This window comes from Perca fluviatilis, chromosome 22 (genome assembly GCF_010015445.1).
Source record: "Perca fluviatilis chromosome 22, GENO_Pfluv_1.0, whole genome shotgun sequence".
NCBI lineage: Eukaryota > Metazoa > Chordata > Actinopteri > Perciformes > Percidae > Perca > Perca fluviatilis.
In genome coordinates, this window is record NC_053133.1 from 5,485,651 (window position 1) to 5,617,199 (window position 131,549).

The window sequence follows — 131,549 nt, forward strand, 5'->3', positions numbered from 1 at the left end:
CAGTCTTGAATTTAGAGACTGTTTCAGTAAGAGTCCCATGGGCAGCTGATGGGCTGACAGTGTGTATTTTAGAAAACATACTTTGTAAAATATTGCCAGCTGAGGGTTTTCACATAGTAAAACCCCACTGGTCCTCATTGTTTCAAATCTGACTTCTCCATTGTCCACCAGAGCTCTGATTGTACTCTGAACTAGATCACAAAGAGTATCAGAGACTCTAAAATGAAATGATTACAATTCAAAGTTGCTCCTGTCCACGTCGATGAACTGAACTTTCCGTCAGATGAACAAAAGAGTCAAAAACTCTTTTGTTCTCATACAGTATCTAATGAGAAGAAGAACTCCTGATGCCTTGATTTAGCAGCAGGTCAGAGTTGATGTACTTCATGTGGGCCGATTGAGGCAGCTGAGGAAGTTAATTGAGTTTTTTCGGCTTGTTGACAGGAGTTGTTTTCAACGCTTCTAAAAAAGTGATGTAAATCCTACAGTAGTTGGCGGAGCTGCAATGATGCTAGTTAATTGTGAAGCTGTCTAATTTGCAGATGCCCCGCTGGTAAAGGCCTCCCAGACTCACCTTCTCTCCTGTCAAACACCCCAACTGGTAATTATGGACTAATTACGCACATGCACACACACACACACACACACACACACACACACACACACAACACACATACAACACAAGCACGTGGTGAGCTTCTGAGCAGCACATACACACTTGTCTAGAAAACCTTTTTGTAACTTGGATAAATCGAGGAGAGACTTCTGTGCTTTGTAGTAAATTACATTTGTCACATCAGTCTTTGGAAACGTAATACTGTAAATGAGCCAATTTGAATGTGTTGATGATGGGTTTTTAGTTTAGATGGTAATAGTGGACCTTCAGGTTTTATCGTACAGTAGTTTTGACTCTTTTCTCTGCTCTACTGTTTTAGCTGTAGTAGTGTTTTTTTAGTTGGTTACACACATTTCTCTACTCTGAGTTGGCTTTTTCAAAACTGTTTAGACATTTTTCTTGACTGACATGCATCTCATCACAATTTCACAATCAAAATGGCAAAATGGCAAAACAATGGCAATGGTTACTCCAACCACCCCAGCCCTGGAACTGCACTACCAGGCTCAGGGTCACCCAAATCTTGACCACTCGAGTTGTAACTTTGTCATTTTACTCCCATCAAACTGATACTTGGACATGGTCACTTGGTGGTTTACTTTTACATTTCTGTATATATCTACTGTATGTATATATATATATATTAATGGTGTGACGAGATCTCGTTTTACGAGATCTCGCGAGATCTCGCGTGACGAGATTTCTCGTCGAGGTGAAAAGAGTGAAAGAGTGACAGACAAGACGAACACAATATGTAAACATTGTAAGAAAGAAATGCAGTAGTTAGTAGAGAGCTGTGGTGGTGCTGTAAGTGTTTTTGCATAGTGCTCGTGTTAGCCGCGGTATACGGCATTTTTTTCTTACAATGTTTACATAATCGTGTTCGTCTTGTCTGTACTCTTTTGGCCGTTTCTTTTATTTCCGCAGGAAAACCAAAATGTTGCCACACAAATGATTTAAAAGTGGCAGGGGGATTTTCAATAGTAATTCCACGCTCCATCACGCTGACATCACATCGCCTCACGAGACAACTTTTCACCGCGACGAGAAATCTCGTCTTGTTCTCATGAACCCAATCTCGTGATGTGGATCGTCTCGTGGAGTAAGCGTCTTGTCACACCCCTAGCTTGTAACCTTGGTTCTCTGAGTAAAGACTATTTTTCCCAGTCATATTTCTTAACTGAAGTTTTCTTTAAATTAGTGTTAAAATCGCGTCTCGCTCTCGTGACCCCAATCTCGTGTCTCGTGAGCGAGTGTCTCGTCACACCCCTAATATATATATGTGTATATATATATATATGAAGCTATAGCATAGGTTCAGTCAGGAAGACTTTTGCTTGCTTAGGCCTTCTCCCTGTAGAGTCTAAGTACCAAAGACTTTCTTTATCACGTATCGTCTAAACATTCATCTTTACTTTGTTCACTTGTCTCTCCTGTTTGAAAAAAAAAAAATATATATATATATATAGAGAGAGAGAGAGAGAGATATACTTGGTGCGGCAGCGGGGCAACGGTGGTGAGGAAAAACCTTTTAACAGAGAAACCTCAGGCAGACCCTGACTCACGATAGGCAGCCATCTACCACTTCTTACTACAAAGAGTGCTTTTAACTGTTTCTTAATAGGAAAATATGATTTATTTCTAATATTTAATTCATTTGATCAGACTTCTCTCTCCTTATTTCCTTTTTTGTCTTTGTAAAAAGTATCATCATGTTTTGGCAGCCCTCCATGGAGTCTGTCTTGTTATCCCACATGCTATCATCATCATCAGAGCATCTGAGCCTCCAGCTTCTCCCTCCACGACCCTACATAATATTTAGTCGGCCTGGCCCTGGTCCAGCTGCTGAATGCAAATAGATGTTGTGCTCTGCTGAGGGGAAATATTGTCCATGTTTTGCTCAACACAAGGAAGTGGCATGCCAAGCCCCCTTTCAGGGTCAGAGCTTGGTGCCGTGGAGAGAAAAGCATAGTGTCCTTCACTCAGAGCTGGATGGCTTCTCCACTCTGCTGCTCTGCTCTGCTCTGTGTGTGAGGCACCATACACCCATGATCAACAGGTGGCAACAATGTACATTTACTCAAGCACTGAACTTACAAGTGTGAGGAACATTTTTTTTTTTTTTTTTTTAATAATGTATTTATTGTATTTATATTATTTCTGTCACAAACCCCCCCAAAAAAGATCCCAAACACATCATAATTGATGATATACAGAAATACAGTGTCAGGCTCTAGAGCGAAATATGAAAATGCACGATCACCTCTTGTTTTAAAACGTGTTCTAGGAACAATTAAGAGTTCCTGACTTGAAGACCTCAGAGAGCGACCAGGAGTGTGTGCGTACAGTAGATCCTGGATGTACGAGGGCGCTTGGCCACGTAAGGCTCTATAGGTAATAGTTAAAATTTTAAAATGCACTCTAAAACCAATCGGTAGCCAGTGAAGAGCCTTAAGCACAGGAGTAATGTGCGACCTCCTGCCGGTCTTAGATAAAAGTCTTGCTGCTGCATTCTGTACGACTTGCAGTTTGTCCAAGGATGATTTGTTTAAGCAGGTGTATAGTACATTGCAATAATCCAAACGAGAAGAAACAAAAGCATGAACAAGCATCTCCATCTCTCTTTGAGAAACCACAGATCTAATTTTAGCAATGTTCCTGAGATGGAAAAAACAGGAACAAACCACGGACTTCACATGACTGTTAAAACACATACTGTATTTTCCGCACTATAAGGCACACTTAAAAGCCTTTAATTTTCTCAAAAAACGACAGTGCGCCTTATAATCCGGAGCGCCTTATATATGGATCAACCTCTCGGATCACTGCCCTGTTGACGGGACACTGCGTCGCTGTAACCTCAATAAAACTTCCACTCATTCGCGTTTTTATAACTTTAAAGCATAAAATATTCAAAATATACAGCCATGCGACACACCAATTGAAAGCTTAGCCTCTAATGATTAACTTAAGCCCACATACAAAGCATACGATGATTTATAGCAGTTACACAACTGTTACAAAGTAAACAATTTACAATAAAACAATTTAGCCATAATCTGCGCAGCTGTCGAGAGTGCATCCATACCTGATTTCATTGTCCTTTCAGCAACAAAGTGGTATTTTGGCCAAAACTTGATTTTCATAAATCCACAAAAGTCCAAGGAAATGTAATATCCAAGCTTTATATTCCAAAACGATCTGTTCGCCTCACAATGTTGAAGTTTCTGGCCGAATCACAACGGAAAAACGCGTTTTCCATTTCCATTCCATTCACTTGTCATCGTCGCTAGCTTCTCTGCCCAGCTTGCTACATGATCGATGTGGGCGTCATCGTATTCCCTAGCTTCTAAGCTTTCGATTGGTAGCGGACAAGCCGATGACAACATGTCAGGGACCACGTTGAGACGATCGCTATTTAATCGGACCACTGAGATTTAAATGTTAGAAGGAGGGAGTGAACGGAGTTGTCAGAACGCTTCATAAAGTTTGACTTTATCTGACGGTTTTGTTGACATTCCCTTTAGCACAGCTCCATCTAGTGGATGCATAACGCAACCCCAGTCAAACATTTGACTGCAGTATCTTCTATTCTATGCGCCTTATAATCCGGTGCGCCCTATATATGAAAAAAGTTCTAAAATAGGCCATTCATTGAAGGTGCGCCTTATAATCCGGTGCGCTTTATAGTGCGGAAAATACGGTAGATTTGTCAAAAATGACACCCAGATTACGCACAGCATTGCGGTCAGATACTGATAGTCCCAATAGCCTGCTTAATCCTAGGGGTAATATTATCTGGGGCAAAGATCATCACCTCAGTTTTGTTAGAGTTTAATTGCAGGAAATTGTCAGCCATCCATTCGTTAATGGAGGCTAAACAATTATGCAATAATGACAGTTTGTCTAGCTTATCAGGGCCGAAAGATAAATATAATTGGATATCATCAGCATAACAATGGTAAGATATACCTTCAAAACTACCAATAATCTTACCAAGAGGAAGCATATAAAGACTGAATAGCAAAGGGCCAAGCACAGAACCTTGGGGCACACCACAAGACAAAGAAGCAGAGTCTGACATGTAAGTTCCCATAGCTACAGAAAAACTCCTGTCTGAAAGATAGGAAGAAAACCATTCCAGGGCTGATCCAGTAATGCCCACCGTTGTTTTCAGTCTGTCAATCAGAGTGCAGTGATCCACAGTATCGAACGCTGCACTCAGATCCAGAAGGACTAGAACAGAACATTTACCCCCATCAGCAGCCATCAGAATATCATTAGAGACTTTTAGGAGAGTAGTCTCAGTTGAATGTTTTTTTCGAAAGCCAGACTGAAATTTGTCAAATATATCATTGGAATCCAGAACTTTATTTAGCTGGCTCGCAACAACCTTTTCTAAAATTTTTGAAATAAAAGGCAATTTAGAAATAGGCCTGTAGTTTATAAACGAAGCTGCATCAAGATTATTCTTTTTCAATATAGGCTCGACAACAGCATGCTTAAAACAGCTAGGGACCTGGCCCAGCTGAAGAGATAAATTTAAAATTGAAACCAAACATGGTCCAAGCAGATGTATGGATTTTAAAAGTAAAGATGTTGGTAAAATATAAACTGGACTTTGGGAAGGTTTCATCGAGCCCACTAGCTTAATAAAATCATTCAGGGACAAGGGGCAAAAGGAGTCCAGTACTGAAAGTCTCTGATGAGTAACATTATGGGGGCTTACTGATGGAATTATGCCTGCCCTGATAGCACTAACCTTGTCCACAAAATGAGACAAAAAATGGTTGCAGTCCACATTTGAAAACACAGGGACAGTACACTTGGCGGGGGAAACAATATTGTTAATAGTCTCAAACAGAGCTTTAGGATTGTTTTTACAGGAAGAAATCAGCTTCGTAAAATAAGAGGCTCTAGCCTCCTTGATCGTTTCATTTAGGTCAATTAAGAGCTCTTTAAGATACAGGCGATGGACTTGGAGCTGAGTTACTTTCCATAAACGCTCAGTTCTCCGACAGATACGCCTCAAGCTGCGAATGGCGTCATTCATCCACGGGGTTGTATTAACAGAGGGTAATTCTCTAATTTTAAGAGGCGCCACTTTATTCAGCAGCAGGGTGCAATGATCCAGAAACGACTGTGCATATGCATCGACATCATTCGAACTAAAAACCGAGCTTAAATCAAATGCAGCTGAAACTTTCTCAACAGTGAGCTGGTTAATAAAACGTGAGCTGGACGCCCGTTTAGCAGGCACAGGATCCTCATAACAAACAAGATCAAATGAGATGTATTTGTGATCACTAACACATACATCATCGATGCAAACATTATTAATGTTCAAACCATGAGAAAAAACAAGATCTAGCGTATGTCCCTCGATGTGCGTAGGACGGAAGACATGCTGAGTAAAATTAAAAGATTCAGTGATATTTACGAATTCAACAGCATTTTTGCAGGTATCATCATCCATATTAATATTAAAATCCCCAGCAATAATCACTTTTTCCAGCTTAATGGTGGATGATAAGAAATCAGAAAAATCCTTAAGAAAAGATGCCACTGGCCCAGGTGGCCGATAAATTAAAATACAATAAAATATACTAAAACGGCCAACTTTAGTAATCTGTAGTTCAAAGGAAGAGTACGTGCCAGCGCTCATTAACTGGCAGATAAAATGTTTTTTAAACACCACAGCAAGACCTCCACCTCGGCCCGTGAGTCTTGGGGTGCTGATAAAAGTACAGTCCGCAGGACAGAGCTCATTCAAGTGATAATATTCCAAATCCCGTTGCCATGTTTCCGTAAGCAACATAAAGTCCATGTTTTTGGAAGTAAATAAATCACAGAGCAAAAGAGACTTATTTGCAATTGAACGGGCATTTATTAAACCCATCCTGAGCGATGTAGGAGCACCTGAAGCAGAGAGAGAGGCTCGCGACAGTGACCTCAGATGCACGGAACACACACTGCGGCCAGAGGCAGGTTTTCTCCGGGACACCCGAACCAGAGCACTGGGGGCGTCGAGGAACACAGAGCGAAGACATGACGGCCTGGAGTCGCAGTCAAAGACCCGCAGCTTCCGGAGCTTTTTCAGGTGAACTTGTCTCCCTGCCCTTTTTCCTCGCTTTCTCTGCCGTTTACGAGTGGGTCGTATTTGGCCCTCTCCATGCCGCATACAGACAGCCGATGCAGATGGACAGACAAACGGGGCTATAAACTCACCCGTAACACTCCAAGTACATCCACCACCGCACCCCCCCATAGAGGATCGGATCAGCAGCAGTGTTTGGCGATCGTACACCCACGCCGTTGACAAAACATTTGTTGACAAACTCAGTAGCAATATAGCGCAGGAAACAAACAAAACAAGACGGGACGAGCAACCAGCAGCAGCGGCGAAGCCAAACACAGGCGCCATGCCGGAAGTTGAGTTAAAAGGCTAGAGAAGCAAGACATATTCCCCCCGATGGAGGTGGGAGTATGGGGTGAGGGGGTCCCTTCTCAGGGCCATCCAATCTCTGTATGACCAAAGCGAGAGCTGCGTCCAGGTTCTCGGCAGTAAGTCGGGCTCGTTTCAGGTCAGGGTTGGCCTCCGCCAGGGCAATTTGTCACCAATCCTGTTTGAAATATTTATGGACAGGATATCGAGGCGTAGTCAGGGTGGGGAGGGGTTGCAGTTCGGTGGGCTGGGGATCTCATCGCTGCTCTTTGCAGATGATGTGGTCCTGATGGCATCATAGGCCTGTGACCTTCAGCACTCACTGGATCGGTTCGCAGCCGAGTGTGAAGCGGCTGGGATGAGGATCAGCATCTCCAAATCTGAGGCCATGGTTCTCAGCAGGAAAACCGATGGAGTGCCTACTCCAGGTAGGGAATGAGTCCTTACCCCAAGTGAAGGAGTTCAAGTACCTTGGGGTCTTGTTCGCGAGTGAGGGGACAATGGAGCGGGAGATTGGTCGGAGAATCACCGCAGCGGGGGCGGTATTACATTCAATCTATCGCACGGTTGTGATGAAAAGAGAGCTGAGCCAGAAGGCAAAGCTCTCTATTTTCGGGTTTTTTTGTCCTCCACTCAAAATTGTGGGGGAAGGGGAGGAACAAAAAAAAAAAAAAAAACCCCGGGCACACGAGAAAAAGGGGGTTTTGGTGGGCCCCGCCCCCCCCCCCCCCCCCATAAAAAATTTGTGGCCCCCCCTCTCCCCCCTCTTTCCTCGCCCCCCCCCCTTTTTTCTCCCCACCCCCCCGGGGTTTTTTTTTTTTTTTTTTTCCTTCTCCTCCCCCCCCCCCCCCCCCCCCCCCCCTCGCTCCCCCCCCCCCCCCCCCCCGGGGAGGCCTCGGGGAAGACCCAGGACTAGGTGGAGGGATTATATCTCCAACCTGGCCTGGGAACGCCTCGGGATCCCCCAGTCGGAGCTGGTTAATGTGGCTCGGGAAAGGGAAATTTGGGGTCCCCTGCTGGAGCTGCTACCCCCGCGACCCAACACCGGATAAGCGGATGAAGATGGGTGGATGGAAAAGATCCTACATCTTGATATCAATACATCTACCCACCCATGTAGAAATTCACAATATGAGGTAAAATTAAAAAAAAAACGATAATCTGCCTATAATTAAAAATATTGAGCGAATGATATAAATTACTATTTTGCACAGACTGTACCATGTTTTATGCAAGTTGTTATATAATGGGTCAGTTACCTGTACAGACATATGTGAGAATACAAACAAATATGATTTAAAGTGTGACGTCACAGTCCGAAATGAGCTGGCTAACCACAACCGTTAGCTCGTTAGCATGCTAACCGTTAGCATTAGCATGCTAACGCTAATGCTAACGCTAGCATGCTACATCGTTCTCAATAGCAAAGCACTGCTCCAACACACACAAGTTCACCATAATCTACAAAAGAACTACTTACATGTGCGCCCTCATTTAGAAGTCTCCCAGCTAATCCTGCCTTGTAACTGACCAAAGTTGGAGAAACAGCCTTTCTTTTACTGTCTCTAGAGTTAGCTAGCTGACATGATCTACATCTGAACTACTGAGCATGTGCGAGTGCAATCAAAGATAGTACAGAAGAAGAAGATGAAAAGAGGTCTCACTCTGTAGCTAAAACAGAAACCAGGTGAAAAGAGGATCTGCAGCAGTGAGAGAGAGCTGTGCAGTACAACAAAAATATGGTGTTTTTTGAAAATTAAACCATGTAAACCTATTCTGGTACAACCTTAAAATACAGTTATGAACCTGAAAATGAGCATAATATGGGCGCTTTAATACTCAATAGCAACAATAAATTATGAAAGAAATCATACAAATGATATATATTAATAATTAACAATATTAATAATAAAAAACTACTCATAACAGGTAATGTTTACTGCTGCTTTCTCTACCTGAGTGCTAACTGCTGCTTTATGCTAACTCTTCTGTTAAAAAACCTTAAAGCTGGCTGGAGGCGCGGAGTGTGAAAGACCTGGGAAGTTCTAATGAGAGAAGTTGCATTATGGGAAGCGTAGGATCCAGTGTTTTTCCAGTGTGACTCATACTAGGGTCTAAATGTTAGGAAATGTCCTCTTCTGCTGCTTCAATTGGGACTTCTTTTTATAAACCTATCTTATGTGAGTGCCCCGGCTTTCTAGAAGTGCAATACTAAAATGTTGCAGTGCCCCTTTTAAAAAGTTTTTGTTCTTGTTTTTGTTCTACCACTGATCCCTTCATCGTCTAAATTACATATTAGACATCCCATGTCCCATGCTCTGAAAAACTCTTGAGGTCCCATGTCCAGGACATGTTTAGGCTAGCTTAGCAAAAACCATGGAATCACGTTTTAAAATGCCACCATCTGCATAAGCGGGTTAAATGGTTTTTTTTCTGTACTGATGAGGATTAGAAAGATATCTAGTGAAAGAAGTTAGCTTACATATGGAGTAATGGCTTCCTCCGGCTGGGCGTGAAGAGAAAGATGAAGGAGAAGATGAAGAAGAATGAATATGCCACCAGCCCTGAAATGAAATAATTTGAAGTAAATTGAATGTCTGTGTTACACAGCGCACTATATTCAGATATCACTGATACTGAGGAAGTGTTATAAAAACACAGTTCTTAAAATCTGGTTCAGATTTAGTAGGAAGTATGTTGGTTTTAATGTGATTTATTTCAAGGAAGTTACCTTTGACCACAAGCTTACACTGGCATACAAAAGGGCTTTCCAGTGTTGAAGGAAAATGTGAGGACTGCTTATGTATAAATCATAAAATTATGATAAATTAGAAACATGGTCTCACACCAGCAGGTTCTGAGGCATTGAGGGCCTTTCACACCTTCCTCGTTTGGTCCAGACTTGTATGTGAAACTTGTAGTTTTGTGAGACCACAGTCTGGACCAAACGGCAGTCAGCTGGAAAAAACTCCAGAGGGAGGAGAGGAGAGGACTGGGAAGCTCATCTACAAACCAATTTGTCTATATCCTTGACGTTCCACTTCCGGGATTGCTCCAGTGGCACTGTAAATTCCACCGGATGGCCGTCACCTTCCTCTTTCTTTGTGTTGCCGTTCTAAATTCTGGTGGATTTCTGAGGACTATGGTTAACTGCTCCTCAGATCTCTGCAGGGTAAATCCAGACAGCTAGCTAGACTATCTGTCCAATCGGAGTTTTCTGTTGCACGACTAAAACTACTTTTGAACGTACACATGTTACACCAAAACTAGCTACTTCCTGGGGCTATTTGGCTCCGTCTGGTGCTTGAGATTGGTTTAAAGAAATGCCAATCCAGGAATGCTGTGTGAACTAGACAGACCTTCCTTTGCAGCGCTGTGGAGGAAGGTCTGGCAATGCAAGACTACAAACCAATCAATTACAACTATCGGGAGACGCAGCTCACATATGTGACGATGACAGGATGTAGTTATATCATGTAGAGTGCGCTTGCAGAACTGCAGAGTGAACCAAAAATTAACCGGATCAAAGGTATACAATGTAATAGGGGTGACCCCGAAAATCCGATGCTTCGATCGAAGGAGCCTGATCTGACAGTCAAATCTTCCCAGAGGCGCTATGCAGACTGATCTCATGAAGTGGCGTATGTATGACACGCCAATTCGTATGCCATTTTGGCGTGTTATCAAGACGCATAATCGCTTTTTAGCGTATTTATCAACGCAATTCGCCCGCCATTGACATACATTACAAGTGAATTTTCACCGTAGATAGGACTGCATAAGGAGGTTGGTTGAAGTGGCGGATGGGTAAAACACAGGACTTTCACGCAGGAGAGTTGGGATCGTGTCCTGCGATTTTCATCCTTTTTTTAAAAAAATGTTTTAAGCCTTCCCCAATGTTTCTTACCTAAACCCAACCGTTTGTTTTCCTAAGCGTGTTTTAGTCATTTTTCCGTGTTTTTGTCGCCTTTTTGTGTGACTAAAGCCTTTCCCTGTGTTCTTTTCCTAAACCCAACCTTTTTTCTTTCTTTTTTTTTACACGCGTGATGTTCTCGCGATAGCATGTCACGTTCTCGCAATAACACGCAACGTGGCGACGCCACGTGGTGTGTATGTTTACATCCGCTATATACAGCGTAGACATACACGTGGATAGCTCAAAATGCGTACAGATAACACGCCATTTGGCTTTAGGAAAGAGGCGTGTATATTTACGCAAAGTCATGATGCCGCGCTATGAAACGAGGATCGTGCCATTTTGGCTTGATGGGGGTGCTCTATGTCTGATTTTACATAGAACTACCTGTCCCGATAAGTTAATATACAGCCTATTATGATACAAATATCAACATAGTATAATGCTGTAATTCAAAATGTGAAAACACACAAATACATTTGCACCGTAAATTGATGCTAAAAAGGGAGAAATAGTACACAGGAATTCACCAGAATTAGGAAAATGAAGTGTAAAGTGTTATTTCATAAATCACCTTATCTGAAAATGGGCTCCCAACCGTGTGAAAATGACTGCAGGTTGGTTATTGTCTCTGTCAAACCCAGCAAAGAAGTTGTTTAGTTCCTCCGCTTGGTTTCCAGTGTTGTTTGCCTGCTGTATGCTGTATGTTCTTTTTCTTTGTGTATCTGTAATGGACTGGAGGCTGCGCCACATCCTCCGTGGGTTGGAGTTGCTGTTGAAGTCTTCTGTCTGTAATTTGTAGTTGTGTTTTGCAGACCTGTCACCTCTCTTCAGGCTCGCTCTGGCACGCAGCTGACGGCTATTTTTTGTCACAATTTTTTTTTGACGAATTAACACTGCTGCTGACCGCCCACAGAGAAGGGCATGAATAACAAAAGAAATGTGTTTACACATCTTTACAATATAGCCAGATAGCCAAGTAATGACTGAAAATTGCAGTGGGTCTATGATCCGTGTATGAACCCTACCTTTAACAAGCTCAGTCACTCAGTATGTTCATTTCACCTGTAAAACACATACGGCTTCCCTGGTCCTGAGCTCATCTGAGATGGACTGACACAAAGTGGAAACATGTGCTGTGGTCTGACGAGTCCACATTTCAAATTGTTTTTGGAAATCATGGACGTCATGTCCTCCGGGCCAAAGAGGAAAAGGACAATCCAGATTGTTATCAACGCAAAGTTCAAAAAGCCAGCATCTGTGATGGTATGGGGGTGTGTTAGTGCCCATGGCATGGGTAACTTGTGTCTTCACAGTAAAAGAGTGCTGGTACTAGACTGGCCTGCCTGCAGTCCAGACCTGTCTCCCAATGAAAATGTGTGGTGCATTATGATGCGCAAAATACGACAACAGCGACCCCGGACTGTTGAGCAGCTGAAGTCGTACATCAAGCAAGAATGGGAACGAATTCCACCTTCAAAGATTCAACAATTAGTGTCCTCAGTTCTCAAACGCTTATTGAGTGTTGTTAAAAGGAAAGGTGATGTAACAGAGTGGTAAACATGCCCCTGACCCAGCTGTAATGGAACGTGTTGCAGGCATAAAATTCAAAATGAGTGAATATTTGCAAAAAACAAAAAAAGTTAATCAGTTTGAACGTTAAAGTGCTCATATTATGCTTTTTGGCTTTTTCCCTTTCCTTTATTGTGTTATATATCTTTTTTGTGCACGTTATAGGTTTACAAAGTGAAAAAGCCCAAAGCCCCCCCCCCCCAAAGGGACTTACCATCTCCAACAGAAACCACTGTTCACAAACTGCTCCAAACAGCTCTATTGTAGTCCAGCCTTTACTTCAGAGACAAAAGTGCCTCACTTTGTAACACACGTTATAATGCTCGCCTAGCTGCTAGCGTGGCACTCCCTCATACTCTGCTTCTGACTGGCTAGTAGTCCTTACCTGGGTACTGTCAGGGCACGCCCTCATACTCTGCTTCTGACTGGCTAGTAGTACTTACCTAGGTACTGTCAGGGCACACCCTCATACTCTGCAACTGACGAGCTAGTAGTACTTACTGCGCATGTGCGACTCCCAACAAAGATGGAACAGAAGTGAGACGTCTCACTCTGTAGCTAAAACAGAGAGCTCAACACACAGGGTGAAAAGAGGAGCTGCAGCAATGTGCAGTACAACAAATATATGGTGTTTTCTGAAAATGAAACCACATAAACCTATTCTGATATAACCTCTAAATACAATTATGAACCTGAAAATGAGCATAATATGAGCACTTTAAATATACTGTCTTTGTAGTGTATTCAATTGAATATAGGTTAAAAAGCATTTGCAAATTATTGTATTCTGTTTTTATATACGTTTTACACAACACCCCAACTTAATCGGAATTGGGCTTTGTATGTAGTGTAATGTATCAACATGAAATATTGGCTTCATTTGAACCCAGATGATTAGATTGTTTAAAAAATAGATTCTGTCATATTCTGATGTGGACATGGGTTGATGAAAGAGCATGTAAGAGATGTGTGCTCGTCTCAAGCAACACTTCCATAACCCTGTGATGGCCACATGTTATTTTTAGAGCACTGACGGATGATAATGAGCATGTAAATGTTGGTTTTCCTTTCAGCACAGCAGAGAAGCGAGCCAGACTCTTTCCCCCCGTACAGATTTCTCTGGTTAAATCATCCCAATTAGCCAGCAGACCCAGACGGCGTCTCTGGGGAACAGGCTCCCTGCAGGAGGGCCACATTAAATGAATCAGACTGTGCAGCAACGCTTGTGTTTTTTTTTTAATAAAACAACACTTTTCTTCTTTCCAAAGTCTTTGAATCCAGACTGAATGGATTTCCAACTGATACATATTTAATGATTGTGTCTTCCACACCTTTGTGACTCTACATAGGGATTCAAATTATAATCTTTGCTGGAACATTTGGAACATTTTCACATTCTACAGTCCCTGTGTGAAGTCTAAGCTGATGTATAATGAGGATCTCCTGAGCCAGCTGACAATCACACACTATTAAAGTCACAGTGCAGAGCCTGAAATCCTTTCCTTTACTACTAAGTACTCTTTTAATATCTTATTATAAGTATATGAGTTTCCATAATTTAAGCTTTTGTTCCACTTGACTGTAAGAGGATATCATCCGAGGAAGCACAGACTCAACCCTTGTAGTAGAAATTTAGAATTTCTTCTCTTACTTTGGATTTCTAAGAACATTTCATATCTCATATTTAATGATTATCATCTCTGTGATTTCTTCAATCAAAGTGTGTCGCATGGAGTTTAAAGTTCAGTGAAGAAGACTACTTCTCCTTCTTCATTCATCACTAAAATAATCTCATTTCCAGATGTTCTCACATCCTCCAGTATTTAACATTCCAAAGGTAACTCCCTCCCACTCCATTTCATCCAATCAGAAAACCATTCTCCTTCCTTCCATGTGCACGTTTCATCCAATGACTAATCAGGGTTGTGATGACAGCATCTTCTGACAATGACACACAACACACACACACACACTCACAGCAGCAGCATCATGACTCTATGCACGAACACTTACTAACTCATAGCAATACCCTGTCTCTTAACAAACTTGGTTTATATGCTACTAAATGATTTTGCCAAAACACATTTTGAAGGAAAGATAATTCCTAGTACACAAGTATTTGTAGTGGGAAAATGATTTATTATATTTCCCTTCCCGTTTCTGATTAGATTATCTCTCCTCTTTCATGGAGCATAGGCCACTGACCACAGTTCTCCAGAGTCTTCTGTCCTGCGTTTTCCTTTCCAGCTGTTTCCATGTCAGTTTCCATGATGTCTGTCACCTAGGTTCTTGCAACAAAGCATGTTTCAAAATGTTAAAACAAATTTTAAAAAAAATTGCTCTGCAAATGTTTTATGAGAAAGGAAATGTATTCAACAGGTTTGTTAGAGCTCTAGGATACACAGAATGAGTTTTGGTGAGAAACACTCAGGGTACCTTTAGGTTGGTATGGCAAACGGGTCCCAATGGTGAGAGTGAAACCAAAACTGTGAGGTAAAAGCTGCTCTGATGAGACCGGCCATCATTCTCTCTGGCTCTGTCACTATGCGTCTCCTTCTTTCACATTATGCATAGTCATTTAGTCCATTTTTAATATCCAAATATTATAGATTAGGGCAGCTTTGAGGAAATGATAGTGATATCTTGCATGGACACAATAGATTGCTCTAAACTACTCGACGGGCCTGGCCGGCTTCATAAATTATATTCTGCTACATCGGTCACAAGTTCAACAAATGCAAAACTGTATCAAACATATGTTTACAAACTCTCGCACAGCTCATGCAGTATAATCCAACTTTATGATCAATATTTAATGCCCGGCCGCGTCCTGCTGCGTCCGCCGCATCCGGTATTGGAGACTGCACTACTCAGTATGACACGATGTGCCCTGCTATGACATGAACTTCCACGACTACCTTCGAAGTCACTGTTCCATTATTTTTAATGTGACTATTATTTGCCACTGTTCATCACACCCCCAACCGGCCCTGTCAGACACCGCCTATCAAGAGTGTGGGTCTGCCGAGGTTTCTTCCTAAAAGGGAGTTTTAGCTCGCCATTGTCGCAACAGCCACTGCTAATGCTTGCTCTTGAGGGAATTACTGTAATTGTTGGGGTTTTGTAAATTATAGAGTGTGGTCTAGACCTACTCTATCTGTAAAGTATCTCGAGATAACTCTGTTACGATTTGATACTATAAATAAAATTGAATTGAATATTTACCAAACCCCAAAAAGCTGTAACGAAGGCTTCTTTTGCAGGACCCAAAAAGACAATAGGCAATATACACATTGCTTTTCTGTGTTGTGTGTGTGTGTGTGTGTGTGTGTGTGTGTGTGTGTGTGTGTGTGTGTGTGTGTGTTTGTCTCATTTGGTGAATGTTTTCTTTGTTTTACTGTAAAGCCCATTGAGTTGACCTGTGTACGAAATGTGCTTTACAAAAACGATTGACTTGACTAAACGTGAAGTTGTTTTTTTTCTATTGATTCTTATTGGAGACATCTGAAAGAGAGTTATGTTTCCATGACATACATGTTCTTATTACAAACCAACAAGCACTTTGATATGAGTCATATCTTAGTGATGCATGTCCACCTGAACACATTCCAGCTTTTCACACATTCTTTGCTCACACACAGGACTGCAAAAAGCTCAAAATGAGACTACAGTATTCATTAGACAAATATGTTGATTCTTTATAAGGATTTAGAGGCCAATCTCTGGGCAACAGGAAATTGAAAACCAAGTCACACCATGCTAAGTAACCTTTAAAACGACAGACTCTCCCTTTGATCAATCTCTTTCTCTAATATTCCCTTTGCTGCTTCATTAGCACAATGTATTCTTCATTTTGTTTCTCACAAAAGCCCTTGGAGAATACAAGACTCCTCTGAGCTATAATAAAGGCACCCGAGCATGTGCCTGAAATAAACGTATTAACCAGCGCCAATTAGGCCAACATTTTGTTTTGGATTCTATTGCCGAGGAGACCTTGTTAAGACATCGCCAAACAAGCACAGAAACAGAAGGGCTTTAGTGTGGTGGACAGAAAAAAACTGCTCCAAGAGTCGAGAAAGTTGCTATGGTAAAGGGAACCCTTAACAACACTGACTATAATAAGAATCGGATCAAACTCCACATCATCATACATTCAAGTATTTAGTAACACCTAGTGGCAGCCAGAGGCAACTACACATGCCTACGAATGCATGTTATCTTCGACAGCACCAGCTGTTTTATTTATTCTATTAATAATTCTATTCGGAGACAAGAACATAGCCTAGACAATACAGGGAATGAACACTGTTACTAAAGGAAGATGTAGGTATTTTTCAACCTAGGTATCAAGCACACAGAAAATGGACCCACGAGGCAAGACTCAAGGTAAAATACAACAGTTTATTTAGCAGGTAAATAAACTCAGCAGCAGTGTCCAAATAGCGACAGCTAAGGGAAAAATCCAGAAAACAGGCAAAGGTAGTGATGTTGCCCGTGAACCTCCTGCTTCGAGGCATGTATCGAAGAAATGAACCAATTGGAATGAAGCTTTGTATCGGAGCTTGATTCTTTTTGAGATAATCACGTGACCAGTGACGTCCGAAGCTTCGTTTCACACACACCCACGTGACTGCTTCGAAGTTGAATTCAAAGCTTTGAAAATAGTGCAACACAGGGCGCGTATTTGTGGGTTGTTGCAGTAGGAGAGTCAGGAGAGTTAGTGAATATATAGAGATTATTATAGAGATTATTATAGCGAGTAGAGAGTTAATAGAAAGTTTATAGTGAGTAGAGAGTTTATTGCAGGTAAGAAAAGAAATAGGCTCAGCCCTGGAACAGTGGAAATAATTATGTTTCTGAATAAAAATGACATTTGATGTCTATTCCCATACACATTTGTCACCAAGCACAATAATATCCCCCTGACCTGTCCAGGAGCACTGTTATTGTCCATAAGCACCATCACTGTCCCAAATAGGGTGACCAGACGTCCCGAAAAATTCGGGACAGTTCCGAAATCCAAGCAGGTGTCCCGAAAATTAGAGCAAAGTCTCAAGAGCAGACTGGAGTAGTTATAGTCTGATTGAACATTAAAAACTGTTCATGGTGGTTTTTAATTGAGTCATCCTGCAGCCAGCTCCCGTCGTCACCTGAGTTCATGATTTTAACGATTTTTTTATTTGTATTTTCGGGTTTACAAGACAGACAATTGAGTTTCTGAATAAAAATAATAAATAATCTTGGTGTGGAGTTTTGAAATTCATGTTAATATAATCACAGAAACGTGTGTACAATGTCTGTTCTGCATTAATTTCCCTCCAAAATTGATGTATTTCTTTACAAACACAAGAAACGTTCACAACCAAAATCCTAACTTTATAGTTTTATTTTGTGGAGAAGGCAATGACATTTCATTGATGCAAGGTCACAAATAGGCTTAGTTATTTATGTCATTATTTATTTATTCATGAATTCATACTCAAAATGTAGACATTTATGCCTAATATCTGTGAAACTTTTATTTTTGTCATGATCTCATATTTTTATTTATACAATTAACAAACAATACACTGGGACATAACAACGCGTCCCAGGAGCATCTGTGAAACAGTTTGTGACACAATGCAAAAATTCCTTTCACCCCTAGATGTCCTCATAGAGTTTTGAAGCTTCGAGTATTGAACCTTTTTTCGATACAATTGGATTGAAAGCTTCACTGGTTCAGAAAGCTTCAGTTCGCCATCACTAGGCAAAGGTCCAAAATCTAGGGAATCCAAAAAACAACAGGCAAACAGGAATACAGGAAACTGCTCAAAAGCTGCACACAAAGGAAACAGATGATCTCGCACTGGGGAGAGGGGAAGACAGAACTTAAATACACAACCAAATTAGACACAGGTGCAATACATTAGGGCGGGGACAGGTAATCACACAAGCGGAAAAATAGCTGGACATAAAACAAGACCACAACAGGAAGAGAGAAAACTTACAAGATAAAAGAGGGAGGGGGAAGACAAAACAGAAAATGTAACACAAACAACAACTAGACACGGGGACGAAACATGACAGTACCCCACCCTTAAAGGCCGACACCACGGCCCAGGATCTCCAGGATGCAACCGGTGGAAGTCCTGAATGAGTTCAGGATCCAGGATTTTGCTGGTGGAAACCCAAGATCTCTCCTCGGGCCCGTACCCCTCCCAGTCCACCAGATATTGACAACCCCGTCTCCTGACAGTGTAGACGGGGCCCCCATCGATGATGCGCGGAGGAGGCGGAGCGGGAGTCTCGGGTACCAGCTGACTCTTCCGCACAGGTTTCACCCGACTGACATGGAAAGTGGGGTGCACCCTCGTGGTCCTGGGAAGTTTTAGTCTCACAGCAACAGGGTTAATAACTTTCCTGACAGGGAACAGACCAACAAAACGGGGCGCCAACTTACGGCTTCCGACGCGGAGAGGAAGATCCCTGGTCGAGGACCACAATGGAAATAAGTTTGTAACTTTCTTGTGTTATCCTCGACAGTTCTGATAAATGTACAATGTCACTGTGTTGGCATTTTGTTATGCATTTATTTCTGTTACTGTCTAATAAATCAATCAAAAGACAGCCAAACCTTCTGCCCCTCCGTGTAGATAGGAGCCGTGGACCTCCGGCGATCTGCAAACTTCTTGTACTGGGAAGACTTGTGGAGAAGAACTTGTCGTGCCCTGGTCCATGTCCGCCGACAACGGCGAACCAACGCCTGAGCGGATGGCACTCCCACTTCTCATTCCAGAGCCGCAAAAAGGGTTGGTTGGTACCCGTGCACAAACTGGAATGGAGTTAGGCCGGTGGAGGAGCATGGCAGAGTATTGTGGTCATACTCTATCCACATGAGCTGCTTGCTCCAACTAGCAGGATTCCTGGAGGACAGACAACGGAGACCCACCTCCAACTCCTGGTTCAAACATTCGGTCTGCCCATTGGATTGTGGATGATAACCTGAAGATAGGCTCACAGTGGCGCCGAGAAGAGTGCAGAACGCCTTCCAGAAACGATAGACGAACTGGGGTCCCCGGTCCGAAACCACATCCCTGGGAAGTCCGTGTAACCTGAACACATTTGAGACCATAACCTCCGCCAGCTCCTTGGCGGAAGGTAACTTAGGCAGGGGCACAAAGTGAACCATTTTAGAAAATCTATCAACTATGGTGAGGATAGTTGTGTTCCCATCCGAAGGAGGCAAACCTGTGACGAAGTCCAGAGAAATATCGGACCAGGGACGAGAAGGCACAGGTAGGGGGTGCAGCAATCCGGCTGGAGGTTGGTGAGAAGATTTATTCTGTGCACACACACAGGACACGCCGCCACGTACTCCTTCACAGAATCTCCCATGCCGGGCCACCAGAACCGTTTTTGTAAGCTCCACCGGAACAAACAGTCGATTAGGTGGACAGCCGACCGGGACAGGTAGGTCTCCAGCAGCTTGTCTGACACTCTCCTCCACCTCCCAAGACACAGCTCCAACCACACAGGAAGCGGGTAGAATGGTCTCCTCAGACTTAGGGAGGGAACCAGGGTCAAACAGTCTAGATAGGGCATCCGGTTTCACATTCTTGGAGCCTGGACGAAAAAACAGTGAGAAATTGAATCTGTTAAAAAACAGAGCCCACCTGGCTTGCCAAGAATTAAGCCATTTCGCTGACCGAAGAAGAAGAAGTCCAGACCAAGAACGGATGGTCCGCCCCCTCCAACCAGTGTCTCCACTCCTCCAACGCCACCTTGACTACCAACAGTTCCCGGTTTCCAACATCATAGTTTCTCTCTGCAGGGGACAATTATGAGAGAGAAAGGCACATGGGTGGAGCTTACCATCTGTGGGCAGGCGTTGAGAGAGAATAGCACCCAGGCCAAGATTGGAGGCGTCCACCTCCACCACAAACTGTCGGTTAGGGACCGGCATGGCCAGAATGGGAGCCGTCACGAAGAGTCTCTTGAGAGATTGAAAGGCCGAGTCCGCTTGAGAAGTCCACACGAACCTGGTCTTGGCAGAGGTTAGGACATGCAGAGGAGCAGCAACAGAACTGAAATTTCTGACAAATTTACGATAGAAATTGGCAAACCCCCAAAAAAGTTGAACCTCCTTGCGGTTGGTGGGGACCGGCCAATCCATGACTGCCTTGACTTTCTCAGGATCCATGCTCATCTCCCCCTCCGCCACCACATATCCCAGAAAGGACACTTTGGGAACATGAAACTCACATTTCTCAGCTTTGACGAACAGCCCATGGTTACGTAGTCTCAGAAGAACAGCACGGACATGTTGAACGTGCTCAGTCAGATTGGGGGAGAAAATCAAAATGTCATCCAGGTACACAAACACAAAAATATTCAACATATCTCTGAGAACATCATTATTGTTGCATTAGTTAAACCAAATGGCATGACCAAATACTCTTCAAGTAGTCTTCCATTCGTCCCCCTTCCTTATCCTCACCAAATGATAAGCATTTCTCAAGTCCAATTTAGTAAAAATAGTAGCACCTTGCAACAGTTCAAAGGCAGAGGACAACAATGGGAGAGGGTACCTGTTCTTTACAGTAATGTCATTGAGACCACGATAGTCAATGCAGAGCCGCAAAGATCCATCCTTTTTCCCCACGAAGAAGAATCCCGCGTCGGCAGGCGAGGAAGAGGGTCGGATGATCCCAGCCTCCAAAGCAGAATCGATGTAGAGGATTACCGGGTGGAGGGAGGAATCTACCAACAAGAAAACAATAGTCTCAGAATGTTGGTCAGGAAACTTCAGAGTGACAGGAATGGTTTGGTGAGTTACCTGCCAGAGCAGCTGACTGTCCAGTGCCGTAGCTCTTAAAGGGGCAGGCAGGGGAACAGAACTCAGACCCAACTCCTTAGCCAGGGAACTGTCCATGATGCTAGCATCAGCCCCCGAATCTATCATTGCCTCAAGGGATCTGGACATCTCAGCTGAGGATACTGTCACTGGGAACATGGGTCGAGAGGGAGAGTTAGGCACAACAGCACGGCTCACCAGTACCCTCTCCTTCACTGGCAAGCCTGTCCTTTTACCGGACAACAGCCGATGAAATGTCCAAGCTGCCCGCAGTAGAGGCAAGCTCTCTCTCGGATTCTCCGCTGTCTCTTCTCTGTGGAAAGTCGAGCCCTCCCCAGTTGCATGGGCTCCTCCCCGGAGGCGGTCTGAGGTGTCGTAACAGCTGGCCGACGTGGAGATGGAGAATCTCTGGTGCCCGAGAAACCCCTTCTAGGAAGATCCCGTGGGGAATCCTCGGCACCACCCCACTCTCTGTCACGATCGAAGAGCCGCTTGTCGATTCTGATGGCCAGAGCGATGAGAGCGTCAACGTCCTCTGGAAGATCCAGTGCTGCCAGCCGGTCCTTCAGCGCACTGGACAACCCACACAGAAAGGCATCCACTAGAGCAGTCTGGTTCCACCCACTCTCTGCGGCCACCGTGCGGAAGTCGATGGCGTAGTCCGACACCCTCCGTCTGCCCTGACGAAGGCTCACCAGAGCCCGAGCCGCTTCTCTCCCGGAGTGACGTGTTGAAAAATCTGTACAAATGTCTTAGTGAAGTGTGTAAATGAATCGCACAGGGGCAATTCCTCTCCCACTCTGCTGCAGCCCACGCCTCCGCTCGACCAGTCAGGTGAGAAATCAGGTAAGCAATCTTAGCTCTGTCCGTAGGGTAATGGACAGCCTGGAGCTCAAAATGCAAACCACACTGAGTCAAGAAGGCTCTACAGTCACCAGACTCACCGGAGAAGCGTTCAGGCTGAGGCAGAGCAGAGGGATTGGCAGACGACTGGACCAAAGAAGCCACAGCACCCACTCCGACCGAGGCACTAGCAGATTGGACTGGTTCTGTGAGGCTCTGGGAGGTAGGTGACATCACAGCAGATTGAGTGGCTTGAAACTGAGTAGTCAGGAAGGAAACTTGTTCACAGACGTTACGCTGCAGCTCCAGCTGACTCTGTGATCTCAGTTTGAAGAGCGGACAGTACTTCATCTAGCTGGTGAAGTCTCAGTCCTTGAGATCGTAAAGCGCTGCATTTCACTCGAGTCTGCGGAGTCCATAATTGTGGCGAGATCGTACTATCAAGCACACAGAAAATGGACCCACGAGGCAAGACTCAAGGTAAAATACAACAGTTTATTTAGCAGGTAAATAAACTCAGCAGCAGTGTCCAAATAACGACAGGCAAGGGAAAAATCCAGAAAACAGGCAAAGGTCCAAAATCCAGGGAATCCCAAAAAAACAACAGGCAAACAGGAATACAGGAAACCGCTCAAAAGCTGCATACAAAGGAAACCAACAATCTTGCACTGGGGAGAGTGGAAGACAGAACATAAATACACAACCAAAGAGAGAGAGGGAGCATGATTCTTTGCCGTAATTTAACTGTTGGTGAATATAATTGCGGTTGACAAGAAAATACATATTGAATTGAAGTGTGGAAATTTAGCATGCTCAAAAATGTCGAATGACCGGCCAAGTATGACAGTGAAGGAATGGAGGATGATGGTTCACGCTGCAGGAGTTGAAGATGCTCAACAGTAAAATGAAGGGATGAAAGTAGACTTGGAAAGACAATTAAAGTCAACGGTGGACAGCCAGCATGACCTGCTGGATGAGATAGTCATTGAAAACAGAAACTGTCTGACATTAAAGATAACTTGTATAGGCTACATTTACATTGTTACATTTCCCCCTGCTCTGGCATTTCCCCCTCTCATTCCCACTGCTCTGGCGTTTCCCCTCTCATTCCCCCTGCTCTGGTGTTTCCCCCTCTCATTCCCCCTGCTCTGGCGTTTCCCCCTCTCATTTCCCCTGTTCTGGTGTTTCCATTCTGGTTTGAAATCTGCGGGGTTGTGTTGCAGTCTCAACGGACGCAAAGGGAGACCTTTGGCAACACCGACACTGACGCCAATATTTCGCCACCTGATTGGGTCCTATCGGTCACTGCGTCTCGTTCTCTGAGACTAAGGCCGGTTACACACTGCCTGCGTGGCATGAGCGTGGTGTGAGCGTGGCGTGAGCGTGGCGTGAGCGTGGCGTGAGCGGGCGTGAGCATGACGTTTCTGTTGCGTGTCAGCTGCGTGGCGGCTGCGTGGATTTTTCTATGTCTTTACACACCAGAAACGTGTCTGACACGGTGCTGCTGCTGCTAGCCTTGTCTGGACACATGGATGTTTCCCATTGATAAAATGAAATACCATGTTAAACATAAATATATACTGATTTGATTACAGCAAAGACAACGTCGGCAGTATTGACGGCAAAATAGGCTACAGAATATTTTGTTCTGTATTGACAGGTGCAATGTGAAGAATTTTTTTTTTTTATTACATTTATATCTGCATTTATATCAAAACCTAGAGACTTTCAAACATCAACATGTCATTTATTAATATGTATTCGTGTCTAAATGACATATAAACATTGCATCCGGTGTGTAACCGGCCTAAAGCTACTAACGTTACCATGGCAACTACCAGGAGCGGGCGCTGCCTCCTGTTTATGCTCAGTATATCAGAATGTTGATGAGATAGGAGGTTTGGGCGTGTTAGTTTAAACAGAGATAAGTTCAGTCTGTTTGCCAGTAACTAATCATTAGTGATTGAATCACAGTCAATCAGTAAGTAATCATTAACTAACCATTTGTTACTCATCTGTTCCTCAGTAACTACTTACATTTTTGTGTACCTTATTGGAAAGTGTTACCAGTTCTTCTACTGGTGATAAAAACACTGAGATAATAGCACGGAGATAACGCTTAAAAACCAAAACGTAGCGGTGTAAATGTAGCAAACTTGGATTCGGAGATTGGCTATGTGATGATATGAAAGATGAAGCGAACGCTCGTTTCGACCTCACTGTATCTGTTATCATCTCCCGCGTACATTATGAGGAAGGGGAAAACACATAGGTTTTTCACAGAATTCTTTCAGTCTACAGGGCACCATTACTTGGTTTTGCAATGAACACTGTAGACTGGGAGCATTATCAATTGAAAGTATAATACAATTACTGTTCCTTCTCTATAATTTACCAACTCAAAAAGGGGATTTAGTACAAACGTACTCTTTAATTAGTCAATATATTGTGAAATGGTTTACTGTATAATGTAAAACTACGGTGGCTGAACAGATTTCAATGAGAGTTCAATGAGTTTTTACGCAGATTCGACACAAGAATCCCTGAATATCTGCTACTGTGTGTCAGATTCCATTTTAAATGAATGGTATCAGTCTTCCAGAAGTCCAAACCTTGGTGTGAAATAACCCTGTCAGCTAACCTAAAAATGAATATAAAGCCAACCATCAACAAGGACAGAACTAACTAATGGTCAGATGTATGGGTCGAATGTTGACAGAGTAATCACAGCCCTGTGCAGAGAAATATTAAAATGTGATAATATCAGCGATGTCTGCCTGTGTGGCTGCTGTGAGCCTCAGTAACACCTCTGTACATATCTTGACTCCAAAACACAGGAAATTAAACTGGTTTTCGTTCCCCTGATACTTCCTGCCAGGAGATTAGATCACCACGGTGAACTCACCTCACTCACTGATGTAAACCGCTCCGGTGTCAGACTGTCCCTCAGAGGCCACCGTAGGAGCCTCTCGGCCACATGTCTTTCCTGCCAATAATCAGCCCATTAAAATGAATGATTTCACCCAGACCGTGTACTGTACATAATCGTCAATTAGCCACTGGCGTCGAGATGGCACCTCTGCTAACCTCTGAGAGTCGGCTGGAGCCTCATTATGGGAGTGTGACTCACTCATGATCACAGCCAGTTTCTGGGCAATAAGAAAAGATCAGCTTGAGGTCCATGAGATTCACATTCACAGAGCAATGAAATGAGCTGTGAGCAGCATCTTCTCGCTGCTTGATCATCTAAACGGGAGGAAGCTTTGTTAGATCGGTTCGTTTTTTTAATGACACAATTAGAAAATGATGAAGAGGGAAAGAGGGGGCAGGGGGGTCGTGGTTAGCAGACAGACAGACAGACAGAGGCAAGACAGGGATAGAAACGGGTAACGGAACACGTCAGCTTCAGTTTTAATCACTGTCAGCTGTCTACATCTGCTGCATCATGGCTCACACTTCCCGAAGTGCAGGACAAAAAAGTGAATGTTCAAAGAAGGTAAAGTCCGCACGACAGCTTAAGGCTGGTTACACACTGGATGCGTGGCGCGAGCGTCTCAGCTGCGTGGCGTGTCCGTTTATATTTCGGCTCCCATGTTAACAGGTTAGAGCTTACATGCTGCCTGCGTGACACGGCTCGAGCCGCGCCGAAAACGCGTGCCTGCTAGAAATAGAACCGACTCCTGTTTTTCACGCGACACTCAAGCGTGTTGGAAGTGTTTCCAGGCAATAGAATAGGAAAAGATGTTTGGACACGAATACATATTAATAAATGACGTGTTGATGTTTGAAAGTCTCTAGGTTTTGATATAAATGCAGATATAAATGTAATAAAAAAAAAATCAAAACCTGTCAATACAGAACAAAATATCCTGTAGCCTATTTTGCCGTCAATACTGCCGAAGTTGTCTTTGCTGTAATCAGATCAGTATATATTTATGTTTAACATAGTATTTCATTTTATCAATGGGAAACATACATGTGTAGAGACAAGGCTAGCAGCAGCAGCACCGCGTCAGACACGTTTCTGGTGTGTAAAGACATAGAAAAGTCCACGCAGCCGCCACGCAGCTGACATGCAACAGAAACGTCACGCCACGCAGCCAGTGTGTAACCGGCCTAATGCTCCGGAAAAATGCTTTAATAGTGTAAATAAGGCACACAACGTTTTGGCCTACAATCTGGCTTTTCTCAGGTGTATTTGATTGCAGTGACCCTTGACAATCACATCACATGATCAGAGGTCAAAAATAAACAAACGAGAGTGTCAACCTACTGACAGCCATAGATATAGAACATTCTGGGCCCTATTTTAACGATCTGAAATGCAAGTATCAAACGTGAAAAGCAAGTAGCTTTGTGGGCGGATCTCGACGCAAATCTAAAATGGGTTGATCTGAAGTAGCTAGGTGTGGTTTGGGCGTAATGTGAAAATAACCAATCAGAGCGTCCAAAAGCACCACCTGCACCTGTTGTGCCGCTTCCTCTTCCCCCCACTCCATCTCCGTCCACCCGCTCCACCAGGAGCGCATCAAGTGTTCAGTCCCGCCGTAGTTCAACATCACGTCTCCTTAAGTCCTCTAATATTTCCTCATTTATGTCATCAACACATCCATGATTCATGGAAATGTTGTGGAAAACACAACAAGCCACAAAGAATGCTGCCACTTTTTGAGGACTGTACTGTAAAGTGCCTCCTGACCTATCCAAACACCTAAAGTGCATTTTCAGTAATATTTTTCTTTTTCACGCTACATTATGGCCAAGCATGCGCCCCTAAAATAACATCTGAATAACACGCTACTGACTTTAGACTAGCACCACTGACTTTAGACCAGGTTTTTCCTGGTCAGTGGCGGAATTGTTTTCTGAAACTGCAAAATAGCACCAGGGAACTTTTGCGCCGGAACACGCCTCCTCTTTTCGCTGAACCGCCCCCAGGAGCGCAAATACATTTCCTAATTTACCAACGTGCGTCTGTGGAGGGAAAAGTCTGCTGTGCGTGGGTGCCTAATAGGAATGATGCATGTGTCGGTGTACAAAGGCAATTGCGCTGAGTGCAAGATAGGGCCCTCTATGTCTATGCTGACAGCATTCTCTTTCAAACCAGAGCCATGAATTGTTTCTGCTTGGCTGAGAGGGGTCCATCAACATCGTATACTGCAACAGAACACACAGTTATCAACGGTTTAAACAGTGTTCTATAACCAGAGTGCAATTTTCAGGGGGGGGGATGCATGGGATTTCCCCTTTTCTGGTTTACATATCCCTGCCTCTCTATTCACCAATAGACCATATATTATATACCTAAATTAGAAGTATTTTAAACTAACGTGAACAGTCTATAGTGCGATAGAAGGATAAAAGAGCTCCGGGATGCCGGCTACCAATGGCAGTTGTTTAGCCGCCAACAGGTGACTGTGAGCCGGCTACAAGCACCGCGAGATGACGCTCCTTTCAGAGGCCATGGTAGTGGAGTTTAGCCAGAAAAAGTGAGCGTCATGCGGCAAGGACAGTTAAGTTTAGGCACCAAAACGACTCGTTAAGTTTAGGAAAAAGATGGTGGTTTGGATTAATTCAATTCAATTTATTTATAGTATCAAATCATAACAACAGTTATCTCGAGACACTTTACAGATAGAGTAGGTCTAGACCACACTCTATAATTTACAAAACCCCAACAATTACAGTTATTCCCTCAAGAGCAAGCATTAGCAGTGGCTGTTGCGACAGTGGCGAGGAAAAACTCCCTTTTAGGAAGAAACCTCGGCAGACCCAGACTCTTGGTAGGCGGTGTCTGACGGGGCCGGTTGGGGGTGTGATGAACAGTGGCGATAATAGTCACATTAAAGATAATGGAACAGTCGTTGTAGTTCATGTCATAGCAGGGCACATTGTGTCATACTGAGTAGTGCAGTCTCCTATACCGGATCCTGACTACTCTGTGTGTATGAATATCGCAGCAGGGCGTTGCGGGATGTAACGTGGTGCCGCAGAGCACGGGTGGATGCAGCGGACGCAGCAGGACTCCTGAGGAACTAACGAGCGTTTCCTGAGTGAAAGTATTTAGTTTTTGCCGCAAAAGTGAACTCTGCTCTCCGGCTTGAACACGCTGTGTTTTATGTTGACTCCACGTTGTGCTATTTCATTTTCAGATTATTTTCCATTGGATATTGAAGTTCATATTGAAGTGTTTTGGTATGGCTATATCCATGGGGGGTATTGAAAGTTATTTAGATATTTAATTCTTGCAGGTTTTGTTTTGTTGTGCGTGATCAAAAAACATCCTGCTTTTTTCACAACGCGCACCCTGTCTACACCAATGGCTAAAAGCTGAGATGTGGTTGTTTCCAGGTTTCCCAGGATGTCGGGACCCTTCAGTAGCAGTAGTAGCTGTGTTAGCGGGGAGGACAGAGGCGCTTCTCTCATTCAGATCAGCTAACAGCAGACTGACAGCTCAGGTATTGGAGATGCTAGTCATAGCTGATAAGAAGCAAGGAACGACAACACACAGGGGCAGAAGAAGAGATTAAATGACCAAAAGCAGCCTCAGTGGGTGACATTCAGCGGGACAGAGCCTGGAGCATCCTGCTGCACCCAATCCTCACTGCACATGTGACGGCAAAAAGAAAGAAAGGAGGAGGGAAACGCCCACGGGGTGACAAAAAGGAATCTGGAAGCAGCGCAATAAGCTGTGAATGTTAGCTCCCGTCACTGCACCACCTGAAGGGAAAGCTATTGGTGTAATTGAAAGAAATAAACTCTGGGAAGAAAAAAAAAAAATGAAATGGAAGATGAAGTAAAAAGGAGGAAGACGTTAATAGTCTCTTTTATAGCATAACTGTGTTATTTTAGACGGAGGGAAAACACACTCACTTCACATCCCCAAAAACCTTCACATAAATTATTCAAATAGGTTGTGGGAGGGGGAATCATTTGCATATAGATAAAAGTCAGTTTAATATTGTAAATTACCTTTTTATATGGCAATCTGGAAGATTTGGTTTTAATCTCTCAATAAATGTCTCACTGTGTGTTTTTCTCTGCCTACCTGGAGTGTGGGAGTGAGTGGGGAGGAGCAGCAGTGGGGGGGGGTAGAGGGGTGGAGATATCACACAGGAAAAGGTTCCCCCATTCGTTTTCCTGCTTCGCCTTTAATTAATAGATTATGTACACATGCACACTCCTGTCAGTCTCTCTCAGAGCTTCCCATTACCACTGTGACCTCTCTTTCTGCTGCCTGGCAACCTCTTACACACACACACTCACACACACACACACACACGCACGCACGCACACACACATGCCCACACTCACGCACGCACACACACACGCACCCACGCACGCACACACACACACACACACGCACCCACGCACCCACGCACCCACGTACCAAACTCAGAACAAACTAAGAGAAACCATTGCTCGCCAGTGTCCATTTCCTCCTGTGTGGGACTTACAGTCAGTTGTGGGTGATGCCTCCTTCAGCGAATTTAAGGCCTTTACCCACCAAGGGCGTAACCATTTAGGCCCTGTTTACACGACAACGCTCGCGGGTGAAAACGACAAAATATATTATCAGATGTGCCTTTCTTTTAGACGGCGACGGTGTTTTTGGGGCTTAAAAACGCAAAAAAGTGAAGCCACCCTCCAGAGTGGAAATCTTAAAAACGTTAAACTGTCGATTCCCGTCTAAAGGGGTAAAAGCGCAAAAGTCTGTTTCAACACCAGCCTCTATTGTTGTGGTGGCTGGCGACCCACCCCATATTTCGTTACATAAATCAAAATATAGAGTGATTACTCGCCCATGGCCACTCCGCCGTTGGCTATCCACAGCCTGGCTCTACTTTCAGCTTTGATGATGTCTGACTTTTACAGATGGCGTCTTTCTCGTGTGGATATGACGTACCCTCCAGGTACAGGATACTGCTGAAGAAATTCGGTCCATATGTCTATATATTTTGAGTGGCAGGACTCCCGGTCCACGCCCTGTTGTCCCTTTGCGGCTTTGTCATCTAAGGTTGTTTGGAGCAATAACTCCACCTCCTCGTCTGTCCAGACAAAATTCAGTCAGCTTTTGTTGTTCGCTTCGCATCTTCTGGTTTCATGCCACTAGGGAGAGGAGAGGGACAGAGGAGGAGGAGAGGGAGAGAAGTAGAAGGAAGGTTCAACGCAGGTGCGCAGGCGTGGTGCTGTTGTGTGGCAGTGCTTCACACTACCACCTAGCCGCCTGGTGTGCATACTACATCGAATTTTTCACACATCTACGTCACCATATGCACGCAGATTTCCCCCCGAAAACGCTTGTCTAAACGCGGAATAAAAAGTGAGAACGCAACGCCACTTTTTGCGTTTTCTCTTCAGATCGTTTCCGTCTAAACATAGCCTTAACCACATGAAATGCGAAATACCCTTTTTTCACACCATGGGCCCTATTTTAACGATCTAAGCACACGGCGTGAAGCGCCTGGCGCGGGTGCATTTCGGGAGTGTAGGAATCCACTTTTGCTAGTTTAACATCGGAAGAAAGGGTCCGTGCACCAGGCGCATGGTTCAAAAGGGTTGTACTTAGTGTCTTAATTAATAATAGGTGTGTTTTGGGGGCATAACATGCAATAAACCAAGCCCTTTATCCCTCATTCAGATAGAGAGAGATACGGTTGAAAATCACCAAATTGTCCCTTTAAGGTAGCACCCAAGCACAGCCCCTAATATAAGGCCAGGTAAACAATATGGAGCAGGGGTGGAATTAGCCTTTACGGAGAGGGGGGGGAGACACAATATTGTTTAACTACGGACCATCAGACCATCTCTCCTGTGTTGCACTCTGTTTTTCACATGACAAGGGAAAGAAATAGTTGTGGGAAGAATAAAAAAAGAGAGCTCTCTCAGCTCCACACAGTCGCCCAATCGCTAAGGACACAAGTACAATTTGTTTGCATGTAAATACAGTAGTCAGAGCGCATTTAAGTCCCGCCCCCCACAGGAGGGGAAAAGAACCCTCCGCTCTCCATTGACTTGTATAAAACCCGAGATAGATTCCGAGGGTCTGTGGATGAAAAGACATAAAACCAAGTGATTCAAATGAGGAAGAGTTTGCAAGAGTGTACGGCACGCGGAGCATTTCAAGTTATCACTGTGAATCACAGCCGGTCCACCTCCACGGTAATGTAGGCGACAGGTTTTGGCAAGGAAGAAAAGTGTGTGGAATAAAACAGACGATATCTCTGGTTCTGCGCCGCCATTTTAAAAAAAAAAAACCTGTCCATCGTGAGGTTTCTGGAAGGTGAAGGGTGATATTTTTTTCCTCCCCACATGACGTGTGACTGCTGTCCTTTATCAGATTGTTTTCAGCAGACAGAGAAGATGTGAATCACACATCTCTCTATCCATGCCCTGGGGCTGTGGAGAGGGGGGGATGCCATGACGATAATGTGCTCGGTGAGATAATGGTTGTACACCTTGGTGATCAATGTAAGTCATAAAAGGCACCGTGACATAAAGAAGTGATAATTCTCCCAGGTCCTCAGTGAAGCAAGACACATAAAAGCCGGCAGCTGTGGGTTTTCATGGCTGTTGCCGGATTCCTCTCCTCACCTCCGGGGCGAAAAATGCAAATAAAATACAGATTATAAAAAAAAAAAAAGGATGATGTGTGGGCTTTAGAAGAGAGGAATGAAAATATCAGCGGGCCTCTTTTTGATTTGTATGTCCAGCGGCGACACTTGAGATGAACGAACCATGTCTTAAATTATCGTGCAATAAAAATGTTACCTCAGAAGGTGGGGTGTCTCGCACGAAAAAAAAATAAAAAAAAATAGCATTGGCAGCTTAATGGTGGCAGAAAGTGGGGAAAAAAGGACCATTATATTTTCCCATCTGTGACAAATCCTATTAGTAATGTGGCATGTAAAGATGGAAGTGCAGTGATGTTGTGTGGTGGACATCTTCTGTTGACTTGATAATTCAGATTAATGGGAACACGCCATGGGACTGGTTGCTTTGCTGTGAGTGTGGTGGGCCGACTGCATCACTGAGCTGGCAGATATTCTATTTGTCATGCAGGCAGGAACACAACCATCTCTAATAAATGCAAATTCCCATTCATTCTATGTTCATTGTTTTCCGGTGATCTCAATCTATAAAGGTCCTCCTTATATGTCGAATCATAAAAATGATGTTTTGGACTTTGGGTAATTGTCAATCAACAGAGCAAAGAGCAGAAAGCCCCCCCCCGCACCTGCTGGTGTCTGAGCTTTGTGGTAGCAGCATTAATATCAGTGATAGGAGAAAGTTTAATAAACCAATATTAAAAGCTGGCTCTGTAAATGGCATGACATCTGAGAAAGGGACAGACTGAGGTCTCACATCATTCAGGTACAGTGAGCACTTGTTGTAGTGTGTACTCAGTAGTCGTATTGAGGGGTCGGTTAAATGTGTTGATGATGAATGACTTTCTGTTTCCCCACGCAGAATGAAATAAAGTGCTTGTTTGAGTCATTTTTTGGAATTTGTGATTTTACAAATGCAACCGAAGCCTGCGACGTGTATAAAGGAGTAGGAGTCTTTGGGTTGTTTGAGTCGTTAAAGACTTTGGATGGGTGGACCCAGTGAATCATGGGCGATAGATTCAACGCTATTGTCACCATCCTTATTCTACTCTTGCTGGCTTTGAATCAGTTTTGCCAGATGTGAGTGACAAATCAGGCAACCAGTGCCTGGCTCATGACCCAGATGTCACAAAAGTAGGGTTTAGTGTGTTTTCGACATCTAAGTCAATTTATTTTTGGGGTTGTTGGGCAAAAATAAACAATAATCATTGTTAATAAGTGGTCTGAAAGAAAAGTAGACTTCTGCTCCTCTTGGCTCTTTTTTCAGGCTTTAGAAAATCCAGTCTGTGACGGGAGACTTCAGCCAATCACAGGTCATTTCAGAGAGAGCGAGTGCTCCTATTGGCTGTTCTGTGCAGCATTGCCCCGACAGAGAGGGGAGAGGCAGAGCTGCAGGAGGAGGTCTCACTCTTCTTTAAATTCTGGCGTTTTTTTGCTTTCTGCCCGCTGCAGCTCTAAGGTATGATCAGTGTTCAAAATGACAGGGGGGGCTTACATCTTCTTAAAGAGACCTGCCCCCCCCAACAACAACAAAATAGAGTTGCTAGTACCAGCTCTACTCGGCTCGGCTCGGCTCGGCTCGTCCTCCTTTCTCCATTGCAGATTTAGTACCGCCTCGTGCGTGTGGCGAGCATGGCTGGTTGTCATAGCGGCTCCGCAGGAAACTGCTGTGACCTAACGAGACACACACTTAGAACGTGGAAGGTGTGTTGCTTTTGATTCTCGGCATGTGGCTGTTTGCCAGAAGACACTTTTTGTTTTTCAAAAGAAGCTGGAGGCGGCAAAAAACCCCACCGCTGGCTAAACTATTTAAAAATGGCGGGTTTGTTCAGGACACCCCCCGTCTGTCGCTAGCAATGATGACGCAGTGATTGGTGACAATTCTCTCCGACCAATCGGTAGTCTGCAGGTTTTCACGTCACCTTTTGGTATCGCCCCAGCTTGCTTGGAACCTCAACGGAGATGGTACTAAAAAAAGTACCTGTCGGCAGGTACCAGGGACTTTTTATCATAATGGAAAACCAAAAAAGGCGAGTAGAGGCGAGGCGAGTCGAGCAGGTACCATGTAATGAAAAACACCATAAGATGCACTTGTGTAAGTCTTTACAGCCAACATTTGGTTTGAATGTATTGAAAGGATAGCCCCTTGATATTTAGCATCTCATTTTCACGGGGGTCCTATAAACACAAATACATTATTAAAACATATACAGACAGAACAGCGTTACATAACAAACATACACTACAAACACACAGATACAGACAGCTTGCTCAGCCTCTCTCACCCACACCCCAAAGTAGTAATTAGAGACAAAAATAATATGGATAATAAATCAATTTGAGCAGACTGGCTGCAATGACAGAGTTGCTGTCAGACCTCAGACCGGTCAGTGAAGAAGTAAGCATTAGCAATAGTAGCTGCAAGCCAAAATGAAGATCATGTAATAGGATTATTAATAAAGACCTCTGAGCACTAAATACTGCAGTGCTGTCTCATTATGCAACTCTTTATTCATGCAACTTAAACCTCAACCAGCCAAACTATGGCTTAAACTGTAAATTCTGTTGATATTTGATTTTATTCTTTGAGAATTTAATAGACTGTTGTGATTGTTTTTGTAAAAGCCTGACTAGGGACAAGGACTGCAAATTAGCGGTGGCTAGACGTCCTAAAACTCCTTGCATCTCTCTCATTTGGTTGTGATAATGTTATAGGTAATGTCCCTGATAAATAAACAATAAATAAATAAATTACACTCAACTTAACTTTAGCTTAACGTTAGTCTAGCCAGGTTAGCCATTAGCTAAGCTGAAGGCTGTTATGCTAAGCTGAAGGCTGTTATGCTAAGCTGAAGGCTGTTATGCTAAGCTGAAGGCTGTTATGCTAATCATCTCTGCACACTCAGTTGCCAGTTTATTAGGTGCACCTAGCTAAAGTTAATTACACGGCAGCCCGGCAATAAATCCTACCTTCATTAATGTTGAATGTTGGTTTCAACTTTTTTGTGGATTGATTAAGAGAGGCCTTTGATTCAATGTATGTAAAATAAAGCTAATCTGAAGCATTACATTATCATGTTTGAATGATGAATGTCTGGCTATCAACAAGGAGGTATAAGTAACTTTTTCACTTAATTCTTTATTTTTCTATTTCATTCTTTTTATTATTAATTTACTTCAGTTTTCTGCTGTATACTTTCTGCTATAAGGACTACATGTTTGTGTTTATTTTAATTAAAAAGTAATGCTTTTTTTTATTCTCAATTATTTATTGTTAATTTTATTTAGTAATGTTGTCGTGTTATTTTGTGTCTTCTAATGTTAGAAAGGGGGTGAGGGACAGCGAGGCCAGCAAAGCAAACCATGCATTAGAAGACATGGTCAAGTCTCTAATAGACAGAGAGACAAAAGCCAGATCAATACTGTCATTACCAGCTCTGTGTAAGACTGAATCAGATGTCATACAGCCTCTGGGTTGAAGAGGGGTTTGACATAACTGAACATTAACGTGCTGTGTGATGAACCAGCTGTGTGTTTCTGTGTGTGTGTGTGTGTGTGTGTGTGTGTGTGTGTGTGTGTGTGTGTGTGTGTGTGTGTGTGTGCGTGTGTGTGTGCAGCGTCTCTCTCTCTCTCTCTCTCTCCAGACAGTTTTAGATTCAGAGCTGGTTGTGTGTACACACATGTACATATTTGCATCTGCCATGATCTGCACTACTCATCCATTAGTCTCGCATTGCCAGACCTTCCTCCACAGCGTTGTGGAGGAGGGTCTGGCTAGTTCACACAGCATTCCTGGATGGGAGAAAAACGAACTCTGGTTTATTGGCATTTCTTTAAACCAATCACAATCACCCTGGGCTATGCTAAGCGCGGGACGGAGCCACGGTGCCTCTGCAAAATAGCCTCTGGAAGGAACTTGTTTTGGTGGAACGTGTGTACGTTCAAAAGTTGTTTTAGGCGTGCAACAGAAAACTTAAACACACATTAAATTATGAGTCAGGGGTGGACTCTCTTAGCCATTGTACTGTAGCCTCTATCCCATGTACAGCAAACACTGACACATGTGCACTAGCCTTTCTAAAATGTGCCTTCTTGGGAGTTGAATTGGGACAAAAGTGTAATTCACCTCTTCACGTGTTGTGTGACAAGAATATAGATTGAGTCAGTTTGTAGTTCCTGGTGAGCCCCAGATAGTTCCCACCAGAAACTAGGATAATGGAATGTCTCTATAACACTGAAACACCTGCACACTGACTCCAAACCCAATTATGTGCATGTCCTACTCATTTGCAGCAGCAAACCCATTTTGAAAGAAACATAATGCAGCCCAAATCATGTTTTTTCAACCACATAATGAGGAATTGTTTTAATGAATGTTTATACTGAATCAAACAGCAAAATGTGTTTTTTTATTCATATTCTTACACTGCAAATACAGCATCATTTATATACAGTATGTATCACAGCGCTTAGTTAAGGTTAGGGATAGACGGTGGTGCTCTTGGTTATACAATATAATGAAGCCGAGACAGTGCTGTGTTCTGACTGATGTGTTTTTGTCAGTGAGAATTTGCAGGCAGCAAAATGTTTCCTTATAATTTAATAATATTTGGAACTGGACATCTATTTGAATAAATGTGCAATCTGTATTCGGGTTATGGGCATTACTTTTTTTATTTTCCAATAGGCTGGCACCTACAGTATATGAAGTGTATATAATTATACCTTTGCTGTCAATACATAATTCCAAACCTTTCACCACTTGCCTTTTTTTGTCTCTTGGTTTTCACATGCTGAATATCAGAAAACAGAAACACATCAGTTAGTTTTGTCCTGAGGAGCTTCTGCCTGTTGATGATTGGAGGAGCAGAGACATGTTAACACTGAGCAGCTTTTGCTGCATTTTCACTGTTGCTTTTAATATTTCAGGAAGTGAGACACTGACAGGAAGCTGCTGGCTGGTTTGATTTGTTTCTCTGAGGGAAGCAGCAGACATTTTCCTTTTTATCAGAGAAGAAAATAAAGACATAGTGTAAGGAAACTAACATCCCCTCAGCATGCTGTAGCATGAAGCCCATGAGGCCAAATGTACTGGCTGCATTCAGACGTGTAAACATTTGGTGGAATGTGTGAGAACTCTGCATCTACTTTGAGAAACGCCTCCAGGGAGTTCAGACGCACGGTACACTCTGAGGAACACAGATGAGATGACGCAGTGTTTATTATCCTCTCCCATCACTTTACTATTCACTTTACTCTTTCCTTATTACACTTGTTAGAACAGCTCCCATGCTGTGCTGTGCTACACCTACATACAGGGCCAAATGCGGGTAAAAATTGACTTTGGCTAGTAGCATTGTAAAGTTACTGGCTGGTGATGAAGGAATCAAATAACACTGCGTCTGGTTGAATGTTTCCAAGAAATGTGGGCGGTTTTCTTTATCTGGCAACACTGCTTGTAGTACTAATCCTACATTTCCCATGAACACCATGTCATACAACCCTTGGCTGCATGCCTAGCGTGTGTGGTATCGATTGCGAGCTACGTTGAAACAGAGAAGACAAACGGAGCAGCGAGAAACAAACCAGATCAGCTGAAGTTAAAGTAAAGTTAGTAAGGAAAAAACAAAACAAATATGTGGCTAGTGGACAATCTGATTGGCTGGTAGCTTTAAAAATCTACTAGCCATGTTGGCTGGTGATCAAAAAACTTAATTTAAAGCCCTGTATATATATATTTCTGTATTTCTGTTTAGACGGCCCGGTTAGGTGACGCTGACCTTGCTGTGGTCACTTTATAACAATTACAACAACACATGTACACGTTTCTGACATTTGTTTGCTGCTTGACTTGCCCAGAAGACGTCTTGGCAGTTGACTCCAAATCTTGGTCAAAGGGGAAGATGTCTGGGGGGCTGTGACAGGCCCAGACTCCTGTCAATCAACCAGATGGGCCCTTAAGGGAAATGTGCGACATTTGGGGAAACTCAAGAGAAAATTTTAAAGTGAGATGAGAAGATTGATACCACTCGTCTGTATGCTAAATGTCCAGCTACTGCCAGCAGCCAGTTAACTTAGATTAGCATAACAACCTTAAACAGCCTGACTCTGTCCAGAGGTATCAAAATCCAGCCAGGTTTGGAACGCTCCCTGTGTTCAGTCAAAGTACCAATACAACAATGTTTCCGTATTATCAACTGAATGGTTTGTGAGTGACAGCACCAACTACACACATGATACATGATGTATACACACTCACATAAATGTGTTGTGGAAGTATAAATGGGAAGATATCATATCTATGTGCATATATATATATATAAGGAAACACTCAGTCCCGTTACGGTCGACAGTAACAACACATAAACATCTGGAGAGAAAGAAGAAGGAAAAATAAATCATAATTTAAGAAAACAATAATAACCCTTTTGAGAGAAAACATGAAATAAATGAAACTATATATACATAAATATCCCAACATATAACCCAAAAATGTCAGTGGGTTATTGTTGTGTCATCTATTGTAAGATTAAAGTAATTTTTCCATATATGTTGATCATATTCTGAACTCTTTCCCAGCGAGAGTAAGCTCAGCACACCCCCAACCCCCGAACTCATTTCTTATCTGTGACGTTTGACAGTCAAAGAAGTAACTTCTTTGATTCTGAATAAAACTATGAATTTCTAAATATCATAAATCTGAGCGATCCCTTTAACTTTCTTATGCTTGCTAAGCTCTTGCTAACTCTTAATGTTCTAAGTCTGGGGAAAATAAAAGACCTGATAATATCTGACCTGCTTTAATGGTCCCATGGCATGAAAATGTCAATTTATGAGTTTTTTTAACATTAATAATTATTATTCCGGAAAGACACTTCAGATACAGTATGAGGGGACCACTAAGGTCTATATAAAAGCATCCAAAGAGCACCATGTCATGGGACCTTTAAATGATCCTGCGTCTGAGCACAGTTGTGTGTCAGCTGATAGAGTCTCCAATGGTCACTTGCATGTGTCATATCATTAAATATAGCAGAATGCAGAAGATGAACATAGTACTTGTGTTGTTTTCTATAATACACAGTTTAGGTGTGAATGCAAACACCGGTATTGATCACTTAAAGGCCAGTGATGGTTCTAATAGTGAGGAAGCTAGTGAGAAGCCATGAGGGAGTTCCACCGGTCTTTGAGCAGAGTGATGGAGAGCAGCATCACAGTGTCCTGCCCCGCTGATTCATTGGCCAGACTGGCTATTGATTGGCTCTGCCCTTCTGACTTGATACATCATGTCATCTTTGTTTAGAGAGCGGGATCCAGGACGCGAGCACTTCCATTGAAAGCTTGAAAATAAAAGCCCCTTGCATTGTTGTAAGCAGCGGCGTGTCTGTGTGATGATGGATCAGGCCATCTGCCGGTCCCTGGGCCGGACTGTGGAGCGTCATCTTCATCAGACAACAGCTGACAGGACGTCCATCATCACAAAGTCACGCCGATGGGCCCGGTCCCTGCTGGAGCAACGCCTGCTTGCATCAACACATCGGCAGCGACTTCATCATCTTCACTCATTTAGAGCTGGAAACAAATTGAACCTCAGTGGTTGACTGTAATCATCAGGGGTTCAGGCCTGCAGGGGCCAACTGCTGTTTATTACTGTAGTCTTCTCAGTGTCACATACCACCTGCTGACAGTCAGCACTGTGACGTTTAAGGAATGCACATTGTAATCTAATTTCATACAGACGTGTCCAGTGATCAGAAACTCCCTCTACCACACTGTGTTTATGGTCAGGACATTAGTATGGCTGCCGCAAAGATAAAGTATAGTGCCAAAACACAGCCATGGGAAGAAGACTGGAAGACAGCAAACATAGATGTGAGTAATGCATCTTAGGACATTTAAAACAAAAATCTAAACAGCCTACCCACTGAAATAAGAAACTGCACCACCTACCACAACCTCACCCAATGCCTCAAGGCAACACTTTTAATCAAATAGTAATTTTATTATTACTGTTGTTATTACTGGCTAATTGGTCTGTCAGATAGTCACTCTGCATGTCTACTGTAAAATAGTCACTTGTCTTTCAACAATGTGGTACGCTCTTGTAAAGTTGTGTCTTATAATCAGTGTGCGATTTTCTGGGGGAATGCGTAGGATTTCCCCCTTTCTGCTCTACATATCCCTGCCTCTGCTGATTTATTTTTATCTCCGGTGGGGACTAAATGTATCCCCCCCACTCAAAGTGATCAATGCTACTTCACCAATAGATCATTATATACCTAAAGTAAAAGTATATTAAACTAAAGCACTGTAACATGAACAGACTAATAGTGCCATAGAAGAAAAAAATCCAAGCATCAGTTGCTGGTTGTATTTAGCCTGTACAGAGCTCCGGGACGCCGGCTACCAGCAGCAGTTGTTTAGCTGCCGATAGGTGACTGTGAGCCGGCTATAGGCACCGCCAGAAGACGCTCCTTTCAGGAGCCATGGCAGTGGAGTTTAGCCAGAAAAAGTGAGCATCATGCTGCGATTCTGCTGATGATAAGATTAGGCACCAAAACGGCTTATTCAGTTAAGATTTCCATTGGATATTTAATTGTATATTTATCTGATTGTTTTGTTGGGCATGACCAAAAAACATTCCCTCACATTGTACCTTGTGGAGTGCCAACACACAACACACTGAACAGTCTTAACACAGAGCACAGGGTATCCCGCAATTCACCGCTGCCTACTGCACCACACCAGCCATTTATTGGGGGTTTATGACATGTGAGGTTCAGACTTTAATATTATTCATCACTCGGTGATGCCGAACCTCAACAGAAGGTTATTTCTATACCAAACACAATGACAAAAGCTTCTGTTATGCTTGATGAGACTGATAGGATTAATAATGCTTATCTGACATGACATGAAGATGAATCTACAATAAAATTATATCATGTTATATCTTTTATGGACAGTAGGCCTAACTCCATTTCATATTGTTAATACTTGTTTTACTCCTCAATGCACTGCTTGTGTTTCTCTCGTTTGATGGAAAGCTGTAATGTTGATCCTACTCATGCATTCGTTATGTAAAAAACTGGTATTTGTTTTTGTGACAGGATATTGATATTAATAAAGGTAACCTCTGACAGAATGACACTGACTGTAGACTACAGCTTCTTTCTTTACATTCTCATTTCTTTGTACATTTGGTGTGAATTTGGGGTTTAATTTATTCAACTTCAGATTCAAAATCCACTATTTTTCAGGACATAAACTTATATGGGATATTAATGCACAAGCAAATCCTGCAGCAAATGCTGTATAACATTATGCTGTAGCTAACAAGGTGAAAGGTCATTTTTCATTACACTGCGATTACATTTGTGTTAATTATTTATTGATTCATTTATTTCAGTGCTGCAAGGCACGCCACGTACAATGAATAAGACTGTCAACATCACACGGCTGAATGATTAGCTTCATTTCACAGAAGCACATGGATCGGCTGCCGTCCTGTGCAATTAATGATGGAAATTATTTGAGTTCATATTTGACTGATGTATAATGTCTTTATCTGCACTCACACTGTGTTCAGGTGCTTACTTACTTAGTTTCATATTGACAGGAAGGAGCTTCCTATTGCATCCATGTCTTTTGATTCTATTTTTAATATCAACATATTTGTTGGCCCTGAATGGGCAGAAAACAAAACTGATAAAACGTCACTGACTTCCTGAATGTACTAGAACCATCTGAGAAGTACGGTGTCCGGGAAGTGCAATGCAACATTACAAAGAATGAAACACTTTTACAAAGCTCGAGACAAATTTACATTTTGGAAAACAAATTTACATTTTGGAAAACAAATTTACATTTTGGAAAACAAAATAACATTTTAGAAAACAAATTTACATTTTGGAAAACAAAATAACATTTTAGAAAACAAATTTACATTTTGGAAAACAAAATAACATTTTCGAAAACAAATTTACGTTTTAGAAAACAAATTTACATTTTGGAAAACAAAATAACATTTTCGAAAACAAATTTACGTTTTAGAAAACAAATTTACATTTTGGAAAACAAAATAACATTTTCGAAAACAAATTTACGTTTTAGAAAACAAATTTACATTTTGGAAAACAAAATAACATTTTAGAAAACAAATTTACATTTTAGAAAACAAATTTACATTTTAGAAAACAAATTAACAAGATGCAAAACACTTTTACCAGTCCCGAAACAAATTTACAAATGACAGATTCTTCACGGAAAGGGAATGTACCACATACCGGAAGTGATGAGGTGTTGTTGGTGAGCGCAGTCAATTTGTGTTGTTGTGAGTGAGTATATGGCGTGAATGAAGTTTATGGTGACTTTACGTGTGGTCGGTGTTTGGAGTTTTTATATGACGCGGACCTGACGGAAACATTGGAAAAACAGGGAACGTATCGACAGCCGCGGCCGGATCGGCGAGCAGCAGGGGGCAGCTGAGTCCGTCTGCAGCTGCAGGACCTGGAGCTCACTGCCCATTCCTGGGAGCCAAAACCGACACCACGCAGCTGGAGACCCGTGCCGCATTGCTGGGGCCCGCTGGAGGGAAGGGAAGCCCGGAGAATCAGATCCAGGATTGAACGGAGCGGACTGTCACAGCCTGCTGAAGTTTAAATCACAGGTTTCCTAAAGGGAGTCTGGCAGGACTCGGACTGTGGATCGACGCAAAACACGACTTAAAGTCCTCCGTAAATAAATAAATACATGCAGAAATAAATGAATCATTAGTGGGGGAGTGAGCCTGGACATTTCAGTCTGTTTAAACTTCACTTTGAAGCAGAACCTCTTAGTTCAGAAGGGTGAAGTTTCCGTTTGTACTCATATCTGTGAACTGATTATAATACATATTCTTTGTATTAACACATTAATTAGTCTCTTTGTCTTTTTGTTTAAAAAAACTAGAACATCGCATGAGATTTTGACGATTTATAGTGATTTTATTTCCGTAAGACCTTTGCCTACATTGGCCGCGATGCATTAAGGACGGCCCATAGACAGTATATAAGGCAGTGCCTCCCCTGTTCCAAGATGGCGGCTCTATTGACGCATTCGATCCATAACTGCCGTAGTCAAGGCGACATGTATACAAAACCTCATCACTTCGGGTATGTGGTACATTCCCCTTTCCGTAAAGAATCTGTCATTTGTAAATTTGTTTTCGGACTGGTAAAAGTGTTTTGTATTTGTTAATTTGTTTTCATCTTGTTAATTTGTTTTCGAAAATGTAAATTTGTTTTCTAAAATGTTATTTTGTTTTCCAAAATGTAAATTTGTTTTCTAAAATGTAAATTTGTTTTCGAAAATGTTATTTTGTTTTCCAAAATGTAAATTTGTTTTCTAAAATGTTATTTTGTTTTCCAAAATGTAAATTTGTTTTCCAAAATGTAAATTTGTTTTCTAAAATGTTATTTTGTTTTCCAAAATGTTATTTTGTTTTCCAAAATGTAAATTTGTTTTCTAAAATGTTATTTTGTTTTCCAAAATGTAAATTTGTTTTCCAAAATGTTATTTTGTTTTCCAAAATGTAAAAGTGTTTCATTCTTTGTAATGTTGCATTGCACTTCCCGGCCACCGTAGAGAAGCTGTCATTGGAAACTGTTTGGAAAATGGCAGGCACAAAAAAATACCTGGCATGAGATTGGAAGAACCATCACGTCCACCATTGTTGTATTTGAAGAACAGTCGTGGCCGTTACACACAGAATAGTCTATATCCACGACGTTCCACTGGGGCATTTCTGAGGACTATGGTTAACTGCTCCTCAGATCTCTGCAGGGTAAATCCAGACAGCTAGCTAGACTATCTGTCCAATCTGAGTTTTCTCTTGCACGACTAAAACTACTTTTGAACGTACACATGTTCCACCAAAACAAGTTCTTTCCTGATGCTATTTTGCAGAGGCACCGTGGCTTCGTCCGGGGCTTAGCATACCCCAGGACGATTGTGATTGGTTTAAAGAAATGACAATAAACCAGAGCACGTTTTTCTCCCATCCAGGAATGCTGTGTGGACTAGCCAGACCTTCCTCCTCATTCCCCCTATCTCTCCCCTTTCATGTCTTCAGCTGTCCTATCACAATAAAGGCCTAAAAAGCCCAAAACATTATCTTTGAAATGCCATGAAAAAGTAAATTTTGCTAGGACAGAGCACACCGTTCTCCTTGGGCAAGAGAGGTTTCTGCAATACGTTAATTTCTGATTTACATTTTTAAATGGGGGGTCTGGGGGTCCTCCCTGTCAAAACACTTAATTTAAAGGTCACATGACATGGTGCTCTTTGGATGCTTTTATATAGGCCTTAGTTGTCCACTAATACTGTATCTGAAGTCTCTTTTATATAGGCCTTAGTGGTCCCCTAATACTGTATCTAAAGTCTCTTTCCCGAAATTCAGCCTTGGTGCAGAATTACAGCCACTAGAGCCAGTCCCACAATGAGCTTTACTTAGGATGTGCCATTTCTGTGTCTGTAGCTATTGAGGAGGAGAAAGGGGGGGCAAGGTGGAGAGTGGGGGTGTGGCCTTGACCAACTGCCATGCTTTGCTCGTTTGCAAGCCATGATGTCTCTCTCTCATGGGTGGGCCAAATTCTCTGGGCGGGCATAGCAGAGAAAGGGGAGGTGACCTTGCTCCTTATGACCTCATAAGGAGAAGATTCCAGATCGGCCCATCTGAGCTTTCATTTTCTCAAAGGCAGAGCAGGATACCCAGGGCTCGGTTTACACCTATCGCCATTTCTAGCCACTGGGGGACCATAGGCAGGCTGGGGGAACGCATATTAATGTTAAACCTCATAAGGTGAAATTTTCATGCCATGGGACCTTTAATGCATTCTTGTGATGGAAACGTCTTTATTTGTGTAAAGGAAATAATCATTCTCCTGTATTCTTCAAAACTTTCTGCATATTTAAAACATCACGTGTTTTTTTTAGGAATCGTGTCCATCTCAACAATAAATCTGTTGGAGAATGAGACCTTTTTAAAGCCAGAAGCTGCAAAGTTTAAATCTACATAAATCTATCTTTGTTTTTCATGCTCCCGTTGTGTTCTTTAACCTCCCAATGTAGCACAAGTAGACACAGTTCTTGTTTTCCGAAAATGTTTTGAGCCCCCTGAATAGTTATTTTTACATCTTTTGCGGAGTGGGTTGTCTTTCAAATTTTATGACGGGGACAAATCTACCTTTTCTAAATATTGGGTGGGACGTATCCCCTGCATCCACCTAAAACCTACGCCAATGATAAGGAACAATGGAAGGGTGAGATTTAGAATAAGCCAAAACTCAGAAACACGTTCAAATACTTCCATCACATGTCATCTACAGAGAGGACGGTGAAGAACTGCTGCCTGATACAGAGGAGTTCCTCAAGAGCAGTGTGCACGTCTTTTCTGTGATCTTGGTGTTGTTGAGGATGAATTTCATGCTGTGTTTAGAGACTTGAGGAATCATCTGTTTGGTTGTCTAAAGGTATGAATACTGAGTCAGCTCTTTAATGAGGAGATGTTTGTCTTAGCAGGATTTATAGAAAATGTATGGACGCTAAGGCCGAGTACACTGAGTCCAACATAATAAGACTTTTCTTGTTATAGAAACTGAATGTTGTGAAATGTTCTTTTTGAATTTGTGGAACTGCTATTGTTCCCGTGGCCGTCCTATGTGTCTAGTATGGGCAGGCCACTCACATAAACAAATCAATCAGTGTAAGAGGAAGGTTGCGTTACAACCTTCAAGCGTTACATAGTCTTTCATTAGATTAGGTCAAATATAATCTAATTTTGAGAAAGTCAATATCAGGAGAAATGATAAAGCATCAGCAGCTCCAGGCCTTAAAGAATAAAGAATAGTCTGTGTCAGCCCTGCACATAGCCATCTCAGTCACAACTGGTCTGAAAGCCTCTTTGCCTTCCCTGTCAACATGAATGAGTTTGCTCTGACAGTAAGTTACAGGTCTGATCAAATAAAGTGGGGAAGTGTGCGCTGCTCTCTGTTCTCATTCTGCAGCTTGGTGCAGTTTTTTTGTGGCAGCCATTCAAGCAAACAGGTTGGTCCCACATCATTAGCTATTAAGGACAGTTTCAAAGCACATCAAATTCACATTCCGCAATAAACCGCAGTCCATGCATGTTTGTGATATTCTGTTGAATACATTTTGCATAATATCACATTGTCATTCTTCCAAAAGCAAATGATGGCTCGCTGAAATGCATGTAGACATGGAGAAATGCTCTTTGAAAAGAGCTTTTGGAGTCGATATTTTCCCCCATCTCCCTGGTGCCATCTTCAACAAGTCTCGGCTTCCAAACCTCACTGAGAAGCAGCGAGAAAAGAGATCACACACTGCGGCGGCGGGGACAGGATGCCGGGCACAGCTGCCAATCCCCCATGAAACCAGCGGCCATGTTGGCATCCTGACATTTCTGACATTCACTTTCTGTTGCCTTTTAGAACGGGCGGCTTTTAGTCTATGGAACACTGAACACACACACACAAGCATGCATGCATGCTGTCACTCTAAAGTAAAAAACTAGAAAAGACAGAATGAGAGACATCCAAATGTCAGGCTGGAGGGTCACTGTGAAACATGACAGGGAATACTGTCGCCTTAGCACAGAGGGGATTTTAATAAATGGGTTCTCTGACCCTGCAGAAATATTCATTCTTAGACAAGATGACATTTTATCTTCCTGCCGGTTGCCATGACACACATGACATTTGATGATATTACTGTTTAAATGTTTCAATTTCAAAGTGCGGGGCTAAATTACCAACCAGAATGTCCACTGTAGCCTATAGTCTGTATGTCTGTCTGTGTGTGTGTGTGTGTGTGTGTGTGTGTGTGTGTGTGTGTGTGTGTGTGTGTGTGTGTGTGTGTGTGTTTCCTGTCCCGTGGAAGCATCAGCGTGCATATCAACTCACACTCAGATCATACCCACTGACACACACCTCACACCTCTGGCAGCACATCTCGCCCCTCGGCCACGCCCCCCATCAGACTGCCCCGGCAGGTCGCGCTGTGATGACATCACCTCTGACTGAGCGTGTCACAACCCACCTCCTAATGATGTCTTCGTTGTGACACCTCTGTCAACACACACACACACACACACACACACACACACAAACACACCCACACGCACACAGTCTGTCTCCCTATTTTTAGATAGTATATAGTTAATTAACTTTTGCCCAAATATTGCTGAGCATTATTGGCCTATATTAAGAGCAAGAACAAAGTCCTATCAGTCCGTCTCTCATTTTTGGTCCTACTCAGAATGAGAATCTGCTTTTTTGGGCCAATATGTGTTCACATACTGTACAAGGAATTTGATTGGTTTTGGTTACTGTCAGTGTATACTCACACAGAAACAGACACACAGCTGAAACCATGGCAACAAAGCTGAATATGGTGAACATAAACATGTAGCTTTTATGTTCATATAAGTAGGTGAAAGAATATGAATATACAGTATATGAACAATACACCAATGAACAACAACATACAATGTCTACGTGTCAAACTGTGCATGTAGATTGTGAACATCAGTAGTGCAGAGTGTAAATCTGCAGGAATAAATCCTGAATGCTTAATGGAATAGGTTGCTTTCTATACATGATGTAGATATGTAGAGCTTTATCAGTAACAAATTTGGTCCTGCTCTCAGTGTTCTTGGTCTGAGCTTAACCTTTTTGATTCCAGTTCAGTAGCATTTCATTTCCCTTGCCTGTTTTCGTTAATCTCTGTTAAGGAGTGGCACTCATTACAAAATACAGAAATTTCAAGTCATAAAGTAAGCCTTTGTCAATGGCAAAATATGTTAAGAGCTCATTTCAGCAACCTATTCCCCTACTTAGCCCAACCGCATTGTTTGTCTCCATATCACATTTGACAGGCTTGTTTTGTGCCCCCCCTCCCCCTTCTTTTTAATAACAATATGACTTGTATCCATGGTGCAGCGGGCGCTGTGCAGGATGTCAGTCCACTGTTATTTCCTGAGCAGCGAGCAGGACTGATAAACGGCAGTGATTTGCTGAGCGTTTGACAGTTTGCTTATTTGCCTTTTGCTCAGAGGGCCCCTCATCAACTAATTTCAACATGGCAGCCTCAGAGGCGCAAGTCTTTGGGGAAATGTCATTTTTAATTAAATCCCAGGTTCTTTAAGATAAGCAGTTAGGCGTTAATTTCACCCAGGGCGTGACGTTGTCAGGAGCCCAGGAGCTGTCAAAAAGCTGCCCTGTTTTCCCTTTTTTTTCTCCCCTTTTCTCCCCCCCCCCCAACACTTGCAGACTGCCCTGCCCAAAACCAACCTTCTCTGAATGGTCCAGATTAACAGTCCTTCGGTGCTGTTGTGTATGGTTCCCTTGACATCTTGGAAATGGTTTTCATGATGTCAATCAGACATTTTCAGGAAGTTTGAAATGTCCAGGAGACATCTTGTTAAGTGATGATAGACATTAAAAATAAATATACTCTATGTTAGGTGTAGGATTCCTCTAATATCCTGAAAACAAGTACAGTATGTCCTAATGTCAATCAGCCAGCAGCAGCTGTTTTCAGTGAGAAAGCTCTGATGAAGCCTCTGTCCTCTACCGGCTCAGCAGCAGATAGACAGAAGCCATGTTTCCATCCACTCATTTTTATGCAAATTAATTAATATCGAATGAAAAATGCCTTATGGAAATAGTAAAATTGGATTGAATTTCATGATTATTGACACAAAGTTTGTACGTTCGATCTCATCGGATTTTCTCTTAATCGGTAAACGGCTTATGTGATAAACGCTGATTAATAAATCATGAATTGCGATAACGTTTTAAGTCATTTTATGGTTGCAACCTGCCATAAAATGAAGAAGTATTTCCGCTTTCTTTGCAGACATGGTGGGTGTGAACGAAAACAGATATAAGCGGACATACAAGGAGAACAGAGACTTTTTCAATGTAATTGTGAGCGCTGTCGTTCCCAAACCACAGGCCACCGGCTGCATGTGCATTTACGTACATCTGCATCATCATAGCGATGTTTTGATAGCGTCGCTGTTTTTATTATAGCTTGATATGTCGCTATCAGCTGGCACATAAGCACTATTACAACTTGAGCAATATGAATCATTTGTAGGTAGACAGCACAATCCATTTTGGCTAGCAAACTTTGTTCGCAAATGTTAGCTTGAATGTTGTGCGATTCGATGCGAAAATGCATGGAAACACCTTAAAATGTCTCAAATCTTTCAATATACCAATTTGACCGCAAAACAGCATGTGACATTCATTATGCACAGGTTTTTATTCGCTTTAAAGTCGTTGGATGGAAACACACTTTCACCGGCTTAATTCACATGAATGTTTTTAGCAAATTTCAGATAATTCCATTGAAAAGTGGATGGAAACATACCGTAGCTACAGTCACATACAAGCTGGGGAACACAGCGGAGCATTCAGCAGCTAAAGAGAGGAGCTGGTGGAGACCAAACACAGAGCTAGAAGAGAGAGTGCACTGGACTGACATACATAAAATAGCAAAAATGTATTATTTTCCTTGGCACCTATCATGTTTTTTCACAAATGATGTACATCATTGTGAAAATGGCTTGAAAAATAGTGCATAACTGCTGCAAATGGGAAAAGAATCTTCCTGAGGGAGCATGCCCCTCGAATCCCCGCCCCCACCAGGTATGGGCTGAACCCCCAATGTTTACAACATCTGGCTCCACCCCAGTTATAGCTTATCTGAGAATTACATGCCACATGATCTTACCATAAAAGTAACAATTCCATAAAATGAAAAAAAAATCGTTCAAAGAATGTGTTATTCTATTTATTCTTTATTTTCAGGCCAACAGTAGGCCTATACGTGTCAACTGACAGTGGCATATTGTTTAGGTTGTTCAGTTTCTCTCCCCTTGTTTTTCTGTGGGACAAAAAAAAATCTAATTGTCAAAATTCATCCTTTTATTTCTGACAATTTATTGTAGGCCTATTTCTGACAGCAGTTTTATTTTCTCTCCCTGTCAGAATAAAAGTGTTACTGAATCGTCATCATCAGCTGCCCCAGGTTACATAGACTGAATAGTATCTACACATGTGTTTTGGGTCCTGTTGTAGCTGAAGGCAACGCGCTCAACAGCTTCGAGACTTTCCGCCCATTTCCGCCATTGCATCGTCTTGCTATTTGCCTCCATTTTACTCTCGTGTGTATGTGTGCGTGCGCAGTGTCGGTGGAAGCTGGAAAGACAACAGGACGAAAAGGACGAGAAATACCTGCAGACATGGACGGGTAATGTTTCATCACTACATGTAGTTTTGACTTATACATGAGTGTGTAAAATAATGCGTCATATTTAGGAGAAGCCGAGGAGGAGTCGCGTGCTGCTGCTGTTAACGGGTTTCCATAGCCACGCGCTCTCTGCCATTAAGGAAGTGTCTCGTGTTAGCATGCCTTAATAACTTAGCTTTATTACATCGGCTGCTTTGCTACCTCTTTGATAAACATGCTCAGGTAGACGTGTTAATAATGTTTCCTCCACAGTAATGTTAGCGTTCTGCCGCAGCTAGTGGAGTTTAGCCACCGCCATGCTAACTAATGTAACGTTACAGTAACGTCGGTCCTTTGTGTTGAAGCTAACTGTCTTAGCTGACTCTACAGGATCTCCTTGTCACTGCGTGCTGCTTTTTTTTATACATCAGACACTTGTATGATGTAGCAAAGCTGCAATGAGCTAAATGATAAACAACGTTGATACATGTGACTGCAGCAGTGTTAACGTTGGACGTTCTATAAAGTGTATGTTCCATCCGAGGTTACATGAAGTGTAGTCGGGTGTGTCAGTCATAGTCCGGGGGTGGACCACCGCGCATGGAGCGTGACCTCAACACTGGAAGATGTGATGAATCGTTAACGAGCCCCTTGGGAAACTGGTAGTTAGGACAGCATGGGGCCAGATCGTGTTGATGTCGTTATACAGACATATATGTACATACACAAACATAATGCGGTTTTAACCTACATGTTGGGAGGGGGAAGTGTGAACTAAGAGGCACTGGTATCAGGAGGCAGTCTCTCTTCAGAATGAAGGCCTGGGAATGTATCAGTAGGTTTTCAATCTGCAAACAACAAATAACTGAACAGCTTTGGTCGCAGTGGGAGTAACCGTGTTGTTGGGCTTGTAGGTGGACTGAAGTAACTGGTGTTAGTTTATAACATTTCTATGTCTTACTGTAACAAAGATCTTTTAACAAGATGCCACACTACATGTTTCATGTTCTAGGACATTTTCAAAATTACGTCTTGTGTGCCTACATTTACCTTCAATTTAAGCCCTATCTTCCCACAACATTGGTTAGGGGAATACAATCAGATACAGATTTATGAAAAAGGAAATGTGGGAACATAGGGCCTAATTTTGGAAAATAAATCCTAGAACTGTGGGAACACAGCCTAATTTTGAAAGAAATCTTAGAAATGTGGGAACATAGGGCCTAATTTTCAGTGGAAAAAATAAATCTTTGAAATGTGGGAACATAGGCACGCTCCCGTAGTCAAGACCACCTAAACCGAGACCAAGTCATTACCAAGAACATAGTGTATCGAGACCGAGGGTTGGAGACGGAGACAAGACCAAATAACTGAAACATACAGTGTAATAACTAGCTAATAGTCCCAGATATGTCGGTTAGTGTTACATTGCAGAATTTACACACTGCTATGCGTTTTCTTTTAGATGTTGTTTTGCAAATGAACTCTTTAAAAAAATATAATGAATAAAATGTTATTACCGAGGATTTGGCTGACATCTCCTAGACAGCCAGAGCTTCTTCTCCGACCACCTACATTCACTTTGGGTTTGTGTGTTAAGGGGGGCGGGGAACGGGGGTTACCAGTAACACGTTGCAGACTAGAAATGAGTCAAGTTATTGGTTGCATTTGAAGCAGGGAGATTTACATCCAGTCACAGTAATGATGTTAACAAATAAATCAGATGATACACAGGCAAATTAGTGATATACCTGCAGTTGTGGTCTTGAAATAAAATTCCCAGTCCTCTTCATCCGAGACCGGGACATGACAGAGTAAAAATGTGCTTGATTCCGAGACGAGACCCAGACCTTGAAAAAGGTCTTGAGACCAAGACCGGTCTCCAGTACTTACAACACTAGAACATACAATTGTCAGCCAGCAATTTAGCCTTGGTTATAGACCTGTAACAAGTTGTGTATCTGACAGTGTCTTGTTTTTCTCTCTTTCAGCATCAGCGATGTTGCAGTTGGAGTGAAGGTGGGTTTTCTGCTTTAATATTTGCTTAGTGTTCACTACACACATCCTGTGAGCTTGCCTTGGACACTGTATGTGTGTTTTTTCTGCTGCATTAATAAGGAACATGCACATTCTTATAACTTGTACGCTGCTGTTGAACAAGAAGAAGACATACTTAATTAATCCCGCAAGGAGAAATTACATTTTTTCCCTCTGTTGTTACAATTACACACCGGCATACACAACAAAAAACAAACAGCCCGATATTAGAGAGATGGATGTTGGGAAACAGAATTTTGTTCCTACATACCTCTAGTCTGACATTGCCAGACCAATTCACAAATGCGAGTCAGTGTGGAGCCTCTTAGTTCATTGTCGATTTCCATGGGGAAATGGCCATAGACCAAAATTATGTAGACCTATATATATAACTGCTGTGTGTTGTTAGTCTTGTTGGGAGGCTGCAGTGCAGCCCTTTATGTGCTCAGGCTGAAGTGATTAATGCGAGAATGATTGATGGCATGCAAGAGTTGGTAGACTGGTTAAACCCAGCCCGATCTGCCGGCGATTTGATTTCGCCCTGCAGCTCAGGCTGGAAACCTGTACGTTTATCTATCCTACTTCCGTTACAATTTTGCAGGGACCAATCATAAACTGGCTTATCCACCTGGCGCGCTATTGGCGGGTTTAACACGATGACGATAGAGAAGCGACCAAGCAGCTTCTTGTTTACATTCGGCCACCAAGACGCTGCTGTGTCACCCGGATCGTTGGTCTGATTGGTTGAAGGACTATCAAGTTGTGTACAGAGTCATTTGAACTATGCCTGTTGATCACGCCTCTTGTGCAGTAGAACATACAGAGCAGACTCCACATCTTAAAAGATTGAGCTTGGTCAGCTGATAGCCAGACTAGAGAGTTGGATCACAACAGAACAACGTTGAACGCCACAGTCCGGATATGTAATGTTAGTTGAACCAGCTAGCATTAGCTCACTTCATGGCGCTTCTCAACTCAGTTACCAGTTGTGGAAAAGCACTGACCTGACTACATTCATATGACAGCTTTAGTGACTTTCACATTAAAAATTAAATAATGAATTATATACTTATATCAATAAGGCTTTATTGGTGCCCAAAATTCACGAGCTACCCAGCAGTATGTAAAGTGATATATAAAATATATATGTAAAGTCATTAAAATGAGCACCACCTTTTACCAGCTCCAACTTAAAAGCAACACATTAATGCATCAATAATTATAATCCTAATACATATATTTATTGTTCTGAAATGGGCCAATCTGCATGATGAGCTTGATTTTGATGCTTACACTTTTTACTTTTAGCATAGACTGTATATACAGGGTGTCCGCTGGGTTTTAAAAAGTATTAGAAGGTAGTAAATTAAATTAGTAAAAATGAAGGCCATTGAAAGGTATTAATCGCCATTTTACGAGGTATTCATTTTTAGAATTATTTTTTTGCAAACTATGAGTTGTCCATTTTTTTTATTATCTCTATTTAAGTTGATCTTGTAAAGTTTGTGTCATATTATATCCTATCCCGCATCGGGGGATAGCCTATCTTAGCCTGACAAGCCAGACCCACATCAAGATGTTGGTTCTGGGAACTCACCATTGGCAGGGCTCAATCCGAGGGGCGGGATAAACCGCTGTCTTTCAAATTCCTTCTGCATGCAATAGGATAGCGCTACAACCAGGCAGAGCAACGAAGAAGGTAGCGGAGCTAGTTGATAGATTCAACTTTTGCCGTATCCGGTAGGCAAAACTGTGGATGAAACATTTTGCGCGCTGAACTGGATGACTAGTGGCTGCCAGTGTTTGTCAAGTTACTTGGAAATAGTAATTAGTTACTGATTACTGATTACTTCTCCAAGAAAGTAATCCAGTTACTTTACTGATTACTTATTTTCAAAAGTAATTAGTTACTTTACTAAGTTACTTTTCAAAAACATGCGTCGGAACGATTCAGAGTCAACAGTGGAAATTGGCAGCATGTCCTCGACAATATAGCCAGCGACGAGCTTCTTCAGTTCAGCGGCACTAAGTCCTGTCGCTTTTAAGTCTATTTTCACCTGTTTAGCAGGAGAGGGGCCCACGGAGGTTCGCCCGGTAGAGCTGGATGTAGCCGCAGCAGTCATGTCAGTTGGGGGTTCAGGTTTTTTTTCCAGTGAGTTTCACATTCCTGTGCCAGCTTGCTAGGTGCTTGCTCTGATTTGAAGTGGAATTTTTCGCTGTAGATAACAGTTTTCTTCCCCACGCAGAGTTGGTGGTACTTCGGCGGTTACTTTTTGTCACCTTTAACCGAGTCAAACTCAAAGTAATGTCGGTACTTCCAAGCATTAAACGCTGCATGGTCCTGCTCTCTCCCGCGCCCCATGTTGTCTCTTGTTCAACACTACACACGTCGGTGTTTACCACTGACGTCGCGGCGCTCATACGTCATTGTCACTCACGAGACAGTCTCACGAAACAAAATCACGGTTAAGTAACGCAGTAACGCAGCCTGCTTACGGGGAAGTAACAGTAATCTAATTACTGTTTTTGCAATTGTAATCCCTTACTTTACTCGCTACTTGAAAAAAGTAATCTGATTACAGTAACGCGTTACTTCTAACGCGTTACTGGCCATCAGTGGTGGCTGCTGAACGTCAAGCTCCTTAACAGCTTTGACAGCTAAGCTACCTACGCAAAAATGGGCAAATGCAAATTTTCCGATAAATGGCTAGAGGACCCGGACTAGAAGAAGAAGAAAAAGGTAAACAACGGCAGAACTGGCAGCAGCATTGCCAACAATGCTTCGATTTGATTACCTACTTCAAGCCTTTCATTTGCCATAAAAGAACTCCTCTTAACCCAGTAAGTTTACAAGAGAGACTTGCAGTCACTCTGAGAGTCCTGGCTTCCGGTTGTCCGCGAACTCATCCATGCTTCCTGTTTCTGCTTTGTCATGTGCTGCTGAAAAAATAGAGTGGTGCACGCCCTCTGCTCGCGCACCCAAAATCCTGGCGCGTGCCAGCGAGATCTATGTCACATTGGCGCTTGCCAGTGAGATCTACGTCATTTTGACGTCACATTGGCGTGCGCCAGCTCGGCTACGGCTACTGTAAAACGGCCCATATCAATCTCATTAATCACTTTCTGTGCTGTTGCTACCGTTAGGCCTACACCAGTGCCACCGTCCAAACCAACGTTACGGCTACAGCATCGACTACGGTATAAACGTATTATACGTATAAACCTGCAACTCAGTGGCGTGTTGGTTTTAAAAAAAATATTGAGAAGGTATTGAATTTACTTCCAGGATTTCTGTATATACCCTGATATAACTAGACCTTTACTGAAGTGCCAGTTAATCCTGTGGTCCATCTTACCTGTTAGACATTGTGATTAAAAGAATCGAAATGCAGTAAAATGTAGTTATCAAAACAAGATGTTTTGTCGTTGTCTTCTAATCTCAAAATGCTCCATAAGGTCGCATTTACTTCCGGGTCCCCTTACCTCATTTTAGTTTTGTATCTTTCACCAAACACACATTACAATAAATGTAAAGAGACATGCCATAAAGCTGGTATGTAGCCTGCTGTTAATGCCAGAACCAGCAGATTTCTTTAAAATATTAGTTTTGAACTTTGATAGCATTAGAATGGCTTTAATGAAACGGCTCAGGCTTGTGTCCCAGCTGATCACCAAAACGCAGCCGTTTCCTCGGATAAGCGTATTGTTGTGGTTGCCTAACCTGATTTGTTGAGTGCCTGCTGCGTTTCCGTCTGCACAAAACAAAGTTAAAGTCCTCTCTGGAAGGGAAACGGAACAGTCATAAAACTCTGATTCCTCTGATATGGTGGGTCTTTGTCATCCTGTTTATTTCATCAATATTTCAGTGTCGAGGACAGAACAGAGGGGTGCCAGCTGTTGGGACAGAAATCTTCTCTTGGATTCTTGTAGCTCGTGCACTGTGTGCTCACATTCTGGCCCAAGTCAGACAACTTTATTACCCTTCCAATTTATTTGTGTCCTGTCGCCGTAGCAGAGCCTGCAACATCTAGTTTATCGTTACCATAAAGAATGTTAGTGACAAAAGAACAATTGGTTCAAATGTAGTCGGACAGAAACCACGAGGGCTGTGTGAAGCTATTATAGCGTTATGTGTAATGGGTCCCCAGCCAGGTTCTGCTTCATCCCATCAGTCAGGTTTAAGAGCACAGGGCGCCCGTCAGCCCCAGCAAGCCTTCTGGGACCGAGCAGAGCTCAGGATGAAATGACACGTCTTGACATCTTAAATTCAGCAAGATTAAACCCACACCAGAAGAGGAGGAGCAGACCACTCTCCTTCTGTTTTATGTCCCTTTCCACCTACCCCTTTTGTTCCTTTAAACTGTCTTCAGAGACTTCTGCCTTATTGTTGCCTTTGAGGGCCTGTCTGGAAAATGGAAATAGTTTCCTAGTTTCCCCATTATTTCACAACTGTTCCTGACTGTTGGTCTATGTCTTTCTTTCTGCAGAGAGGATCAGACGAGCTGAGTATGTACAACAGTCCCAACTCGGGCATGAGCAGTATCAGTGGTGAGTTTGTTCCGACCACCCTTGGACGGGGGTACGCAGGCAACCATTTGATCGGTAGTGACCGACGGCATTAAAAGGAGTTAAATGGTGTTTGAAAAGTGAACCCCATGGGAGCTGTTTGGTGTGTGAATAACATCACGCTCCTCTGTAGGAGGGCACCCACACACCACAACATGTGACTGAAGGATACCTCTGCATTGTAATGCCTCCCCCTGCTATCGGCAGCAGAACTAAGGACGACTGCAAGAGTTGGTTATGGCACTACAAAGAAAAGACGGACAAAGTTCACCTACTAAACAACATCTAGTGTCTTTAATCAAAGTCCCAGTCTACCATTGCTACACAACGCCCCCCTTCCAAGCTAATGTCACCCCGCCCCAATGTGCCCTGAGATGATTCTCAGACTGCCTTTATTTAGGCACCTGATGTGCATTGACAGTTCTTTAATTTCAGGATCCCAGCTTCTACATTTAATGTGACTAGGTCGGTTGTTGTGCTACAAAACAGAATTACTAAATTATTATTCATCTTAGTAGGTAGTGTGACCGGCACAGGCTACTGTGTACCTTCTCAAAATCATAAGTACTGTGTGTATCCCAGCCTGAAAATATAAATAGTCCCCAACAAATTTACTGTTTCGTCCTGTTTTAAAATACATTCTAAAAATGACAGTGGCCAGCTGTTTTAGGAAATGACTGAGATTTTAGTAGTTTATAATCATGACACGGTTTCAAAGAATGATCTCTTCGGTAGGAACCAATGGGCTTAAGGGACGGACTGACACATTGTTGCTTCTTACCTTTTCCTGAGATGTGTTGACAGTGACAAAAATGCAGAATACCATTGCATCGATTGGCACAGGTAATGGATGTTTATGCTACACTTTCAGACGGGGCTTCCAATGGCAGTGACAGTAAAAAGCTTAGGGTGGAGGAGGCCCCACCATCTCGTGTGCTCCACATCAGGAAGCTGCCCAACGAGGCCTCGGAGACCGAAGTCATCGCCCTCGGCTTGCCTTTTGGCAAAGTTACCAATATCCTCACACTGAAGGGGAAGAACCAGGTGAGTGGAGGAAGCCGTGGACATGGTGTATTTGTAAGAACCACATAAGTGTTAGGATTGGATACCGTTCACATTTTTATCGGTACCGGTACCTGAAATCCGGTTCCGCTACCAAGCAGTACTTTCTCTCGTAATAAAAAAACAAGTCAGTTGTAAAAATAATTCCCATTCATCCTGTTTACTTAGAACATTTTTTTTATTTATTTAGAACATTTTACACTTAAAATAAAATAAACAAAGAAATAGCACACCTCCCTCTCTCCTCCCAAACCCATCCCTACAACCTAAAATAATAAAATAAAATAATAATCAAATAATTATTAATTTCTTACACTGCACTGTAACTTTTATTCTTGTATTTGTATCTTATTATTTTTTTAGTCTCTTTTATTTTGCATGACCATTTTTAATTGCTCTTTAAAGGCTCTGACACACCAACCCGACGGCAGAAAAGGCAGTCGGACAGACTGCCTCCCCAAGTTGGTAAAAAAAGTGCCTCGGGACACACCGAAGCGACGCAGACTTCAGCGTACGTTCTGCGCGTGCGTGAGATGTAATATGTCTCCATAACAGCAGGTGGCGCTAATCTGTATTGACGCCCCAAAAATGAACGAAGGCGTCATATCGGTCTGCCTGCTCCCGGATTTTACAACCGGGCATAATGGCGGCTTCGTTCGGAATACAATCTCATATTTAATGAAGATAGTTCACCGAAATGTATTTCTGAAAACATTTTAACCGAGAAATAGGCCATGCAGTTGCTGAATCTGTCTTCATTTCAGATCAACAAAGGTCAGTTTAAAAGATTTTCGTCAGATTTTGAGAGGCGTTAGTCAGGCTCATCCCGCTCGTCATTTCCGGGTTAGCACTCCACCAATCAGATTGGTCATTGAGTCCGACTGCCCGCCTTCTGATTCAACAAGTCAAATCGGCCCAAATGAAGGCCGACAGCTCCTCCGACTGATGACGGCACGGAACACACCGAACAGACTCGAGTCATCGACCTTGCCAGACTGTCCGACGGCCGATTATCGAGTTGGTGTGTCAGCGCCTTTATGTTCGATATTTCTAAACCTATGTGAAATTACAAATGTCACGGGAAACGCATCAAAATAGATTCATAACAAATACAACAGGTTTATTTCAACTGACAGTCATATTGGACTGGTCCAACATGAAGAAATAAATAAGGACCATGTCTACAGAACAGGACATGTCCTACTGGTTGGACAGTATAAAATATATAAATAAAGAGAACAGGACATGTTCTACTGGTTGGACAGTATAACATATAAATAAAGAGAACAGGACATGTTCTACTGATTGGACAGTATAAAATATATAAATAAAGAGAACAGGACATGTTGTACTGATTGGACAGTATAACATATATAAATAAAGACAACAGGACATGTTCTACTGATTGGACAGTATAAAATATATAAATAAAGAGAACAGGACATGTTGTACTGGTTGGACAGTATAACATATAAATAAAGACAACAGGACATGTTCTACTGATTGGACAGTATAAAATATATAAATAAAGAGAACAGGACATGTTCTACTGATTGGACAGTATAATATATATAAATAAAGAGAACAGGACACAACTTTTCTTTCGCTTCTCTGATTGGTTCAGTGTGTTGTCTATTTCTTGACTTACACTGTCACTCTGTCGAAATATACACACACGTGGTACGCTCCATAGTCACGTAGTGGACCCGTGTGCTGACGTGCACTAACATGTACAAGTGGCACGGTAACTGGCCAATGAAACAGGATCATTACAGCGTTTCAAGCGGACTCTAAATCAAACACTACTAAGCCACACAGCCAACAGACGGGACGCAGCGCTCCACAACATAAACTACATATTGCATACTTATTGTGACACTTTCGATATATTGCGATAAGGATATTGAGTCGATATACTGTATCTTGCACCCCTAGATATAATATTGGGCAACGTGATATTGCGATAACAATGTTGAATTGCCTTGTTGCTGAAATGTGCTATAGAAACGAGACAAAAAAACTGTCCAACTTCTCCTCCCTACAGTGCTTAACCAGCCTTTAGATACAAATAATTAAAGTTAAATTAAAGAGAGAAGAGCTTGGGAAGTAAACCAAGAGCTTATTCATTATTTTACCTACTGTTAAAAAAAGCAAATACAGGTTAATCTCTCATACACTACTCTTTTTGCACTTGCTCCGTTTACTTGAAGTTTTTATTTTTGTATTCCTCCTGAAAGTGACTTTATTTTATTGTTTGATTGATAGCCTACATCTGGCTTCAGGTTAGGGCTGGGCGATATATCGATATAAACAAATATATCGATATATTTTTAAATGAGATATGGAATTAGACCATATCGCATATATCGATATAGTTCAAATGTGATCCTTGCTCCCATAGATATGTCGCCGTGAGGTTCTAAACATACGTCAAAACCCGCCGCCATCTTGGAACAGGGGGCCGAAGCATTCAGATCAACGCTAAAGATGCCGGACTTTTGTACTGCTTAATTATGTTCGATAGAGGAAATGAAAAGAACAAACCGCAATGGATAACATTTAACAGGTGACAATGTGTTTTATGATTATATATGCCGCCGACCAGCAATCTGAGCTCCGGCGTAGCGGGAGGCGGAGAGCCCGTGGCCGGCCGCAGCGTCTCTTCCCCGGGCAAAAACACAGCTCCCGCTGCTGCGCCGGTCCCCGCTGATCCAGATCGGACCAGCCAAAGACAGAGTGGTGATCGGTAGGATCTTACACGTAGTCCAGGACGAACTGTATGTCGATATCGGCGGAAAGTTCCACTAAGTTTGCCGGCGGCAGGCGGACTGAAAGAAGCTACAGCGGGGCAGCGACCGTCTGCCGCTGCAGGATCTGGAGCTCAGTGCCCGTTAAAATTACATGTAACGCTTAAATACATACAGAAATAAATAGTGGAGGAATGAGCCTGGACATTTCAGTCTGTTTAAACTTCACCTTGAAGCAGAAACTCTTAGTTCAGAAGGGTGAAGTTTCCGTTTGGACTCAGATCTGTGAACCGATCATAATAAATATTCTTTGTATTAACACATTAATTAGTTTCTTTGTTTTGTAGTCGATAGTTCATCTTTTAGTTTACTTAAGTGGAAGCAGTATCAAGTGGAAGAATGGGACTATAACCTAGGCTTACAGGCATGAGGCATTACATTTTGAACAAAGTAGATTATATTAATATCAAAAGCTTAATTGACCTTTGGAACGAATCACAAATAGCCTATGGAGCTTTGATTTCAAAAAGTTACTCCTGTTATACAGTATTTAGGTTTACATTTTATTGTTATTTGAACAGCTGAGCATTTAATCATGAACCAGGTGAAGAAACCGGTTTATTATTTATTTGATTTTGCAACTGTTTCTATGAAACTACTTGTGACATGTCATATTTGATTTGGGCTTTGACTGAACATTTGCTCTCAATTCGCGGAAAAAAATATCGGGATATATATCGTATATCGATATTCAGCCAAAATATATCGGGATATGACTTTTGGTCCATATCGCCCAGCCCTACTTCAGGTTGCACTAAAAATTAATTTTACTTGAACAGTGCAGTTTTAAATAATTTTAATAAATAGAGATTTGAACCTTGTTGAAATTTGTTTTGTGTAAATTGTTAATAATTGAGCAATGGGAAAATAGGGAAATTTGGGACAGCCCTAGTATCACATGAGGACTTTGGACTCATTGGGTCTTGCCATCTTGAACCGCATCAGAGACGTGCCCACAGCTCCGTACAAAGCGGACCAAAAGCCTATTGTGTGTCTGCTGACGAGGGCCGTAGGAGATATTTGGCATTTGGGTCCGAGATTTCTCTGAAGTACAGCTGCATTGTTCTCCTCGCAGTACGGATCTCAGTGTGTCGCCTATTCTCGATCGATCGACACCCCTCGATGTTCACACAACTTCATCTGTTTTGGTCTAGAGGACAGAGGTTCTTTAGTCCGGTCTGTTCATTTATTTGTCTGTTACTTGCAGGATATCTAAACTAACTTTTGCATAGTTCAGTGAAAATGGGTGGAAGGTTTGCCTAAATTTTGTGGAAACTAAGTAGCAGATAATTACTTCTAGTTCTCCTTTTTCTCTTCTTCCAGGCGTTCTTGGAGATGGGGACGGAGGAGACGGCCATCACAATGGTTAACTACTACACCACTGTAACTCCGCACATCCGCAATGTCCCTGTCTTTATTCAGTACTCCAATCACAAAGAACTCAAAACTGATGCTGGCAATCAGGTTGGTAGAGCCAGACTAACAGACCAAACACTACAACCGTTGTTTCATCATCCCAGCTACAGCTCCTGTGCCCCATCAGTAATTGGTTGAGAACTAGAGCTTTTTGTTTGGCTGTCTTAATGCTTTGAAGTTCTGAAGTAATTGGAGGTGTAAAACGTATAAAGATAATCATGTTCAACCATAGAGGCTACCTTGTTTAGTGTTTGGCAAATGTGGACACGTGTCAGTGTGTATGTCCTGATTTCTTTTAAATTATTATTTCACCATGTTAGCTGTTGAGCCCCATTGTTAAAGCCAGTGACTGACAGCTTGTGTTTGGCCGTAGCGGACCCAGGCGGTGCTTCAGGCAGTGTCGGCGGTCCAGTCCGGCGGCTCACCCAGCTCAGACGTACAGGAGGCTCTGGCTGCAGCCTCCAGTCCTGTGCTGCGGATCATCATCGACAACATGTTCTACCCTGTAACGCTGGATGTGCTGCAACAGGTATGCAGCCCACACAGGAACGGTTCAGTTGGCATGTGACCTAACTCTCTTTATATTTGTTTGTATTGTTTGATATGTTTGCAGATTTTCTCCAAGTTTGGCACAGTCATGAAGATAATCACATTCACCAAGAATAATCAGTTCCAGGCCCTTCTGCAGTTCAGCGATCCTGTCAATGCACAGCAGGCCAAACTGGTAAGAGCGTGTTTACCTGCAGCTCTTTAGCATTAATGTGTTAGTGCTTTGCAATGCCACATTTAATAGTTGAACGTATATGATGACTCTCTTTCTCCTGCCAGGCACTGGATGGCCAGAACATCTACAACTCGTGTTGCACGCTGCGTATCGACTTCTCCAAGCTGGTCAACCTGAATGTCAAGTACAACAACGATAAGAGTCGCGACTACACGCGGCCCGAGCTGCCTGCTGGTGACGGCCAGCCCAGCATCGACCCCTCGGTGGCCGCCGCCTTCAGCAAAGACTCCAACTCCCTCCTCGGTAAGATCCCAGGTACATCACACTTTTCTTTTTCTTCCTTTTTATCCTGTTGTTGATGTTTGTACCAGCTGCTTTAATTTAGTCTCATGAGACATTTTTGTCAGGTTGAATAATTTGTAAAAGCTGTGTTTTATTTTTGAAATGGAATTAATCAAAGCTGAGTGGTGGCTGTTTATCAGTCATTTTGGCTGGTTTATGGCTTGCGTCCATGCCCTGCTCAGTGTTGTTATGCTGTGGTTTAGTGGAAGTGCTGCTCTCCATTCCATGATTGCCTGGTCTGCTTCCCGACAGGAGCGCTGAACCCTCTGAGCGCGGCGGCGGCAGCAGCTGCTGCTGCAGGGAGGGTGGCCCTCGCTGGACAGACGGGCTCCAGCGGAGTCCTGCTGGTCAGCAACCTCAACGAGGAGGTTAGTAACACACCTGCACACACACACACCTGTCAGACGGACCATCTACCCCCCCTACCCCAACTTCATCCCTCTGTAGTTTTGTTTTTGCTGTTTAGGGCCGGTAGTTTCCCTGTTCTACTTTTGTCATGTCTTGAGTCTGTCATAGCGGAGACCTTAAGAAGGTCCGTGCTGGGATGTTTACGTTACATAATGTGGTGTATTTAGCTGCTGTGATCTTGGTCAGTTCTATTTGCATGCAAATATTAGATACTCTCAGATTTAGAGCTCTTCTGTGAGAATACGAGCGTGGTTTTGTTTGAGCTTTTTATTCCACCGAATGCTTTTCTGTAGTCGGGCTAATAATAGCTTAGGCAGAAAAGTAGTCCATATCTTTTCTAGATATTTCCACAACGTTTAGCCACTCAGAGCTGTGATGATGTCTGTTCTGATGGACACTGATCACTGAACTGTCCCAGGGGACACTCGACATTACACTGAGGGACAGGTGTGCTAATGCTTTTCCATGTCATGCGTATGCATTCACGAGAGGGGAAAGGGGGAGTTTCCTGTAAAGAGATGGGAGGGCAAGCGCAAAGTGCTTAAGCAGCCATGTAATATTACAGTTACTGGAAGAATTCAAAGATGACATTGAATCTCCGACTCTTCGTTCAAATTCCATTCCAGCAGTTGTTAAAGTCCTCGCTACGCTACAAATATTGGCATCAGGATCATTTCAAACAGTCATAGCATCAGCAGTGGGGATATCGCACTGTCTGCACTCAGCTGTATCATTGCACCAGTACTTAACACTTTGCTACAGCGCACTAGTCAATGCATACATTTCCCCACCACTAATGCCGAAGTAACACGCATCAAGCTGTTACCTCACGAACAAGCAGATCAACTTTGTTATCGCTAAATCTTTGTTTTTGCTGTTTTGACTGACTTGGTGGCTGATCCATGACAGAAAGTTAAGCGCAATTTACGGTATAGTGGGCGGAGAAAGGCGCTGATTAGCCGATGAACTGCAGGGTTGGTAAATAAGACGTACGCTGAAGTATCGCAGTGTGCGCTTTTTGCAGGTTAGCCATGGCGCTGGTAACGCTCCATTCGCAAATGTACCTACATCTGGCCCTGAGAGTCCAAACCTCTTCAGAATAAATGCACTGGACCACTTGTTATTATTCCAGTTAGTTTTGATATGAAGTATAAAAAAAAAAAATGTCTAACCTTTTCTTTGCTTTTTTAGTGTCCTTTACACACCCAGAGCCTTGCTGATATTTTTTTTTTAAACTTTTGGTCAGCCCATGTCCCTATAAGAGAGAGGGGGATTTGCTGTTTCTGTCACCGCACCAGAACCCTCCCTCTTTCCTCCTCTGATGTTCTGCCCTCCCTTCTCTTGTCAAACTGTATCTAACTCCGCTAACTGTCTCTCTCTGTTTTTCTCTCTAAGCTCTGCTCACCTCTCCTCAGCTCATATGAAAGCTCATATGAAATCATTCTGTGGTCTCCTAAGCTGTGTCTCAGTCCTGGGAACAAATACCTGCCTCTCTGAAACGCTCGCTCACTGACTTTTCTCCCTCTTCCTCTGCGTTTTGCCTTTTTTAACTGTGACCTAAGCGACATCTAATTTGTCTCACCTAATGTCTCTGTCTCTTTCCTCATCAGTCTGTTTTCTCTGGCTGTGAATGAGCTTCTGACAGTATCTCAACCACTCAAACACCTGATGTTAAGATACTGTGCTTAATCCTTCTTTTAGCCTCTCAGACTTGTGTGAACGCCATGTTTTACTCAGGTGGCCTTCACATCAACTCTTGCATGCCAAATTATACTGCCAAACTAATATTGAACTGCATGGTCTCTTAACTATCCCCCGGCCCCCCCTCAGCTTCTCACACCCTTGTAGTACCCTTCTCTCCCTCGCTGAAAGATTGTACATCTTCAGATTTCCGACCTGCTGCATGTTGTTTTTTTATCCCATGGTTATGACTTTATATTGCTGATTTTATTATGATTTTGACATGATTGTAACTTTACCTCATGCTTGTCCAGGGTGAAGCTATTTGCTGTATTTTGACTAAAGAAAACATTGATCCAAGCCATTATCTCTGACCAAACTACCTGCATTATTCCAGTGTACTGACCTATATTTTATTTTTTGTCCCTCCCCCCTCCTTTTTTTTTTTTTTATTCCCTCTCCCCCAATTTGCATTTGCTTCCCTATTCCCCCCATCCCTCCCTCTCTACCCCCAATCCCCTCTCCCCTCCATTCATTCTGCCCCCTCCCCTCCCCCTCCATGTGCTGGTGGGGGACTTTTAATCACCCCTTCCTATTGCTCCACCTCCTCCCACATTAACCCCCCCCCCCTCCATGACTCCTCTCTCTCCGCCTGTTCCCCTCCTTCATGACCCACCACCTCCATCACTCTCCGGGGGGAAAACAAAAACCACCATTCCTCCTACCTACCTCCGTTCTGGATCGATCTGTCCATTTCCTACCTTCCCCCCTCATTCCCTCTCTACTCTCTCTACCCCGCTACCTGTTCCCGCTTCTCCGTTCCCTTTCTGTCCCTCCATACATTGTACCCTGTTACCTTGCTTGTTGTTCATGTCTATTTGTCTCTCTCTCTCTCTCTCTCTCTCTCTCTCTCTCTCTCTCTACCTCTCTCTCTACCTCTCTCTCTCTACCTTCTCTTTTTGTTCTACTTCATTCTTTATTTGAGACATTTGTCATTATTAGTATTATTATTATTATTATTATTATTACAAGCTTATGTATATTTATATGCGCACAGTAGCTTGCTTGGTAATTTGTAATACATTTTGGCCCCCTGTTTATTGGTTTGGGTTAATGTTCATTACCTTTGCCCTAAAATCTGCTACTTCGTAATCTGTTAATGCACGGTTAGGTGATTATTTTTTTGCATGCTGTTTTTTTTATTTCTAGCCAGCTTGATAACTTATCTGTTTCGAGGGTGTCTCTTCTCTTTACCTGTTCTCTCTACACACCTCTCACTCTACTGTGAAGTTCTTGTGTGTCCTCTGCTAGTCTCTCTTCTGTGTTTTCTTGTCTTTAAATGTCCTTGTCTCCGATGCTAACTTTCAGTGTTTTTCTAACTGTCTGCTTTCTCTCCACCTCAACGCTTCTCCTCGTGCCCGCCTGTGGCTCTAATGCAGGAGTGTACGGCGATGTCCAGAGGGTGAAGATCCTTTACAATAAGAAGGACAGCGCTCTCATTCAGATGTCCGATGGCAACCAGGCCCAGCTAGGTGAGCAGACGTCCCAAGCCCCAACTCAGTCCCTCACGGATCATCGTGATGGGATGCTCGGGCATCCCAGGAGGCGTAAACCTCACTGAGTGCCACTACAAATGTTAAATAATGTTATTACAGATGTTTGACGTCATATTAGACTAACCAACACTGCCTAAATGGATGAAACAAGACCTTCAAGAAATTACACACCTTTGCTTCGTCTCTGACACAAATTTTGATTAATATCTAATCTACTTACGTAATTTACTTAGAAGCCAACCTCAGAGGTGATCTGTATCACTGTAGTTCACACTTTGTGATAATACCTACATTTTTGGGTTACTTCGCATTACTTAATGATTATTCTGTCTGTAAAATCGTTGGACATCTCAAACATGGAGAAGGCAGAAATTGTAAGACGTATTGCAAGGGCAAAGGCACTGCAGTCTGTCAAAGCATACTTGAGAGAAATCAAGGCCGACTGCAGCACAGACCTCCGCCAAGGCTATGGCCTGTCTCGCAATGTTAAGGAAAGTGAAAAATAATTTGTGAGTGTCTGCTCCAAAATGTAACTGTTTCTTCCTTGGCCCATGCTGCACTCTTAAAACATGTTTCATGACAATCGGGCCCGTAGTTTTTGTGTAGCCCTGCTGACAAACCAAACCGACAACATAACATCCAGCTATGTGTACTCGTACGTCAAATATTGTCTGTAAAATCTACAGAGAAGTCTGGCAATTTGAGTTTGGACATTTTGAAATGGACGATGTGGAGGAACCCTTAAGAGACAGAGCTGTCCTTCAGTATGTTGGAAAACAGAGTTGTGAGTATGGCCAGTTCACTGCTGCCCTTAGTTGTAGTGTGATGAGTCAACTCAGTGTGACTGCATACAAAGACTTTCACTTTTAACCCTTTTATGCATATGGATCTAGTTTTAACGGTGTAGTGATTTACATGTTTTCATTGAATTGGGTGCCGTTAGTAGAGCCAGCGAATACCACATTACAGGCTGCAGCGATTTCACCACTGACCGTCCTCTCTTTTGCCCCGGCCACAGCAATGAGCCACCTGAATGGCCAAAAGATGTACGGGAAGATCATCCGGGTGACGCTGTCCAAGCACCAGACGGTGGCGCTGCCCCGTGACGGCCTGGACGACCAGGGCCTGACCAAGGACTACGCCAACTCCCCACTTCACCGCTTCAAGAAACCTGGCTCTAAGAATTTCCAGAACATCTTCCCGCCATCTGCCACCCTTCACCTCTCCAACGTCCCGTAAGTACCGGGCCGGTCGGTTCTGTTAGATACTGGACAGTGCTCTGTCTCCAACATCCCTTGAATTCCACTGGGAATCACAGTAGGTTTTTTTTAATCACATTTGGCTGCACTCTCAATCTCGGCACTGTTTGAGTACCAGACTGTATAGACCTTTTCACGGCAGACAACGTAAATGATGGCTCAGGTCCATGGAGTGTCCCAGAGAGCCAGAATGCTGGAACTAGTTCACCTATGTAAATTGAAATAAATAAAAAAAATAGTTATCAATTATGCTGTCAATCAATGTAAAAAAGACCATAGCAAGAAATACCAAGTGTCAGGTAGCAAAGGGCCGCTGCCAAGGACTCAGCCCACATGGCGCACACATAAACATTAGAAACATTGTCCTTGCTCATTAGCACTCTTCATTAGAGCTACTTGATGCTAAAAAACGAGTCCTCATTACTGTGACTTGTGGCCTTTATTTCAATAGACAAGATGTGACGGAGGATGACCTGCGGCTGCTCTTCTCCAACGCTGGAGGCACTGTGAAAGCATTCAAGTTTTTCCAGTAAGTAGACCTATCCTACTGAAGGAGCCAGGATGGGCTCCATCAGCACAATGAGTGATTCTTGCTGTGGTTTAGCGTTTGTGCACTGGTAATTACTGCGGTGTCTTATCTGTTTTAGGGATCGCAAAATGGCTCTGATCCAGATGTCAACAGTGGAGGAGGCCATACAGGCCCTGATTGACCTGCACAACTACAACATGGGAGGCAGCCAGCACCTGAGAGTCTCCTTCTCCAAGTCCACCATCTAAAGATCTGACCCACAGCGTGTCGGAAACCTTACAGACTGTGTCTGGACACTGGGGGTGGGGGGCAGTTTTGTTGTTGGGGTTTTGTTGATCCTGTCATTCCTAGAGAGACTGACATTTTTGACTCGCATCCTTTTTTTAAAGAGAAGAATTGAGTATGTTTCAGATACTGGATCCTCCCAGCTATTCTTAACTGTACCTCTGTATTTTTATGTAAAACACAATATTACATGATTGATTGTCCCCCTGTATGATAGTTTGATGTAGATCAGTGTTTAATTCTTTATTTAGTTGGAAAGATACAGTACTTATGTGCCTTACTTGACAATATCAACCATTTCTACAGCTGGACATGGTTACTCATTACTCTGCTATGCTTCTGAGGCACATTGGTATTGGATATTTTTGGGGGTTAGTGAGAATGCAAGCTGTGTTGTCATCCTCTAGACATTGTTACAGTTTCCCTTTTAGTTTATCAACAGAAGAGAATATTCCTGAGGCAACATGTAAGAGTTTTCCAGCATCCTGTGCCTGGCAGCTTCACTTGAATTCCATTATTCCACGAGTACGCTCAGTGTGAGACTGTTCTCCCCAGTTTTGAATTCACATATCACGGTGTGATTTCTTTATCCGTGTTTTGAAGCCTTCCATGCTTTTTCTTCTTGGCAGTGAGGTGTAATCGTCAGTGACAATGGTTTTCTAAGCATGTTTAGTTATGATAGGATCTCCCATCAGAAAGTGTTGCATGCTGTGGAAGCAGTTAGAAGAGGAGTCCACTGTGATTTTATTGTCAAGTGACCGTTTACTAGAGAGGGCTACTCAGTTGGACCAAAGTTTCTGTGCCTTTTAGTGTTCCTTGAACTCATTTGAACTAAAAGCATTAGAACACACTGACGGCCAGAATTATAAGTGGTGAGTTAATTCCCATTTTTTTTAAAGACCCAACAGGACCTCTTGCTCAGAAATAACATAGTAATGTGTATTTTTTTTCTTCCAAGTCTGATTTTTATACAGCTCAAAATGTAAGGATTTGGTATAGTTCTGAAGAGGCACAATTAAAGGATGAATTATTTTCTAACAAGGGGAGGTGCGCCTTGGTTTCCTGCTTTTTGAGTTTTCCCTCTCATGGTCTCTCTCATGTATTCTGCATTACGTCTGTAGCATGCTTAATAAAACTATTCTGTAGCGCTGCATTCACCTCTGTCTCTCTTCTTCTCTGTTCTGTCTGCTCTGCTCACTTCTGAAACCATCTTCAGTCCCAGGGTGGGAAAGAAGCCAAAACTCATTTTGGAGCCACTTGAAAACTCGCTCTTATAAGCCAGATTGAGCCCTCTGATGGTACTAATTTACAGGACAAGAAGTACATTTTGTGGATGCGTTTCCCACCCTGCCAACTGACACAATCTATTCCTTTTGATGTCTTGCTCCTCTCTTCTAGTAGTTGCCTATTTTCTAATCAGTCTCTGAGGGCCTGGCTCTCCTGACAGTCTGTCTGATCTATCTACTTGTTCTCACACCTTTTATCAATTACATAAATGGCCCCATTTGTCATTTTTCCAAGCTTTTTGCATTTTACGCCACTGCCAGCTTTTGAGCGTCTGAGTAAAATTGCTTCGTACACAAACACAATGTATGCTGAGCCTATTAAAGCCACAGTGTACTGCTGCACAATGCCATGGAGAACACAATACTGTTCACAACTTTGAGTGTTAGGGACACCATTTTGGTCCGTAGGAATATAAATGACTGATCTTTACCAATATTCAGTCCTGTGTTTAAAAAACAAATCTGAACACCTGTACATGGCTGCTCTGGAGGAACAAGGCGTCATTGTTTGAGTCAAAGGATGACAACCGTATTCCTTTTCTTCCTCATATCACCAGTGTTTTGCAAGTTCACACTTAACAAGTGCAAGCTCAAAGTTCACACAGATTACACTAAACCAGTGCATGTTCATTTCTTCCGGGATTTTGTGGTAACTAAGCTGCTCTGTGTCGTTTTGAATTGGTTGCTGATGTGGCTGACGTTGGGTCCGGTTCGGCCTTGTTTTCTCACAGTAGCCGTCGTATCGTAGTCTGTTCCCCCGGTGGAATAGTTTGCCTCCTAAACAATAAAATGACGTTTTCCCATCGCACGCTCTCCATGGTTAGCCTCGTGAGACTGTCCTGATCTCGCGAGCTCCAGTTTTCCACTCGCAGATCAGTCTGGCATCTTGAGATAGAGAACATTTTTAGCTGTTGGCCAAAGAACCGCCCAATCAGAGTTGGTTTTGAGGTGGGTTTAGGTGTGACGCAACGAGAAGTGTCTGTCACCAACATAGGTGGTGATAGACAGGTGGTTTATCCAATCAGCTAACCAGTATTTTCAGACAGCGGTAGCCCTAATTCTGTTAGCCGCTCGCTAATGCTTTTTTTCTCTTGAATCCTTCTTTTGGAATATGGACCGGAACCTGAAATGGTGCCTTTTTATTCTTAAATTCTCCTTACACAAACGGCAAATATCCTTTACCGACATGTTGCTTGCTTGCTGAGCTAACGAGCTATGCTTTGCCTGCAGCAGCAGGGGTAGCCCATGGATGTATTAAGTAGGGGTAGCCTGGCTTGTGGTTGTATTTTCATACGCTTCGTTGATCTGATTGGTTGATTTGGCCCGTCTATCACCAACACAGGTGGTGATAGACAGATGGTTTATCCAATCAGCTAACCAGGATTTTCGCCCCTTCCCAAAAGTTCTCCAACGGAAAGTTCCCAGATGGATATGACGAGCAAATGCGAAGCAATCCATCTGGTGGAGTCAGATTACTCCATGGTTAGGGTTTGGTTCAGGTTTAGGTATGGGGAAATATCGGCAGGGAACCAGTTTTCAACATATCACCATCGCGCCAGCTACCGCAGAGCGTGGGCGGCGTTAACTGTCGTGATTGTGAACGGCGCTCGGTTCACCTCTCCCGTTGGTTAGTTTCAACAAACTGAAACGTTCATTTCACCGTTGATCAAAAATATGAGCTTGTTCAACGAACGCTTTTCAAACAAACACGCGCATATATACATAGGTACAGGCTCACGTCGCTGTTGCGGCTTATATTATGTGTGATGAGCGAGGTTGAGGAGAACCGAGGTAAGACTAGTTGGAGAACCGTAGGGCCTGGCAGAATCTAATTATCCTCATCATTATGACTATACTAATATGGAATCTAAGTATTTTCGAATCACTTCAAGGTTAATAAAATATATGAATCTCATTAAAGAAGAGATCATGACAATGAGCTACCATGTGAGTATGTCATTAATAGTTACAGCATAAGCGTGTATTGTGCCAACGTCACATGCTTAAGCAGAAACATCTTATCCACCCAGACTCCCATATTAAACCAACCTCACATTCTGCGTGTGATTACAAACACGTATTGATTTCCAATGTGAGCGCACCGTTGCTATGTCTCTCCGTTGGGACGGAGACTGTGAGAGAGCTGTACTGAATCAATGTGTCGCTATCCAGGCAATAGCCTCAATATTCTCCCCCACTCTGGTTCCAATTTGGTGCTCGATTGGAGACATCATTCTTCAGTTGTCTTCACAGAGAGTGGCTGTCAGTGGGGACGCTGCATTTGTTTTGTGAGTGCACACAGGGCCTCTGGGTACTGAAGACTGGCGTTGTCCTTACAGTTAGTTCTGTATTCGCTGTCATCACACGCCAATTGATTTATATCTTTGTTCAAATCTACAGCTGTATAAAATGACACCACACCAGGCACATTTCTTTTGTTGTTGTTCACATTGATAAAGGTATGGGCGGAGATGGCGGTCCAGGTTAGATGCTAAAGTGTCTGAATTTAAAGCTGCACCAGTCACTATTTTTTATATTAGCAATGGATCAAACGACGACGTGCGACGATGTGACGGGAGCACAGTGTTGAACACAAGTGGAATTATCACCCGATCCAGCAGTTCCCCTCAGCGCGACCCAATATTGTAGCGTCTTCCAGCTCATTGGTTTGGTTTTATGAGCCTCAACTTTACGCTTTTGTTTCAGTCTCCGAGCTCTCATCAGACAGCAGCAGCTGTGTTCAACAGGACGCTCTGCTGAAGCCTCTGTCCTCTACCTGCTCAGCAGCCAGACAGTCAGAGAGGAGCTGGGGAACGCAGCAGAGAATTCAGCAGCTAAAGAGACAGAGATTTCCTCAGGAGCTGGTGGAGACCAAACCCAGAGCTAGAAGAGAGAGCGAGAATATGATTGATATTCATCATCTGGACACAAACACAAAAAGACTCGAATGAATGAATGCAGAGGCAAAGACGTGACCAGCAAACTTCAGCTCGACCGACCAATTGTGTAACTGCCTTCAGTACCGTTCTTTTAACTTTTTCCAACGAATAAATCCTCTCCGGTTCTGATATAACTGATGCTATTGCAGCATCTACGCTAACCTCTTTAGGAGCCGCCATTGTTGTTTTTGAACAAACAGTCGCCTCTCCGTGTCGTCACACACACCTAAACCAAACCGCTGGTTGCTTGCTGCCATGCAAGGTACCCGCTCTGCTGCAGTCCAGCCAAAAGAAAACATTAGGAATAGCTGTTTCTTTCGGTCTGTACACGAATACGCCACACTCTGGTCCTCGCTTGTAATAACCGATGGTGTCCTGTGAGCCCATGCAGGGTAGGCATAGTAATATGCATGAACCAATAATAAAAAAGTAATTCATTCATATAACAAACACTAAAAAGCTGCATAGTTTATGGGGTAGCTGTTTAGTTAATGACACAATATTAAAGTGACTGTTGCTGACGATGTTCTCCCTGATGTGCGATGAAAGTTGATCTCTGCTCCTAATGCTTTTATAATCTGCTGGTTAGACATCACAGTGCACTTCAAATAAAATGTTACTGCAGCTTCTCATGCCACTTTATAAAAACAAAAAGCCTCTCAGAGGAAAGCCTCATTGTCCCACAGCCTCATATATCATAAATGTCTGTCGCTGTTAAGGCGGTGGGTGGAATTGAAACACAAAGGTGTTAACCTGACAGTCAATTAGTATGCATCACAACAGCATCTCCTGTGAGTGTGTGACTGTGCAAAAAGGAAATCAGTTGTTCGTATGGCTGTCACAACCTTTTTTTGTTGTTAAATTCAATGATTAGAAACACTTGTGAATCCCTCCACCTTATTGCTTTCTTGGCTATGCAGCCCAGTCGGGCTACTTTTTATGTAAAAAGTTTTTATGTGAAAGTTGTGATAATTAAGGCTTAAGAGCCACAGACAGGGTAGGGAATCAGAAAGTATGAGACACAGACTAATGCATTGTTAGTTTTGATCTTTTCATGGGGTATGGTAACCTTATTCTTTTAGGTCACGATTGTTCTGATGTTTATGCCCTAATAGAATTATGGCGAAAACAAATTACACAAAATGAAGCATGCATATTGCAAATAGCTTATCTCATCAAGAAACCTGAAGAAATGCGCATGAGAACACAGCAGCCTCCAGTTCCATCCCTTATTTTTAGAGCGTACAGTGTGTGGTGATGTGTCAGCGTCAGTATGCGAACAAGTGTCTGTGCAGAGGTCTCTGCATTTCATATTCCTCCTGTCTTTTTTCATTAGGTTGTTTACCAGTGGAGCTGAATACCGAGCAGTCGGGGGTAGTGAATGAAAAGTAAGGGAGGGTGAATTGGCGTTAGAATTTAGAGGCATTTTTCAAAGTTGTATCCAATTTCTGTAATTCTCAGGCCTCCTGTTTTCAAAGGTCCCTTTCCTCTCCTTTCCAGTGTGTGTCAGGCAGAGAAGCGGGAGCGCCGAGGCTTACAGAGTAATATAATCAGCCACCCTGCCGAACGCGGCCCTCACACACTGACGCAGGGCCCATTCGCACAATATTGGCACAGCTGCAGCACCCAGGGTGCCTTATGATTATGAAGATGAGGGGGAACACAGAGCTGCAAGCAGTCTGCTGTCTCCAGGGGCCTATAACCCCCCCCCCCCAACCCCCTCTTTTTCTCTCTCTCTGACATGCAGGTGGATCTCAGCAGTTTCACCTGATGCACAATGATTGTTTTTTCTACCAATTGGTGTATTTTTAGTACATCTCCATGTGGTTTTCAGAGACGGGGCCTGTCCTGCAGACACTAGCTGGGGTTCGGGTATGGACGAACACTTAAGCCGCCTACATGCTAATGTAGGTAACTCAGCAATAGTGATGGCTAAAATAAAGCTTCATTTTATCCATCACTACTGCCACCTCAAACTTTGTAAACCATTTTCTTTATTTTTGAAGCCCACTAGATGACGCTCTTGGTTTAAAAAAAAATGCCAGAGGAATAGCAACTCAGTGTGCTTTCAACCCTTTGTTGGACAGAGCGCTATCTAGTGGGCTCAGAGAATAAAGAAGATGCTTCATGAAGCTCCATTTAGCCATCACTACTCCGCGCTGGCCGTGCCATGGTTCTCCTGTGGGGAGAGCGGTGGAGACAACTCAGAGGAAGCGCTACCCTTGGCGTGGTGTGGCCCACAAAATGGCCAACGAGTGCTGCACTCAAAGTTCAAATTATTTCAACTTTGACCTTGTTGCCGCTAAATGTTTGAAAGCGCAACCGAGATGAGATAAAGAGGTAACCTAAAGCGATGATGAGGTACACCTGCACTGCGCTTTGCTCTTCGTCCTCCCTTGTGGTTTTAGCGCTGACCTTGCGTAGGCGTCTGTAGAACCGTAGAGATGGTAAGACATTTCCAGTCGGACTGGTAAAGAACTAACTTGTCTGTAACACAAAGAAACTTGATGCACAGAATGGGACAATGAAGCAATGGACGGTGATGATGCTGTAGATCTAGAGTTGGATTTTAAAATTTTGCCTTGTAAGCCTTTAACGCCAAGCAATGCCTACATGTGGCCTCTATTCAAAGTTCACAGAGAGTGATGTGTCATTACTGCTGCAAGCAATGTTCACAATGTTCTCTACACTCTATTATTATTGCCTTTATTTCAGCTGATACAATCAATGGCTGGATCAGTGCCGATACCAATACTTAGGACTGGCACAGGACATTCCTAATTAACCCCTCAGAAGTATTTAATTTCTTTTATGAAGTAAAATACAGTACCCTGTTACATTAAACCAAGTAGGCTAAAGTTGCCCTTCAATCTAAGGATGCCTTAGAAAGAAATGAGTTGCATAAAATCAGTGAAGCCAATACACCGTTCATCTGAACACACTGCCCATACGAAGACGACACAGAGCTGGATTTAAATCAGCAAAATATTACCTGATGCATTGCTATAAGGTCCTTTAGTGACCACTTTCCTCAGAAAGTTTTCAGGGACCCATACCAGTCTCTTAAAAGTGAAATAAATTGTGAAACTAGACAATGGCTTATTTTATTGTGATTAAAGAGGAGGAGATTACAGGGAAAACCCACTGGACACGAGGCAAGCGATAGGCAACTTGTTAGAGTATAACTCGATTTGACCGCCAGTCTATCTTCAAAATCTCTACAAAACTTGAACAGGACCTTGAACACCAACTCGGAGGAACCATGCCTCTCCAGCCGTCCTGCAAGTTGTTGCCTCAAGGTTTTTTGCACGTGTTCTGTATTTTAAAAGTACAGTGAAAGCAAACACTTTAATGAGACAACCAATAGGCTTTATGCAACACTGCTAAATGAAAGTCAAATCAAACTTAAGTTTGAAACTTAGTAGTTTATGCAACTGGGCTCAGACTCTAGTAAGTTAAATCTTGACACACACACACACACACACACACACACACACACACACTCACACACACACACACACACACACACACACCTCCTGCTGAGGGTCCCTGTAACCTGGTGACAGGGTGCAGACAGGGTTTTGCAGGAGCTATTTGACATCCAACATAAATTGAATGTGTCTTTCCAAGGCACAGCTTGTGATGTAACTGTCCATGGCATCCTGGGGTTTCACAGATATTATGTAAGGCAGTTACAACAATAGCCAAGGACGTGTCTGACTACCCACTCTGTACCGTAGCTCTGTCCTGTACAAGTCACATTTTCAATGTGGATGAACATCTTTTGTCTTGTTCCATTGAAATGATATTGCTTGTGGTTTGTAGTTGTTTGGACTTTGTTTCACTGCATTCCTGCCTTTTAAAAGATCATATTCCACTTTAATACAACTTGGGAATTATTTTCTTAGTTTTGGCCATCATTTATATCAGTGGTGATATGAAGTAATAGCTTAAATCTGGTCACATGGCAACAACAAAGCAAGTGGTCAAAGGTCATCATGTTCACTGTGTGGTAATTTGGGCTTATTTGACTGATTGCAAATGTGTTTGCTTCAACATAAAGTAAGCCTTGGTGGGATAGAGGCCCCCAGCAGGTTAATCAACTGTATCTAAACCACTCTTTATTACGTGATGTTCTGTTGACTTTTGTGAGATACAGCTTTCTGAACTAACTATTGTTGCAGTAAGATGGGACCTATGACAGAGACCAATGTTCCCATTGGTAAAATACAGAGCAGAAAAACAACAGGCAAAAACTAATGAATAAACAAGATGAAGAGTATTTTTCAATGAGCCCAACTCGTAACAGTTTTCCTGTGTCACATTGTTCAAGCTGTTTGCAGCAGTGTTGACTGTGTAATTCCATCTGCTCAGTGTTCTAACCTCTGACATACAAGCTGAGCCAGAGGCAGAGCAGCAGGTACTATAGAGGAGCCATCAGGCAGTGATGGAGGCGAGATGGGGCCACTGACCTTCATAAGCTTCACTCAACGCTGCAATCACAGCAAGTCCTGCACTAAAATAACCAATTGTCTGTGTGACCTGAGGCCTATTCACCACCACAACTCTCTCTTTGACATGGAAATGATCAGTTTTCATGTCTGAGAGCAAGTGGAATGCAACAGAAATCCTCCAGCACAACTTTATGCAAAACCCATATTTTAGCAAAATAATATGTTTGAATAAATGATCATCGATGATTAGGACATTTGCACCGTTGGACCGTCCATGTGTCCAACAGTAATGTTATTCAGAATCAATCCAACTGACATTTTAAAAAGCTGATTACCCTCAGGACCAGTGTGACCAGTCAATGTAGCTCCACATTTCTGCTTAAACATCTTCGACTGCACGCGGTTATATATCTGATGATTTTTTGGGCTTGTTTCAGTGTTTTTTGTTTCTGATGCACTTCCAGCTGGGAATCGACCACTGGTTCCCAAGCCTTTTGGATTGTTACCCATTATATCGTGTGACCTCTCATTATGACATGAGTTTTGACCTCTTCAACCAAATATTGCATGTCCCTCTCATATTGTTTTAAGCCTCTAAAAGCATTCAAATAAAGCAATATAAGAAATGTGGAAATGTGTTCCCTTCAATATTTGTAATAATATAGATCATCAGAACCTCCTAAAGCTGAAAGAAAGCTCAACAGCTGTGCACGGCCTGTGAGCGTGTGCCAAAGTCTGTGCTCATTCTGTATCCTCACACAAAGATCTCTGATATACTCGCATGTCTGCACGAGTGAAACGGCTTGAATAGAAGCATCACTGATTCACACTGCCAATACTCAATACTCTATATATACGTGTGATATATGTGTGATACTTTCAGTATTAAAAAGGAATTTCATGCCAAAAAAGATGCAAGTTTAATGTGTGTTTGCTACTTTATGGACTAGTGGAAGAAAAAATGTTTATTGGATCACTTACAACAGATAACAGTATTGTAGTATTGATAACAATATTATTAAGCAAATGTCATCATATCCATCATATTAGAGGTGGATGTCACCAGCTCTCTCATGTATGATTTTTATGTTGAGCTTATTGACAATCCAATATTAAATCTAACTCTGATTTTGTGTTTGAGTTTCCTGGGATAACAGACTGACAAGTTCTGTCTTTACCTTATGATCTACTTTGAGTGGGTTTTCATCTCGAGTACTTTTAACTCAACACATTGTTCATTTTATCTTCTTTTAATAAGTACAGTAATAAAATGGAGAGTTGACTGTACAGTGAGATTTAATATACCTCCATATTTCAATTTGATCGTGATAAACTCTGAAAGTCTTAGCCCCTCCTCTTCTAACCCATCAGTCTCTTAACCATATCAGTCTGGGGATGACTGTCACACACACACATACACACACATCATTAGGCTTATTTGCATGTGTTTTCTATGCAGGTGCATTCAAATGTCAATTGAGAAATCATCAGTGCAACTGCTAATTGGAGGTTTAAATTCTTCAATGTGCAGAGAGCCATTTATTAATGAAAGGTGATGGGGAAAATTGAAAAATGCCAAAAAGAATTCCAGTGAAGGGGGTGTGGGGGTCCATCCTGCACACCCTCAGCACAATTAGTAATATATTCCAGTAATGAGCACAGTGTAAATACGGGCTACAGTGATAGTTGTGTAGTGCTGTCTGCTTTATTTTCCCATAAAGAAAATTAAGGACATAAGGGCAATCTGTTAAGAAGCTAGTGAGCTTGCACAGCATAAGCTTTCTAAAGTGCAATTTGCATCTCTACCCGAGGGTGATGCCTTTTGTTATTCTGCCTGGTGCCGTTAAGGATGCTGCATCTGAATCTGAAGGAAGCGCATCTAAATCCCAGCCCAGCGATGTGAAGCACCCTAATGGCAAGGTGCCACCAGCACTGTTTGTGTTCCTCTAGCTGGTCCCATTAAGCGCTCTGAGCAAAACTAATCTTTTCTTGTACTGCAAACACTCTTACTTTCATTTAGCGCCGGCAAAGGCTAACACTCAACACCTGCAGCCCATTATACGTCGCTGTGTGTCAGGGTGTAAATTGTACACTAAACTGTGTTTCTTTGACACTAAAAGCTATGTCTTTGGTCCATGGCCATGAGTCGTATGCCAATAGTTTGATCTGTACGTCTGTTAACACAACAGGGCCGATTCTAGCCTGCTTTATCAGAGTGGGCTGATAGAAAAAACAGGTGGGCAACCTGGGCGGTTGGTAGAGGTTAGAGAAGCACACTAGTGACCCAGAGGTTGCTAGTTCCAACCCCCTGGTGAGAAGGCACACACATTTGGCCTAATCACAGCTGGCCGGGCAACCCAAAGGCAGAGGTTTGGTTTCAACATTAGTGGGGACGCATTTAATGCCCACCCACAGAACATTTTGAGCACTAAACACTTCATTTCCTGCATTCTGGTAAATTTTTCCTGCATCATTTTATGGTGGAAATATCTTATTTATGTAAAGGAAAACACAGGTGACAGTTGAAAATATAAAACACAATGGGATATAATGTATATTTTCAAATATTAATTATCCTGTAGATCAACTTCACTCATTTAAAGGTGCAGTAGGTAAGACTTATAAAACTAACTTTCTGTCATATTTGCTGAATCTGACCCTATGTTCGAGTAGAACTACATGAAGCAGGTCATTAAAAAACACATCTGGCTCCTCTGGCCTGTAGTGCAATTTGCAAAAATCCACAGCTCCTTGTTCAAATGCACCAATCAGGGCCAGGGGGGGTGTCTAACTGCGTGTCAATCACTGCTCATGCACACACATTCATTCTCCCTTGTGGGGGAGGGGCTTAGGAGACTTTACCTGAAAGGCGGGGAGGGACTGAGAAGCTGTCGATGTTCAAATTTTTTGGCTAAGTCTTGGATCTTCACAATCCTACCTACAGCACCTTTAATGTTATCTCTGTTGAGTCAGCACACATTTAGGCATGATTTACTCTTCCTCCTCTTAGTTTCTTTTGTTGGGGAAGTAACCAGCATGTGGCACCTGTTCACCTCAATGACACATTCATTCATTTTCCTTCATTTATACCTGGACTGTTCAAAATGTGTTCTCTGAGATTAAGAGAGTTGTAATATCCACCTGCTATATAGTCTGTGTGCATTACATTATTGCTCTGCTGTATTATATGGCAGTATCTCATTCAGACCGCAGAGATGTTCACATATCTACTTAACACATCCCTCTAGCCCTCGGACCTGGCGAAATATTAACATAAGTCTGTTACATCATATGGATACAACTATAAAGATACAATTTACCTGTTCCCAGCATTAGCACAACACTTTGTGATGGTTACATTGTTACCTGTGATGATATATGCTAAATGTAATGTAATGGATGGTGGATGGTGGGGGTGTGGGCTTGACCAATTGCCACTTGGAAAGATAAAAGCACACAGAAAATAAATATTTTCTTGCAGGGGGCAGAAAAGAAATACTATCCTAAATTACTGACATGCAAATTCCCACATGACAGATATTATCAGATGACCTCCTCCCTCAGGTGAAATATGGAAGGTAATTTGCAGTGGAATCTTTACAAATGATGTACATGGGGTTTCATAAGAACCCAGATTATCTCTGGTTACAGTGGTCCTCTGTGAACACCACTTTCTGTGTTCAGATGGAAGATTCATTTGTGCGGCATGTCTCTTAAGACTCTGGCTCTCTGGAAAACAATTTACATTGTGAATCTTGTAAATGTTGATATATTTTGAGGTTTTTTTGAGGTTTATTATTTTTATCTATAACATTTTGCTTTTGTTTAATCCTATAATGTCCTTGTCTTTTGTCCTGGGAAGCTGTTTACTACTTTGTCACCATTTCAAAAATGATTGTTTGAAAGCAACGCACAAAAGCTCCATGTCTGCTCCTCTATGATGATGTGTTGGTGGTGATGCAGGACACTGTCTACTGCAGTCGGAATAAGTATTAAATCTTTACAGGCAGCATGGATTATTTACAACTCAGGGAGTGTTTATCCGATAGGCCACAGAGATGGGTTAACCAGACACCATTCCTCTCATTGTCCTGTGACATTTCACTTATTGATAATTTATGTGGAAAAAGCATTGTGCTCAGATTAGCACTGTGAAGAGTAATCACAACTGATGGCCTTAAAAGGGCAGGCCATCAGGACACTGACAGTACAGGATGAAGAAAAATGTCTCTATCAACAGAAAGGAGGGGCAAATTAGTGTTTGTGCTGCTTTCTGATTGTGATTTACCGCTGTAGAGAGGACCAGAGCGTGCGAGTAATTAGCTGCATTTACTTGGTTCCAAGTCCCCAGTAAGTTATCTGAGTAAATTGTACTGGTTGTAGTTTTATTGCAGCATACTTTTCCCTCTTCTTCTTTTTTTTTTTTTACAGAAATCATTAAATTGGACTAGTTAGGGCCCAAGCGCCAACAGCCAGCAAAGGCCCTATTGAAACTGAAGGAATTATTATTTAATATAGAAAATATATAATTTTTCAAATTAATTGCCTTTTTGAGGGGCTTAACAAGTCGGTCTGTGATGAAAATTTATTAAACTTTTCGTCCAACAGTGTGGACGTGGCGTGGCAGCCAATTTGAGCATTTATCATTGAACGAAGAAGTTGCTGTAACTTTAGTGTACATTGTCCAATTTGGCCGAAATTTCTCACGATTGACAAGGGTCCAGGCCTGAGAACATTTACAGGCCAAAATTGACTTTTGGTCATAGCGCCCCCCGCTGGCAACAGGAAGTTAGCCTTATATGACAAACATCATCCAATTTACATGTGAGCCGCCCCCTATACTTTAACCACTTACTCAGGCCCTTTCATAACATTTGAACCGTTTAAGGTAGAGTCTTATGTGAGGTATCAATGAACTCAGCAGAGAGTTCCTTCTTCATTGTTGATGGTTTGGCCCGCCCCCTATGCTGTAGCCACGCCCCTTTTTATAACCTATGACCCATTTGATGTAGACCCTTGTGTGAGGTATCATTGAACTCAGCAGAGTTCCATATTAATTGGTGATGGTTTGGCCTGCCCCCCTATGCTTAAGCCACGCCCCCTTTCATAACTGGTGACCTGTTTAAGGTACCTTTTTCATTGGTGAAGGTTTGCCCCGACCCCTATGCTTTGGCCACGCCCCCTTTCACAGCTAATGAACTGTATGACGTAGAGTCTTGTGTGAGGTATCATTGAACTCAGCGGGGAGTTCCCTTTTCATTGGTGACGATTTGCAGTGTCTATGTGCTGCACAAATGCACAGTCGCAAGGAGCGGCGTCCGCCAGTAACCCTGACGCTCACAGAGGCGCGAGGGCCCGTCCAACGCTGCTAGCAGCTTTAATTTAATTTGTACTTCCTGACACCCACAAATCATCTTCTGGTAAAAGTAATGAATTTACCACAGCTGCATATAATAGACACTTTCTGATAAACATCACATAATTATAGAAGAAATGTTTTAATACATCTGCTATTATCTTAACTATTCATTTTTGGGGCTTAGACTTAACTGTGGTCACTGTATGACGCTGTCACGGTGCTCTGTAGCCAGCTCGCACTCACCTTTTCTCGGCTAAACGTTAAATGTAACGACCGCTAAACTTAACCCTCTATTGCATGAATTCTTTTTTAAACATGGTAAAAATGTCTTGATGTGTTTTTATGACTCCAGGTTGCTTAAATAATGCAAATGTAAAAAAAAAAAAAAAAATAAATTAAATGGGGGGGGGGGGGAGTTGGTAATTTGTTGCCATATGACAACAACGCGCATTCGTGGAAGGTCGCAAAAAATCCATTATTTCTTTAAAAACATGCTTTTATTGAACAAAATACTAAAAAATTCTACTTATATATTTAGAGTAAAATTCGTTTAGTTTTAATTGTAGTTTGCGATGATTATTAATAATAACACTGTAATCAGACCGTTATATACACCTGAAAGAAGACACACAGATACAATTTACTTGATTTAAAAATTCATATTCATATCATTCATCTCATTTGGTCATCAGTAAAATAATTTTATGGTCAGTGTCAACAAATCCACATTACACAATGCATTCTAACCCAGGTTTTACCCCTGATGAAAGGCCACGAAGCAGTGGGTAATGCAGAGGAAGACATCACATTTGGAGCATTTGCTTCTCACTTTGTCTTTACACACTGGCATTTTGCACCTCCCTTTTTCAATTGCATGCCAGGGCCAGTGGTCTGTGCTGTCCCTTCTGACAGGATCTGGGGGCACAAAGCTGTTGTGTCATAATAGAAAAAGTCATAGTATAGTATGTCGAAAAAAAGTGATGAAAAAGTCATTGTATAGTATGTCAAAAAAAAATTATAAAAAGTCTTAGAAGTCGGATAAATGGTCACGTTAACATTATTATATTATATTAGTTCGAAAGAAAGTCATAACCAGTCATAGTATAGTATGTCGAAAAAAGTGATAAAAAAGTCATAGTATAGTATGTCAAAACAAACTTATAAAAAGTCGTACAAGTCAGATAAATTGTCACGTTATCATTATTATAGTATAGTAGGTCGACAAAAGTGATAAAAAAGTCATAGTATAGTAGGTCGAAAGAAAGTCATAAAAAGTCATAGTATAGTATGTCGAAAAAAGTCTTAGTATAGCATGTTGTAAAAAGTGATGAAAATGACTTAGTATAGTATGTCATAAAAAAGTGATTAAAAAAGATATAGTATAGTATGTTAAGTTGCAGGTTTCTGTTTAATTGGTGGTATATGCTTTTCTAGACTTGGAATGCCTATGTTACCACTCAGGGCGTGACCTGAATCAGAACTTTACTTTGAAATAAAAAAGAGCATACAGTGGACGAGGTGGCCGAGTGGTTAAGGCGATGGACTGCTAATCCGTTGTGCTCTGCACGCATGGGTTCAAATCCCATCCTCGTCGTAGTTGAGTTTGTCAGGCTACAATATTTACTTGTCAACGATATAACTAACTGCATTCAAACAACTCTCCTTAGAAAAATGATATCAGTTTCTCTCAGAAAAATTAACGTCTTATCATCTCTGCAGTATCGTAGGTTAAAAAGTCATAGTATAGAATGTCAAAGAAAAGTCTTAGAATTCAGAGAAATAGTCATGTTATCATTATTATAGTATAGTAGGTCGACAAAAGTGATGAAAAGGTCATAGTATAGTATGTCGAAAAAAAATTATAAAAAGTCTTAGAAGTCAGATAAATGGTCACGTTATCATTATTATATTATAGTAGGTCGAAAGAAGGTCATAACAAGTCATAGTATAGTATGTCGAAAAAAGGTGATGAAAAATTCATAGTATAGTATGTCGAAACAAAATTATAAAAAGTCTTAGAAATCAGATAAATGGTCACCCTATCATTATTATAGTATAGTAGGTCGAAAGAAAGTCATAACAAGTCATAGTATAGTATGTCAAAAAAAGTCCCAGTATAGCATGTTGTAAAAAGTGATGAAAATGTCTTGTGTGTTGTGTGTCTAAAAAGTGATAAAAAGTCTGAGAAGTCAGAGAAATGGTCATGTTATCTTTATTATAGTATAGTAGGTCGACAAAAGTGATAAAAAAAGTCATTGTATAGTATGTCGAAAAAAAATTATAAAAAGTCTTAGAAGTCAGATAAATGGTCACGTTATCATTATTATATTATAGTAGGTCGAAAGAAGGTCATAACAAGTCATAGTATAGTATGTCGAAAAAAAATTATAAAAAGTCTTAAGTCAGATAAATGGTCACGTTATCATTATTATAGTACAGCAGGTCGAAAAAAGTCATAACAAGTCATAGTATAGGATGTCGAAAAAAGTCATAGTATAGCATGTTGTAAAAAGTGATGAAAATGTCTTAGTATTGTATGTCGTAAAAAAGTGATAAAAAGTCTGAGAAGTCAGAGAAATGGTCATGTTATCTTTATTATAGTATAGAAGGTCGACAAAAGTGATAAAAAAGTCATAGTATAGTATGTCGAAAAAAAATTATAAAAAGTCTTAGAAGTCAGATAAATTATGAAATTATCATTATTATAGTATAGTATGTCGAAAAAAGTCTTAGTATAGCATGTTGTAAAAAGTGATGAAAATGACTTAGTATAGTATGTCATAAAAAAGTGATTAAAAAAGATATAGTATAGTATGTCGAAAAAAATTATAAAAAGTCTTAGAAGTCAGATAAATGGTCACGTTATCATTATTATAGTATAGTAGGTCAAAAGAAAGTCATAACAAGTCATAGTATAGTATGTCGAAAAAAAATTATAAAAAGTCTTAAGTCAGATAAATGGTCACGTTATCATTATTATAGTACAGCAGGTAGAAAAAAGTCATAACAAGTCATAGTATAGGATGTCGAAAAAAGGTGATGAAAAATTCATAGTGTAGTATGTCGAAAAAAAATTATAAACAGTCTTAGAAGTCAGATAAATGGTCATGTTATCATTATTATATTATAGTAGGTCGACAAAAGTGATAAAAAATTCATAGTATAATATGTCGAAAAAATATAAAAAGTCTTAGAAGTCAGATAAATGGTCATGTTATCATTATTATATTATAGTAGGTCGAAAGAAGGTTATAACAAGTCATAGTATAGGATGGCGAAAAAAGTCCTAGTATAGCATGTTGTAAAAAGTGATGAAAATGTCTTAGTATTGTATGTCGAAAAAAAATTATAAAGTCTTAGAAGTCAGATAAATGGTCACGTTGACTTAGTATAGTATGTCATAAAAAAGTGATTAAAAAAGATATAGTATAGTATGTTAAGTTGCAGGTTTCTGTTTAATTGGTGGTATATGCTTTTCTAGACTTGTAATGCCTATGTAACCACTCAGGGCGGGACCTGAATCAGAACTTTACTTTGAAATAAAATAGAGCGTACTGTGGACGAGGTGGCCGAGTGGTTAAGGCGATGGACTGCTAATCCATTGTGCTCTGCACGCATGGGTTCAAATCCCATCCTCATCGTAGCTGAGTTTGTCACACTCCAATATTTACTTGTCAACAAAATAACTAACTGCATTCAAACAACTCTCCTTGGAAAAATGATATCAGTTTCTCTCACAAAAATTAACGTCTTATAATATCTGTAGTATCATAGGTTAAAAAAGTCATAGTATAGAATGTCAAAGAAAAGTCTTAGAATTCAGAGAAATAGTCATGTTATCATTATTATAGTATAGTAGGTCGACAAAAGTGATGAAAAAGTCATAGTATAGTATGTCGAAAAAAAATTATAAAAAGTCTTAGAAGTCAGATAAATGGTCACGTTATCATTATTATATTATAGTAGGTCGAAAGAAGGTCATAACAAGTCATAGTATAGTATGTCGAAAAAAGGTGATGAAAAATTCATAGTATAGTATGTCGAAAAAAAATTATAAAAAGTCTTAGAAATCAGATAAATGGTCACCCTATCATTATTAAAGTATAGTAGGTCGAAAGAAAGTCATAACAAGTCATCGTATAGTATGTCGAAAAAAGTGATGACAAAGTCATAGTATAGTATGTCGAAAAATAATTATAAAAAGTCTTTGAAGTCAGATAAATGGTCATGTTATCATTATTATATTATAGTAGGTCGAAATAAGGTTATAACAAGTCATAGTATAGGATGTCGAAAAAAGTCCCAGTATAGCATGTTGTAAAAAGTGATGAAAATGTCTTAGTATTGTATGTCGTAAAAAAGTGATAAAAAGTCAAAGAAGTCAGATAAATGGTCACCTTATCATTATTATAGTATAGTAGGTCGACAAAAGTGATGAAAATGTCATAGTATAGTATGTCGAAAAAAAATTATAAAGTCTTAGAAGTCAGATAAATGGTCATGTTGATTTAGTATAGTATGTCATAAAAAAGTGATTAAAAAAGATATAGTATAGTATGTTAAGTTGTGGACGAGGTGGCCGAGTGGTTAAGGCGATGGAGTGCTAATCCATTGTGCTCTGCACGCATGGGTTCAAATCCCATCCTCGTCGTAGCTGAGTTTGTCACACTCCAATATTTACTTGTCAACAATATAACTAACTGCATTCAAACAACACTCCTTGGAAAAATGATATCAGTTTCTCTTAGAAAAATTAACGTCTTATCATCTCTGTAGGTTATAAAAGTCATAGTATAAAATGTCAAAGAAAAGTCTTAGAATTCAGAAAAATAGTCATGTTATCATTATTATAGAATAGTAGGTCGACAAAAGTGATGAAAAAGTCATAGTAGAGTATGTCGAAAAAAAATATATATAAAAAGTCTTAAGTCAGATAAATGGTCACGTTATCATGACGAAGGTCGAAAAAGGTCATAACAAATTATAGTATAGTATGTCGAAAAAAAATTATAAAAAGTCTTAGATGTCAGATAAATGGTCATGTTATCAATATTATAGTATAGTAGGTCGAAAGAAAGTCATAAGAAGTCATAGTATAGTATGTCAAAAAAAGTGATAAAAAAGTCTCAGAAGTCAGAGAAATGGTCATGTTATCATTATTATAGTATAGTAGGTGGAAAAAAGTTATAAAAAAAGTAATAGTATAGTATGTCGAAAAAAAATTATAAAGTCTTAGAAGTTGGATAAATGGTCACGTTGACTTAGTATAGTATGTCATAAAAAAAAAAAAAATGGTTTAAAAAAATGTTTAATTGGTGGTATATGCTTTTCTAGACTTGGAATGCCTATGTAACCACTCAGGGCGGGACCTGAATCAGAACTTTACTTTGAAATAAAAAAGGGCGTTCATCGTGGACGAGGGTGGCGCAAGTGGTTAAGGCGATGGACTGCTAATCCATTGTGCTCTGACGCATGGGTTCAAATCCCATCCTCGTCGTAGCTGAGTTTGTCACACCCAATATTTCCTTGTCAACAATATAACTAACTGCATTCAAACAACACTCCTTGGAAAAATTATATCAGTTTCTCTCAGAAAAATTAACGTCTTATGATATCTGTAGTATCATAGGTTAAAAAAGTCATAGTATAGAATGTCAAAGAAAAGTCTTAGAATTCAGAGAAATAGTCATGTTATCATTATTATAGTATAGTAGGTCGACAAAAGTGATGAAAAAGTCATAGTATAGTATGTCGAAAAAAATTATAAAAAGTCTTAGAAGTCAGATAAATGGTCACGTTATCATTCTTATATTATAGTAGGTCGAAAGAAGGTCATAACAAGTCATAGTATAGTATGTCGAAAAAAGGTGATGAAAAATTCATAGTATAGTATGTCGAAAAAAAATTATAAAAAGTCTTAGAAATCAGATAAATGGTCACCCTATCATTATTATAGTATAGTAGGTCGAAAGAATGTCATAACAAGTCATCGTATAGTATGTCGAAAAAAAGTGATGACAAAGTCATAGTATAGTATGTCGAAAAAAAATTATAAAAAGTCTTAGAAATCAGATAAATGGTCACCCTATCATTATTATAGTATAGTAGGTCGAAAGAATGTCATAACAAGTCATCGTATAGTATGTCGAAAAAAAGTGATAAAAAAAAGTCATAGTATAGTATGTCGAAAGAAATTTATAAAAAGTCTTAGAAGTCAGATAAATTATGAAATTATCATTATTATAGTATAGTATGTCGAAAAAAGTCTTAGTATAGCATGTTGTAAAAAGTGATGAAAATGACTTAGTATAGTATGTCATAAAAAAGTGATTAAAAAAGATATAGTATAGTATGTTAAGTTGCAGGTTTCTGTTTAATTGGTGGTATATGATTTTCTAGACTTGGAATGCCTATGTAACCACTCAGGGCGGGACCTGAATCAGAACTTTACTTTGAAATAAAAAAGGGCATAAGAAGGTCATAACAAGTCATAGTATAGTATGTCGAAAAAATATCCCAGTATAGCATGTTGTAAAAAGTGATGACAAAGTCATAGTATAGTATGTCGAAAAAAAATTATAAAAAGTCTTAGAAGTCAGATAAATGGTCACGTTATCATTCTTATATTATAGTAGGTCGAAAGAAGGTCATAACAAGTCATAGTATAGTATGTCGAAAAAAGGTGATGAAAAATTCATAGTATAGTATGTCGAAAAAAAATTATAAAAAGTCTTAGAAATCAGATAAATGGTCACCCTATCATTATTATAGTATAGTAGGTCGAAAGAATGTCATAACAAGTCATCGTATAGTATGTCGAAAAAAAGTGATGACAAAGTCATAGTATAGTATGTCGAAAAATAATTATAAAAAGTCTTTGAAGTCAGATAAATGGAAATGTTATCATTATTATAGTATAGTAGGTCGAAAGAAGGTTATAACAAGTCATAGTATAGGATGTCGAAAAAAGTTCTAGTATAGCATGTTGTAAAAAGTGATGAAAATGTCTTAGTATTGTATGTTGTAAAAAAGTGATAAAAAAAAGTCTTAGAAGTCAGAGAAATGGTCATGTTATCATTATTATAGTATAGTAGGTCGAAAAAAAGTGATGAAAAAGTCATAGTATAGTATGCCGAAAAAGTCCTAGTACATAGCATGTTGTAAAAGTGATGAAAAAGTCATAGTATTGTATGTCGAAAAAAAATTATAAAAAGTCTTAGAAGTTAATTAAATGGTCACGTTATCATTATTGTAGTATAGTAGGTCGAAAGAAAGTCATAAGAAGTCATAGTATAGTATGTCAAAAAAGTGATAAAAAAGTCTCAGAAGTCAGAGAAATGGTCATGTTATCATCATTATCGTTAGTAGGTGGAAAAAAGTTATAAAAAAAGTAATAGTATAGTATGGCGAAAAAATTATAAAGTCTTAGAAGTTGGATAAATGGTCACGTTGACTTAGTATAGTATGTCATAAAAAAGTGATTAAAAAAGATATAGTATAGTATGTTAAGTTGCAGGTTTCTGTTTAATTGGTGGTATATGCTTTTCTAGACTTGGAATGCCTATGTAACCACTCAGGGCGGGACCTGAATCAGAACTTTACTTTGAAATAAAAAAGGGTGTACTGTGGACGAGGTGGCCGAGTGGTTAAGGCGATGGACTGCTAATCCATTGTGCTCTGCACGCATGGGTTCAAATCCCATCCTCGTCGTAGCTGGAAAAATGATATCAGTTTCTCTCAGAAAAATTAACGTCTTATGATATCTGTAGTATCATAGGTTAAAAAAGTCATAGTATAGAATGTCAAAGAAAAGTCTTAGAATTCAGAGAAATAGTCATGTTATCATTATTATAGTATAGTAGGTCGACAAAAGTGATGAAAAGCAGTCATAGTATAGTATGTCGAAAAAAAAATTATAAAAAGTCTTAGAAGTCAGATAAATGGTCACGTTATCATTATTATATTATAGTAGGTCGAAAGAAGGTCATAACAAGTCATAGTATAGTATGTCGAAAAAAGGTGATGAAAAATTCATAGTATAGTATGTCGAAACAAAATTATAAAAAGTCTTAGAAATCAGATAAATGGTCACCCTATCATTATTATAGTATAGTAGGTCGAAAGAAAGTCATAACAAGTCATAGTATAGTATGTCAAAAAAAGTCCCAGTATAGCATGTTGTAAAAAGTGATGAAAATGTCTTAGTATTGTATGTCGTAAAAAAGTGATAAAAAGTCTGAGAAGTCAGAGAAATGGTCATGTTATCTTTATTATAGTATAGTAGGTCGACAAAAGTGATAAAAAAAGTCATTGTATAGTATGTCGAAAAAAAATTATAAAAAGTCTTAGAAGTCAGATAAATGGTCACGTTATCATTATTATATTATAGTAGGTCGAAAGAAGGTCATAACAAGTCATAGTATAGTATGTCGAAAAAAAATTATAAAAAGTCTTAAGTCAGATAAATGGTCACGTTATCATTATTATAGTACAGCAGGTCGAAAAAAGTCATAACAAGTCATAGTATAGGATGTCGAAAAAAGTTATAGTATAGCATGTTAAAATTTTTTTAGTAAAAAGTGAAAATAAGACAGAAGTCAGAGAAATGGTCATGTTATCTTTATTATAGTATAGAGGTCGGACAAAAGTGATAAAAATAAAGTATAGTATGTCGAAAAAAAATTATAAAAAGTCTTAGAAGTCAGATAAATGGTGAAATTATCATTATTATAGTATAGTATGTCGAAAAAAGTCTTAGTATAGCATGTTGTAAAAGTGATGAAAATGACTTAGTATAGTATGTCATAAAAAAGTGATTAAAAAAATATAGTATGTTAAGTTGCAGGTTTCTGTTTAATTGGTGTATATGCTTTTCTAGACTTGTAATGCTTATAAACCATCGTGGGGACTGTCAGCTTTACTTTGAAATAAAAGGCATAAGACTGGACGAGGGGCCAGTGGTTAAGGCGATGGACTGCTAATCCATTGTGCTCTGCACGCATGGGTTCAAATCCCATCCCTCAGCTGAGTTTGTACAACAAATTTTAAAAAAAAAAAAAAAAAAAAAAAAAAAAACTTGGAAAAAATGATATCAGTTTCTCTCAGAAAAATTAACGTCTTAAGATATCTGTAGTATCATAGGTTAAAAAGTCATAGTATAGAATGTCAAAGAAAAGTCTTAGAATTCAGAGAAATAGTCATGTTATCATTATTATAGTATAGTAGGTCGAAAAAGTGATGAAAAAGTCATAGTATAGTATGTCGAAAAAAATTATAAAAAGTCTTAGAAGTCAGATAAATGGTCACGTTATCATTATTATATTATAGTAGGTCGAAAGAAGGTCATAACAAGTCATAGTATAGTATGTCGAAAAAGTAGGTAAGAAAAATTCATAGTATAGTATGTCGAAAAAAAATTATAAAAAGTCTTAGAAATCAGATAAATGGTCACCCTATCATTATTATAGTATAGTAGGTCGAAAGAATGTCATAACAAGTCATCGTTATAGTATGTCCGAAAAAGTGATGACAAAGTCATAGTATAGTATGTCGAAAAATAATTAAAAAAAGTCTTTGAAGTCAGATAAATGGACATGTTATCATTATTATAGTATAGTAGGTCGAAAAAGGTTATAACAAGTCATAGTATAGGATGTCGAAAAAAGTTCTAGTATAGCATGTTGTAAAAAGTGATGAAAATGTCTTAGTATTGTATGTCGTAAAAAAGTGATAAAAAGTCTGAGAAGTCAGAGAAATGGTCATGTTATCTTTATTATAGTATAGTAGGTCGACAAAAGTGATAAAAAAAAGTCATAGTATAGTATGTCGAAAAAATTTATAAAAAGTCTTAGAAGTCAGATAAATTATGAAATTATCATTATTATAGTATAGTATGTCGAAAAAAGTCTTAGTATAGCATGTTGTAAAAGTGGTGAAAATGACTTAGTATAGTATGTCATAAAAAAGTGATTAAAAAAGATATAGTATAGTATGTTAAGTTGCAGGTTTCTGTTTAATTGGTGCTATATGCTTTTCTAGACTTGGAATGCCTATGTAACCACTCAGGGGCGGGACCTGAATCAGAACTTTACTTTGAAATAAAAAAGAGCATACAGTGGACGAGGTGGCCGGAGTGGTTAAGGCGATGGACTGCTAATCCATTGTGCTCTGCACGCATGGGTTCAAATCCCATCCTCGTCGTATTTTACATTTTTTCACAAAATATACTAAAACTCTCCTTGGAAAAATGATATCAGTTTTCTCTCAGAAAAATTAACGTCTTATCATATCTGTAGTATTATAGGTTAAAAAGTCATAGTATAGAATGTCAAAGAAAAATCTTAGAATTCAGAGAAATAGTCATGTTATCATTATTATAGTATAGTAGGGTCGATAAAAGTGATGAAAAAGTCATAGTATGTAAAAAAAATTATAAAAGTCTTAGAGTCAGATAAATGGTACGTTACATTATTATATTATAGTAGGTCGAGAAGGTCATAACAAGTCATAGTATAGTATGTCGAAAACGTATGCATTAAAAGTATGACAAAGTCATAGTATAGTATGTAAAAAAAAATTATAAAAAGTCTTAGAAGTCAGATAAATGGTCACGTTATCATTCTTATATTATAGTAGGTCGAAAGAAGGTCATAACAAGTCATAGTATAGTATGTCGAAAAAAGGTGATGAAAAATTCATAGTATAGTATGTCGAAAAAAAAATTATAAAAAGTCTTAGAAATCAGATAAATGGTCACCCTATCATTATTATAGTATAGTAGGTCGCAAAGAATGTCATAACAAGTCATCGTATAGTATGTCGAAAAAAGTGATGACAAAGTCATAGTATAGTATGTCGAAAAATAATTATAAAAAGTCTTTGAAGTCAGATAAATGGAAATGTTATCATTATTATAGTATAGTAGGTCGAAAGAAGGTTATAACAAGTCATAGTATAGGATGTCGAAAAAAGTTCTAGTATAGCATGTTGTAAAAAGTGATGAAAATGTCTTAGTATTGTATGTCGTAAAAAAGTGATAAAAAGTCTGAGAAGTCAGAGAAATGGTCATGTTATCTTTATTATAGTATAGTAGGTCGACAAAAGTGATAAAAAAAGTCATAGTATAGTATGTCGAAAAAATTTATAAAAAGTCTTAGAAGTCAGATAAATTATGAAATTATCATTATTATAGTATAGTATGTCGAAAAAAGTCTTAGTATAGCATGTTGTAAAAAGTGATGAAAATGACTTAGTATAGTATGTCATAAAAAAGTGATTAAAAAAGATATAGTATAGTATGTTAAGTTGCAGGTTTCTGTTTAATTGGTGGTATATGCTTTTCTAGACTTGGAATGCCTATGTAACCACTCAGGGCGGGACCTGAATCAGAACTTTACTTTGAAATAAAAAAGAGCATACTGTGGACGAGGTGGCCGAGTGGTTAAGGCGATGGACTGCTAATCCATTGTGCTCTGCACGCATGGGTTCAAATCCCATCCTCGTCGTAGCTGAGTTTGTCACACTCCAATATTTCCTTGTCAACAATATAACTAACTGCATTCAAACAACACTCCTTGGAAAAATGATATCAGTTTCTCTCAGAAATCATCTCTGTAGGTTATAAAAGTCATAGTATAAAATGTCAAAGAAAAGTCTTAGAATTCAGAAAAATAGTCATGTTATCATTATTATAGAATAGTAGGTCGACAAAAGTGATGAAAAAGTCATAGTAGAGTATGTCGAAAAAAAAAAATATATAAAAAGTCTTAAGTCAGATAAATGGTCACGTTATCATGACGAAGGTCGAAAAAAGTCATAACAAGTTATAGTATAGTATGTCGAAAAAAAATTATAAAAAGTCTTAGATGTCAGATAAATGGTCATGTTATCAATATTATAGTATAGTAGTTCGAAAGAAGGTCACAAAAAGTCATAGTATAGTATGTCGAAAAAAGTGATAAAAAAAGTCTTAGAAGTCAGAGAAATGGTCATGTTATCATTATTATAGTATAGTAGGTCGAAAAAAAGTGATGAAAAAGTCATAGTATAGTATGCCGAAAAAGTCCTAGTACATAGCATGTTGTAAAAGTGATGAAAAAGTCATAGTATTGTATGTCGAAAAAAAATTATAAAAAGTCTTAGAAGTTAATTAAATGGTCACGTTATCATTATTGTAGTATAGTAGGTCGAAAGAAAGTCATAAGAAGTCATAGTATAGTATGTCAAAAAAAGTGATAAAAAAGTCTCAGAAGTCAGAGAAATGGTCATGTTATCATCATTATCGTATAGTAGGTGGAAAAAAGTTATAAAAAAAGTAATAGTATAGTATGTCGAAAAAAAATTATAAAGTCTTAGAAGTTGGATAAATGGTCACGTTGACTTAGTATAGTATGTCATAAAAAAGTGATTAAAAAAGATATAGTATAGTATGTTAAGTTGCAGGTTTCTGTTTAATTGGTGGTATATGCTTTTCTAGACTTGGAATGCCTATGTAACCACTCAGGGCGGGACCTGAATCAGAACTTTACTTTGAAATAAAAAAGAGCATACAGTGGACGAGGTGGCCGAGTGGTTAAGGCGATGGACTGCTAATCCATTGTGCTCTGCACGCATGGGTTCAAATCCCATCCTCGTCGTAGCTGAGTTTGTCACACACAAAGTCATAGTATAGTATGTCGAAAAATTATTATAAAAAGTCTTTGAAGTCAGATAAATGGAAATGTTATCATTATTATATTATAGTTGGTCGAAAGAAGGTTATAACAAGTCATAGTATAGGATGTCGAAAAAAGTTCTAGTATAGCATGTTGTAAAAAGTGATGAAAATGTCTTAGTATAGTATGTCGTAAAAAAGTGATAAAAAGTCTGAGAAGTCAGAGAAATGGTCATGTTATCTTTATTATAGTATAGTAGGTCGACAAAAGTGATAAAAAAAGTCATAGTATAGTATGTCGAAAAAATTTATAAAAAGTCTTAGAAGTCAGATAAATTATGAAATTATCATTATTATAGTATAGTATGTCGAAAAAAGTCTTAGTATAGCATGTTGTAAAAAGTGATGAAAATGACTTAGTATAGTATGTCATAAAAAAGTGATGAAAAAGTCATAGTATAGTATGTCGAAAAAAATTATAAAAAGTCTTAGAAGTCAGATAAATGGTCACGTTATCATTATTATATTATAGTAGGTCGAAAGAAGGTCATAACAAGTCATAGTATAGTATGTCGAAAAAAGTCCCAGTATAGTATGTTGTAAAAAGTGATGACAAAGTCATAGTATAGTATGTCGAAAAAAAATTATAAAAAGTCTTAGAAGTCAGATAAATGGTCACGTTATCATTCTTATATTATAGTAGGTCGAAAGAAGGTCATAACAAGTCATAGTATAGTATGTCGAAAAAAGGTGATGAAAAATTCATAGTATAGTATGTCGAAAAAAAATTATAAAAAGTCTTAGAAATCAGATAAATGGTCACCCTATCATTATTATAGTATAGTAGGTCGAAAGAATGTCATAACAAGTCATCGTATAGTATGTCGAAAAAAAGTGATGACAAAGTCATAGTATAGTATGTCGAAAAATAATTATAAAAAGTCTTTCAAGTCAGATAAATGGAAATGTTATCATTATTATATTATAGTAGGTCGAAAGAAGGTTATAACAAGTCATAGTATAGGATGTCGAAAAAAGTTCTAGTATAGCATGTTGTAAAAAGTGATGAAAATGTCTTAGTATTGTATGTGCGTAAAAAGTGATAAAAAGTCTGAGAAGTCAGAGAAATGGTCATGTTATCTTTATTATAGTATAGTAGGTCGACAAAAGTGATAAAAAAGTTATAGTATAGTATGTGCAAAAAATTTATAAAAAGTCTTAGAAGTCAGATAAATTATGAAATTATCATTATTATAGTATAGTATGTCGAAAAAAGTCTTAGTATAGCATGTTGTAAAAAGTGATGAAAATGACTTAGTATAGTATGTCATAAAAAAGTGATTAAAAAAGATATAGTATAGTATGTTAAGTTGCAGGTTTCTGTTTAATTGGTGCTATATGCTTTTCTAGACTTGGAATGCCTATGTAACCACTCAGGGCGGGACCTGAATCAGAACTTTACTTTGAAATAAAAAAGGGCATACAGTGGACGAGGTGGCCGAGTGGTTAAGGCGATGGACTGCTAATCCATTGTGCTCTGCACGCATGGGTTCAAATCCCATCCTCGTCGTAGCTGGAAAAATGATATCAGTTTCTCTCAGAAAAATTAACGTCTTATGATATCTGTAGTATCATAGGTTAAAAAAGTCATAGTATAGAATGTCAAAGAAAAGTCTTAGAATTCAGAGAAATAGTCATGTTATCATTATTATAGTATAGTAGGTCGACAAAAGTGATGAAAAAGTCATAGTATAGTATGTCGAAAAAAAATTATAAAAAGTCTTAGAAGTCAGATAAATGGTCACGTTATCATTCTTATATTATAGTAGGTCGAAAGAAGGTCATAACAAGTCATAGTATAGTATGTCGAAAAAAGGTGATGAAAAATTCATAGTATAGTATGTCGAAAAAAAATTATAAAAAGTCTTAGAAATCAGATAAATGGTCACCCTATCATTATTATAGTATAGTAGGTCGAAAGAATGTCATAACAAGTCATCGTATAGTATGTCGAAAAAAAGTGATGACAAAGTCATAGTATAGTATGTCGAAAAATAATTATAAAAAGTCTTTGAAGTCAGATAAATGGAAATGTTATCATTATTATAGTATAGTAGGTCGAAAGAAGGTTATAACAAGTCATAGTATAGGATGTCGAAAAAAGTTCTAGTATAGCATGTTGTAAAAAGTGATGAAAATGTCTTAGTATTGTATGTCGTAAAAAAGTGATAAAAAGTCTGAGAAGTCAGAGAAATGGTCATGTTATCTTTATTATAGTATAGTAGGTCGACAAAAGTGATAAAAAAAGTCATAGTATAGTATGTCGAAAAAATTTATAAAAAGTCTTAGAAGTCAGATAAATTATGAAATTATCATTATTATAGTATAGTATGTCGAAAAAAGTCTTAGTATAGCATGTTGTAAAAAGTGATGAAAATGACTTAGTATAGTATGTCATAAAAAAGTGATTAAAAAAGATATAGTATAGTATGTTAAGTTGCAGGTTTCTGTTTAATTGGTGCTATATGCTTTTCTAGACTTGGAATGCCTATGTAACCACTCAGGGCGGGACCTGAATCAGAACTTTACTTTGAAATAAAAAAGAGCATACAGTGGACGAGGTGGCCGAGTGGTTAAGGCGATGGACTGCTAATCCATTGTGCTCTGCACGCATGGGTTCAAATCCCATCCTCGTCGTATCTGTGTTTGTCACACTCCAATATTTACTTGTCAACAAAATAACTAACTGCATTCAAACAACTCTCCTTGGAAAAATGATATCAGTTTCTCTCAGAAAAATTAACGTCTTATCATCTCTGTAGTATTGTAGGTTAAAAAAGTCATAGTATAGAATGTCAAAGAAAAGTCTTAGAATTCAGAGAAATAGTCATGTTATCATTATTATAGTATAGTAGGTCGATAAAAGTGATGAAAAAGTCATAGTATAGTATGTCGAAAAAAAATTATAAAAAGTCTTAGAAGTCAGATAAATGGTCACGTTATCATTATTATATTATAGTAGGTCGAAAGAAGGTCATAACAAGTCATAGTATAGTATGTCGAAAAAAAGTCCCAGTATAGCATGTTGTAAAAAGTGATGACAAAGTCATAGTATAGTATGTCGAAAAAAAATTATAAAAAGTCTTAGAAGTCAGATAAATGGTCACGTTATCATTCTTATATTATAGTAGGTCGAAAGAAGGTCATAACAAGTCATAGTATAGTATGTCGAAAAAAGGTGATGAAAAATTCATAGTATAGTATGTCGAAAAAAATTATAAAAAGTCTTAGAAATCAGATAAATGGTCACCCTATCATTATTATAGTATAGTAGGTCGAAAGAATGTCATAACAAGTCATCGTTATAGTATGTCGAAAAAAGTGATGACAAAGTCATAGTATAGTATGTCGAAAAATAATTATAAAAAGTCTTTCAAGTCAGATAAATGGAAATGTTATCATTATTATATTATAGTAGGTCGAAAGAAGGTTATAACAAGTCATAGTATAGGATGTCGAAAAAAGTTCTAGTATAGCATGTTGTAAAAAGTGATGAAAATGTCTTAGTATTGTATGTCGTAAAAAGTGATAAAAAAGTCTGAGAAGTCAGAGAAATGGTCATGTTATCTTTATTATAGTATAGTAGGTCGAAAAAAGTGATAAAAAGTAAACATAGTATAGTAGTATTGTATAAAAAATTTATAAAAAGTCTTAGAAGTCAGATAAATTATGAAATTATCATTATTATAGTATAGTATGTCGAAAAAAGTCTTAGTATAACATGTTGTAAAAGTGATGAAAATGACTTAGTATAGTATGTCATAAAAAAGTGATTAAAAAAGATATAGTATAGTATGTTAAGTTGCAGGTTTCTGTTTAATTGGTGGTATATGCTTTTCTAGACTTGGAATGCCTATGTAACCACTCAGGGCGGGACCTGAATCAGAACTTTACTTTGAAATAAAAAGAGCATACAGTGGACGAGGTGGCCGAGTGGTTAAGGCGATGGACTGCTAATCCATTGTGCTCTGCGCATGGGTTCAAATCCCATCCTCGTTGTATCTGTGTTTGTCACACTCCAATATTTACTTGTCAACAAAATAACTAACTGCATTCAAACAACTCTCCTTGGAAAAATGATATCAGTTTCTCTCAGAAAAATTAACGTCTTATCATCTCTGTAGTATTGTAGGTTAAAAAAGTCATAGTATAGAATGTCAAAGAAAAGTCTTAGAATTCAGAGAAATAGTCATGTTATCATTATTATAGTATAGTAGGTCGATAAAAGTGATGAAAAAGTCATAGTATAGTATGTCGAAAAAAAATTATAAAAAGTCTTAGAAGTCAGATAAATGGTCACGTTATCATTCTTATATTATAGTAGGTCGAAAGAAGGTCATAACAAGTCATAGTATAGTATGTCGAAAAAAGGTGATGAAAAATTCATAGTATAGTATGTCGAAAAAAAATTATAAAAAGTCTTAGAAATCAGATAAATGGTCACCCTATCATTATTATAGTATAGTATGTCGAAAAAAGTCTTAGTATAGCATGTTGTAAAAAGTGATGAAAATGACTTAGTATAGTATGTCATAAAAAAGTGATTAAAAAAGATATAGTATAGTATGTTAAGTTGCAGGTTTCTGTTTAATTGGTGCTATATGCTTTTCTAGACTTGGAATGCCTATGTAACCACTCAGGGCGGGACCTGAATCAGAACTTTACTTTGAAATAAAAAAGAGCATACAGTGGAAGAGGTGGCCGAGTGGTTAAGGCGATGGACTGCTAATCCATTGTGCTCTGCACGCATGGGTTCAAATCCCATCCTCGTCGTATCTGTGTTTGTCACACTCCAATATTTACTTGTCAACAAAATAACTAACTGCATTCAAACAACTCTCCTTGGAAAAATGATATCAGTTTCTCTCAGAAAAATTAACGTCTTATCATCTCTGTAGTATTGTAGGTTAAAAAAGTCATAGTATAGAATGTCAAAGAAAAGTCTTAGAATTCAGAGAAATATTCATGTTATCATTATTATAGTATAGTAGGTCGATAAAAAAGTGAGAAAAGGCATAGTATAGTATGTCGAAAAAAATTATAAAAAGTCTTAGAAGTCAGATAAATGGTCACGTTATCATTATTATATTATAGTAGGTCGAAGAAGGTCATAACAAGTCATAGTATAGTATGTCGAAAAAAGTCCCAGTATAGCATGTTGTAAAAAGTGATGACAAAGTCATAGTATAGTATGTCGAAAAAAAATTATAAAAAGTCTTAGAAGTCAGATAAATGGTCACGTTATCATTCTTATATTATAGTAGGGCGAAAGAAGGTCATAACAAGTCATAGTATAGTATGTCGAAAAAAGGTGATGAAAAATTCATAGTATAGTATGTCAAAAAAAAATTATAAAAAGTCTTAGAAATCAGATAAATGGTCACCCTATCATTATTATAGTATAGTAGGTCGAAAGAATGTCATAACAAGTCATCGTTATAGTATGTCGAAAAAAGTGATGACAAAGTCATAGTATAGTATGTCGAAAAATAATTATAAAAAGTCTTTCAAGTCAGATAAATGGAAATGTTATCATTATTATATTATAGTAGGTCGAAAGAAGGTTATAACAAGTCATAGTATAGGATGTCGAAAAAAAGTTCTAGTATAGCATGTTGTAAAAAAGTGATGAAAATGTCTTAGTATTGTATGTCGTAAAAAGTGATAAAAAGTCTGAGAAGTCAGAGAAATGGTCATGTTATCTTTATTATAGTATAGTAGGTCGAACAAAAGTGATAAAAAAAGTCATAGTATAGTATGTCAAAAAATTTATAAAAAGTCTTAGAAGTCAGATAAATTATGAAATTATCATTATTATAGTATAGTATGTTGAAAAAAGTCTTAGTATAGCATGTTGTAAAAAGTGATGAAAATGACTTAGTATAGTATGTCATAAAAAAGTGATTAAAAAAGATATAGTATAGTATGTTAAGTTGCAGGTTTCTGTTTAATTGGTGCTATATGCTTTTCTAGACTTGGAATGCCTATGTAACCACTCAGGGCGGGACCTGAATCAGAACTTTACTTTGAAATAAAAAAGAGCATACAGTGGACGAGGTGGCCGAGTGGTTAAGGCGATGGACTGCTAATCCATGTGTTGTGCTTACGCATGGGTTCAAATCCCATCCTCGTCGTATCCGTGTTTGTCACACTCCAATATTTACTTGTCAACAAAATAACTAACTGCATTCAAACAACTCTCCTTGGAAAAATGATATCAGTTTCTTCCAAAAATTAATGGCTTATCATCTCTGTAGTATTGTAGGTTAAAAAGTCATAGTATAGAATGTCAAAGAAAAGTCTTAGAATTCAGAGAAATAGTCATGTTATCATTATTATAGTATAGTAGGTCGATAAAAGTGATGAAAAAGTCATAGTATAGTATGTCGAAAAAAAATTATAAAAAGTCTTAGAAGTCAGATAAATGGTCACGTTATCATTCTTATATTATAGTAGGTCGAAAGAAGGTCATAACAAGTCATAATATAGTATGTCGAAAAAAGGTGATGAAAAATTCATAGTATAGTATGTCGAAAAAAAATTATAAAAAGTCTTAGAAATCAGATAAATGGTCACCCTATCATTATTATAGTATAGTAGGTCGAAAGAATGTCATAACAAGTCATCGTATAGTATGTCGAAAAAAAGTGATGACAAAGTCATAGTATAGTATGTCGAAAAATAATTATAAAAAGTCTTTGAAGTCAGATAAATGGAAATGTTATCATTATTATATTATAGTAGGTCGAAAGAAGGTTATAACAAGTCATAGTATAGGATGTCGAAAAAAGTTCTAGTATAGCATGTTGTAAAAAGTGATGAAAATGTCTTAGTATTGTATGTCGTAAAAAAGTGATAAAAAGTCTGAGAAGTCAGAGAAATGGTCATGTTATCTTTATTATAGTATAGTAGGTCGACAAAAGTGATAAAAAAAGTCATAGTATAGTATGTCGAAAAAATTTATAAAAAGTCTTAGAAGTCAGATAAATTATGAAATTATCATTATTATAGTATAGTATGTCGAAAAAAGTCTTAGTATAGCATGTTGTAAAAAGTGATGAAAATGACTTAGTATAGTATGTCATAAAAAAGTGATTAAAAAAGATATAGTATAGTATGTTAAGTTGCAGGTTTCTGTTTAATTGGTGCTATATGCTTTTCTAGACTTGGAATGCCTATGTAACCACTCAGGGCGGGACCTGAATCAGAACTTTACTTTGAAATAAAAAAGAGCATACAGTGGACGAGGTGGCCGAGTGGTTAAGGCGATGGACTGCTAATCCATTGTGCTCTGCACGCATGGGTTCAAATCCCATCCTCGTCGTATCTGTGTTTGTCACACTCCAATATTTACTTGTCAACAAAATAACTAACTGCATTCAAACAACTCTCCTTGGAAAAATGATATCAGTTTCTCTCAGAAAAATTAACGTCTTATCATCTCTGTAGTATTGTAGGTTAAAAAAGTCATAGTATAGAATGTCAAAGAAAAGTCTTAGAATTCAGAGAAATAGTCATGTTATCATTATTATAGTATAGTAGGTCGATAAAAGTGATGAAAAAGTCATAGTATAGTATGTCGAAAAAAATTATAAAAAGTCTTAGAAGTCAGATAAATGGTCACGTTATCATTATTATATTATAGTAGGTCGAAAGAAGGTCATAACAAGTCATAGTATAGTATGTCGAAAAAAGTCCCAGTATAGCATGTTGTAAAAAGTGATGACAAAGTCATAGTATAGTATGTCGAAAAAAAATTATAAAAAGTCTTAGAAGTCAGATAAATGGTCACGTTATCATTCTTATATTATAGTAGGTCGAAAGAAGGTCATAACAAGTCATAGTATAGTATGTCGAAAAAAGGTGATGAAAAATTCATAGTATAGTATGTCGAAAAAAAATTATAAAAAGTCTTAGAAATCAGATAAATGGTCACCCTATCATTATTATAGTATAGTAGGTCGAAAGAATGTCATAACAAGTCATCGTATAGTATGTCGAAAAAAAGTGATGACAAAGTCATAGTATAGTATGTCGAAAAATAATTATAAAAAGTCTTTCAAGTCAGATAAATGGAAATGTTATCATTATTATATTATAGTAGGTCGAAAGAAGGTTATAACAAGTCATAGTATAGGATGTCGAAAAAAGTTCTAGTATAGCATGTTGTAAAAAGTGATGAAAATGTCTTAGTATTGTATGTCGTAAAAAAGTGATAAAAAGTCTGAGAAGTCAGAGAAATGGTCATGTTATCTTTATTATAGTATAGTAGGTCGACAAAAGTGATAAAAAAAGTCATAGTATAGTATGTCGAAAAAATTTATAAAAAGTCTTAGAAGTCAGATAAATTATGAAATTATCATTATTATAGTATAGTATGTCGAAAAAAGTCTTAGTATAGCATGTTGTAAAAAGTGATGAAAATGACTTAGTATAGTATGTCATAAAAAAGTGATTAAAAAAGATATAGTATAGTATGTTAAGTTGCAGGTTTCTGTTTAATTGGTGCTATATGCTTTTCTAGGATTGGAATGCCTATGTAACCACTCAGGGCGGGACCTGAATCAGAACTTTACTTTGAAATAAAAAAGAGCATACAGTGGACGCAGGTGGCCGTAAGTGGTTAAGGCGATGGACTGCTAATCCATTGTGCTCTGAACGCATGGGTTCAAATCCCATCCTCGTCGTATCTGTGTTTGTCACACTCCAATATTTACTTGTCAACAAAATAACTAACTGCATTCAAACAATTCTCCTTGGAAAAATGATATCAGTTTCTCTCAGAAAAATTAACGTCTTATCATCTCTGTAGTATTGTAGGTTAAAAAAGTCATAGTATAGAATGTCAAAGAAAAGTCTTAGAATTCAGAGAAATAGTCATGTTATCATTATTATAGTATAGTAGGTCGATAAAAGTGATGAAAAAGTCATAGTATAGTATGTCGAAAAAAAATTATAAAAAGTCTTAGAAGTCAGATAAATGGTCACGTTATCATTCTTATATTATAGTAGGTCGAAAGAAGGTCATAACAAGTCATAGTATAGTATGTCGAAAAAGGTGATGAAAAATTCATAGTATAGTATGTCGAAAAAAAATTATAAAAAGTCTTAGAAATCAGATAAATGGTCACCCTATCATTATTATAGTATAGTAGGTCGAAAGAATGTCATAACAAGTCATCGTATAGTATGTCGAAAAAAAGTGATGACAAAGTCATAGTATAGTATGTCGAAAAATAATTATAAAAAGTCTTTGAAGTCAGATAAATGGAAATGTTATCATTATTATATTATAGTAGGTCGAAAGAAGGTTATAACAAGTCATAGTATAGGATGTCGGAAAAAAGTTCTAGTATAGCATGTTGTAAAAAGTGATGAAAATGTCTTAGTATTGTATGTCGTAAAAAGTGATAAAAAGTCTGAGAAGTCAGAGAAATGGTCATGTTATCTTTATTATAGTATAGTAGGTCGAAAAAAAAAAAAAAAAGTCATAGTATAGTATGTCGAAAAAATTTATAAAAAGTCTTAGAAGTCAGATAAATTATGAAATTATCATTATTATAGTATAGTATGTCGAAAAAGTCTTAGTATAGCATGTTGTAAAAAGTGATGAAAATGACTTAGTATAGTATGTCACAAAAAAGTGATTAAAAAAGATATAGTATAGTATGTTAAGTTGCAGGTTTCTGTTTAATTGGTGCTATATGCTTTTCTAGACTTGGTGGGCAGCCTATGTAACCACTCAGGGCGGGACCTGAATCAGAACTTTACTTTGAAATAAAAAAGAGCATACAGTGGAAGAGGTGGCCGAGTGGTTAAGGCGATGGACTGCTAATCCATTGTGCTCTGCACGCATGGGTTCAAATCCCATCCTCGTCGTATCTGTGTTTGTCACACTCCAATATTTACTTGTCAACAAAATAACTAACTGCATTCAAACAACTCTCCTTGGAAAAATGATATCAGTTTCTCTCAGAAAAATTAACGTCTTATCATCTCTGTAGTATTGTAGGTTAAAAAAGTCATAGTATAGAATGTCAAAGAAAAGTCTTAGAATTCAGAGAAATAGTCATGTTATCATTATTATAGTATAGTAGGTCGATAAAAGTGATGAAAAAGTCATAGTATAGTATGTCGAAAAAAAATTATAAAAAGTCTTAGAAGTCAGATAAATGGTCACGTTATCATTCTTATATTATAGTAGGTCGAAAGAAGGTCATAACAAGTCATAGTATAGTATGTCGAAAAAAGTCCCAGTATAGCATGTTGTAAAAAGTGATGACAAAGTCATAGTATAGTATGTCGAAAAAAAATTATAAAAAGTCTTAGAAGTCAGATAAATGGTCACGTTATCATTCTTATATTATAGTAGGTCGAAGAAGGTCATAACAAGTCATAGTATAGTATGTCGAAAAAAGGTGATGAAAAATTCATAGTATAGTATGTCGAAAAAAAATTATAAAAAGTCTTAGAAATCAGATAAATGGTCACCCTATCATTATTATAGTATAGTAGGTCGAAAGAATGTCATAACAAGTCATCGTATAGTATGTCGAAAAAAAGTGATGACAAAGTCATAGTATAGTATGTCGAAAAATAATTATAAAAAGTCTTTGAAGTCAGATAAATGGTCATGTTATCATCATTATAGCATAGTAGGTCGAAAAAAGTGATAAAAAAAGTCATAGTATAGTATGTCGAAAAAAAGTGATGACAAAGTCTGAGAAGTCAGAGAAATGTTCATGTTATAATTATTATAGTATATTATGTCGAAAAACGTGATAAAAAAGTCTTAGAAGTCAGATAAATGGTCATGTTATCATCATTATAGCATAGTAGCTCGAAAAAAGTGATAAAAAAGTCATAGTATAGCATGTCGAAAAAAAATTATAAAAAGTCTTAGAAGTCAGATAAATTGTCACGTTATCATTATTATAGTATAGTAGGTCGAAAGATAGCATGTTGTAAAAAGTGATGAAAATGTTATAGTATAGCATGACCAAAAAATTGTAAAATAGTCATAGTATAGTATGTCAAAAAAAAGTGATAAAAAGCCTGAGAAGTCAGAGAAATGGTCATGTTATCATTATTATAGTATAGTAGGTCGAAAGAAAGTCATAAAAAGTCATTATATAGTATGTCGAAAAAAGTGATAAAAAAGTCTTAGAAGTCAAAGAAATGGTCATGTTATCATCATTATAGCATAGTAGGTCGAAAAAAGTGATAAAAAAGTTATAGTATAGTATGTCGAAAAAAAATTATAAAAAGTCTTAGAAGTCAGATAAATGGTCAAGTTATCATTATTATAGTATAGTAGGTCAAAAGAAAGTCATAACAAGTCATAGTATAGTATGTCGAAAAAAGTCCTGGTATATAGCATGTTGTAAAAAGTGAGGAAAAAGTCATAGTATAGTATGTCGAAAAAAATTATAAAAAGTCTTAGAAATCAGATAAATGGTCACCCTATCATTCTTATATTATAGAAGGTCGAAAGAAGGTCATAACAAGTCATAGAATAGTATGTCGAAAAAAAGTGATGACAAAGTCGTAGTATAGTATGTCGAAAAATAATTATAAAAAGTCTTTGAAGTCAGATAAATAGAAATGTTATCATTATTATATTATAGTAGGTCGAAAGAAGGTTATAACAAGTCATAGTATAGGATGTCGAAAAAAGTCCTGGTATATAGCATGTTGTAAAAAGTGATGAAAATGTCTTAGTATTGTATGTCGTGAAAAAGTGATAAAAAGTCTGTGAAGTCAGTGAAATAGTCATGTTATAATTACATGACCAAAAAATTGTAAAGTAGTCATAGTATAGTATGTCGAAAAAAAATTATAAAAAGTCTTAGAAGTTAGATAAATGGTCATTGGTCACGTTATCATTATTATAGTAAATAGTAGGATGAAAGGAAGTCATAAAAAGCCATAGTATAGTATGTCGAAAAAAAATTATAAAAAGTCTTAGAAGTCAGATAAATGGTTACGTTATCATTATTATAGTAAATAGTAGGTCGAAAGAAAGTCATAACAAGTCATAGTATAGTATGTCGAAAAAAGTGATAAAAAAATCTTATAAGTCAGAGAAATAGTCATGTTATCATTATCATAGTATAGTAGGTCGAACAAAAGTGATGAAAATGTCATAGTATAGTATGTCGAAAAAAAGTGATAAAAAAGCAATAATAAAGTATAGAAAAAAGTCATAAAAAAATCTTAGAAGTCAGATATATGGTCACGTTATCATTATTATACTATAGTAGGTCAAAAAAAGTTATGGAAAAGTCATAGTACAGTATGTTGAAAAAAGTGATGAAAAGTCAGAGAAGTCAGAGAAATGATCATATTATCATTATTATAGTATGTAGGTCGAAAAAAGTGATGAAAAAGTCATAGTATGTCGAAAAAAGTTATAGTATAGTGTGTTGAAAAAAAGTGATGAAAAAGTCAAAGTATAGTATGTCGAAAGAAAGTGATAAAAGTCTTAGAAGTCAGAAACATTTTCTTATTATCATTATCATAGCACAGTATGTCGAAAAAAGTCATAAAAAAGTCATAATATAGTATGTTGAAAAAGGTCAGATACATGGTCATGTTATTATTATTATAGTAGAGTAGGTCGAAAAAAGTGATGATAAAGTCATAGTATAGCATGACAAAAAAGTGTTAAAATAGTCATAGTGTAGTATGTCGAAAAAAAGTGATAAAAAGTCTTAGAATTCAGAGAAATGGTCATGTTATCATTATTATAGTATAGTAGATAAAAAAAAAAAAAAAAAAAAAAAAAAAAAAGGAAAAAAAAAAAAAAAAAAAAAAAAAAAAAAAAAAAAAAAAAAAATATGTTGAAAAAGGTGATAAAAAGGCATAGTATAGTATGTCGAAAAAAGTCATAGAATTGTAGGTTGAAAAAAGCCATGAAAAAGTCATAGTATGGTATGGTAAAAAGTCATTATAGTATGTCGCAAAAAAAAAATTTAAGTATAGTATGTTGAAAAAAGTGCTTGTAGTATTTTGCAGCGGCACATCGCCTCCGTCCGGCGCTTAGCACCACCCAAGATGATTGTGATTGGGTTAAAGAAATGCCAATAAACCACAGCACGTTTTTCTCCCATCCCTTATGCTATGTGGACTAGCCAGCCTAGCCAGGAGGAGGGCTAACCACTGAGACACCATGCCACTGAGTAAACCATGTCGGAAACAGTCATAAAATAGCATGTAGAAAAAAGCCATTGAAAAGTATGGTATGTCGAAAAAAGTCAAAGTATGACGAACAGTCGCAATTATAGTAACAATAAATATAATAAAACTATGATTGATAATAATACTAGTAGCAGTGCGTCAAGCAGATCCACAGCAGAAGCCGCAAACGCAATCCAGGTGCCAAAACTGTGAGGCGAAAATGCACAAGGACTCCGGGGAAGAAGCTCTTGAAGTTACTCTTTACCTTAGTAGTCATTTTGATGACTACTTTAACTACTATTTGAATACTCGTTTGTACATAGTCACAGTACTTGAGGGCGGTTTTGGCTATTCTACCCAGAAAGACCAAAGACAGACTAACGTTAAAAGAAATGACATGAATGGTAATAAAACAAACAGTCAGCACCTGTCCTTACAACTGTCCACCTACTGTGCTATGTTTTCATTGAAACACTCAGGGAGCCAACAGGCAACGCTCTGAGTATTTTACATTTCAGTCTGCTGCTGTGGATGGTAATAAATCATGTCCCCATCTCCTCTTAGAAGGCTCCAGACACTTTAATCATCCCATATACTTGTGTGTTTAGCCATAATAATTTGGCTCTATCATGCAAGGACAGTCCTGCCTGTGATTTATGTGTGTGAGTGTGAGAGAGAGCGGAGGAAGGCGAACCGGAACATAGCCACGCCGCTGCTGCTGTTTGGGCTTGTTTTTCACTTCCTCCAATCTTTTTTCAAGGTGTCTATTTCATATCTGTTCATTTCCTGTTTCTCCCTCTGTCTCTGCAAAAGCAGACGTCCATATGTTGCTCGGTGTTCAGTCTAGAAGACAATATTGTACTTTACTATACTTATTATACAGTATTCTACAGTTCTATAGTACAGTATACTATATCATACTATACTATTAGGGTATGTAGAAACTCATACTGTAATGTAAAAGTGGGTATAATGTAAAATACATTATAATAAAAAAAGTAATAATCCATCTATCAATTTTCTGCTGCTTAGCCAAGGCCGGATCGCGGTGGCAGCAGACTAAGTAGTTCCAGGTGTCCCTCTCGTCAGCAACATTTTCCAGCTACTCCTTGGGAATCCTGAGCCGTTCCCAGGCCAGATGAGATATATAATCCCTCCAGTGTGTTCTGGGACTACCTCAGGGTCTCCTACAGATTGGACATACCCAAAACCTCCAAAGGAAGGCCCCAGGATCCATCATGATCAAATGACTTAACCAGATCAACTGGCTGCCTTTAACGTGGAGCTGCATCTTTACTCTGAGCTCTTCAGCCTATCTTTAAGGCTGAGTCGCCTTACAAAGGGAACTCATGTCTGCTGCTTGTATCCACAATGTCATTCTTTTGGTCACTACCCAAAGCTCATGACCATAGGTGAGGCTCGGAACATAGATCGACTGGTAAATTGAAAGCTTTGTCCTCTGGGTCAGCTTCCTCTTCACCACAATGGTCTCTATTACTACGCCTGCATCACTGTTTACTCCGCTTTGCTCCTCCTGAATCTGAGGTTTGCAGGAAAGGTTTTTCCTTACATTATAGGCAGTAGTGTTGTGCAAATTCACACTTCACAAGAGCAAGCTCAAAGTTCAGTTCAGTTCGCATTGGCATGGCTAGTGCTAATGGAAATCCAGACGACAACACAGCCGCCAGTTGCCGTTCATATGGGCATTTTGGGACTGTAAACTTTGTTCAAAAAGATAGACTAGTTTAAGTCAATTTTTTCCGTTTCTTAAAACGCTGTGACATTTTCAATCCGTTGTCGATCTGCCTGAGGTTCGTTCTTGTACAGAAATGTGAGATATTTTCCATTTGAATCTGTACTGATTTCTTCAAAAGTCCTTCAAATGCCCACATGAACGGCAACTGGTGGCTGTGTTGTCGTCTGGATTTCCATTAGCACTAGCCATGTCCAATGTTGTGAGGTCGATGCTAAATCCCATGCAGATAGGCATGTGGGTAGACAGTGCTGCTAAAATACTCAAACACTAAAATGTTCAAACTCTTTTTAATGGTGTTGAAGCCCAAGTGTTGACACCAGCGCAGTATGCTTGTGCCATCGGGTGCGATCTAGCATCTACTGTGTTTATTATCACTTTGGGTGCCCTGAAACACTGTGTGAGTGTCGTTGACTGTCGCAAGAGTGAACAAACTGAATTATTCAGTTCACCAAAAATTTTAGCCCGTTCAATGAACGGCACTCTTTTAGCGTGTCATGCACATCACTCATAAGCAGATTGTGACATTATCGTCTTGAATGTTTTAATTACATAACCGTGTTTTGCTGTCCTCACCACAGGGGCAACCCATCCATCCATCCACTCATTTTCGTCCGCTTATCCGGTGTCGGGTCACGGGGGGAGCAGCTCCAGCAGGGGACCCCAAACTTCCCTTTCCCGAGCCTCATTAACCAGCTCCGACTGGGGGATCCCGAGGCGGCAACCCGTTTTTTTAATAAACGTTTGTGAATAGTAGATAGCACCACTATAACTTTCTCATGTGATGTGTAAGAACATCAAATTTGGGTGAAAATCTATTTTAACCATTCTACTCCTCTATAATCCTGGTACTTCAGTGAAAAGAGTATTTTTTTGAATTTCTTAGATGAAAATGAAAACCGAAGGCGTCAGCAAATGAAAAAGGGACAGTGACAGTACATTTATTTTTTGTTGTACCAACAGATGCTGCAATCTGCTGTAACAGGTGATGTCTCACCTCTCACTGACTGAGAGAGAAGGGAGGGAGAGCAGGGTTTGAAGAGCAATCACAGAAGCGAAATGTCATATTTGCATATCTCAAAAATACATCACAGGGCAGCCATAAAGGGGCCTGTGAACACAGTTTTGCATATTGAGAGACAGTTCCACTGCTTTTCAGGGAGCGCTGTTTATGTGCAATTTTAAGAGGAAGATAAAGGTTGCATTGGAGGGAGGGAAACATATCACTCCACTGGTGAAAACACACGCAAACACACACACACACACACACACACAATGCAATGCCTGACGAAGCCTATCTGATGTTTGACAAAGGATGTTGTCCTTTGCTGGACTGAAGGCAGACTGGAAACCTTTGTGTGTTTTCGGAGCTGCCAAATTATTTTCACTGGATTAACTAACATATGAAATATGCTTGGATTATATACATGCCATGTTGCCAGCAGAACCATGTGGGTTGGATTAGTGCACATTAGTAGCCTCTGGTAAACACTGCCACTCAGGCCTAACTTCCTCTGTGAGTGGAAGTGTGTTAATGAAGAAGTCTGTGAGCCAGCTCTGTGTGACGCCAGTCATCTCTAACTTCTTTCAACACATCTGGTTCAGTCAGACACCGCTAATATCTCAATTAAAGCTTTCCAAGACCGGTCTCAGCCCATAACTAGCAGCCACACTCCTCTCCAAATAACAGACCATTTTGTTTTGATTTGATTAAAATACATTCATTAATTACTGTGCGCCAAAGCTGCTGTTTGTGATTAATGAGGCAGCAACACCTAATCAGCTGGCAGACGGAAGAGCCTTATTGGCTGTCCTCCCTGTCTCACCTGACTGATTATTACTCGACTAAACTATAGCTCCTTGGACTGTGCAGTTAGCTGGTTCCAGACACTGACCACGTCTCGACACGTTCTCATCCTGGCTGATGTGATAGTGATAGTTGCTGACCCATGATAATTTCTATCTACAGCCTGTTTAGGAGGAATCAACAGTGACAAGTCAGTGAAAACAAGTGTTGAATGTAGTTATAAACGGAGTTGACATATGAAAGACCACATCAACTTTTCACTTTGTTTTTCTATTTTTTGAGATCGTTCTACAGCCACCTTCAGACTGAATGGAAAATGCATTTGATGATGATACAACATCAAGTTTCATTTAATGTCTTTCTACAACACAGTTGTATCACACAGGATCGTAACACAATCCTGGATAACTGCTCTCTCAGCGCTGGTCAACAACATTCTCTGTTTACTTTGGCTTTACCAAGCAGCAACAAGCGGTAAACTCAACAATGACATAATAATATCACCATATGTCACATATATTATGTCACAGAGCAACATTAGCATTTATTTGAAGTGGTGTTGGTGTCCTCCTGATTAATGTCAGTCAAATATTATCTCTCTTTAAGATGTCTCCAGCAGCTCCTGAGGAAATCTTTGTCTCTTTGGCTGCTGAATGCTCCGCTGTGTTCCCCAGCTCGTCTCTGACTGGGTCTGCTGCTGCTACAGAGTTGCAAAGTCTGTGATAATTACCTTTGGGTTCGCCACACCTTTAGTATATACCAATATTATGTGATGTCATTGTTTATTGTTCTTTTCCTAACCACAACCGTCCTGTTGTTGTGTCCGACATGTGGCGTTTCATGTCCCCGTTGTTGCGTGCCACAGAGACGACGGATCGTGTCCCTGCGCCCGGGGATCGCATCGTTCGTGTGTGGCGGTCCGTCTCGTTGTTGTCGCCAGTGTGTGGTGTTTCATTTCCCCGTTGTTGCGTCCCCCAGAGCAGCCCAGTGTCATGGCAGTTCGTGAAATGGTCACGTTCGAAAATCGCGACCTGTATACGAAATAAACGAGAAAATACTTACTTATTACTTCCCTATACATACTTTTTTTTATTTTTCCAAGCTTGACATCCGGATCACTCAAATATTGGATTACCTGGGAACTGAAGTGTTTGGACTCGGTTTTCTTTCTGTTTTTTTTTTGGAGAGGCTCCTGTAATCATCCTACAAATTAAAAGTGAGAGGAAGAAAAGTTAAATATTTGAAGAATTAACATTGCCTACGATCAATTTTCACATAGTGTGTTTTCATTGACAGAAGAGTTTGGAGCAGCTTTATATGGAGTCCAGAGACTCACTTTACTAGAAGTATACCAGAGCTGTTTTAACCTTGGAGATTAATTCCCTGCCAGGGTTTTAAACAGTATCGTGTCTATGCTGCACACGCTGACCTCCATCCGTAGCTTTTGAAGGGAAAACAAATAGGTTTTCATACAGCCAAATAAACAAATGCTTAGTTTAACTGAGTGGCCTTTTGCAGGGGGCTCAGTGCCCTTATTTTTACAATTTTCTCAGTTTTCTGAAATGTCAGCTGTCCTCTGTATGCTGTTTATCTTACCATCTAATTCCTGTCACAGAGAGAGACAGATGGGTTACCAGCTTCACCGCTTTTTTATAGAGCAGTTATGGAGGGGTTGGCCTTTTTGGGGGTTTGAACAATGTTCTGGGAACACTCTATCATTTCTCACTCTGTGACTTTTAGGAGCTATGACGGATGGTTCGCCGTCCCCCGCCTCTTCCACATAAACTGAGAATGGTATCGCTCAAAGTAGGCCAGTAATGCACAAATAACCGGCAGCCATTTTAGAATAAATGCATTGCTGTGGCAGCGGGATGCGGCAGACCTTTGGGTGAACCCCAAATGGGCCTTCTGTTTCCTATTTAGCAATGCCTGTGATCTGTCATATATACATATATACAGACTGCTCTCTACCCACTACTGCCACTGAAAGCTGTTTCTGATGCTGGGAGGGAGGTGGAAGGGAGAACAGCCAGTCCACTCTGTGTTACACCGATAAAGTGGTTTGCAGATTTATATAGGGCCGATATTATATTAAAATTCAGACCCAGTCCCGGTGGATTGATCTGATAGTATGCAGTTTTCCAGAATACATTTTTATTCATTTGAATTCAATTCAATCTTCAACACTGAAGTTGGAAGGATGTTGGGTTTTGTGGCTGTCTGTCTGTCTGCTCATTAGCAAGATATCTCAGAAAGTTGGAAGAGATTTGGCTGATATGTGGTGGACGAAGCTCCCAGTGCAAAGATCACTTTATTCACATTTGGTCAGGAGACAGATCTGGGACGTCTGCCATCCTGAACAGTTTTTAGCAATAGTAATCAAGTACTATGTTGTGTTTGTGAGAAAGTTTTCGAGGCTTTCCCTCTCTGAATAAAATGTGGAATGTTTTGTTGGCAAACATAATAATGTTGAATGCTAGCACACTAGTCTGTCAGCAGCTTCAGTGCAGAAACACTGCTATCAAGCCAAAACACGTCACATGCACACATTTATTCCCACTCATGACAAAATAGCTGTGCCATGGTCCCAAAATGTCCTTCTATCTCACTGTTGGAGTTTTGAAATGCAACTGTGAAACACAACACACTGTAGAAACAGAACAAGTCCAGGAACAGTATGTGTGATCAGTTGAGCTAACGTGGTAACATTGCTGCTTTTGTGAAGCATCAACAGAGCTGGGAAACTGGAAATTTCTCTACCGCCTTAAAGGATAGGTTCACATTTTTCAAGTCCATCTTTTATTGAGGCCAGGGCTGAACAATTTTTGAAAATAATCTAATTGCGATTTTTTTAGCTCTTTGTCTTCTGTATTATTCAACAAAGACAAGCAATAAATCATTGTATAGTATGAACAACACACGATTAGATAGATTAAACAAACTGTTCTTTACTGGAGGCCTGTATGTGATGATGAAATTAGGTGATGCATGAATTTATATGAATGACAAATATGTGGCTTTACCACACTTAGTAGTATTCATTATTTATATATATATATATATATATATATATATATATATATATATATTTTATTTACTGTAAAACATATGTAAACATGTGGATTGCACTTTTTAAACGCTGTATTTGAACTTAAGTAAAAATATAGTATATACAGTATATACAATGTTTTGTTTTACAGCGCACACAGAGGAGCTGCCTCCAGCCCCTCCCTCCCCTCATGAAGTTGTGTGCCGCGTGCATGAAAGCGTCAACGTTGCACTCAGAGACAGAGAGGCTATCGTAATGTTAGTAGTAGCATGCTGCCGCTGGTCTTGTCGTGGGATTAACTGTACTAACAAAACTGTTGAAACATCGCGGCCACGCTGCTGTGAAAGCTCCCCGGACGTCATTTATCAGAGTCTGGTTGTTACCCCTCCCCACGGCAGTCTCCTCCACTCCATATCTTTATAACTGGAGCTAGCTAACTGGAGCTAACTGCTAATCAGAGCTAATCGTTGCTAACCGAGCCTTCAGTTCTGCGTGCCTGTATCCATTAACTGCATGTATGGACTTGAGCCAGAATAAAACCCTTCATTTTATTAAAATGGCTGTAAAAGTTTTAAACTACAACCCAGAGTTGTTTGAATGACAGAAATCTGCTCAAGGTACGGCGTAGAGTTAGCGTGCTAAGTTGATGCTTTCTCTGCGGAGTGCAGACTGATTTGCTTTTGCGAATCACGTGACCAAATCGCAGCCTTTGCGATTAGGAAAGTGCGTTTTAACATATCGCGATATTTTTGCCTAGGCCTTAGATTAGCTTTAGCTGAAAGAGTGCTGTGCTGGGGTAGTGGCATCCAGGCTTGGAGGTCAGCAGTCTCAACAAGCTGTTAAGGGAGGCCAGCTAGGTGATCCAGGTTGGAACTGGACAGTGTCCAGGCAGTGGCAGAGAGGAGGACCAGGGACAAAATCAAAGCTGTCTTGGATAATCCTCCTCACCCTCTCTACAATGAGCTGTGGCAGATTGGCAGCTTGTTCCTCATCCAATTCGAGGGTCTAAGGATAGAGGCTGTTGTTTGTTTTGTTCGTTTGTCCTTATGACCTGTCTCTCTTAGTTACGCTGATATAATTCTAGACTGCCGGGGGACTTCCTTCCTTTGACACACTGAGCTGCTCTCTCCTCTCCCTTTCTATTACCATTTGTGTGCATCCCGTCCCAGAAATGCTTGTTATTAATCTTAGCTTCTGGGGAGTTTACTCCGCGGAGTCCTTATGTTTTTTTCACCCAGCGTATTTCCTTGGAGAACGTTGGCACCAAGATCTTGGTTGCAGCTGTCGCCGTGGTCCTGCTGCACTCCCTGCTAAGCTCTGCGGTGGCCTGCAATGTCATGCTGCGTCCTGCTGAACCCTGCTGCTTCCTGCTACGTCCATGCTCTGCTGGGCCACGCTACATCCTGTAACGCCCTGCAGCGCACTGATATGACATGAACTACTACGACTACCATTTGAAGTCACTGTTCCATTATTAATGTGACTATTATTGCCACTGTTCATCACATCCCCAACCGGCACCGTCAGACACCGCCTACCAAGAGCCTGGGTCTGTCCGAGGTTTCTTCCCAAGAGGGAGTTTTTCCTCTTCACTGTCGCACTGCTTGCTCTTGGGGGAATTACTGTCATTGTTGGGGCTTGGAAAATTATAGAGTGTGGTCTAGACCTACTCTATCTGTAAAGTGTCTTGAGATAACTAGTGTTATGATTTGATACTATAAATAAAATTGAATTGAATTGAATTGTTGTAGAGATTGTGAAGCCCTTTAATGACTTGACTTGAGCTTGACTTTGTTAAATTATATATATGTTATATATTAAGTCATTAAAATGTACTTAGTAAACCGCTGTAAAGTTTACAGCGTAGTTTATAGTGTAAACTATACTATATACTGTTATTTAAAGATGACGAGCCTCTGAGCCCAAGATTTGCATGCAGAGATTGTTTTTCCTGCTGTTTTTTTGGTCTACCTCAGAATCTAGTAGTGATGTCCAAATGAAGTTTTATAAACCATTAGTTGCATTTGTTGAGCCCATTAGAGAAAGCAGGGCTCAGAAAATAAAAACAATGCTTCATGAAGCTTTATTTGGCCATCACTACAACCTAGCACACAGCTGGCGTAGTAGGATTTACTTTACAAACACTAACACCAAACCTTTCCGGTATATTGTAAACTTCAATTTTTTATGTTAAATTGCCGGCCATGTTATCTGTTCAGATAATTCACCAGTGTTTCTGTTGCTGCTTGTTATATTCCTAACCCAAAACAACCAGATGGTATTTTTATTGTTTTAATCAAACAGACCTCAGATCTATTTTACCTAAATTATACCAGCACATCCTTAGAGAGTTTTTGAGCCATTGTGGTTCTAAATGGAAACAATTTCCTAACCAAAGAGCCTTGAGACATTTTTGGGTTTCAGCTACACAGCTGATTTAAGGCTTCAGAGGAAAATCCAGTTGTTGAATATTTTAGTGAACATAGATCTGCTGCATAGTCTCTAACTGCCTCCATTAGCTGTGATCACTGCAGCTTATTGGGCATCAGCGGGCTGCACTGTGGATGCAACGTGACGAGATATGAAGTGTGCTGCCTGCTGGGTGATTGATACATGCTATCCAGGCTAGATAAAAGGAAATTGCTGTTGTTCATCTCATTTGCACTCATTGATCCATCTGAAGGCTAGAGGGAGGGAGAGGCACAGACTGAAAGAGAGATAGGAATGGTTGATGTTGCCATGCTGGATGTAGGTGGAAGTCAGCAGCAGTCCAGAGCTTTTCATTACCCACACCCTGCTTCACCTCAGCACAGTGTGGAGGCTCTCCTCTATAGGAGGGACAACACAGGGGTTTAGCAGCATTTGACTGACATGCAGTAAAAAAAATGGCCAAACTTTAATGTTTGCTCATTTTATTATTTTAAGATAGGTGACAGGGTTCGTACACCTTTTCCAAGGTCACATTCAAGCACTTTTCAAGCACTTTCATGGTCCATTTTAAAGCTTTTTCCAGCACCTTACACCACTGTAAAATATATACCAATACATAGTAAAAATTATTATTTTGTGTTTTTGTCACATTAAAAGGCATAATACTATAAACAGCCAAAATTGTGTTTCCTAGAGCGGGTCTCGGCGTGTTGGCAGATCGCAGTTACACAGCGAGCAGGTTTAATTTTAGGCTCTCCAACATTTCATTTCTCCATTTAATAAACAAACTATTAAGTAAGTTCGGTATTTGTTGTGAAAGAAATACAGTTACAATTTCAAGCATTTTATCCAAAATTCAAGCACTTTTCAAACGTTGAAAACACAACATCAAAATTCAAGCATTTTCAAGGATTTCAAGCACCCGTACGAACCCTGAAGTGAAGATACATTGTTGTAACCCTAACCCTACAAAGTAGGAAAGAGTAAAAGAAACAGTGCAGATATAAAATTAATAAAATTACAAATCTAAAATATCAGTAAACAAATATCAAAACCCCAATTATACTCAATACCAAAAACATAAACAAAGTTAGTTGTAATAATTCGACGTCGCTCATATCTCAAGATATATATTAGAAGTCAATGCAGTAACTTGGGACCATCTCCAAGACAAGACTTATCATGACAGTTCATATTGTTGTATAGAGTAGTGTTACATATTCAACAAATTTTCTAATGAACTGGTGCAAAACAGTTGACAGTAATGTGGGGCTTTCAGGGAGCAGTAGACCTGTTGCTAAAGACAAACACTTGTCGTCTTTTACCGCCTGGAAAACCTGAGGTCGGGCGCTGCGTGATTACTCTTGTGCCAACTTTCAAGGGCGCAGAGGCAGGCTGCGCCTGATGTTGCTAAGCAACCATTACCAGCTAACCGTATCGTTGACATATAACATCTCCATCCAACATAAAATAGCAGCCTGCTTACCAGAAATCCCATGTTCGGGGCTGATCTTTTTCTAGCCGTCGTTTTTGAGTGTATATTGAAAGATTGTCCATAGGACAGATGGTAACGCTCTGGTTAGCCCTGCAGTGACAGATATCTACTGGCTGTGATTTGTTGTTCCTCACCACATTAAGTTGCTGCATTCCAAAATTGGAACTTTGTTTATGACAGGGTGCAGCCGTCTTGAAAAATCGGCACTTGGAAACGCTTGCATGCTGCGATGGTGTTGCTCTGGTTTTCGAGCGCACATTCCAAACTACATTGACAACAATAGAATTGAGGGGGCAAAAAATGCAGCATGTGTCCATGCCCTAATACAGCCTTGTATACTAATGTACTGTACAATTGTACAGTACATTAGTACAATTGGTCACACAACTCCAAGAAGATCTTACAACCCCAAGAAAGTATAACAGTTTTGGAAAAATATTTCTGCTTTAGTCCGAGTCCAGCATTGCTTTTTTAAATTGTGCATAAAAAAGCCCAAGGTTTGAAATGCCGAAAATGCTACTTAAAATATCGCAAACAAGATTTGGAAACATTGGTGTGTTGGTAAAAGCTAAATGTGACAAACTGAAGTAGCGAATAAATGGTAGCATATATATGTATATATGTGACTTAAATGTCTATCAAGCTTCCACTGAAGAGAAGAAAACATAATACATGAAACAAACAGAACTGTCATGTTTCCATCATGTTTTTATCATTGAACTTTGACTGGAGCTCCTCTAATGTTTAATGGCACCCGAAAGGAGAGCTCACGCCATCAACGGTTTATTTCTTTGGACCAACTCCTATTCCTATGTTAGCAGCTCTATCTCAATGAAGCTGTAGCTAAATGCTAACATAAGTCATAAACCAAAGTATTAGACAAAAGTAAAATTCGGACCTGCTGATGGCGTTAGATGACAGGTTTGGAGCAACTCTAGACCGCCAGACTGGAGTTGAGGATTTGAGGTCTACCTTCGTCCATTACTCTGGGCCCTGCGTCCCTCTCCGTTTTGCGGGCCAGCTCGCTCCTCATTAACTCATCAGTTAATGAGTCGGTGCAGCGGTGAACAGCCTTCAGACTCAGTTGACAGTTCATTTGTTTGACATTCAAAACGTGGACATAACAGTAACACAAACTCCGTGGGGAAACGTTACGACGAGTCAGAAAACACAATCCTCTTCAGCAGTCTCTCACTGAGCAGCACCGCAACACGTGTTCTCATTCTGAGCCCCCGCTCCCTCTGCTTCACTTCCTCTTTGTGAGTGTAAGCCACACCCACCCCAGCCCGGCGGCCAATAAACTAACAGCTGGATTATGACATGACACCTGAAACAGTACAGCACAAAAGGTACTGTAGCAACGACAGCTTAGTACCAACGATGAAGACGAAATCAATCAAAAGTCATTATTGTTTTCTGTTGTTTGTGTTGTGATTTATACTTTGTGTGTTGGGATATAATAAAGTCAAAGTTTTCCACACTAAAAAGAAATGTGACGTGGGCACCTGAGCACTGCGTCTTCCATGATTGAAAAGGGAAACAATGTTTTTGAAAGCTTCACACAGCAGAGATAAATGAAAGAATCGTTGGCCTAATGGTGGCAGCAAGCAGGCAAGACAGTTTGTGTACGACTCCTCAAAGTGTCCCTAAGAAAGGCCTGGTGTACCAGCAGGGACTCAGTCTTATTACACAGAGCCTTACATGGAATGAGCCTCAGTGCCTCATTGGTCCAGGAAGAGACTGAGAGCCACAAAGAAAGAGTTAGACTCAAACCTCTGTCTCCTCATCCTCGCCCCACCTCATCTTCCTCCACCCATGCAATCTCCCTAAAGCTCCCCTGCAGAACAGTGGAGGCAATATTTTGTGACAGAATCTCTCAGACTATTAGGCACCCAGAGGCACCTGTGGGAGTCTTCTCTCTCTCTCTTTCTCTACCTCTTTCTCTCTCCTCCTCTCTCTCCCCTTCTCCTCCTCCTCCTCTCACTCTCTCTCTCTCTCTCTCTCTCTCTCTCTTTCTCTCTCTCTCCTGGCAGCACAGCTGTTATCTTTCGGAGATGAACACTCACATGCTTACACATACATTTGCACAGAAGCATTCCCATTTAGACCCCCCCTCCCCCCCAAACACACACACACACACAGCGCCTCCGGCAACAGTAAACCCGTCTTTGCTTTATTCTGCAATCCTTCACTGCAGCAGCTCCAACACAACAATCCGAGTGATGCATGTGTTAAAGAAACACAGAGCACATGCAGAGGGAAATTAAAGAAAGGAGGAATGAAATGATCTTAGGTGAGGAAAGCAGTAAATTGCATGGCTGTATGTGAAGTGAGATTAATAAAAACACAAACAAAAAAAGTATTAAAGTTCACCCAAATTACTAAAACCGACATCATATTTATCACCTCTGGTATATAGTCTTGTACGTAGTTTGGATATCCAGGATATCTCTGCTTCCACACCAGAACAGTGTAGAATTGTGTTTACGGTATTTAAAACACGGACAAATCCATTTTATTCTGGAATTTGGGTGAACTAATAAAGCTTTGATATTGTTTATATCCATTTATTTTGTGTTTGGTTTAATAAACATAGAAAACTGTTGCATAACCGTTCAAGTAAGTCACTGTATTTAAAAGGGCTATTTATTTTGCTTATGATCTAATATTAGAAGTGGTACCCTGACATTCATACATGGCTGTGTGGTCTTGCTATATGTAGAGGACACTTTTATTTATCAGACTATTAGCTAGCTCTCTTTTTTCTGAACTTTTATTTGTTTCTGACATTACAATACATGCACACTGGAGAGATTTGTGTCGGGCAGATCTGTGTTGCATCTTCAAAGTGTCTGTACTTCAGCACAGAAGACAGACCACTGCAGCAGAGGAATAGGGCTCTCCATAAATGATGTGGTTATGGAGTGAAATCTCATTATCCTGCGACTGGGAGATGTCAAAATGCACAGAGGCGTTGGTCTGCTATCAAAGGTGAGCGTTAAGGCTCCACAATTTTCACCTTTGTCTACACTCACCTGAGGGAAATGCATTTGGTGGCTCTATTGGAGGATGATGAGTCAAATACTAAGCAAAGTGCTTTTCTAATCAAAGCAGCTTCTGCTACACAAGCTTTCATCACGGCTTAGATCGATACATGGGGAAGATAAGTATCATAAGTACTATTAATCCAAACAATATGGTCAGATTCAGATTCTGTGTAAATATTCTGGATTCATCAATGGTTAGATGTGGTGAAAGGAAACCAAGTCCATTTACACAGGTGCACTAGTACCATTCCGAGGTACTTGTCATGTACTTAACTCAGGGCTGCCACAAACCATCAGTGTGACTTTGTCTTGCTCGTTCCCCAGCATTTTTTCCTCTGGCAACTTTGGTAAACTATCTTTATTTTAAACATCAGGAACATTTCAAACACAGTTTTTAAAGATTTGTATAAACACTGAACACACACTTTCCCAGAAGACAACAACAGTAATCTGAAACTGAGTCTAGTAGACTTAGACTAGTCTTAAATAAATTCAAATTAAACAAAATCAGGAGGAGTATTTCAGTTCCAATAATAAATTTCATATAAACATTCAACGAACCATAGTCATACAGCCTAGACAAAACAAGAAACAGCTGATGCAGCACGTCATATTTAGTTGCCGTCGCTTTTAAACGACGGCTCAGACGCCTGTTGCCTCGACTCCTCGAGCCTCTTCCTCGACTCGTGTGGGCGGAACTAAGACACTAGGAGAGGAATCGAGGAGAGGAATCGAGGAGAGGAATCGGGGAGAGGAATCGAGGATGCACAAAGTGGGAATTGGGAAAGGGCTCAGGCTCAGGTTAAGCTGGTAATTTTGGGTGCAATACTCTCAGCGAGGTTGGTTGGAGCAAAGCAAAGCTCCGATCAGAGGGGATTACTGAAGATTAATTATTTGTAATTATTATTTCCTAATTTGAATTCAGATGGCTGATCATGTCAGGGATTCTCCTCAGTCAGAGGCGGTGTGATAACTCCTCTGGGCATCACATGCTTTAGTCTTTCACTTCTGTCTGAGAGAGTAAAGACCCCTGACATGGAAGCATTTAAAGAATAACAACCTTTCTTGTTTTTTGTCACTGTGACAACGGATTGTGTTAAAATGTTGTCACTTAATTCATTACTACTTAAACACACCAAAACAAGCTGCAACTATTGGACATAAAATGTGACTGAAACATGTTTTGTCAACACAAAGACTAGCATCGAAGTTGAACATGTCGAGTCAACTGTGATTAATGATTTGGATAGAGACTTCAGACTGCAACATCAGCTGGATAAAGGCCCAACCCAATGAGTGTGGGGCCGTTGCTTATTTTGTAGTATGTGATAGATGTGACAGATGAGCTGGAAATTAAGCACAATTATATTGCTTGTTACAGGCAGTGCTTCCTTTGTAAATCAGGAGGTGCAGGACACAGAGGGGGTCAGGGGGTGATAAAACGTTCAAATGTCAGGGATCGCATCAAAACCCCAGTGGTGCTGCTCTGCTGAACCTAAATGAAGAATGACATGACAAACACGTCCTCTTGGTTGGTCTGCATGCTGCCTGATGTGAGCTGTGATAGAAAATTATAACAAAGTTCCTTACACATATCAAATGGTGACAAAGTTCTTATTGACTACTGCAGTTTTGTAGCCTAGAAATCTAGATGCACCCTAGCGGCAGCAAATGTAATTTGCAGCCAGGGTCAGTCTAGTAACTCTCCGTTGGCTTGTGAGCTGGAAAAACCAAATTCTGCCAATCACATTGTGTATAGAGTTGGTGGGTGGGCTTAACATAAGGACGGCAGAGTTGCAACGGTTCCGCGTGAATTCCCTGCTACTTGAATACAAAGAAGATGGCTGCTGCTGCTGGCGAACAGCGGTTTTTCGAATCGGCTTTAGCTGCGACTCTGGAAGACTTGGAGTTAAGCACTGAAGTCATTCTTAAAAAAATGAAGATGTGTTCGGAGTTTTGCCGACCGGATACGGCAAAAGTTTATTCTATCAACTAGCGTTGCTCTGGTTGGCTACGAGTGCAGAGGGAATTTGAAAGACAACCGTTCGGATTGAGCCCTGCCAATGGTGAGTTCCCAGACCCAACATCTTGATGTGGGTGTGGCTTGTCAGGCTAGCAGCTTCGTATACTTGGGTGATTAAAATGACTTGCTTTCGAGTTGCCATTAGCAAATGTTTAGGCTTTAAAAACACTATGAACACTTCCCTTCTGCTGACCTGCTTGCAAATGCAACAGAAGACATGTAATTAGAGTTAGGATAGAGTTAGGTCATAACTAGGAAAGTACAGATGAACATTCTTGTCTAATGTCATCCTCTTGGCTGTAAATGTAGCTATCATTACTGAGTTTGTTTTTATACTATGCTATAATAAAGCACATAACTATAAAGATGAACCAGTTAAGCAGTGCTAACACTGCATATGTACTGCATGTGTCAACCTCTAGATAGAATACATTATATTCACAGCTTCTACATTGTACAATACCCTAGCATTGTGTATTATCAGCCCAATAGCAACCACAACAATGTGTCATTAGCTGGATAATAATAGACCATATACCTACGTTACTGTCCTACCTGGGACAGCATCAGTAGCTCTGCTCTGAGTCCTGCAGGTCCCATAATGTTTCATTGGTCTACAGAGAGAAGACGATAATTAATACAGCTCCTTTGAGTAAGGCCTCACTAAGCCTACATGATTCCCATGGCAAATTAGCTGTTTGTTTTATTAACAAAAGCTAGCATGGCACGCACCAATAAGATAGCGTTATCTAACCAGAAATGAAAACAGGCCGGCACACACACACACACACACACACACACACACACACACACACACACACACACACACACACACACACAGTACAGTAACGTACAGTAACGTTACTTGGCCTGGCTAGGGATCATTATAGATAGCAGTTAGTTCACGTTAAATGCTAACTTACACAGCTTTGCTAGTAACTTAACACAATGAAACAACAAATGTCTAGTAACCACAAAAATAATTCCATACATAGGACGACGTATCCAGCAGCAAGTCTTGTTAAACACGTCTTCTGATAGATCGAGGAGAAAAGAGAGGATGGTCTTTTGTCACATTGTGTGGGTGTTAGACACACTGGGGACACACACCTATGTTGAAATGTCGTTGCCTCATATGACAGCTTTAATGAAATCATTGGAACATATAGAGAACAGCCTGAAAAAATATGTTTGGGAAGAGAATATGTTTACAATTGACATAGAGATGGTTTGGTATCGGAATCATTCTGAAGCTGATGTTTCATAATGGTTCAGCTGGGGAAACACTGACCATGTTAACATGCTAGTGTTTATTAGGAATCAGGAAACTTCCGCATGTTTTGCAGGGGTAGTGGTGAGTGAGATCAACGGTTCAGTCGTCAGGAGTAATCTAGGTGGGGAAAGTGAAAGAGACCCTCCCTCATTACCACCACTAAGGCCTTGATCCCAAACTGCTCAGTGGCCAGCAGATCAGACTGTGGTTGAACTGGTCAGCTTCCAGATGTGAATGTGATCAGGGCGTTCTCAGTTACACTTCTTTGAATAAGTGAAGGTAAACATTTTTTAGTATATTAACATTTGAAGGTATACAATAGCTAGTCATAAACCAAAGTATGGACAAAATATAATGTTGACCTGATGATGGCACTAGATGAAACATCAGAGGATCAAATGTTATTACAATTCATCCTGAATGGAACATAAATGAACATTAATGTGGACCTAAAAATTATGTTCCCAGTCACAGAAACCAGATTTCAACCCAACTAGACAGCCCCTCTGCGATTCATCAGGAATCTCTTTGGAAGAATGTTCTCCATCCCTTCAGTAGACTTATAGACGGCGTATGACAAGGACCATATCCACATTACATTTCATGACAATCTGTCCAGTTCAGTGTTTAACACTCTGGAGTGTTGAACACATGCACAGACCATCCTTGTGCTCTGCCTTTAGGAGGGCAAATCCCCTACTAAGTTTGCCTACTGATACTGTAGAACAACCTTGTAACTCTTAAGAATAGCAGCCTACTATTAGTCAACAAACTGTGTGCTAAAACGATGGCATGAAATCTGCATCTGTTTGGAACACTGTCAGAACATTACATCTTTGTGATGCTTGTACACACTGCTGAAATAGGCTCTGTGCTGCCCCCTGTGGCTGACGGGTGGGAATCAACCCCTGTAACTATGGTTCTCAGTTGGTACCAGGGGCAGTAACAGCGTTAAACCCATTTCAGCAGTAGATTCCTAATTTTAAAACCAACATGTCCAGGCCACTCAAAGCTAAGTTCCCTGCTTTCAATGTAAGCATTTGAGAACCAGACACGTTAAGGCTGAGTTCTCTGTGATTGGTTTGGTAAATATATGCTACGTAAGCTTTCCTGTTACCAATAAGGAGCAGCAAACAGCTATCTTCTTTTTGGTATGACCTAGTGTCATACCGGGACTCTATACGCACATCAAACCATCCTGCAAATGTCCCTTTGGTAGCGGCAACACATCAGCAGCATCTGGAGCAGAGAATAAACCGTAGAAGGATTTAGAGTCATTGTCTGTTCTTCTACCTCATGCCTCTCTGACAGTCATCAGGCAACACCAACAGGTTGTGGAATATGACTTCAATTAATATGTCTCCACCTCCTCCGGCTTCAGAGAGAGAGAGAGAGAGAGAGAGAGAGAGAGAGAGAGAGAGAGAGAGAGAGAGAGAGAGAGAGAGAGAGAGAGAGAGAGAGAGAGAGAGAGAGAGAGAGAGAGAGAGAGAGAGAGAGAGAGAGAGAGAGAGAGAGAGAGAGAGAGAGAGAGAGAGAGAGAGAGAGAGAGAGAGAGAGAGAGAAAAGCACTGTAACACATGAGGATAAAAAGAGATCGTAGCATGTCCTCCAGTAGAGCATGCTCTGGAGGTTGAAATGATTGTCATGGGGTAGACGTCTGCTGCACTCATATTAAACAACAGCTTGTCTGCAGAAATAAGCTTCAGGGCTATTGGTTTACTCTCCATATCCGTCCCTCGCTTCTTCTTCTACTGTCAGTTGGTATGTGTGTGTGTGTGTGTGTGTGTGTGTGTGTGTGTGTGTGTGTGTGTGTGTGTGTGCGTGCGTGCGTGCATGCATGTGCTACAGTGTATGTGTTACAGGGTTTTTCCAATTCCAAATACACACAGTGACTCCCATGTGCCCGGCTATTGATTTAGAAATGACTGGCCTGCTCACTCACACCATCTGCTCTGCTAACGAAAAACGACAGAAAGAGAGGGAGAGAGAGAGAAAAAGAGAGAGAGAGAGACATTGAGATATTCTACCAGTCTCTTTCTCTCATCTATACAGCATTTTAAAATGAAACAAACAATTAAAAGACAAGGCAGAAAAAGACAGACTGATGTGTGTGTGATGCTGCTGTTCTGATGGACCAGCAGGTTTGGAGTAGCAGTATACAGAATAGTGTGTTTCTTTGACTGATACAGGGAGTTTGATACTAGATAGTATTAAGATGTGATGTCCAAATTAAGCTTCATGAAGCATTGTCTTTATTTTCTGAGCATTTCCCACATATTCCCTCACTTACATCACTGCATTCCATATCCTAGCAACAATAAGGCTACGAACTACGCAAAATGCAACACCCTCTGTAGAAGCCGGTGATCTCTCCATTCAAAAGGATATCTGATGAATGTTACTGAGAACACTGTTACCACGACCAAAATAAATGCTGTTTTGCTGTAATCCGAAACAGATCCAGTGAATGTAAAGTTTGAGTTAGCGCGGCAAATGAAAGCAGAATATAGTCACTAGCTTTATAAAACAGATGCAGGCCTGTCTCAGATGAAGACTCCGTTTTCTCTTGTTGCTTTAAGAGTTCCCAGCAGACAATGAGTGTGGTGTACAATTTGTCAGTGTAATCCTGGCTGTAAAGGGTACTACAGTAGTATTTATGTCAGGCACTGCTGGCTCCACATCTGGAAACACACTTGTTTAGCTGATAAAGGGTCTGTGTGTGTGTGTGGGTGTGTGGGTGTGTGTGTGGGGGGGGGTGGAGGGTTAGTGTGTGCGCAGGCATTCCCCCGTGTCTGCATCGGTGTGTTGACGTGTCTTAGTATCAATAGAGATGCTACATACAGGTTGGCAAAGTGTGTTTTATCCCCTTTGACAGGCTGTGTTGAATATTACATGTGTCTCTTGGCGTCAGCTGTTAAAAACTGAAGGCAGGTTTCATGCAATATTCAGAGCCTGTACAGGATCAGCAGCACAGACCATAATAAGCTTTATATTCACTTCCATTCACAATGAGCAAGTACACAAGCATGATGAAAGATGCATTGAAGGTGCGAGGCATGATGTTGCATGCTAATGTTCCAACACACATTCAGAGAAAAAACACATGGGTATTGCCTACAAAGTCCACACCGGAGCAGAGAGCAAAATGTGTCTTGTTTGTGGCTTCTTCCTCTCCTGCTTACCCCCAGTCTTCTCTTTAGCTGCCTTCCCCCCCTCCTTGCCCAGTGGACATCTGTCTGCAGCTTGTTATCTCTTGGAGTGTGACAGTGTGATAATCCATGCCGATGTGTGCCGCTGACCCTGTGATATTTGTGTGTGTGTGTGTGTGTGTGTGTGTGTGTGTGTGTGTACGTACGTGCATTCTGATGTACGGCTTCTTCTTTTTGGTGTTGCTTATCAGGCGCACAGGCGATGCATATGCTGCTTCAATCATCCAGGATGTGTGGGAGCTGGCCCTTTGATAACCAATATGAGTAGTGTGAGACTATGCATTCAGCACTGCTCACACACACACACACACACACACACACACACACACGGAGATCCTCCTGTCATCTTGAACACGTGGCTCCGTCCACCACAGGGAATGAGGAGGACACCACTCCAGTCAGTCAAATACATCTGTTTGCTGTAGTCCTATCTCACATGGAGCTTTTGCATTTGTAATACTGTATATGTTTTCATGTACCTGCAAAACATGCACCACCAATTAACACGATCCTCCTTCAGTATTTAGATATGGAAACTAAAGTGTAGTCACAGTAGGTATGTTTAACAAACCATAACTAACCATGCTACATGTATATTAACACAGAATATGAGACAGCTTTGATACGTTTGTGTGTTAAGTTACTAAGTTCTTTAAATTAGTTTACAGTGACCAGACGTCCTGGATAGTCCACCCTCCTGAAAACATGGTCGCCCTAAATTGGTAGTTAGTTTCAAACTATAGATTGATTAAATCAGGTTGCATCATCAAAAGTAATGTGTTAGCCGAGCAGACGCTATGGATAAAGGCTGACCTAACTGGAATATCTGCCACTTTTATTGTCATTTGACGTTTATATCATTTTCAGTACAATTTTTGTTAGTTGTAGTCAACAAAAACTACATTTCACTATAAATCTCTTTCTTCTTAGAGCCTCAGATTACATTACTACAGAAACAGAACGTTACTGAGAGCAAGATGCTTCTTTTTGACAGCAGTGCAGTGCATCGACTTTTGAACAAATTATGTTTTGGGATGGTGAAGATAAATTTCAGTAGCTACACTGTGAATTTGAATATATAGTTCTCATTTTCAATGGCCACTTTTTATTTAATTAAAATCCAGTTTTCCTCAGGAAAAAAAGGCCACACACAAATATATTTCGGCATAGTTTTCTTTGATGACATTATCACTGGAAGGGCGGGTTTATTACCTAAACGTTTAATAAGCTGACTCTGATGATTGGTTGGTTATCTGGCAGGTCGGACACGTGATCAGCTGTCAGCAGTGGAAGCTGTTTATTATATCATCTGCGGCTCCACAGTTTTTCTTCTTGCTTTCCATTTGTAACAGACGCTGCCTCTCTCTCTTTTTGTCAACATTGTTGAGTCATCACATTTAAATAAACTTTATTGAATTTGTCACTGAACCAAAGCATGCTTATGTCCAGTGGAGCAGCCTCGATCAAATGATCCGTACAGTGCGAGTAGGTTCTGGCTGTGCGGATTAAAACTCAAACTCAAAACACAATTTGAAAGATTAATAACAGTCCACACAATAAATCAACAATGTAAACAAGAAGTCACTGCGCCATCACATTATGAAATATAACTTCCAACATGGACTGTTTCGTTTCTTTTTTTGTAGATTTTATCTTCCTAAAAGCCATTTCAAAGCCTTCGCTTTGTTATATTTTTAATATCTTTTTGGGATGGGTGAATTTACATACACATACATACAGTATATAAATGCTGCCATACTGTTATAACATGGAAGCTACTCCTTTAAGATCTCATCCAATGAGCAGGACTGCTTTGTCGCAAGATTATATTTGGAGTTTTGTATGATGTCTGAAAGTAAAGCAGACCATCCTGTGTGATCATTTGAAGCCACAACAATATCTCACAGTATATCAGGATATTCAGTGAAATATACAGTGATAGAGGATTTCATCCATATTGGCCACTGCTAATACAGTTTGCTAACTACAGACATTCTGCTAACGTTTTATTTTACGCCTCCATAATTTGCTAATACTTTAGGACATTTCCTGGAAAGAACTGGCCTTTAGTACTAATTATAGGGAAAGAAAAGCTCCATTTAAACCTTTTATTCATAATGTGAATTATTGAAAACTTTCTTTTTCATATACAGTATGTTGAATTGCATTCTTTCCTGCAGACAAATTTCACATTCGTATATATGTTCACATTTTCTGACTGTTACGACTATCAAGCAATTAATTGTAGTGGCCGGTTAGCTCAGTTGAGCAGGCACACATAAAAGAGGTTTATTCCTCGACACAGAAGGTCCAGGGTTCGTGTCCGACCTATGACGGTTTCCTGCATGTCTTCCCCCTTTCGTGTCTGAGCTTTCCTATCATTAAAGAAGCAAATGCCCATAAAAACAATCTTTAAAAAAAGCAATTAATTGTAATTCTTAATTGGAAGTGTACTAATTGGACCTAGTCTCTATTTGCCCTATAATTATTACCCAATAACAGAGTTAATTTCAGCTAACGTCTGGGAAATGTATTCTAAAAGTAGAGACTACGTATGTATTGCATTGAAGATGTAAAAAAAAGGACAAAATCTAGTTTGTCCCATTTGAAAGGCTTTTTATGTAAGTCCTTTGTTGTGACACTTTACATCCTTTTTGGTGAATGATGTGTGATGCATTTTAATAAGCAGCAACACAAGGCAGTGCCATCATTTTTTTTCTGAATGATTGA

At 40.0% G+C, this 131,549-nt stretch overlaps 1 protein-coding gene, 1 long non-coding RNA gene and 15 other non-coding genes across 17 annotated transcripts; 16 read left to right on the forward strand and 1 right to left on the reverse strand.

Moving 5' to 3' along the window:
* Positions 1 to 49,996: 49,996 nt before the first annotated feature.
* On the forward strand, positions 49,997 to 69,961 carry LOC120552695 (polypyrimidine tract-binding protein 2-like). Its single transcript, XM_039790919.1, has 14 exons — positions 49,997 to 50,154; positions 52,125 to 52,152; positions 56,658 to 56,718; positions 57,608 to 57,780; positions 61,929 to 62,069; positions 62,395 to 62,550; positions 62,635 to 62,745; positions 62,850 to 63,060; positions 63,340 to 63,661; positions 65,106 to 65,139; positions 66,515 to 66,707; positions 67,750 to 67,966; positions 68,442 to 68,519; positions 68,638 to 69,961. Exons 1-14 carry the CDS (start codon positions 50,075 to 50,077, stop codon positions 68,765 to 68,767), a joined length of 1,935 nt encoding a protein of 644 aa, XP_039646853.1. The 5' UTR covers positions 49,997 to 50,074; the 3' UTR covers positions 68,768 to 69,961.
* A 14,393-nt stretch (positions 69,962 to 84,354) lies between these two features.
* Positions 84,355 to 84,436, forward strand: trnas-gcu. The gene has a single exon. It is a non-coding gene; the product is annotated as a tRNA-Ser (tRNA).
* Positions 84,437 to 86,401: 1,965 nt separating this feature from the next.
* Positions 86,402 to 86,483, forward strand: trnas-gcu. Its single transcript has one exon. It is a non-coding gene; the product is annotated as a tRNA-Ser (tRNA).
* Positions 86,484 to 87,411: 928 nt separating this feature from the next.
* trnas-gcu lies at positions 87,412 to 87,493 on the forward strand. Its single transcript has one exon. It is a non-coding gene; the product is annotated as a tRNA-Ser (tRNA).
* A 2,977-nt stretch (positions 87,494 to 90,470) lies between these two features.
* Positions 90,471 to 90,552, forward strand: trnas-gcu. The gene has a single exon. It is a non-coding gene; the product is annotated as a tRNA-Ser (tRNA).
* A 2,407-nt stretch (positions 90,553 to 92,959) lies between these two features.
* trnas-gcu lies at positions 92,960 to 93,042 on the forward strand. The gene has a single exon. It is a non-coding gene; the product is annotated as a tRNA-Ser (tRNA).
* Positions 93,043 to 94,264: 1,222 nt separating this feature from the next.
* On the forward strand, positions 94,265 to 94,346 carry trnas-gcu. Its single transcript has one exon. It is a non-coding gene; the product is annotated as a tRNA-Ser (tRNA).
* A 1,049-nt stretch (positions 94,347 to 95,395) lies between these two features.
* Positions 95,396 to 95,477, forward strand: trnas-gcu. The gene has a single exon. It is a non-coding gene; the product is annotated as a tRNA-Ser (tRNA).
* Positions 95,478 to 96,982: 1,505 nt separating this feature from the next.
* Positions 96,983 to 97,064, forward strand: trnas-gcu. The gene has a single exon. It is a non-coding gene; the product is annotated as a tRNA-Ser (tRNA).
* Positions 97,065 to 98,109: 1,045 nt separating this feature from the next.
* On the forward strand, positions 98,110 to 98,191 carry trnas-gcu. Its single transcript has one exon. It is a non-coding gene; the product is annotated as a tRNA-Ser (tRNA).
* Positions 98,192 to 99,473: 1,282 nt separating this feature from the next.
* trnas-gcu lies at positions 99,474 to 99,553 on the forward strand. The gene has a single exon. It is a non-coding gene; the product is annotated as a tRNA-Ser (tRNA).
* Positions 99,554 to 100,245: 692 nt separating this feature from the next.
* trnas-gcu lies at positions 100,246 to 100,327 on the forward strand. Its single transcript has one exon. It is a non-coding gene; the product is annotated as a tRNA-Ser (tRNA).
* A 1,278-nt stretch (positions 100,328 to 101,605) lies between these two features.
* On the forward strand, positions 101,606 to 101,688 carry trnas-gcu. Its single transcript has one exon. It is a non-coding gene; the product is annotated as a tRNA-Ser (tRNA).
* Positions 101,689 to 102,796: 1,108 nt separating this feature from the next.
* On the forward strand, positions 102,797 to 102,878 carry trnas-gcu. Its single transcript has one exon. It is a non-coding gene; the product is annotated as a tRNA-Ser (tRNA).
* A 1,278-nt stretch (positions 102,879 to 104,156) lies between these two features.
* On the forward strand, positions 104,157 to 104,241 carry trnas-gcu. The gene has a single exon. It is a non-coding gene; the product is annotated as a tRNA-Ser (tRNA).
* A 1,110-nt stretch (positions 104,242 to 105,351) lies between these two features.
* On the forward strand, positions 105,352 to 105,433 carry trnas-gcu. The gene has a single exon. It is a non-coding gene; the product is annotated as a tRNA-Ser (tRNA).
* Positions 105,434 to 112,578: 7,145 nt separating this feature from the next.
* LOC120552525 lies at positions 112,579 to 120,441 on the reverse strand. The gene is made up of 3 exons (XR_005638024.1): positions 120,166 to 120,441; positions 113,429 to 113,496; positions 112,579 to 113,324 (listed from the first exon to the last, which is right to left on the reverse strand). It is a non-coding gene; the product is annotated as an uncharacterized LOC120552525 (long non-coding RNA).
* Positions 120,442 to 131,549: the final 11,108 nt, after the last annotated feature.

What these genes read in the sequence shown, in the direction of transcription:
- LOC120552695 (XM_039790919.1), top strand. Translation starts at nt 50,075, where the DNA reads ATGTGTGCGTGCGCAGTGTCGGTGGAAGCTGGAAAGACAACAGGACGA. An exon ending in ATGCACAGCAGGCCAAACTG is followed by an intron (nt 62,746 to 62,849) that starts GTAAGAGCGTGT and finishes TTCTCCTGCCAG; the next exon opens with GCACTGGATGGCCAGAACAT. An exon ending in TGGCAACCAGGCCCAGCTAG is followed by an intron (nt 66,708 to 67,749) that starts GTGAGCAGACGT and finishes CCCCGGCCACAG; the next exon opens with CAATGAGCCACCTGAATGGC.